Source organism: Echeneis naucrates, chromosome 4 (genome assembly GCF_900963305.1).
Source record: "Echeneis naucrates chromosome 4, fEcheNa1.1, whole genome shotgun sequence".
Classification (NCBI taxonomy): Eukaryota; Metazoa; Chordata; class Actinopteri; order Carangiformes; family Echeneidae; genus Echeneis; species Echeneis naucrates.
Genome location: NC_042514.1, coordinates 2469619 through 2586615, shown reverse-complemented (window position 1 = coordinate 2586615; position 116997 = coordinate 2469619). Strand labels below are relative to the sequence as shown.

The 116997-nt window shown below is 42.4% G+C and overlaps 5 protein-coding genes across 8 annotated transcripts; 3 read left to right on the top strand and 2 right to left on the bottom strand.

The window, feature by feature from the left end:
- Positions 1–257: 257 nt before the first annotated feature.
- Positions 258–7096, top strand: ptger3 (prostaglandin E receptor 3 (subtype EP3)). Its single transcript, XM_029500885.1, has 2 exons — positions 258–1356; positions 1934–7096. The coding sequence occupies exons 1-2, from the start codon at positions 505–507 to the stop codon at positions 2258–2260; spliced, it is 1179 nt and encodes a 392-aa protein (XP_029356745.1). The 5' UTR covers positions 258–504; the 3' UTR covers positions 2261–7096.
- Positions 7097–31784: 24688 nt separating this feature from the next.
- cth (cystathionase (cystathionine gamma-lyase)) lies at positions 31785–43200 on the bottom strand. The gene is made up of 12 exons (XM_029500697.1): positions 42966–43200; positions 39868–39949; positions 39659–39754; positions 39411–39520; positions 38281–38415; positions 38100–38157; positions 37853–37930; positions 37458–37610; positions 36614–36735; positions 35831–35883; positions 35462–35600; positions 31785–32858 (listed from the first exon to the last, which is right to left on the bottom strand). The coding sequence occupies exons 1-12, from the start codon at positions 43149–43151 to the stop codon at positions 32841–32843; spliced, it is 1230 nt and encodes a 409-aa protein (XP_029356557.1). The 5' UTR covers positions 43152–43200; the 3' UTR covers positions 31785–32840.
- Positions 43201–44687: 1487 nt separating this feature from the next.
- Positions 44688–68363, top strand: ankrd13c (ankyrin repeat domain 13C). Of its 2 annotated transcripts, XM_029499640.1 has the most exons (14): positions 44975–45161; positions 45255–45356; positions 47122–47163; positions 54346–54450; positions 59834–59919; positions 61191–61236; positions 62640–62706; positions 64350–64494; positions 64570–64701; positions 65059–65220; positions 67154–67233; positions 67588–67686; positions 67913–68013; positions 68107–68363. In XM_029499640.1, exons 1-14 carry the CDS (start codon positions 44975–44977, stop codon positions 68235–68237), a joined length of 1485 nt encoding a protein of 494 aa, XP_029355500.1. In that variant the 3' UTR covers positions 68238–68363. The 2 variants fall into 2 exon arrangements, with proteins under 2 accessions (XP_029355499.1, XP_029355500.1); XM_029499639.1 differs by having other exon boundaries at positions 44688–45356.
- Positions 68364–69667: 1304 nt separating this feature from the next.
- Positions 69668–77206, bottom strand: srsf11 (serine and arginine rich splicing factor 11). Of its 3 annotated transcripts, XM_029500178.1 has the most exons (13): positions 76795–77205; positions 75476–75609; positions 72818–72927; positions 72220–72309; positions 72079–72125; positions 71860–71993; positions 71620–71701; positions 71422–71535; positions 71285–71329; positions 71097–71186; positions 70780–70851; positions 70513–70696; positions 69668–70435 (listed from the first exon to the last, which is right to left on the bottom strand). In XM_029500178.1, the coding sequence occupies exons 1-13, from the start codon at positions 76914–76916 to the stop codon at positions 70229–70231; spliced, it is 1431 nt and encodes a 476-aa protein (XP_029356038.1). In that variant the 5' UTR covers positions 76917–77205; the 3' UTR covers positions 69668–70228. The 3 variants fall into 3 exon arrangements, with proteins under 3 accessions (XP_029356038.1, XP_029356039.1, XP_029356041.1); XM_029500179.1 differs by lacking the exon at positions 71285–71329 and having other exon boundaries at positions 76795–77206; XM_029500181.1 differs by lacking the exons at positions 75476–75609; positions 76795–77205 and adding an exon at positions 73183–73620.
- An 801-nt stretch (positions 77207–78007) lies between these two features.
- On the top strand, positions 78008–101809 carry xxylt1 (xyloside xylosyltransferase 1). Its single transcript, XM_029500370.1, has 5 exons — positions 78008–78519; positions 79028–79648; positions 82411–82558; positions 89409–89541; positions 99386–101809. The coding sequence occupies exons 2-5, from the start codon at positions 79133–79135 to the stop codon at positions 99780–99782; spliced, it is 1194 nt and encodes a 397-aa protein (XP_029356230.1). The 5' UTR covers positions 78008–78519; positions 79028–79132; the 3' UTR covers positions 99783–101809.
- The last annotated feature ends 15188 nt before the right edge of the window (positions 101810–116997 follow it).

Genomic DNA, 116997 nt, shown 5'->3' with positions numbered 1-116997 from the left:
TAATGTCTGTAAATGGGACTCGCCCTAATTATCACTAACTTGAGGCAACATGGTGATTTAACACTAACTCTCCCATCTTCACTGCTTTGGAGGCGAAGAGCAGGTTTTCTTTTATCGAAAAGGATCAGATGAGTTCATCTGTGTGTTAGCTCCACTTTTAGATCTGATGCTAATCTGTGGCATCTGAATTCATGTGACTCGACACAGGTGCATCTACGGTCTTGCCCCACTGAGCCAAAGTGCCAAAGTGCCTCCACTGAGATCCTTGCAATGGAAACAGCCAAGAAGTTTAACCTAAATCTAGTTTATGTTTTTATTAACTGCACATGAACTATATGCAACCTGTGCAGCTTGCCTCCCCTGAGGGCTTTTTGTGAGTAGTCCCACCCCCAGCGCGTAAAGTACCCGACGCGTTTTTACGCACAGCCGTCAGTCGGAGAGAGGGAGGATGCTGGGCTTTCACATGGCTTCCTCCCTGAATACATGCCTGTCGGTTCCTAAAGGATGACTACGGGCTGTTGTGATTCTTCGGAGGCCCTGCAGACTACTGTCACAGAGATGCTGTCCTCCAACACCTCCGGCACATTGCCCGAAGACAATGTCGCCAAGAATTCCAGCCGTAGATTTGTGTCCGTCACTTTCCCCATAACCATGATGATCACCGGCATGGTGGGGAACTCGCTGGCTCTCATTCTGGTCTGTATCTCTTACAGAAAGAAGGAGAACAAGAGGAAAAGGTCCTTCTTGCTTTGCATCGGCTCTCTGGCGCTGACTGACCTGTTTGGGCAGCTTTTAACCAGTCCAATAGTCATATCTGTTTACATCGCCGACAAGAACTGGGAGCGCGTCGACTCTTCGGGCAGACTGTGCGCCTTTTTCGGTGTTTGCATGACAACTTTTGGCCTGTGCGCGCTCTTCTTGGCCAGTGCCATGGCGATTGAACGGGCCATGGCCATAACAAACCCGCACTGGTACTCCAGCCACATGAAGACGAGGACAACGAAGCAAACTTTGGCCGTCATTTGGCTTCTCGTGCTGCTCTTTGCGCTGCTGCCCATCGCAGGGGTCGGGAAGTACACGCTGCACTGGCCGGGGACGTGGTGCTTCATCAGCACGGGGAACAGAGAAATCCCGGGCAATGTGTTTTTCTCCACCACCTTCGCCGTGCTTGGGATTTTCTCCCTGCTTATAACGCTTTTCTGCAATGTTGTGACCATCCGGGGTTTGATCATCCGGTGCAAAACTAAGTCTGGCTCCTCTCAGTCCTCCAAGCAGTGGGAGCGACTCACCACGGAGACCGTCATCCAGCTCCTGGGGATTATGTGCGTCCTGCTTGTATGCTGGTCTCCTTTGCTGGTATGTTTATTTTTGAGTGTCTGCTCAGATTTCTGCACTTATTCAGGCATCTTTTGCCCCCCAAACACACAAACATTAGTCATGTTTCCTTGTTGGATGGATCTTTTCACGTGTGGTTATTTTTGAAATGTTGCTGTCATTTGCCATTAAGGAGCAATCCACTTATCCAGGTCCTGTTTTCAGGGTCTGCTATGAGGCCATGCATTGTCGGTCACACATAACAGCCTCAGCAAGGATATTAATAGAAGCCACAGCACTGTGATACCAGTGCTGGCTGAGTGTTAGTGCTGAGAGTGTCAACATGATGTTTCCTTCGCAGGCGTTTGATGCATTAGATGTTTTTATTATTTCTGGATCAGTCATTTAAACATTTAAATCGACTCCCCATTAAGTCAGAGTGATTGTAATTACTTTTCAGCCAGGAGAATTCTATAGACTTCTTAAAAGGTTTTCTTTTCAGTTCGGGGTCAAATTTCATCTAATTTTTAAGTCAGTTTAAGTGTTTAAGTGTACAGAATTGTTATAGAGACAAAGCATTCCTCTGTTGGTACAAACTCATGTCTGGCTCTCTCATCAGGTGCTGATGCTGAAGATGATCTCCACCCAGGTATCCTCACATGAGTGCAAGTCAAATTCAACAACGTCCAGTCAGGACACCAACCAGGATGAGCCTTTGGACTGCAACTTCTATCTTACGGCGATCCGTCTGGCCGCCCTCAACCAGATCCTGGACCCCTGGGTCTATCTGCTCCTCAGGGAGATCCTCCTCCGTAAGGTCTGCATCGTGGCTAACGCTGTGTCCAACTGCTCCATAGAGGATCGGAAAGACAACACAGGGGCACTTGATGCTCTTAACAAGAAGAGCAAAGACACGACTAACCTTCACAATCTGCAAAGCAGCTAAGTCGACCTTTGGAAGGAATCCCAATTTGTGGCTTTGAACCCAGGATGGACCGGATGGTAGTGAAAACGGATGCAGTATTGTCTTGGATGTTCTGTTGGGGGGGGGGGGGATAAAAGGGAGTGCATTTCTTGACAAAGGAAGGATGTGCGTTGGGAGACAAGCGCGGCATGTGCGTGTTGCAGTGTTAATGAGAACCACGCAGCCAGTTCTGCTCTGGCTGTTTTCTGCTTTTTAATCTCAACACATTCCATTCAAAGCCACCTAACCAGCATGTGGACGCATGACCGTGTCACCTCTAACATTCTGCCAGAAACTCGCTCATTGCCAGTTTTTTGTTTTGACAACATCTCCCAGGCCCAAGTGTTGACCATGGGTGACTCTAAACAGACTTATATGGAAGTGGTGCATCTCATGCTCTTTTTTTAGTTACTTATCGGAGTCATTGCTATCAACAACTCCAAGCCATAAGCCAAACAAAGGAGCAAATGGTTTTTATGAATCTCTGTCAATTTAAAAAAGAAAGAAAGAAAGAGGGGAAACTGTAAATTGCTTACATTAAGTTGTGAACTGCTTTGGCATTTCTCACATGAAATATAATCACTTTGCTTATAAAAGGGATCGCTGTTTGCTCAGAGGAAAAATGCAAATCCTCAACTGGAGTCATTTGTTTAACTGTAAGAGTATTTATCAGTGTGTTGTGGTAACATGATGTCAATCGTTTCTGAACTGAATGCTGATGAAGGTACCTGCTGGGTATCAGTATATTTTATAACATGCTCTAAATGCTGTTGTTAAGTTATAGCAGGCAGGACTCTGAAATGTGAAGCTTTCGGTTCGTCACCACTTTGCCTCCTGAATATGAATGCATCAGTAAATTGTTATTTGTGCAATTATTTTCTCTTCAGAATAACTTCAAGGCCACTCTCATGAATGCGCAGATTGAGCATGTTTAATACCTACGGCTGCACATGACAGGCTGGTGCTGTAGCTACGGGGCTGCAGGTGCAGTTTCATTGTGTTAAAAGCAGTCATGATCGGTAAGTACAGAATGTGCGCTGGACAGGGGACTGATTTCCACCAGCTGCTAACACTTTATTTGGATATTTCACCCACACAGAGTTTATAGTGTTTTAGGCTTCAGCAGGTAATTAGTCAGGATTTAAAACCTGAACTGTTCTGCTAATCCCAACTCTTAAAGTTCTCATTCAATCTTCAACCTAAAAACTGTTGGTTGAGTAAGAACTTTAGTTGAATTTTTGAAATTGAAATGTTAGCTGTGTCCCTTTTGTTTTGTCTGAGATCATTTTCTGAAGTTGGCACGTCGACCAGCTACTCCCAGCCTGGCCAGACTGTCTCATCACACGATCGCAATGATAAGTGAATTTCTTGCAAAGGCAAGCAAATAAAAAGCTTCAGATGCAATGTGAGTCAGGCAAAACCCGAAAAGAGCTCCTTCCAATGATGAAAAAGATTATTATTATTTTTTTTTTTTTTAGTACAATTAAAGCTGTGCAACTACGACACACACAGTCTGCTGCAGGTACAGAATGTGTTAAACTAGCCATACTGATTAATTTCACACTTCTAAATTAATGGTGATTGCCTTAGACGTTTTGAATGTGTCTGCCATTTTCTCTTTGTACCTGTCAAACCGCGTACCTTTAGCTCGATGCTACCTCTCAGTAAAAGTAGATGTTTAGGTCCGTCAGTGTGTGCGATGCAATTTCTCCCAAATGAAATTCAAGGTACTTTTTAAAAAGGTGGTTTGTTTCTGCTGACTGAATGTAATTAATCAAGTGTTTGGTCGGCAGGAAATGGGAATCCGTTCTTTATGATTCTTTTGGGCTCCGTTGTTTTGTATTGTACTGTGTCTATGCTGTGTACAGCATGCTGAAAATTTACACAGATCAGTCATAACATTATGACCACCTTTTTGCTGCCAATAGAGGCCTTATCCACTGAGGACTCCTTGATGCCAATAGACTTCTGAAGGTGTGCTGCGGTATCTGAACTAACAGTCCTGTCAGATGCAGATGGGGCCTCCATGCTGCATCCCTCAGAGGCTGGATTGGCGTCCGTTCCTCTGTGGCCCAGTTCTGATGCTGGCGTGTCTGTTGTAGGAGCTTTTGGAGGTGGACAGGGGTCAGCATGGTCACCTGGAGCTGCCCTGATGCTCTGTGTTCAGAAGCAGCAGCTCTTCTTGTCGATTGGCCTTGGCTGCTCATGACCCCTGTCAGTGGTCCAGTGGTTTTCCTTCCTTGGACCCCCCCCTCTGCACAGAGCTGCATCACATCACCGTGTGCTTGTTTTCAAAGTTTCCCACATCCTCACAACTGACCACTTTATCTGCTTCAACACATCGTCAGGACTAAATGTTTACCTGCTGCCTGATACTTGTCTACCAGATAGTTGTTTACCTCACCTGTCATGGTCATAATGTTTTGACTGATCAGTGTATTTGTGAAGGAAGGTAAAGACAACAGCAGCTGGACAGGTTAGACAGACAAACACTCTCTGGTCCTTTTCGAATGTGACAATACAAACAAGCTCGGTGATAATGAGTTTTCAGGAAATAATTTTCTGCAAACAACATGTACAGTGAGCATTTTATGTTTCCATTTATTTGCCAAGAAAGCCTGGTTTATCTCGAGTCGATTGTGAAGCCTGCCTTTGACCGTGCACTCAAACAAAAACCGAGGGAAAGAAAATATTTCTGCTCCATCGTAACCAATTATCTGTCATTATTGTTGATTATTCTGGAGTTTGCTGCCAGCTATGGATGTGCGGAGAGACACATACACATACATTTCCTGTGAATATGCGAAAAAAAAAACAAAACTAATGGATTTCCTCATGTAATTGGTTTCATTAACATGTAACTGCTCCCACATTGACATGAGCAGTGTTCAGTTTTAATGAAAGGCTCCAATAATTAAGCCTGTGGTACAACATCAGGAGCATTTACTCCAGGCACATGCTCCTTTTAATGCTGAATACACTTCAGCCATAACGTCAGGGGTTTAATTTATGCATTTAAAACAGTGACTACATTTATTCTGGTTTACGATTGTCTCAATCAGCTTCCACTTAAATCAGTGTCATGTAATTATCTCAGTTCTCTGCCCCGGAGAATCTGAAGCTTCCTGTTCTTCCAATACAGGAAAAGTAATTACACAAAAGCAATAGCCCCTTCTAGCTACTTGGCTGTATATGTGGTGGAAATTTCCAGGGTTTTACAAACCACCCTTCAGTGGAAAAAGGAAAAGGGAAGAAGAAGAATTCATTCTTTCTAAATAGAAAACACAAAACACTTCAGCCCTCCTTAATGGAAGCAGTGAAAGCATGAATACAGTGCAGGCCGTGCTCAGGGTTTAGTCTTATGAAACGTGAATGTTTATGAGATCAAAGTGCCTCCAAAGTCAAGTTTACTGATCCACGAGATGTAATCTTCAAAGGGGGATGATATAATTAATGTTTGGCTATTTTCAGTTTCTGCTACAAACACATTGGTGCATATTAAGATACGTCCAAGATACATCTGAGCTGCCTTTGTTATTCAGTATCATTCAGCTCGGATCGGGAGTGTGCTCACGTGCACAAGGAGTGTTTGTCTGTGTAGGACTGGACATTTGAGCAGGCAATTACACACTGTAGTCCTGCTCCAGCACACAGGGGAGGGTACGTTGCATAATGATTTGAAAAAGAAAAAATGAAAAAAGTTTATGAGGCCTGGAGATCCTGCTGCTTCCAGCTGGCTCCATCACACTAACTCCAGTCACTAATGCACTGAAGTGATTTACTGATTGTTTCAGGAGCTGAGACGAGATAGTCTGAGAATATCAGATATTTTGCGTCTCTGTTTGTTCCTAAAATAACTTTCTGTCACCTTCTCTGGGAATCCAGATCTCTTGCTATTCTTGTGATAATTCAATAGTGGGGTAATTATCGCTCTGAGCATCTGTGTAGTATGTAACACAAACATTTCATTTCTAATGACCCTTTTACAGTTTCACTCCTGCTGACAGATTTTACTTCATAAAGGACACATTATCGCAGCCTTCACTAGATATTTGGAACAAACCACCTACAGAGTTGTTTGGAGTCGTTGGAAAACAGGACGAGACGTTTTTAGTTTCCTATCTCTGTGGTACCAAGAAGTCACAGACTGGTCCAACGAGTCAACGTGAGCATTCAGTGATAAGGCACATGATTGTCCTTTGTACATCTGCAGCTGTGTCACACAGTACCTATTTAAAAAGTCATTTTTAGATCAGCATATGATAAACATGCATATGAAAAAGTACCAAATTTCCTCCGGGGATTGAAGAAGTAGTTCTGATTCTGGAAATGGATTTGTGTGATTGTTATAGTAAGGAGGAGAACCAACCTGATACGCGTGTAACAGTGTCACATGTACATACAGGACAACGGAAACAGGTTTGGCTCAACATCTGAGGCTCGCTGATGAATGTAAATAAAAGCTGGATGTCTATCAGCGTCCGTCTTCTTTATCTTTTGTTCGCCTTCTGCCTCTCCTCCTGAATGTCGAACCTGAGCTCAGACACGACTGTCAGATCGGGGCTCTCAGTGCGCTTTCACTCGCTTCCTGTTACTTTGCATTCCGTTTGCAGCGGAGGAATGTTTTATTTGTATTATCTGTCATAGATGGGTTTGTCATTGATATAACGTGTACTGTGATGAAAGAAAAAAGTCTCTGTCTTTACTTGACTTGTATCTGTTCAACATGCGATGCACTTTTGATTCATTTTGCTACTGTGTTTTTGGCTTATGTGATGCTTTAATAATCCATTAAAGGACATGAACTTGTTTTTTCAATATGTGTTTGACTTCTGTGGCTGCTGAAGCATGTTTTCTTCTTAAATATTCACACAGCTTGACTATCTCACTAATTAATGACTGCTGCAGATGGGATGTACAGAAGTGGTTGAATTCCAGCCCAGCAATATATTTTCAGAAGCTGAGGAAGACGGATGTGTGGCTAGCCACTAAGTCCTCGATTTACTGAGCGTGGTTGTTGTTTCATCATCACACTCCACTTTGAACTGTGCCATAAATGCAAAAGAAAAAAAATCATTTGCATTATGATAATCTTTCATTTTTATTTTCAACTTCTTCTAATGTATAAATAATAATAAAAGAAATGTAAAAGATCCTTGTTTTCAGTGCTCAAGTGTTCATATTCCAGAATGATGTTGTTTTCCTGTGGTGAATGGTTAAACGCTGCTGTTATTTACTTTTGTTGACTGACCTTGTGCAATGTCCTTCGAATTGGCCAATAAATGCAACAATGGCACTCTACAGTACCCTTTGTTCAGAAAATTCATTTCACAAATAGATTGTGGTTTAAAGTAGTGAATCTAAGCGATTCCTTTTTTTTTTTTTTTTTTTTTTTTTTTTTTTGCAAACACAGCAATCGAATCATTCATAGATTTGTGGAGGATAAGAGCAGCAGTGACTCTGCTGAAAATGCACCAGATGTTAATGTCTGATGAAGGCCCGCTGCTATTTTGCACTGACTTTGTTCTTCAGGTCATCAGGTGGAGTTTCACGTACTTGTTTTTATCAAACTATCACCAACTGTCCCTCAAACAACAACCGCTTTAATAGGCCAAAATCCAGCCGACATCGGGTGAGGGCGGAGTCTGGACACATCACCAGTCCATTGCCAGCCATCGACAACCCGCCGTGACTTTGCCCTGTCACTTTGGAGCTCCCACTTTGTAATTCAGTTGGTCTTGGTTTACTAAAACCTCCGACAGGTCGCCATTTTTCCTCATAGGTAGCCACGCCCCCTAATCCATCAGCAGCTTTCTGATTTATTTCCCTCCAAACGACCACAATGTTGTTTTGAAGACGTGAAACTAGAGACTGAGACCATAAACTCACGAGGAAAACATTTACAGAGCTGACGAATCAGGGAGGAGGAGGGACATTTTCCCATAGACTTCAACACAACCTGACTCCTTTTTGCTTCACTTTAAGGACACAAAGTTAAAATCCACAGTCTATTTGGCTGATGCGTAAAGACAAACATCCACTAACACTCACGTTTATACCGACAGCAACGTAAGATTTAACATGGATGTCTTCGCAGAGTGAGACGTTGATTTCAGCAAACGTTTCCACGTTTAAAATGTTACCACAACATAAAAAAAGCCAATAATCAGTAAAAAAAATACCAACCTACACAGCGTATGCCAGTATTGGAGAGCAACAGCCTCCTCGTGACCTTGACTCACCTGCAGGTCGAAGGAAACAAAAGGTCCCCAGTTTGAGGTTGTGAGATAGTAAAATAATCTATATTTGAGCTTCAGCTATGAACCGACAACAATCAGTTCATAAATTAAATGAAGCTCAAGGCGTTTAAGCAGCAAACTGGGCTAAACTGTGTCTGAGTGTGAACTAACGCAGAGGTGATTTAAAGATGCTCCGAAGAGCCGGTTCAATACACCGGCCATAACTTACAGGTGAAAGATCCTTTTCATTGCTTTATAGATGACAGGGGTGACGGATTTTAGGGCTTTAATTCAATGAGTCATGAATTGTGCAAAGCACCTGGCTCAGTGTGTGGACTCCACACACGATGTAATCATTTTATTGCTGAGTCAGGGTCCTGCCTGTATCTGATAAATTCTAGTGGGCTCATTAAAACCTTTGTCATCCGATTATCCATCACTGAGAAGCTCAGCAGACGGAGGGCATATACCATAATATTTTTATGAGGAAAACACTCACGCTCCATGAAATATTATCACCAAGGCTTTCACCAATGCTGTGGCGTTTTGGTTCTCTTATGAATTATTAGGATAAAACTTGCTGTCGTTGGAAATAAGATATTTAAAACCGAGGTGGATTTGTCTTGTTTTGACTGAAACAGACGGGTCTCTCAGTGTTTGTGTTTAGAGGAAATTTCCAGGATATGTGTGACATAATCACTGAAGCACCATCACCGAGTGTTGTAGAGATGATTTATGGCGTTCAGCTGGGAAAATGGTTAAATAGAAACATGCGGTTAAAAGTGAAGCACATTTCCAACTTGCTTCTTGAGTGTTGAGGTTGTGTTTTTCCAGGATGTTTGTTGAACACTACTGCTATTGTTTCTTTAATGTTCTCCTTCCAAGGACCATTATACTAACAGAGATGAATATCTGTTTACTCTAAATGACATAATTGCTCCTCCAGGGCCTCTCGCAGGGGAGCGGCCGTACGAATCCAACTACATTAATCAAGCTGATGATGGATGCTCCTACTCTACCTTGCTTGTGCTTTTATTGTTTTCTATGGCCAGTCAGACCGCGTTACGGAGGGAATTAGACCTGACAGCTATGCTGAGCTTTTGTTGGGGGGGCGTAGTGACCTCAGGTCAGGTAAACAAGCTGAGTCAAAAGGTCACAGCTCCGTGTTCGCCCCCAAACACAATCACTCAGATTGCTGTGGACAAATCTGGGCTGGACGTCCTCAGGCAATGAATCCATTACGACCCCCATCAGCAGGTCGGTATATGACATTGGTTTATGCATGAGCGCTGTTCCGACGGAGCCGATGCTCCTGTTGAATGACAATGAGGATGAGTTAGGGAGATATGTACGGCGTCTCCAGTCAGACCGAGCTCGTGGAGGAAAGTACCTGCAGGTGCTGCAGAACAATTCACTGACCGTCTCGTTAATATTCACCACATCATTGTTTCCCTCTCAATCCGTCACCTGATTTATGTCTTTTGATTAACACTGGCAGAGTTGTGGTCAGTCATCCCCAGACCCCCATCAGTTTCTACCTTTCGGTCTGCCACCATTTCTTTCCACCATTCAAACACAAACTAATGAAGCCATAAATCCAGCGCCGCTCTGTAAACTCACCTCTGATCAATAGTTCCTGCTGTTTGAACATTCAGGCTCATATCTTAAACCCTCAGCCTCAGCTTAGAGATCGTACTGACCATGTTAAACACACTTACCTCCTCTCAGGAAGTAGACTGATGCAAAGAATCAATTTAGCAGTAAAATGTTTTATTAAATGAGTATCAAAAACAAAGGAGGGCTCTTAGATAAAGACAACAATGTTCAATATGTCAACAGATCTGTGATGTTTTTCTGCGACCTGTGTGTGCACCAATAAGTGCACTCTGATGTTTCACTTGTGGCTTTTTTCCCCTCAGGCTAATATTGATCATGCAGTAGCATCTGACTTCATTGCTGTGGTGGTTTACTCTGTTAGAGTCATGTTTACACAATTATACAGCATATTCACTGCTCTACAAAATCAACCGCTTACGGTTAAAACAGCTTCTCAGAAGAAGAAACAATTAGAAAGGAAAAGAGAAACAAAAATAGAAATGCGGCGTTCAGAGGAAACGTGTTTTGTGTTTTCCTGTTTTCCTTGCTAGACAACATGATACATTTGAGAGATGTGAGTGGAAAATTAAACTGCGTGATACTAACCCGGGCTACACGGAGCGACTTCATCACAGCCCCAAACTGCTTGGCAAGCCAAAGCTGCAACTGAAGAGCATACTGTGTACCTTCAGTGCCTCGTAGCAGCATTAAAAACCTGCGTAAATGTCAGAGGGGGTCAGTTAATTAGAGAATTAACTGTACAAAAGAAGGTATTGTGTTGTTTATGCGGAAGGCCATTAAAATGGGATGGTTTTTTTCTTGCACGGTGTTCAGAAAAGCAAACAATAACTAGCCTGGAGTGTGTGTGTGCATGTTTAAGAGTCAAGAGGGCGCCTTCACAAGGTTATGCTTAAACAGCTCTGTTTGTCTTTTTTATTAGCTTGTCTATAAAGGTTGTTTTTTTTTTTTAATGACCTTGTGTCGTTTAACATCAAGATTAGTGTCGACAAACAGACCAGTAACGGCGGCGCGGCTCAGTTGGGATGTTGTTCCCCCCTCCCCTGTGTCATTTGTCGTTGTCATATTTAATAGAGTTAGTGTAAACACTCTCACTCTGCTGCGCTCCGCAAAGACACAACAGGTAGAGCGGACGTGGAGGCCCTGGTGCCTTTTCTTTAAGGATGTCATGCTTTGTGTTAAATTAAGTATAGAAGTATTAAGTCAGATGGGTTTTATTTTTCTTTACGTGACCTATGAGGGGGAAAAAAGCTGCAGCCTCCATTTCTCAGCTGATATGAGAGTTAGCTGTGAGCTGATCTGGCACTGAATGGATGTTTCCTACATGCATTTGTTATCAGATTTCCGAGCACGTGTCGTATTTCAGCATATCCTGTTTCATTCATTCCTACTAAAGTGTTTCTCTTCCCCGCAGACACTTTAGTTGGAGCAGTTGGAGTAAATTAGATTTTTTTTGTTTGTTTGTTTCTTCTGCTCTTGTTTATAAAATCTCTGTTGACATTCTTCACTGGTGCTTCAGATATTTTGTGAAAACAAGCTTTCCACGAAGCAATAAAAATGATAGAACTCTACTGTAACACAACATCATTCAAATTCAGGCACAAAAGGAACGGAAGCGTCACAAAAACAGCTCCTGTTGACTTTCACATTCACGAGCTGCAAAAGAAAGCAGCATAATGGACTCACCAGGAGTGAATTGTATTTGAGCCACATCATCAGACTGTTGTCACTCAGCGCCTCATTGCAGACTTAACTGCTCTGTCTGGCTGATGTCGTTTTACCATCTCGGGTGCTCGGCTCAGCGACCCCCCAGTTCCCTCCTCTTTTTAGACTTTTCTGGCTGTTTAAATTGGATCTCCAAAAGCCATAAGAATCGATGCTTTTCCACATGGAGGGGCACAGCGGCGAGCCCTGCGAATGGCTGCAGAAACAACGTGATGAGCTCCAGCTTGCTCGGCGCTGCCTGACCACTAACGGGCCAAACCCATTCACATGCATCTCTGTAATGGCCGGCCCTTCAGGACCGGACCAGAAATCCAGTGATGCAAAAATTTGGCTTTGGCTTCATCACCACTCACGGATGACATTTTCCAGACATAAAAGAACACGTTTGTTTGGTAGAATGCCCAACAAAATCATTTACACCATTTTTTATCTCTGTGAACAGAAACGCAAAAATCATTATTAAAACTTCAGAAAATTTCAGTATATCTCATATCTTGCATCCTTAACAAATGGGAGAGTGTCTTTAAAAGAAGTAGATAATACAAACACTTCTATTGTTACTCCGTATTACATTTCTAAAGAGTTTACATAAGTCGTGGAGTGAAGAAGTTTCTCAATCTTTTTTTTCTTGATAGCAAAACAATTAATTAGATTTCGTATTTTAACTGTGCACTACTGGACATTATAATCTGATGGTGCAGTCGCTCTTTTGTACATTTAATTTTGAGACCGTATGAAAATTCTTTGGAAACTTGTCCAGCAGCTGTTTAAGGGAACCAAAGCGATGGACCAACAAACCGTCGGAGACACAGAAGTCACCACAAATCAATACATTGCAGAGTTTGCAGTGAGATTATTCTTCAAAAAAAACGATCTGTCTTGGTGGACGGGACGCTGATTAAGTGTTAATGAAACAGAAACATGAAGTGAAATGAAGTAGTCGCATCACAGAGCAGATGATTTACGGCCTGCGGTTTATTCATCTCTGAAATGGATTATTGAGCTGCTTTTTTCTTCTTCTTCTCAGTAAAGACAGTTCTTTTTGTTTGACATAATATATCGACCAACCTGCATTTTTTAATTCAGTTTTCCTCGAGATCTAATGTGTTTTCCAATTTTAGAAATATGGTCCCACCAGGAGAAAAATGTCCTTACTGAACTGGAATTGCAACAGCATTGCTTTCTGCTTTCCCACTGGAGGGGTGTTGTCGTTAATGAATTTAATAGTAAATGGCACCAAATGCACTTCTGTTCTTCTTATGTATGTTTCAGGTTGGAGGTGTAGCAGCTGGAGGTTTATTGTTTGTGCAAAAATAAAGGCGATGTCTTTGAAAACCCCGGCAGTGTTAACGCGGTTAGAGGAACTACACTATAGGAGCTAAATCGGGGCGAGACAAGAAAGATGAGACAGAAAGTTTTTCTGGAGTGATCTTCCTGCCCGTGGCGAAGCCATTATCTGAAATTATTCTGGAAATCATGTTACACGGATTATAATTATCAGCAGGCTGCTGGTGTAAAAGGATTGGCTCTGTTGGAGACACTAAACAACCACTCTCAGCTCCAGCATCGGCCCCTCTTTTTTACTCTGATTTTATATTTTAGTAGCTGTACAGTCGGGCCCCTGAGGTTGACTGAAACATCCTATTCTTGGTGTATTGTTGGGAAATTAATCCTCGACATGAAACAGCACATACGGATCATTTTAGTGTGGATGTGCTTCAACATGTGCACTAGAAATAAACAAACATCAACACTGTAAAACATGTATGAACACATCTTAAATGGAAACACACTTAAATGCCCACATTGACCCTGAAGCAAAAAAAAAAACAAAAAAATTCAAGTAAAATATTTCAAATTTATGTTAATTTTAATCCTGTTGGATATTCCGGACACCATTTCAGCTCTGTGCAGTCTTCCTCTAAAAACATTCGACTGCACATATGGACAGTGTCTTCGTGTCCCTTTTTGGGTGACGCCTCAAATAAGAGAAAGCAAGTGAAAGCAAAAAGTATGATTTGTAATATAAAATGTTTTCAGTTTCAGTTTATAATGCTGAAAATCCTCAGGGACGCACATATTGATCATATAAATACACACAAAACGTATCCAAAGCACAATCTGATCCTTTTGTTGCTGCAGTAAACAAGATCTTTGATCCGAGTCTGTTGACACTAAATCCTCCAGTCTGACTGGAGGAGAGATGGATTTTTTATTATTTTTTCTACGATACGTTCTTTAAAGGTTTATTGTCGATCCTTTGTGTAGTTGAATCTCCTCTCTTCCATCCGTTTTATGTTTTATGTTGAGTGGATTTAATTTATCATCTCCTCATCATCGGTTTATCATCCAAGTCCAGTCTGTGATGAGTAACTGTGTGTCCACATGTATCTGTATTTCCTGTCAACTACACGCCAACTTCAGCAATAATCGTTTACCTGCTGGCTCATATATCCCGCCGCTGACAGGTACCTACGCTAACCAGACAAAATGTATTATTCAGCCTGTCAGTGTGAATGTTATGATCGATTATTGTATCCGTGTTATTCTTCCACAGTGTGTATCTGAAGTGCTTTGACGCCTTCGCTGTGACACAGACGTGTTAATCTTGTTGCTGTGGTGGGAACACTGCCGGCCACCGGCACGCTTGATAAGCAGGTTGTAAATTAAGGAGATGATGCTAATGCAATTCCCCTGACATGCTCAGTAAGCAGAATAGGGCAGCGTAAGACGAGCCAGTTTGTGTCGTGAGATCTGGAATGAAGTGTCAGGAGGCGTCGTTCTACAGCATTAGAGCTGCATTGTATTATGTCATGGTGTTTATGGATTTATGAAACATCCATCTCCATCCGTTTCTTTCCTCTTATCTGCTCAGGTAGTTTCAGATTCCAGATGTTGTTCCCGGCCCGTAATTTGCCCGTTCCTGAATAATTTTGACATCTAGACGTCATAAATCGAGCAGATTTCCGCAGCAGACTTCTTATTCAGCTGCAGGTTTCACCCTGATGTCGTTTTTTCGGCCATCCAGGCTTGAAAGCAGCAGAGTGAAGTTCAGAGGAAGTTAGAGCGAAGGTTCTTCTTCTGCTGTAGCTCATCCCCCATTTTCAGCCGACAGCCGTGTGCGACACACACCTGCACTTCAAAGGCAGAGATCAGTGAAGTTCTGACACACAACATACACACACACAGAGATTGACGTTAACGGTAATGAGGGATGATGATGTTGTGATGTTACGGCAACGATTTCACAGACGCTCTGACCTGGACGTGCATGCAGAGACTTAAGCCTGAGCACAGAGACCGAGCCAGAGACGGATCAGGCATCCCCTTACTTGGACTTGGTGCCTCTGAGGATGTTAAAGGTCGCTGCACAGTCTCGTTTTTTAAGCCACATGTGAATTCCAAGCGTTTGTGAAATTTTGGTAAACCCACATTTCGCCCCCGTCGCTGAGCAGATTTTAGATTTTAAGGAAGATTCCTTGAGAATTTAGGTTGAGCCTTTTTTGTCCTGTGAAGGAAACAATGTGGCTATGAGCTGGCCACAAGGCAAGGACTTTCCAAAAGTGGAGTGTTGTACTGATGAATGGTATGAATGGAAGTAATCTGAAATAAATGTGAGGAACACAGGAGAGCTTCTCTATTTATTAGTAAGACCGTGTGCATGCACAAAACCAGGTAAATGCAAATACAATATCTTGGTTAGAAACATCTGAAGCTCATAGCAAAGACCAAACCTCGACCACTCCTTAAATACAGACACAACCCTCAGATCCAACCATCACCCCTCCAAATCTGCATTCTTCTCTTTCCAAAACAACCAAGATGGCTGACAGACAGATTACAAAGCGGCGGCTTCAAAAATCGCGTCACTCGCTCCTCATTTCGGCTTTAAAAACAGCTGCTTCCTTTTTTCACTCTGATAATAATTACAGCTGAGAAAACAAAAGTATTCAGACCAGATGCAGAAAATCCAGACTGATATTCTGGTTTGGGTCGGTAATTAAAGTGTCAGTGAAGTCAGATGACGGAACTCGTTTAAATATTCATGATGGAAAAACTCTGTGAATCACCCCGTACAAACTTTGATTCACTGTTTATTGAGTCAATTTTAACATCAGTGATGATCTGTGAGTTAGAGATCACTTTACATGATCCCAAAGGGGCCAAACCAAACCAGCATCTGACACCCTGACGGCCCGTTGGCCTGGCTGTCAACTCTTTGTGCTTCATATCCTTCTCAGACTGATTATGATGAAAGCTGGTGAATGTTAAAGGATTTATTGCACACTTTCTAATCCAATCAAAACAAACACTACACTTTATGCACTATTAATGTGTTTCTTTCTAAATGTCATCACCTGTACAGTTTGTTGTTGTGTAAACGCTGGTTGGCAGACGTTCAGCAGGAAAACATCTGTCGTGTTGTCATATGAGTCGGAGCGGTTGTAGACGCTGAGTTTGTGTCAGCTTTACTCAGCTTCCTCAGTGAATTATGCTGTTTTTGTGTCCCAAGTTTTCAGCTGCTGTTGTAATTGGATTTTCGTCCTGGATAAATAAATTACCTGACTATTATTTCAGAGCAGGGAGAAAGAAAATGGATCACCTTGTTGAATTAAACTGAGAGCTTTTGCCTCACGGATACATCGAAATAAAAGGCCAAAGGGATGAAAGACGGCAGCTGTGATCTGACAGCAAACCAACTTGTTGGTTTTCTCTTTTGATGCTGTTTTGTGGAGCGTCAGCACAGTGAGGCTCAACAGCAGGAGAAGCACCAGGAGCTCCAGGCCAACAAATACCAATTTTAGAGTCAATAACTAACCCAAACCTTCAGGAAGGTTAACTAACCCTAACCCTTTTTCCTGTGAGGTTTCTGTGCTGACAGCTGGTCCACCATGCCGCCTATGTTCTATTATGAGACATGTAAATTTATTTAAAACTGTAGTGGCACAAACTGAGTGTCAGTGATTAAATTAAAACTCTGCGTCCAACTTTGTTGGAGCATAAATATAAATTTTAATAGTGCAGCACTTAATTGAGAGCAGTTTATTGTGTTGCACCTCATTACCCCCTTTTTCATTAACAACACATGAAGTGTGTTTACTGCATCAGTCCGAACTGATTCATGCATTTCTTTTGACCCACAACAGGAGAACAAATCTCCAAAAATGGAAAAGAGTCGTATTGGTCACCGTCTGTCTCAGCAGAGTGTCCCCCTGAGACGAGACGACCACGCCCTGTTACCGCCATTCCGTGCAAAACATTACGGTCCGATCTCCAGCTGCAGAGTCATCTCTCATCCTGGGTTAGCGTTGGAAACCAAAATGTCTTATTACTTTCACTCCTGCCAAGAGGGCATAACAGCTTGCAGGAGCATTTATAACTCAAATTGCTTTCGCTATTATTGAGGCAGTGGAAGCTGAGCATGCTGATTCATTTCAGAGCAGATAATGTGACTGAATTTTAAATGTGAGTTCATTTCAGGCCTGCAGGTCACAGCTGCCGCTCGCCTGATGTTAAACATCGTTTTAAAACTGATGATTCAGTCATTTCTGCTTTTAAAAACGTGACGCAGACTCAGGAACCTGGATCAGATCTAATTTCTCAGTTTGCAGCCATGAGATTTAGATGAAGACAATAATAATTTGTTCATTATTAAAAAATATATTTCTACTCTATTTAATATTTTTGCTGTGTTCTTTTTTTCAACAACTGCTGCAACAGCGAAATTTCAGCACAGCGGGACAAAAAGTAATTTGAAGTTGAATTGTCACATCAGTACAGCGCAGGTACTAAAGCAGCTCCGTCAGCTCTAACCCTAACCCTCGCTGCTGTTTTTCCTGGAAACAGCCGAACTGCTGACGGGTGGAGTGGGGGGGGGGTTAAACTTTATGGGCTCATCTCCACATCGCCTGCAAACAAAGACAAACCTGCGGTGGAGGATTGGTTTTATATTCACCTGATCGGTGTTCATCTGCTTTCCTGCTGTTTGTGAGGAGGCAAATGAGCGTACGTCAGTTTCCAGAGAGCTGTCATGTGCTGCAGGGAGCTTCCTGTTTAAAGGGAAATAAATGTCCTGTTCCGTTCACAGATCGATGCACACATTCAGGACGTCCAGCTCAAGGTTAGAGCACAGTACCGTGGAATAAAGGGAGCGGCCCGACTCGGAGACTGACTGGAATTTTAAACCTCACTGTGATGTTCTGTGTCATCTCTCAGGGAATATTTTGTCTTTCCAAAACAACAAGCTGTGCAGATTTTCTGATTCCTCCTCCACAGGAGATTTACTTTCCTCGGGAGCCCAAAGCGAGCAGATTTATCTGCTTCTCAGCCTGCCAGGACTTCCTTTGTGCTCAGTGAAACCTTTACGGTCTGGTCCACAAACCAAGTTCCAGCCGCTGATGTTTTCTCTCAGAGAGACTTCTGGGTCTGCAGCATCTACATGACCTCAACGGTTCAATGGTCCTTCTCAGAGTCCAGGATGGTGAATCAGAATCCTCTCAGAGCAGGGACGCTGCCCTCTGCCTCTCAGAAGCACTTGAATTATTTATTATATGCCTCAAGTCTCAACACAATAAACTAAACTAAACTGAAGCGAAACTGAAAAGAACACCTGAAAATTCATTTCTTCTCAGATCAACTCTTCTCCTGAAGTCCAGCATGTTTTATATATTCTTCCGGTCTAATTGAATACATGCAGGACGGATATTGACTGAAGCACTGAAGCTGCACTCACGGCCCTCCGTTCAAACCACCTGCCGGATGAGTTTGTGTAAATATAAACAGAAAAAAGAAACTGCGTGACCGTCCAGAGTTCACCGTGTCCCTGACGTACTGATTGGAAATCTGCAGCTCATCCATGATTCATTCTGGAGACAGGTTTACTTCAGTCCACCCCAAATGTCTCCGTAATCTAAATGCTTCCTTTAAGCATTCAGCTCCAAAAGACATATTAAATAATGTCTGACAGTCTCTGGGGGGGGGGGGGGGGGGTCGTCTCTGGTGCATTTTGGCTGATCAGGAGACTCTGTGTCCATTAGTGAGACATTACAGTGAAGATGAGAATCCATTATTCCATCTGCACTAACGCCAACGAAGCAGATGATGATGATGATGGTGGCTCTTCGCTGCGGGGGTCTCTGGGGAGTTTCCTGCTCCTCCAAACCATCTGGATCCGCCACAATTATCTCTGCGGAAAGTACAGATCCGTCATGACGGCGATCAGTCAGCTTCCTCTTTCAGGGTTTTCGTTTTATTTTTCTCGGTTGGCTTTTAAAGGGAATTTCACGCCTGTTGGAGCGAAATATAAAATCCTTTCATCTTTCACTTAATGAATTTCAGCCTTCATTCTATCCAATGACCATCAGGGGCCAACTCGACTGGTTGTAAAAACAGGTCCGATTGTGCTGAAGTCTATGGGAAAACGTTCCTTCTCAGTAAAGTATTTTGAGCCATCTTGGGGTTTTGGTGTATTTTTTTTTTTTTTTTGGAGACCAGCTGAAACTATATTTGGAGACGGTGGATCTGACCTGTCGTGTATTCTCCTGATTGGTACAGTCTGCCCCCCCCCAACCCACCCCCTTCCTTTCTGGTCACTTTTCCTCTAAATTGGAGCATCACTTGAAAAATGAACATCATGTTGTTTTGAAGACTTGAAACTAGAGACTGAGACCATAAACTCATTGGGAAAGCATTTTCTGTGTTAATAGAAGTCGGGACATTTTCCCATAGATTTCAATCCACCCTGACTTCTTCTACAACGCATGGCGTCAGCCCCTGTTGGTCATTAGATAGAATGCAGACTTGAGGCTCTTCAGTGTTGGCTCTACTGTTTTAAAGACGTGGTTTTTACAGACTCCCAGCTTCTCTCTGATTCTTCTTTTTAAATTTTCTGTCATGAAGATTTAAATAATGACTTTACTGACTCTTTATTCCGAACCATAATCAGAAAATATCACTCTGGCAAGTTTTGCTGTTAAATTGACTCTCTACATTTGATGTGAATACTTTTCAAACCCAAAACATTAATCATGTTTGGCAAAGTTTTTTTCTCCAGCAGAAGGTTTGTGTTATTATTATTATTATTACTGTTATTTTTGATTGAATACTTTATAGGGTTTGGAAAAGGAAAATCCCTTCAAACGCAGTCGGAGTCGTCTCAGCCCGGAGTATGTGAAATATTCAGGGAGAGATGAAGCAGAAAAGCTTCTTTCACAGTCCAGCATGTTGTCGGGTCAGTGGTCCTTTGTGAAGTTCAGGATGCTGAAGAGCTCTGCAGCAGCACAAACGGGACCCTGTGGCTCGACGTCAATGCATCATTATCTTCTGACAGAAAAATGAAAAATGAATGAATCACAACCTATTAAAATCCATCTGTCCATTTTCTGTGAGGCACAATAGTCCAGACATCCCTCTTCCCTGGTAACATCTTTGAACGCCCCCCCCCCCCTTCCAGATTAGATTAATCGTCTCCCCAGGATGTTGTGGGTCTCCTACCTGTCTGACATGTGTGGACAATCACATCTCCAGTGAAAGGCAGCACTGAGGAGGCGTCCAAACCACTTTAACTTGTTCCCTGTGAGCAGAGCAGAGAGTAGCGGCCCTCTCGGGCTGAGCACAGCAATCCTGCAGAGGAAACTAATTTCTTGCATGGCAGCTGGGAGCGGAGCGAAGCAGTTCAACGATCCTTCACCAAGATGAGTAGAGCTCAGTCCCCGTGCTGACAAATGTCCGCCCTCTTGAAATCAGGCCCTTGAGAAAGACACCGAACTTCTATCACTACCGCAAGGAGGACAGAAAACTACTTTCTTGTATAATTCAGCATGTTACTCTTCAAAGAGTCAGAAACAATTTATTTTGATTGCACAACAACAACAACAACGAAACAGTGCAACAAAAATGTCGGCGTCTGATTCAGACATGAATAAAGATCAGTTCACAGGAAACGTTTGCTTCGGCAGAGAAACTTCTTCGCTGCTCTCCAACAGCCCACCGGGTTGAACCAGGGTCAGAACCTCGGACAGCTCCCTCTGGGCTGACGGGAGCAGAATCAGAACCACGGACAGAGACTGACCCAAACAAACGTTTGGATAAAAAAACACTTCCTGTTTGTTTTTTCTTGCTCAGAAAAAGATCCACGGCCCAAAAAGTACACAACGCAGTCGGATAAACAAGATAATGACTCATGTCTCACTTCGCCTTTATTGACTAAATAATTATCTGTCTTTCTGTCAGAATGCCCTTTACAAGTGAAGCAAGACCCCATAAAACATTTAATATATTTGTCCAGGAAGTCTGAGTGGGAAATGTGTAAAGGCAACACTGATGTGTAGCTGTAATAGATTGAACAGAACAGAATGTTTATCCAGACGTTACAGTTTAAAAAAAAGTTTCAAATAAATAATTATCAACTCAAACCTCAGCCACTAGTTAAAAAAAAAAAAACTAATAAAAAAAAGGAATGAATACATTTAAAAAGGAACTTGGTTCATGTTATGCATCTCCTCATAAAAACACATAGGAGCATTTCATATCAATACATCTATGAAAAGAGCAGCGAGGGGCAGCTACAGTATCACACAGTCACACACAGCCTCCTGCAATGAGCCAGAGAATATACAAATAATGGAAATAAAACTCTCAGCAGCTGTTTGCTACCACAAAGACTCATTTCAACTTGTCAGCACATTAAATTTCGATTTGTTTCCATTCCAACTCAAACATGAGTTTTGAAAAGCTTCATCTAAAAATGAAAATGAAAATGAAATTTGCATAATATTGACTATATATAAGCCGAACTCTTGTTTTCTTGGCTCTTTCTGTTTCATGATTTCTCACTGAGGCTGCTCAGAGGACGGATGTTTGCCAGTTCTCGTTTGGTTGAAGGATCGTTGAACTGTCTTCCTCTCCTCCCTGCTTCTATGCAAAAATGTCCTCTCCTGATGGTGCAGCATGAAAGTGAGCACAAACGCTCACATTCTCCCTGAATCTGCACTTTAGAAAGAGAATTGGAACAACAACAGCAACGTGAGGGACAAGGATGTCTGAGCCAAACTGGAACACGAGTCAGAACAACTGTCCAAACACGACAACTCGCCACTCGCATTCATTTCAAACATCCAAGTCAGATATCAATGGCACACTTTAATGCCACGGCCCGAGTCTGGCCCACGTGCAGCGTGATGGAGGTAATGATGGTGATATTAGCGGCACACAGAAAACTTTACAGCCAGACTCTGACCTCCATCAGAGGAAATCAGATCCAATCGTCCCAAATGTGGATGTTTATGGACCGGACTGGGTGGTGTCAGGTAGTGCTAATGTAAAACCAATTATTCATGAAATTATGGATTTTTATTTGTATGTGAATAAATAAAATTTTATCATCCAGTCAGACGGGAAATTATGTCTGTTTTTAGACCATCCAGATTTTTTTCAAATGAGCTATTTGGAAGTTTAACTCTTGCTACACTCTTGTTTATTAACAATCTGGAGGAAATCTTGTTTAACATCAAACTCACCAAAGGCGGTTTATATAAGTTCTTTTTATTTCCTGAACTCAACATGCTAACCAGCCAGCTCCAGCCTGCAGGGTCTGTCTAAACACGAGTCAGTGCAGACGTCAACTTGGCCTTGAAGAGGAAATTTGTTCAAAGGACAAATTATTAAAGCTTATAAAGCTGTTGACGGGATTGACACATAAACAGCTGCTAATGCTAATTTGGCAAGACTCACAAGAAAGTGCTTTAATTAGAGCCAACTGAAATCAAAATCAAGGACTGAATCTCTAAAAGCACTGAGCCAATATCTGAGGGGAGGAAGACAGGAAATATCTGTTCGGGGATCAACAAAGGATCGTGTTATTTTTCCATGAGACATGACCTGCAGGTTTTGGGTGCTCTTTCTCAGAGAACTCTCTGCTTCATATTTAAACAGCAGCAGTCAGAGCTGCTTCAGTCTGACAGAAATCCCTGTCTGAGTGGAAAATGAGCAGAGCTTGTTGGACAGTGAGTGTTACTGACTCACTTTTCAAACATCATCCAGGATCGCACACACAACTGTCCAATCTGTGTGTGTCTGTGTGTGAATCTCTGAAGAACTTTGACGAGTTTAGATCCGAAGCTTTCACCCAAAGTGACTGGCAGCTGTCAAATTACGTCACGATCCACCTCCAGCAGGTTTCCCAGCCTGAGGCTCGGCTCCTGCTAACTAATTGGTTTGGATTAATTGGCTGAAGGTACTTGGTCAGGCAGTGGTTTCTATGGAGATTCATCCTCTCTGCAAACAGGAGGGATGTGCTTCTGTCAAAACAGCTCCAACTCAGAGGTAATGCTGTTTTCACCTCATTTAGCGCACATTCTTTTCACGATGACGCTGAATGGATCATTGTTTGCCCAAAAAAAGAAAAGACGGAGGATTTATTTTCTCCATATTAAGCTCTGCGGGCCTTAAAGCAGTCTGGAAAAGAATCCGACGACAGCGAACATTTGACAGTTTAAAGATGGCTGAGATTCCCCAGAGCAGGAAGAGCTCAGGGTGGGGGGGGGGGCTGACCTGGAGCAGGATGAACAGCATCATCATGGTGTCGTAGAAACTGTGCCAAGCTCACCTCACTCACCTCACAGCCTCGATGGAGGATGTTTGTACTTTGTTGGATGTGGCTCAAATCCCCTGGCAACAAATGTGATGAGGACAAAGTTCAAACACTTCGCAGCAGTTCCAGCAGGGATGGGGGGGGGGGGAGCTCAGCTTTAATGTAGAAGCTACAGCGCGAGCACAGTAAATAACAAAAATAAAAGGTTGGCAAATGGGAATGAAATGGCTTTACCGATGGATGGGGGGCGATGGGGGGGTTTGATTACAGGGTGTTAGGTATGAAGCCGCCAGTGACTCTTGTTTCAGTAAATCATAAACCAATTACGTTAAAGCAGGCGGCCTCCTCGGTGCACAGAGGCCATGAGCTCTGGTTGTTGTGTTAATATTAGTGAGGGGGGGTGGCTGCCCCCCCACTCCTCAGCCTCATCACATCTGAAATCAATAATAAACAAGTCGTTGGAACATTTCTGAATAAATGAAGGAGAAATGAATAAAAATGCAGCAAACCTTAATTTTGATGTGATTTTTACGGAAACAGCAGGGCTGGACTGTTCCCACCGTCCTAAATAACCCTGAACATGCCCCGCTTGTCCGCTTTACAATAACTCAGTAAAAGGTCTCATGCTCCAGACCGGGACTGAACTGAATTGTAATGAGCCCATATTGGAAGAAATAGAAGCTCTAATTTCTTCGTCTTATGCAAATCAGCTAAAATTGGATAGTCAAACAATAAAAGGCTGCTCTGATTGGTGAATATGGATTATCTGACGGTCACATGTGGTAGTTTGCTGCCGCTGGTTCTCCAGCCGTGCTCTGATTTAACTGCTCCTTTAACTTTATGCTGAATAATTGATGATAGTTGGGATCCAGGAGTCTTTCTTTCTCTAATATCCAGAGGCCTGTGCCGTTTATTTCACACCACTCCCGCTCTTGTCCCTTCAATATTGTCTTCATGGTTATAACCAGCAGTCCGGTGTTTTATGGCTAAAGTGAATGTTCACAGCGGCAGCTGGTTCGATTAATGTTCCATCACGTTACACTTTCTTTTAATAAGTTTTCACGTTTCTTATTCAGAGGTCAGAGGTCACCCTACTTCCTGTCAGAAACACTGACAGGAAGTAGGGTGTGTTTTGTTTGAGTCCGTTTTTTTCAAACTTGTAAAACAGCAGAAAAATTCACATTTGGATTTCATTTTGGTTTCATCAGTGAGTAACACAGGAGGAGGCTTCAGTGAAAGTATCCAGCGCAACCTGGATAAAATCCAAGCTTTAAAATGAAGAAACAGTACATCAAGTTTTAAATATAGCTCATCTTTGTACACAGACTCCAGTTTGTTGCTTTTAAAGTGATGAAGACAAAACTAGCTGGAGTGTTTGAGTTTGAATTAAATTCCCTTTTCTGGAGTTTGCTCCATATTAGTGCCAAAAGAACAATAGTCACAAAAGCGCCTGTTGGTCTCCCAATACTTTTGTCCGTATGGCTTCACATCTTCTCAGGGACTTTAACAGTTGTTTGTTGCTGTTGTTGTTGTTGTTGTTGTTGTTGTCACGGATCATAATGTAACCCAGACGTCTCTGTTACAACATAAATCCAACAGCTCAGCTGAAGTCGTGCTGCTGCTGAGGAACACTGCAGATCTATAATCAATCCTGACTCTAATGACTGTGAATGTTGTGGTGATTAGTGCTTTGTCCCCAGACAAAGCCCCCAACATGCACACACTCACACTCACACACACACACACACACACACACACACACACACACACCAGATGGAGTTACTGCAGCCCAGGGAAGCTCAAGCTCCTGTTTAAACAAATTAGCAGACAACGAAACATTGAATATTTTACTGCTCAGTGCACAGACCTGGTCAGAAAATCATCCATATCAAAGTTACTGAGTCTGAGCTGACCAGATGGCTGCAGCCGGTCAGGGCGGGGGCCAGAGGAAGGCGGCTGGGCCTTTTTATTGCCGTAAGTGACGGAGGGGAACGGGCAAAATGTTCTCGCTAACATTTCAAAGATTTCTACAGCTTCAGTGAGCAAACATGTTTTTATTCATCAGTGTTCACCGTGTGCTTCGTGGCTGTTTGCACAAACTAAGTGGCTGATGACGTTTGTCATTTGTTTTGAGGTCGCTGTGAAATCCTCAGGCCTAAACGTGATGGACGTGTTGCACCTGCAATGAAAACAAACGTGTTTATGTCCTGACCTGCCTGATTTGTCCTCCGATGGATTAAACCTATTTCTGGCCTTAAATCAATGTGTCAAGACACTTTTGATTTAACATTTGGAGTCATTTGATGGCGGGCTGCACGGCGGCGTAGTGGTTAGCGTGTTGGGGGCAGCACAATAAGAAGGTCGTGGGTTCAGATCCCAGCTGGCCTTTCTGTGCCTCCCTGTAGGTTAACTGGAGACTGTGTGTGGGTGGTTGTTGGTCTCTTTCCTTGGTCCTTGTGTGTTGGCCCTGCGATGGACTGGTGACCTGTCCAATGTGACCCCGCCCCTCACCTGGTGGCTCCAGCAGCCCCACCTGGATGAGGATGAGTGAGTCATTTGATGGAGTCTTGTTTGCTGTTGTATAAATTGTAATGAAGTGGTTTGATGCTGTTGGATCTTTATAATGACGCAGCAGCGCTGCTTCGTGGAAACTTCTGACTGGAATAATGGAAAGGGCCAAAGGTCATGGTCATGATTTCAGTCTAATCGTGGTAATCATCCCTATACCTAACCCTAACCCTAACCCTAGGGTTTCAGTTCTGGGGGCAGTCGGCCTTTTGCAGCCAAAGCATCATTGACAAAGTGAAATAATTCTCTTCTTTCTGTTTTTGTGCTGAAGGACGGAGTTGGTGCAAATGGATTTTCAGTCAGAGGACACAAGTGCAAGACCTACTTTCATTCACAGCCTGCAGATTTTTCACCTCCCGCTGATGCTCCTCTGATAGGATTTACAGACGGCTCTGGATCTCATCAACAACATATTCAGGACTGAAACACGGACAAAGATCAAAGTCCACGAATCCTCCACGAGCGACCTGGAAAAGTTTCCTCACCTGAACGTCTGAGCGTGGAGCCAAGAAAGGAGCCTGAAAACCAGGAAATCGTGTCAAGTTTGTTTTTTACAGATTGAATGTTTTCTCTTTCCTTCTGATATTGAGCTCTTGAACACAGACCCCACTTATTTCTGATGGATTGTCTTTTGTTTGCTTTCATTTATTGGATTTTTATCATTGATTTTGTTGATTTGATTGAGTCTCTGTGCTCATGTGTCTCGAAATGTTTCTGATTATAGTTGTTTGGAAACTGCAAATGAATTGCCCTTTTGGGGTAAATAAAGTTGTCTGAACTGAACTAAAGAATCCCACAAAGGCCACGCACCGAAATAATTAATTCACTTGCCTCATTGTAATTCTTCCATAAACACTGTTGTCTGAAAACTTTTAGTTTGAACTTGAACTGTAACTGAGAGCTCATTAAATGATTCCCCCGGAGTGAGAACAAGTGGCTGAAATATTAATCTGATTTAATGTCCTTCTACAACACAATTTGACGTTATGAATCTTGTGTTTTGTGATCTATCACGACATGAATGTGAAAAAAGGAAAAGCAGGAGGAGCCTCTGATTTATCATCTCTGAAAGAGTTTGTGCTACAAATCGTCTATAAATATGTTTCCTCCGGTCCGCAACAAACCTCCCGGAGCACGAGCTTCAGTCTTAATGGCGTACTAAATCAAAGATATCAAACGTTGTCAAGAATGCAAATTCAGCATTAATGGGGTGTGTCTTCCATCTTTGTAAAGTGCCCCTTTTTCATTATTAGGCTCACACAGTCAGTGGCTCTTTGCAGAAATCGATGGAGATCTTAAAAGAGTCACCGGGTTAATGCTGAGAATACATCATCATACCAAACATTTGTAGTTCTGCTGAGGAGTTCCACTGTGATGCTATCAGCTAGTCAGCGTTTTCATGGCTCAAAAACATCAAGCTACGTTCTGCATCTGCAAACGTCCTGATTATTTTAGTCATCCAACCTCAAACAGCTTCAGCAAATAATTTATAATGGAGGAAAGTGGAGGCTCGACGGGCCTGAGCCCAAAATAATATTCAAATCTTTCTCTTTATGGTGAATAAAAGGCTCTAAGGCTCCAATGAGCTCCAACTCTTAAATTCAGTGTGTTTTACTTAATTTTTTGAATATGTTATTTAAACTCTTCTCTGAGTTCAAACATTATTAAGTAAGAAATCAAAGGTGCATAAATCTGATATCCAGATTCACATTAAACGGTCTAAGATCAGAGCAGATTTTTATGTTTACAGCTCAGCTGCTGCATCATTTCCTGTTTGCGTCCATTGATTGGAGGCGGGTCCGAATTATAATCGAATTAACAAAATCAATTATCTCATGTTGGGTCTCTTCTGTCGATGTGACGGATAAACAGTCTGGAATGTAACTGGAACTAAACAGACTGGACATCAGTTGATGATTTGCCCTTCTGAAATAGACCGCTGGAACATTGTTTCTGTTTGGTTTTAGAAGGTTTTCACTGAGCTCAGCCAACAAATCCTCCATCGCTGCAGATCTGTCTGTTTTAATAAAAAACCTCATGACTCAGATTTCTTCTTCTCTTTCAGGTCTTCTAGTCCTCGCTGCTGATTCAGACCTCACAAATCATAAATGCAGGTTTTCATCTTTAAAACATGGATTATGTTAATTAACTTCCAGCTTCCAGCTGTTTCCAGCTTTCCATCCATGACACCTGCATTGAATTGCACATGAAGTCCTGCATTAGTGCTCAGTCTCCATACCAAATGAAACACATGACTTTTCTCTCTTGTGACTCTTCACACGTAAATTTGATGGTATACTCGTCCATCAGTGGAGACGTTCGAGGACATCAGTCCACAACGAATCTGCAGCATCACTCAGCTGCTGATGGGAACCTGACAGGCCTGAGAGTTTCTGCTTATCGAGCGCAGATGTTTCATCTCCTCAGGCTCAAACTGTGTCATCCATTTTTGAACCGGGACGAAATTTTTTCAGCGGTGTCGAAAAATCGATAAAAAGAGACAGAGGCTAAATTCTGAGCTGCTTCTGTGGCCAGTGAAGTATGAAACGATGATTACAGTGACTTCAGCGTGAGCTTCATTAATCACTGAAGGTACACAGATCAGCTGTAACATCATGACCACTGACTCACTCTTTTCTCCTTTTGAAGAGTTAATCTGGTTCGAAATTTTACATTCAGTACACCTGTCATATAAACAGCTGCTTGCATTTTCTGGTTTTCACACCTCACAAAGAACTGAAGATTTTTCACATTTGCAGCTAAATTTTCCTGTTTCCAAGAATAAAAACAAACAGTCAACCCATTTTCCAAACTTTTTGAAGTTACTTAAAGACGTCATATGCCTCCCTAAATCATTAATCGTGATGTTTGTAGTCTCTGTGAGTCACAGCAGATTGAAGGATCGAGGCAGATCAGCTGTGTTCTGCACTCAGAGGGTGATGAATTACAAATGAAATTTGGGGGTTGAGGCGGATCCCGGCTGTGGGAGAAAATAAGATGCTCTGTCTGCCCTCGCCACAAAAAAAAAAAAAAGAAAAAAGAAAAAGAGAGAAAAAGCACACAACCCAGAAAGTGAATAATCGGTACGACGCTTCACCTCGACAGTATCAGCAGCAGCGGAAACAGCCCCTCCAGCTCAACCTGCAGACACATCCATCTTCGTGTTCCCGCTGGCAACTTGTTTCCTCACTGAGGAGTTACTTTAGCAGGACTCCTGCTGGACCTCGGCCTTTCAGGTGCCACGCTGATGACACTTTAGACCCGTGCCTTCGTCCCACAGACCCAGCAGATGTTTTCTGTAACCGGAGGAAACGTCATCCCGTGCTGGTTCTGATTTTAGCCCCGAGTTAAAAAATAAAAAATATTCATGACGACTTGAATGTGCACATTGATCCGTTACTGCCGTTGGTCTCTCTGCTAATTGACGTTATGGTGAAGCAGAGCCACAGAATAGAATATTAACAGCTGGACTGTTAATAACACTGAAACTAGCAGAAATGGCCTGTTTTAGCACGCCAACAATCTCTTCTGCAGGGAACGAAAAATGGTGAAACTTTATGATCTCTGCGCTCGATAGGGACACAAGTTTCCACCCAATGGTGCGTTCATGAGCCCGGTTTTATTGGATGAACATCCGTCTTCAGCTGTGACCTTTTGTCATGAGAGCCACCAGTTCAGGCTGCAGCACTGATCAATTTCTCATGGAGGACGCTGACAGTCAAAGGCTGCTCCTCTTCTGCACACAACAGTTTAGCCAGGAGTTTAATGCTTCTTTTAAATAAATGAAATAGATAGCATGTGATGAATAAATTTTTTACATAATAATAATGATAATTTATTAAATTGGACAGTATTTTATATAATAAATGAGACAGGATGTTATACAGTCTCAGACTGTCTTTGACTTTAGGGGTTAAATGTTTCTGTGCTCAGTAAATGTTCAGTAAATCTTTCTGTCACCATCTCGGCTGATTGAACTTGGTGCCCTGCAGGTACATTCATGTTTTTCTCTTTCTGGCCACAGCACCATTATAGCGAATGACAGAAATGATGAACAGACAAAAGCCACTGATTAAAGTCATATCACAGAAAAATCAGGCAAAATGATGAAGGGGTCTGTTTTCAGAGCAGTGGCCTTGGTTCTGGTTCACTTCTGGGTATGAATGAGTTAACTGGTGCTGCAGCTTCAGGTTTTAACAAAGACAGAAACAAACCTGTCACAATTTAAAATCAATGCAGGACTAATTGTGGCCCCCTCCCCCCATCCAGGGCACAGTGCTTAAGAGCTGAATGATGATTGAACCCTTCAGACGTGTAATTATCGTTTTCTTCACCTGATGCAGTCGATGGGACTTCTCTGGGCTCTTAAATATTTCACATTTAAGAATAAATACGCTCCTTGAAAAGTGAGCGATCTTTGCTTTGCTCTTTCTTCAAAAACCTGGACTCTTCGTCTGAGTCTGAGCTGAGTCAGCCTTTATGAACCACAAACAGGCTCATCCATCTTTAGTTTATGGCTGGTGTTTTTTTCCAAGCATCTGTAAATATGACCTTGGTCTCAGCGTTTACGGGCTCTGGGTATGAGAGTTGGCAGCACTGACATTCAGAGCTCGGAGTATAATGCACCATAAAACCTTTACAACTGTAGATGAGTGCATAAAACACCGGAGCCTGTCTTTGGTTATTTTTTAATTATTACAGACCGGCAAATAAAAGAAGTAACTGAATGAGAAGCTAAAAAGTTGCTGTGTAAATCTAAAATAATTGGTTAAAGCAGCAGAATTTGCAGGTTTAGGGATCAGATAGTCAATTGAGTGAGAAATAGGGGAGATTTTCCCATTGACGTCAACACAGTCTGACTTTCTTTCACAAATATGGTGTCGATTTACAGGATTTCTGGGAACTCGACTAAATATTTCACACTACTGTTGACTCTTGCTACCATTTTTAAACATGTCTGCCCTTTGATCTCCAGACTTCTGATTTATCTGCATGAATGTAGTTGACCTCAGATGTGACGCATGAAAGTGAGCGGTCTCCCTTTTTTAATTATTATTATTATGATGCAACAGATGAAAACAGTCAGTTGTGTGTTTATTTTTGGGATTTTTGCCTCAGTTTTTGTTTAACTGGTGGTGATAACACACATTATTCAGCAGAGGACGTCATTTTAGGGTCATAACTGTAAAATAAACAAAATAAAAACCCACTAATAGATGACAACGGATGCCTCCACTCACTTTTGTTGTCAGGGATCATGTGATGCAGTCTCCAAAATCTGCTTCAGATGACTGACAGCAAGCGACAAACCTGAGCTGAATCATGAAGTTTTCCTGCAAAGTCCGACTGAATGAGCCGAGGCTGGAAGTGTTTGAGAGCTGAATTTCAAACACCTCAGCGGCACCTCGGCTTCTCCAGCAGAATCCCCATTTCTTTAAACACCCACCACTTCCCCTCGAATCTATACAAGGACGCACAAGGTTCCATAAAAGTCCCTCGAGGCAGCGTGGCAGGCGCCTAAAATAATGAATTCCTGAATTCATACTGTTTTTGGGAAAAGATTTGGAGAAGGAGAAAGAAAAGGAGGAGAAAACAGGATCCACTGATGTAGACGCTCCTCCGAGATTTAAAATCCATTTCATGGTTATAAGTAACAACAAATTTAAGTTCCAGGGAAGCGAACCCTTTAAAGAGGCGGTAAGGCCTCTGCAGAGAAATGGAAACCTCAGAGTCCTTCTGGGGATGTTGGTCATTCTGCCAGATTTAATGTCTTTGAGAAAAGGGAGACACGTGAGATTCATAAGCAAACTGGTTTTAATGGATTTGTCTGGGTTACGTGAGTGACAGTGATAGTGGAGCGGACATTTGAGCAGCAGTTAGGTGGGCGAAGAACGAGCACTTCACACAAATGAACTGGAAACTGATGTGAAGCATGACAGAGGAGATCTTTAGCTTCTGTCGCCAGCCCGAATCAAAGGCTCACAAACACACAAACATTATTCTGAAAAAATTACTGGTAGTTGGTGTATATATATAATTTTCTCCACTAAACACTCCACAATTTTTTGTCAAATATCATAATTAGTCCAAGCTGACATATCTCTGTCTCTTCTTCTTCACTTCATGGTTTTTGCTTCTGGGAAAATGATTGCACAGGTCTACGTGTATTTCTATTGTGAAGATCATTAGTTAGAGCTCATTTACAGTCAGCGGGAAAGCATTTCCGGCTGTAGACAGCAGGCAGCAACGTCAGCGCCGGTTAGTCGGACTAACGAGAACATGTCTACCTGTTTTACAAAGCAAAGAATCTAGCAAGAATCAGAAAAGATGGCAGATCCTTAGTACAGATTACAGTAAGAGTGTAAAGCGTTCCATCTGCACATCAAAACAAGGAAGCAGCCGGAAGAACGAATCCTTTTAAAGCAAGAGTCAACAAAATATTGGGTTTGGTCTTTCACTGCAAAAAGTCGTACTGTGTCAGTGTCGACTGAATACACAGACTTTAACACATTCAATTCTTTCAAATGAAAACAAAACACATACAAACATAAAAACAAGTGAAACCAGCGGACGATAATATCACAACTGACGTTGTAGTAAATAGGCATTAAAAAGATTCTCAGTTGTGTTAATTATCTAGAGAGAGCATGTTTTTTTGAGGGTTTTTTGTTGTTGTTGTTTTTAAAGAGCAGTTTGTTCCCTGGTTCAGTTTGTGCGCTGAGTGGAGGTCCTGTGTGTTCTGCAGACTTTAAAACATCGGGTACCCCCAGTCTTCGTCCCAACTTCCTGAATCACCCGCAGCCTCGAGGACGCCCTGAAGACCTTTTCATTTCTCCTTTGGATGCTATTAAAGGAAAACAGGAGAAGTGAAATCAATCGTCGGGTTCAGTCCAGAGCTACGAGGCGGCTGACGCAATGATGCAAAAAATGAAATATGAAAATGAAAAAGACAGAAACAAAATCTAAAAACAATCATTCCTCCTCAGTTTTTCTTGATGAGCTCAGGCAGCCGAAGCCAAAATGTCTGCCACAAAGTCGAGTGAGAAGAAGATGAGCCCAAGGCCCAAAACCGGTCGATAACCACCTCAGGCTGAACATCCTGCAGACCAGATCTCATAAAGATCACGTCCGCTTAAAAACCAGCAGCTTAATTTATGGCTCAAAACTAACGCCAGCATTAGGACACGTGACCGGAAACTTAACTGCCTGCCCCAGTCTGACCTGACATCCCATCCAATTAAATGCTTCACCCATCAGAGGTGCCTTTTCCCCCGGACCACAGACAGCCATTAGAGACATTTGTCTCCATTTAATTTCCATTTGCTACGGATGGAGAAGCTCAGGGATTCAGAGAAGGCATCTGAATCCTGAGGAGAGGAGGTGCAGACCGACACGCAGGATCAGGATGTGGTTGTAAGAGGTGGAAGAGATGGTTTCCTTCTTCTGCACTCGAGAAAAGGGAGTTTGTGGTGATCGCTGCAAAACCAGCACACTAAACCTCAGTGAGTCCAAATTTAATGTGATTAAGTCTCCACCCAGTTTCGTCGTGCAGTCTGTCAGTCAGTCAGTAGTGAATAAATGTTCCCTCCGAACTCATCAATGCAAAATATAAAATTTAAAAGCCCCCCCCCCCAAAACATACACACACATCAGTGAAGAGAAGGATCAAAACCCTCAGAGTTTGAAAGGACTCACTAGAGGTGTAATAAAACCCGAGAAGCCGTTTGAACGGGGAGGGATGTGACAAAAAATCTGGATGAGGTGCAGCAGATCTGGGGGTGCGTGCAGCAGCTCACAGAGGAAAGAAATACTAAAGCTGGTGCTTCGGATGAACAAGACAAAATACTGAATGAAAAAGGGAGGAATATTCCTGATTAACTGAACTGAGAGGGACATCGACCAGACTGCAGGAAGAAGAGAGCGGACTTACGAGATGGCTGGATCCACCAAAGGCCCTTACACAGAAATGAAATACTTAAGTTAACTCGATCCTGGACTGCAGCCCTTCCTGGCCTGGTTCTCTCTAAATGTTCCCAAGATAATGACCAGGTCCTCTCCAGGCCTCGTTTATTTGGGGCCACACATAGTTTGTGAACTGGACTGAAAAGCCGCTAATGAAGGTAAATAGGCTGCAACTTGATCATTCTCAACTCCAAATGGGTTCAGACTCTTAACATTAGATGACTGTTTGGATGTTAATGCTCCTTTAAAGTCTTCAAAATGCCGCCCACGAGCGCAGGGCTCGACTCCAGATGGGAGCCCACAGATCATTAAAAAAAAGTTCCAGCTGTGGGAGAAAACCTGTTTAAATTCAGTGTCAAGAACAAAGAAACCTTCAGCCCTGGATGCGTCTTTACAATGTGAAGTACTGATCATTATCTACCCTCCACCGGTAGAACCTCATCATCCATCTGTGTTTGCATCAGAATATGCCACTAAAGATAGACGGCGAGGCAAACCTATAAATATTTGACAGCAGGGAGACTGAGAATTATTACTGGACACTAAATGATGCTTAAAATGGGCGAAGATTCATTCATTCATTCATCTTCTACCTCTTATCTGTTTCCAGATACCCGGAGGAAACCCATGCAGGCAGGGGGAGAACCTTCTTATTGTGGGACAACAGTGCTAACCACTATGCTGCCGTGCTGCCCATGGTAGAAAATTAAAATTCTAATCTATAAAACACAGTAAAATTATTTTACAAGCTAGTTATTTGTGATATTAAATCATGATGATCATACTTTTTACACCAGGGTGTAAAAATTGGACATTGCTCAGCAAGTTAAGTCCAGTCCAAGTTAAATTACAGGCTGCTCTGTAAAGGAAATTATACTTGAGTCTGCAGCTCATGATCCTGACTGACACTTTGGGAAACACTGATTATTACCAACAAATGAAATCTAAATTATACTGTGTATGAACTTTTAATCTAATGAGTTAAAAAAAAATAATAAAATAAATTGACTCCTTGATTATTTGAAGCTTTTATAAAATTACTGTCATCAGGATCTGCCACTCAACTACAGTTGGCAGGTAAAGACTAGAAATATTAGATAAATAGAGATGTGATGTTACAGTCAGCTCGGCGAATATGAAGGGAATTAATCTGTCGTAATTATGAAGAGAACTCAAATTGTGCTCCAGCCAGATAGAGTAAGAAAAATAGGTGTCTGTGATATTAAGTGACTTTGGTAAAATTAGGGTTTCAGAAACACTCAGCATCTGTTCACATCTGTCAATCACTGTCCACCAAACACCTGCTTTTATTTTTTCTTTGGTTAGTTCTCAACTTCTGCCTGACAGGGATCGGTCATCCCTTATCTAAAAAAAACAAACAAACAAAAAAAGAAAAATGTGCACAGCAACAGACAGTCTCAAGGGGCAGCACTTTCTTTGTTAGAATTTAATGACCTTTCTGTCGCTGGAGGTCACGATACTTACAGCTGCAGCTAGTGCTTGCTCCAGGTCTTCGATGATGTCGGCCTCGTCCTCCAGTCCCACAGAGAGCCGGATCAGCGTGTCACTGATCCCCAGCACGCTCCTCTCGTTTTCTGGCACTGATGCATGAGTCATAATGGCCCTGGACAATGACATCCCCACGTGAGCCCAATACTGAGAAATGTCCTGATGCTTTAACAGAGCTCAGAGCAGAGACTTCATGCTGATAATAAAGTGTGAACTCATAAATTCAAGTTAGGATCCGCTGACTAGGATTTTTCCTTGGTCTCTGCTGCCCCTTTGTGGTGCTGTCTGTAATATTACAGCTTAGAGCATCAAAAATTTATATTTCTCATGTTCACAGTTACTTACGGATGCTCTGCTAAGCTTTCATAGCCACCAAGACTCTCAGCGATGGCAAACATCTGAAATAAACAGAAAAACAGTAGAAGCCATAAACAGAAGTGCACCAGTTACTGTCTGTAGGTGTTTTAACTTCATGGGTTGGATCCATTTAAAGCTGTTATAATAAAATACAGTCTCCTCACTCTGTGGCAACATGATCTATTCATCAATACTGAGCCCTGATTAAATCGACTGAACCATTTTTATTGTCACTGACTTTAAAATCCCGAAACCGCTGATACAAACTTCCGACTCCAAATGACGCCTGACAACTCGCCATCCGTCTCCTGACTATTTCACCATCTCCCTATTTTGACATCAGTCATTGGCTCATTTCAGTAACAGGTGTTGGGTTTGAATGCAGAAGTGCAAACCACTGTACCACCGTGCTGGCTCTTTAAATTCCCCCCAGGAGAACAGATATAAACACATTATTTATACCTCCAGTTTTTTGTAGTTTACTGTTTGGTGTCCCAGTTGAGATACCTTTAAGATCCACCAGGGGGCCCCAAACACAGGTTGGGAACCATTTTATTGAATAAAGCTGTTCAAATGTTGAAACTCTATTTCATCAAAAACATTTAATGAACCCACATCTCCTTTTATGTGTAAAGCCGTTTTAATGACTGTCTAGAGATTAAACCATCTATTGCCTGGTTTTTCGTGTTTCCTGTCAGTCAGGAAATGTGAACTGGGCATATCCAACACAAAACACAAAACAGAGTAAGTCAAAATGTAGTGTGACGTTACTTTGAGGTTACTGAGGAAGGTGCTGGCGTGTTCAAGTTTCCCCTTAATGTAGAAGGTGATCATCCCCGGACAGCCGGTGCACTGTCTCTTCATCACGTCGTGCTGTGGGTGGGAGGTCAGGCCTGACGCAGGAAAAACGGGAAAAACTGGGTGAGCAAAGCCGTTTAAACCTTTAATGACAAACTTTATCCATGTGTGACATTTTGCAGTAGACAAAGGTTTAGTGCCTGGTTGCACTGTGGGTGAGAGAACAAGGGCTTAAATTACTGTGCACACTGTGATTGTAGTCAAACTAACAGCTAGAATATGAAATGAACAGGTGGAGGTTTCTCCCAACATAGACAGGCTCTAAGTTTAACTCACATTAGATATTGTTCAATATAAATGATTCTTCATTCTGACCCTGCAGTCTTTATTGCTTTGGTTCAGGCGCTTGAGATGAGGACAATCCAAAACGTAAAGGTTAATGGTTGCCAGGCAGCGAATTGATCGGCATAAGACGGCGGGTTAATTGGATCTGAGAGCCACCAATCGAGAATGATTAACAAAGCCAACGCAGCGGGATGAAAGACGGGATCGGTCACAGTCTGGTCAAACCTTTATTTCACAGCCATGACACTTCTGATGGTGCGACCATAAGACAAAAAAATTTGAGGAGACAACGCTGGTGAATAAGTTATTGCATCTCTAGAGGAAATGCAGTCAAGGACAGCAGCTGGCTGGTAAACATGACTGAACAAGTCTGCATCAGACAAACAAGAGGCTAAAGCAGGGAGGGTGGAGGATTACAGTTTCAGCACTTCACTTCACTGCACTCTTGAGCGGTTAGTTTGAAAGGCTTCACCTGGGAACAGGACGCGCTCCACCCTTGGATCGGCCTCCAGAAATTTGGCAACAGCCATGGCATTCTTGAAGTGCCGCTCCATTCGCAGGTGAAGCGTCTTCAGTCCGCGGTTGCACAGGAAGCAGTCGAAGGGAGATGGTACGCCGCCCAGCGCTGAAGCAGCAAGAGCACGACAGAGGAAAAAAAAAAACACACAGGTTGAAAAACGAAAGCTCCAAAAACCAGATCAGATCAGGCAGGAAAGGTTCTGAACTTTGAATTCTGCATAATTTTTTTGTTTTTTCTTAAATTAATGTGGGACCGGACTTTAAGTAAAACCCAGCAGCTGTTCCCTCGCTGTGGTCTGCTGCTTGTTTATTAACCTGTGAAGTTGAATTTGTTGTTTTTCTACTCACCATTTTGCAGAAACTTCAGTCGCTCATATAAATCCTCCCGGTTGACTGAGACCAGACCCATCACCACGTCACTGTGACCTGCAAAATAAAAGAGGGAAGTGGATATTTTAGGAAGCCCGTACTGCTAAAGCAAAAATGCATCATCATTAGACGGGCTCGAGAGCATTATGTGCATGCTAGAGTGTGTTAGATTACATTTTAAAGCAAAAATTGTGTCAGCAAAATGAGAAAATGAACACAGGCTCACCGTTCATATATTTAGTGGCTGAGTACATACAAATATCAGCTCCCAGGGCCAAGGGGCGCTGCAAGAGCACAAGTCAAACACTTTAGTTAATCATTCAGCAGTTCATTTCCACATGAAGTGAAATTTGATGACAGGAAGTGCTCGAACAGCTGCTTCAAAATCAAGAGAGCGTGAACTGCACCTGGAAGTAGGCGGACATGAAGGTGTTGTCCACAACCACCACAATATCCTTGTTGTGGGCGTGGATGAAATCAGAGCAGGCCTTGATGTCGACTACTTTCATCATGGGGTTGGTTGGCGTCTCGAGCCACACCAGCTATGAGCAAATCAGGGAGTGTCATTTCTGTTGTGTTCACTGGCAACACAACACAACTGTCATCCCGCAAGGTGCTGAGTCACACTAGCCACGGGAGGTTCCCACCAGGAGATTCAAACAGATCTCAAACAGTGGTATCGATGTCTTTCTTTGTTTTATTAACATGTCCATATTGGTATTTCAGTAAGACCTTTCAAAAGCATCAGATCAGTGATAAAAACCGTGTTACACTCATTAGTCTTGAGAGTGCTGCAGTTCCTCTTTTCCTCTTGATTTCTTATTTAAATTCAGCTCCACATTGACCAGCCTCAGAAGTGAAATGTTGCAGACAAAGAGGTGCATCAGGATTAAGATTCTAATAAAGCTGTCAACAAGACTGTTTCCCTCTGGTCAGCACCACAGAGCTCTGTTTGCCAAATCCACCAGACTTAAAAACAGTTTCTACACCCAGGCTGTCTCCCAGAACTCCCCATGAGCCGACTGACAACCTCATGAACATTTGTACATTACTGCACTATTGTATCATGTCCCACTTCAAATATTTCTAATTTCAGTGTAAGTCTTTTTGTCCCCCCCCCCCCCTTGTCTTAGATAGAAACACCAGAATCAAATTCCTAGTATGCTTACATATACCTGACAATAAAACTATTTCTGATTCTGATTCTGAACAAGCAGGTGTTTATTTTAAGTAAAGTTGACTGCTTCTACACTTATTAGTGATGCTCTGGTGGTAAAAAACATTATTACATTATTAAACATTATTACTATTGATTTACAACTTTATGTCTGGACTGACAGCACATTGTATTAACAAACTGATCTCCTCTCTGACTTGATTTCTGGAGGTGAGTGCCATGTTTGTTTATCAGGTGACACTCCATTGCGTGAGAAATTCTGAAGTTATGCTGTTGTGACTTCACTGCCAACCTGGGACTTGGCTTAGTTAAATACAGTCATAGTATTTGCTGAGGATAAACACCAATTATTTGACCCACCTTCGTGTTTGGCTTCAGCGCTGCCTTAAGATGTTCTAGTTGTGTGCAGTCAGCCAAAGACACCTCCAGACCAAATTCACGAGCAATTCTTTGGAAGTATCGATTTGTGCCTTGCAATTGACAGAAAGTGCAATTCAGTCATCAACGTCGTAAAACATCCTCCACTGACAGTAAAAACCAACCCACAACCATTCAGACTGAAGTGACCGCAGTCAGCTGTGAAAAGGTTTGTTTTGTCGGTGTCTCACCTCCGTACACGTCATTCATGCAGACAATTCCATCACCTGCTTTGAGCATGTGAGTGATGGTCACTGTGGCCGCCAGCCCCGAGGCAAGAGCAAGGCCTGCAGGGGAAAGAATACAAAACATTTCAAAATAAAACAAGAATGAGAACCATTGTGTAACTGTTTGGCTGAAGTTTGTTCAGACGTTGAATTAATGGAGCAGTCTTACTTACTGTACTTTGCTCCATCCAGAGCTGCCACGGCCTTTTCAAGACAGTTTCTTGTTGGATTTCCACTCCGACTGTACTCAAACCCCTACAATAAAACAAAATAAACGAGAACATTTCACTCACCAAAACCAACTAAATAATGTTTACAGCATGTTTTTATTCAAACTCGGGCCTTTGGGATGTTCAGGTCAGTTCATGACCCTGAGTGCAGCGTGGACAGCTGTTTGTGTTGTGTCTCTTTATGTCGGCCTTCCTATAGACTGGTGACCTGAACGGGATGAACCCCACCCTCACACAGTGTCAGCTGGGGTTGGCCTCCCCCGCAACCTTGCATAGATAAGCAGAAAGGATAATGGATGGATTCAAACTACAAGAAGGACGTTTGGGTTCAGAACAACCAAAATGCCTCCATATGAAATAGCTCCATCTAACAGAAATCTGGATTTTGTCTATTTTGTGTTTGTTTTTTTGTTTAGGTGGCACCCTTTTATTTTGGCAGTGGGTGTTTTTTCACTTTGTCTGCCTGTCCGTCTGTACGGAGTGAGTTAGACAGCTCGAATGTCTCTCTGTCGACTTTGTTCTCAACTAAGAAAAAAAAAACAACAAAAAAAACCAACATCGCTCATGTTCATTACTGAGCTTCACCCTCCAATAAGATGTTTTTGGATAAATGTGGGAAAGAACTGGACGCTGCCGGCAGTAAACGGAGCATGGCCTTGAGTACGAAGTTTTTGTTTTTGTAGTTCGTCTGTCTGTGAACAAGGACACCTGTAAAGATGAAGGTGCAAAGCAGATAAGGTTTAAGGTTGGTTGCCTGGTTTTATGTTCCTGCTTTAGTTTTATGTTACTGTTTTATGCCCTATTTAACACTAAACTTGTTGAGCATTAAATATTTCAACAAACAGTTCTGAAAGGTATTTATTTTAACTTGATGACTCAGTAATTGAAGCTTTTAAAACTGTTTGTAATGATCACACAATGCCTAACCACAGACACCCCTAGGGGAAGTTAAAGATTTCCAAATCAAATCAACCAGTCATTTAAACTTCTGATGCCGTAAGAAAGGTCCTGCTTTTAGGCTCAATGTCCTACTGCTGAAATATAACAGCATATTAACTATTAAGTAAACATGCAACAAATAGATTTTCTTCAGTGACTAATCACCTCAGAAATCACCTCATGAGTAATTATGAGAAGAGAATGGAAGGAACTGTACAAACGTCTTATTTACACAGATGATTACCGACAGGTGCAGACTTCCATGATGTGACTTTAGATATGGATAACCATAAAAAAACTGCTGTTGTTCTTCCTGAACTACACAGAGGATGGTATAGACAAAAAGGGAGAGAAGGCTTCCGGACAGCAAGAGACAATGAAAGTTAAACTTTGAAACACATTAACCTTCGACTCATTGTTGACTGTGGTGGATTTAACAGGACATAGAGGTGAATGACAAATGGAAGGACGGGATAGATAAAGAGGAGACTTTGATTATTACATAAAAAAAAAGCATTCACACCTCCGTTCATGGAGTTATGAAAACTCTATCGATGTGTTTAAATTTGCAGAATTATTTAACAGATTTTATTCTTCTCTTGGAAAATCAAGCTATTTCTTACAGAAAAAGACAAAATCCAGGATACTCAGTGATTAACTTTAAATGGACACGGACATATTAAAGTTGGCTCTAATGGAGACATATTTTTATTTTAAAAATGACTTTTTATTGTATTTTAATATTTTGTGCAGTTGTTTCTTTTGTTTCTTGTGCAGGCTCAGTGACAGCAGTATTAAATCATGGAGGCTGAGAATGTGGCGCTACCAGACACTGTGTTTCTGCTTGTGTTCATCGATCAGGACTGAACAAAGAGGGGGGAAAAAACTATTTATACAGAAGCAGGTGTAATAATTTCTAACGGGAGATGGAGAATAATTCAGTGAGGTTATAATTCAGCAATACATCACAGCCTGATGCTGCTTTTATAAAACGGTTACCGATAATGGAAATATGAAAGTGGACTATTTTATCTATTTTATGTAATTTTTAATTAATCAGAAATACATATAATCCAATAAAAATAGCCCCGCCTCTCCTGATGTTAGCTCTATATGTCATCTTTTCCTGTTTCTTGTTTTTTTCAGGAGAAAGTCACTGTTCAGTCTACTGTACCATTGTCAACCCTACCTGGAGGTGAAAGTTAGCCAGAAACATGTGAATTCAAGTAATTTGGTCTATTTTTTAAAGTCATCAAAACACCGGTTGGTTGTTGGAAACAGTTGCTTCTCTGACAGTAATGACAATGCTGAAGAGGAATTCACAACCAATGTAGTTTTTGTAAAATAATAATAATAATAATAATAATAATAAGGGCTATTCTTTTACTATCAGGCCTCACTTCTCTCCTTCTCCAGTTGGTCAACCTCTCCTGATGTCGTCTTTTGCTCGAATTGCTTGAATAGTAGCTGTGATAAACGCTCATTATGTCACAGCTAACAACCAGTCAGACTGCAGGATTTCACCTTTCCGTTTTTTAAAGCGCACCACAGATCACCTCCAGAAGGTTCATATAATTTACAGTCTCTCATGGTTTCGTTTTCACTTCGGGCTCAAACAGCTCACAGAGCTCCGTTCATTTATTTGTGAAGCCGAGCTTTGGGCTTCTTCTCTCGTCCCCCAAATAATCATCTCAGATTCCTTTATCTCGTCTTTTTATAACCTCCCAACAGCTGAAAAAGAAGCTTGTGAAAGTGGCCTGTTATAAAAGAGGCGCTCCTTATAGAACCAGATGCGGGACATCCTTATGATGCAATATATGTCCCGGCTTAGATCACATAGGCCGGCTGTTTGTGTGTGAATCACTTATAAACTAAACTAAACTAAACTAAACAGAAAATCATTACTGATAATCACACACATCACGCTGTTTTTCACTGACTTTGGTAACTTCCTCTCAGATTATCGATCGATACTTTAGCGGACATTATTAATATTATTATTATTATTATTATTGATGATAAATGATGGAATCTTTTGATAAAGCCGGCCTTTCCTCCGGACCTTCCTGGATCTTAAACACCGGCTGTGTTCGGACACTCACGGCATGGTTTCCTGGTCCGTACTGCTTGAACGTGGTGGAGAGGGAGATCGGCGGAACCACGGCCATGGACTTCCACTGCTCCGGCTCCTGGCCGACGTGGATCGCCTCTGTGGCGAACGACTTGTAGGCGGTACGGAAGCCGGCGTAGAGCTCTCCCCGCTCGGCCTCACTGCGCTTTGGATCCATGGCGGACTGAACCGAACCGAGCCGAGCCGAATGCCGGTGGAAGAGGATGGCGGGGGAATGACCGGAGGAGAAGGGGGGGGCGGGGATTTAAAGGAGCCGTGCGCTGCACTCCCTCCTCTCGGCCAATCAGATGCCATGAATAAGGAACGGAGAGCGCTCATTGGCTGCCCGGCAGGGCGTCGCTGCCACGTGACGCTGCACATTGTTTGCGTTTGGTTGTTGCGTGACGCAACATTTCCTGTTGATTTTCTTTTTTTCGTAACATTTACTGTCTTATCACAGAAAATTAGGAAACAATATCGATATTTGACTGATATTATAATTAAATATTTATTATCCGTGACATCATCATAATCATCGCTGTTGTTGTTGTTATAATCATTATTATATGTTTATTAATTAATCATTAATAAGTCTCGATCAATTTTGAAACTTCAACTCCAGAGCAGTTTTTTTTAAAACCTTCTACATATTCTGGAGATCAACAACATTTTTCTTTTTGCCCCTCAGGAGTTTAAATCAACTATGCGCTGAATGCATGCTTTAGGTATTTTCTGTTGGTCACATGTTGTTTTCATTATTGGGCCATAGGGGGAGGAAGAGCTCTGTGATGGCACGATGGAAAGCTGCTCTGCTTCACCTTCCATTGAACTGATGGGTTCAGCTCTCTGGTTAAAATTGTCATTGTCTGCAATCAGACTGTTCCCACAAAGTCATCTGAATTGGCCAACAAACGTTATTATTATTATTATTATTATTATTATTATTATTATTATAACTTGAAACCAATTTAACTTGAAAAGTCAAAAAGTTAGTGAATTAAAGCCATTGTCAGTTCTCCACACATTAAGATGCCATCTTAAAATAAGAAGCCCTATTATACAAACTATATAAATTAAATTTATTTTCTAACAATAATAGCATCAACATTCAGACGGAAGTGTTCTCCCTCTTTAAGACATGCATTTAAATTCACATTTTCTGTTGTGCATTCTGCTGTTAAGAGACATGTTCTGTATTAAACATACTATCAATTGTTTTGCCGTTTGAGAGTTAATCAAACAGAGGATCAGTACCTCACTGGTACAGCCGACGGGAAGCAAGTAGAAAGCTTTTTTGTCTGTTTTTTTTTTTTTTTTTTACATCTTTTAGTAGTATTCTTGCAAACCCAGTTGATAGTAGTATTGACTGGGTCTGAATTCTTTAGAGGATCTGTCGGATGTTATCTGTAAACACTCATGTTAGTGGTCCAATGCTTGCGTCTCTGCTGTTGTTATGAAAACTTTCACATTATTTGCTTCTTACATCAATAACAACAACTTCTCCTATTTTTTTTTTTACATAAATCTATTTAGCAGAGAATAGTTAAGTTTAGTTAAAATAAAAAAAATAAAAACTATGGATTAGATTACTGATTTGTGTGTCTTTGTTGTACTTTAAATTTTTAAATTAAGAAGGAAACACATTGGATGACCGTTTGTAACCTCCCCCGAACTCTCGCGATACTACAATGCGGAAGTCGCGTCTTCCGTGCTGGAGAACTACGCTGAGCAGCAGCGACAGTTTTGAACGGAGCCGAGCGGACTGTTTGTTTTCATTACACCGCCGGCATTAAACCGGGAGCCGCCGCCGTTTTCTCCCGTCTTCCTGTCTGCCTAGGTGCGAAGAGGAAGCGGTTTTTATTTAGGTTTTTTTTGTTTTGTTTTTAATGTTTAATGTTTTTGGCGTGAAGACTTCCAACTGGCGAACCGCATCGGTTGGCCCGGAGGGTCCTCGTCCGCGGCGGCCCCCTCTGCTCCGTCAGCGCGGATAAAAAATAAAAAATGACCGGGGAGAAGATCCGCTCCCTGCGGAAGGACCACAGGCCGAGCAAGGACGAGGATTTACTGGAGCCGGACGAGGAGGCTGCGACCGGGACCTTCGCCGCCTCCAGGACCAACAACAAGAGCAGGGCGAGTAAAATCTTCAGCAACCACAAGTTGATCAAGTCGACGTCCACCCAGCAGCAGCAGAACCAGCAGGAGTGTCAGATTAACGCCAACACAAACACGCTGTCGACCTCCGAGGTTATCGATGACAACAACAAGAACCCCATCATCCGAACCGGCCAGGACTTCCCCGTACACGAGTGTGTGTTTAAGGGAGATGTCCGGCGGCTGTCGTCGCTCATACGGACGCAGAACATCGCCCAGAAAGACATCCACGGTGAGTCCAGCTGTTTCTTATCACACCCTCCAGCCAGGACAGGAACCAGATCCACCGGATCCATCAGATATGAAGCTGATCTGTAGCTAAGAGGGCCAACAGTCCCTCATCAGCATCCCCCTGCCAAAGGCCCGAAAAACTGCACCCGAGGGTGGGGAGGCTGTTTAAGTCCTCCACCCCTGCAACCAGATCACATCCAGCCAGGTCCCCAAAGGCACGAAGCCCCATCCTCTCACCACTGCCGTGATTATTCACAGCCATTATGTCAGTCTGTTGGTTTTTATTTGTCATTTGTCAGGAATTAGTGAAAAATGTTTTCCAAGGGGGTGAAATGTTCAGATCTTGTACCAAGAGGAGTCAGCATAGTTGCTGATTGTTTTCCTGTTCATTGGTGATTCAAAAGAGCTGAACTATAACTTGTAATTGATGCATTCAGAGTGTAAAACATTCACATTCCCGGCTGAGAGTGAGGGGCAAAGTCTGCTCAGATAACAGCATGGTTTCCAGAGAAAGCCTCCCTGAATTGTTGAAACAACAAGATTGTTTTGTTGCGGTTCACTAGCCAAGACAAAGAAAAGGGCCATACTTAAGCTCGTTGTCAGTGATGGAAACTGGTCTTTCTTCAAATTAAAGCTCTGACACGGAATCACACAACCAAGGTGTCGACACATCTGCCTACAGTGTTGTCAAACTTGAGCCTGTGTTGTTCTGCGGGTCTGTCCGGCCTTGTTGAGGTTTGGCGTGGCTCATCGGAAACAGAAGTTTGTAGGTTTACTCACCCATGAGTCAGTTACCTGTATGTGAATCATCCACCCATCCACTATCTTCACAGATTGATTGTGGCAAGGTAGCTGGAGGCAATCCCAGCTGAACTTGGGACAAGGGCGGGGTTCACCCCAGGCAACTTTCCAGTCTATCACACAGCAGATGTATAGAGACAACAGCAGTTCACTCACAATTTGGAGTCATTCTTAGAGGAAGCTCACCCAGGACTGCCATCCATATCTGAATCAGACCGTGATAACATGGGTGTCGTATTCTGCTGCTGCTGCTGTGAATATGCATTTATTATTACCAGTGAACCTCACATTTTGGAATCAGTGACATTTTTATCTGACGTCTTGCTCAAGGACATTTGAAAAGAAGTGGCTCCGACACTATAGACCTGTAGCATCTCTCTGCCTCTTTTGTTCCACTGCCCTATCTGTAGAGTTTATCGCAGCCTTCACAGGGACCTGCAGCTCATCCCCCCAGCTTGTATTCTGACCCACATCGGAGCCTCTTTTACTCTGGATGTTTTCCCACCACTCTGGGGCCGAACTGCCCCGTTAGGCAGAGCTGACGGAGCAGTTCGGCTTCCTTTTGAAGGATTCTCCGATGCTTATGAAGCACTTTTCAAATCCTGGGGAAAAAGAAGTGCTTCTCTACACCCAATTCCAAATGTTATTTTCCCTGAATGCATTTTTTGTGTGTGCGCAGCCCTCACAGTTCAGTGTTTACTTTGTATCCATTAACAAGCCATGCCCCTGCCTGCTAAATACAGCTTATTTTGGCGGTTCAGTAGGTTGATGGACTATAATATTGCTTTCCGTGGTGGGAGAACACACAATAGGCGTATACTTACCATGTCATTGGAAATTTAGCGGATTATGCCTCCCAATTTAAGTATGTAATGCAGTTCTTGTGCTAATGCTAAGTCTTTTACTGAGCTTATCAATGACAGTCAACCAATTCAGTTTTTTTTTTTCCCTCTCTCCTTCCTCAGGAAACACGCCGCTGCATCTCGCTGTCATGATGGGGCACAAAGGTGAGAAATGCCCTCCATGTGACTCTATTTTTGTCTCTGTCCACATTGCTGTACGTCTTCTTGTTTCTGTTTTATTTGTGTGTCTTTTGTGTATGTATTTGTCCAACTAAGATAAGCCAAGCACCACCACCAGACATTTGTTACAGATCACTACACAAATCCCAGAAGGGAAGAGGCTCATGCATGAGTAAAGAGGATGTTTGTGGAATTTTGTTCGAACAAAACAGGATCGAGCAACAAACCAATTTTTCCTCTTCTCTTTCATTGAACACGTTCGCAAAGAATATTAGAGCATCTTTAATCAGTGGGGATTAGATAATGATGACACGGCAAGAAATAAAATCCTCTCCATGATTCAAGTCTCTTGTTCAGATTGATGATCCACCCTCGGATTAAAGTTATAGTTTGAAGCTGCCTCAACGGATAATTAGCTGAGATGAAAGTCGTTTTCTACATTCATAATATTTGCTTGGTCTGTGCTGATATTACTTTTTTTGCTGGCATCTCTGTTGCTGAAATGGCTGCAAAGTTGTTAGTTGGAATAAGTTGTGAAAAAAAGATGCAGATATCTGTAGGAATCACACAGAGCTCTGTATGGTCTGAAGTATATGATGACTCTGCTGTGCATCCAGACCATTACACCAATGGCACCATGATTGTGTTTTCAGCTGAGCTACTTCGGCTGCACTGAAAGCATGTGTATGAAACATTAATGCCTTTTGTGAGTCAATGCTAACATTTAATTTGACGAGGAGACTTCAGAACATGCTTCTGAAAAATTTATCCCCATCTCCTGCCTTGTTTGTGCAACAGTGGGCTCTCGGTGAGCAGCACTGCTCACTTTCTACACATCTCCGTTTGTTTAGGGTTTGCCACTGGAGCATGAGTCCCGATTGATTTCACATTCACGAGTTCAATTCCCGTCACCTGAGTGGAGGCCATCCCACTGCCTGGTGGCAGTTCAGACAGCAGTGTGCCGTAGAACAGTGTATGAAGCAACACTGTGGAATTGATTGTGCTAATGAGGTTGCTTATCTCTTGCCTGGGCTGCTGCCCTGTCCTCCAGGGACACTCAGGCCAGACAGGCTGAAGGCTTCAGCATGAGATCATAGTCTGGGTGTGGCTGTTGTGTTGGGATGGAGTGGACAGGGCTGGCTTTGTATATGCACACGTGCGTTGATTATTTACTAGACTACTAATAACACTTGTTTAAAATGGCTTTCATTTTGGGCTTTCACTGTTGTAAAAATATCCCATGTTTTCTTTTTTGTTGTCTGTGACCATGAAATAGTGAAAAAGGAGCATTGCTATAACTACAGGGAAAGGTTGAATTTATATTTGGCCATAAAGAAACATCCATGCAGCAGAGTGCACATGTGACCTAATCTTGAAAATTTCACCAGCTTCTCATTATAACAGCACGGCAAAATTCCTTATCCTCATCTACTATGTTCAAAATCAAAGGAGCTGTTGTGGGAGGATTTTAGAAAATGTTTTAGTAGTGCAGCACTATTTTCCCACTGAATTGTTTGATGTCTGCAGATAATGAGAATCCCCTTCACAATTTCTCACTGCAGACGTTTGGTCTGACCATCACTCCAAAAGGGAAACTTCCACAGTGAGAAAAAAAGTGTGTGCAGCAGTGTGCTTGTTTGAGAAGTTTAGCTGGAGAACTTTTTGGTATAAAAACAGGAACTGATAATCTGAATAATTGCAGTTTTTTTCTGCGTATAAATGGATACGAACTCTAAGTCTGAAAAGTGAAGCCAATGCTGAAGTGTCTTAAACACGGCCTCCATGACTATCGATGGGCCACTGGTTGAAAAAAGAAGTCCGACTGCAATGAACTCAATGGAAAAATGGCCCTTCCTCTCACTTGATTTATTAGCTCAATAAATGTTTTCCAAATGAGTTTATGGTCCCAGTCTCTGAATTTGAGTCATCCTCAAAAACATGGTGTTTATGTTTAAAATGATTGTCCCATTTAGGGGAGAATACACGTCGAAGCAGGGGAGGAATTAGTGTGTGAATGGAACAAACAAGCTATCTTTCAGAGCCATCCAGCCTGGATCAGGATGAACAGCGATGGTGGGTGGGGGGTTAACAGCCTACAGACCCTCTTGGCAAATGTCCCATGTGAACCAAAAGCACGTAGTGTAGCTTTAGATGAGCACTTAATTTCTCCGCCCTGCTCTGCCTCATTAACAGAGATGGATGTGGCTCAAGTGGGATTGCTGCACAGCTGCTTCACCATGCTATCAAACCAAGAACCCACAGGCAGACTTCCTTATATCAATACCTTCCCAACTGCACATTGGATCGAATCCCACAGCAAACCGCCTATTCCTAATGAGGTATAGGCTAAACGACATGAAGGAATCCATACATGTTTTTTTTCTGGACATTTTACCTTTGCTTCAGCAAGAGAGAGAGTGTAAGGAAGGGCAGTAGTAGGAAGTAGGAAGGGCTGCAGTTGTGGTTGAGGAGGAAAGGCCTACCAGAAAACACTAATACACAAAGGCTGTATTGTATCACCTGACATTACATTATAACTGTATGAAATAATAGTTAGACTGTCCAGACACAGAGTCATTTCTACATCACAGCTCCATAATGAATGTTCATTCATCTGCTGCCTGGGACGAATAAGAGGTATTCAAAGCATGCACTGCATTATCAGGACTCCTTTATCTATGAAATTATACATGATAATGATGAGGGGGTGACATTCAGGTTGTCGGACACAAAGGAATAAAAAACTCCTTGAAGGACACTATCAAATGATGCGTAACAAGGAAGGAGCAGGGCTTTATGGCTTGGGCAAGCCAAAAGAAACATAATTTTTGCCCTTTTCTCTGTATAAGTTTATAGCTGTGAACAGTGTTGTTCACCTGTGTTGCAGCCAAGGTGCACTGACTGCGCCTGACTAGAAGCTAACAGGTCTGTAGCTCAGGACACATGGTCCTGCTCTTCTGTCCACAGTTATATAATGTATATCTGCTAAATGTTTCCATTATTATTACACAATCTTTGGATTTAGCAGGGTGATATATAGGTCAAAGACCGGAGGTAATGCAACTCTTACGTCAGAAAGCGAGCGCTCGTACATTTTTCCCGCCTGTATGTTTTCCGCATTAACTCCTGTTTACAGCTGCTTCATCCCTGAGCCCAGACACAGACCGGAGTAAGGCATAAACACAGAGGTTTGCGTTTTTGTTTCCTGATGCAAAGCCCTTTGTTCTGCACTTTACCATTATATCTGCCCTTTCTTGGTGCCGGCACAGCCTCTTTTTTTTTTTTTTTTTTTAATTAACACATGCAGTGTTATCAGAATTAGTGAGTCTTTCTGTAGTGGTCAGCCTTTCAGAATTTTTCAGCACTGCACATGCTGATCATGTCACAGCAGATTTTGGCAGAACTATAATAAGGAAATGAATTCAGAGTAGTTATGAGCCAAGTCTTTGAACTTCAGCTGCTCCTCTGATGCAAACACAATCACATGCCACTGGCCTGTCTCTGTTCATCCTGGTTTTCTTTGCCCAGCTCCCACATCAAAGTCAGCTCTACATAAGAGCTATGGTGTTGGTGATAATTGTTTTTGTTAGGAATATAGCCCAAGTGCTTTAGGTGCTGTTGCAACCTGCCTTTTTCCCCCTGTAGTAACAATCCTGGGATAGCTGCGTACTTCTTTGTTGTGAGGATAATATGTTTAATTAGAAGGAATTGGTAAATATATTCCCCTCTGTCATAAAGAATGTATGAGACCCTTGCCTCGCTCTTTTTAATAAAACATGGCGAGTATGTAGATCAGGGAGGTGATGTGGTATTCCCAATGATGTGACAGTGTCGCTTTTTTTTTTGTTTTGGTTTTTTTTGTCCTGGATATCAGGACCGAGCTCTGAAGATTCAGCACTTACAGCAGGTTTTTTTTCTTCTAACAGACAAACAAGTGTGAACATGTGGGCAGCAATGAGTTACATTAAGAACAGATTTGGTATCAGCATTGGTAATGATACAACAACCCATCTAAAGCAAAGAGGACTTTAAGCACATTTTTTGTAAGCATGAGGTATTAAATCTATTAATCAGGAGGGACTCGGTGGAGCAGTTGTTAGTACAAAGGGTGAGTGTGAGCGAGGATGGTTGTATGTCTCCATATCTCTGCCCTTTTATGGACTGGCTGTGTCCCTAGGGTGTTACCCCACCTTCAACCAATATCAGCCGGGACTGGCTCTTACACTGCATGGATAAGTGGGGCTAGATAATGGATGGATCTATTGAATGAATGCAGAGGGGAAGTGTGTCGTAAGTGCTGGTTAGATATGTTAGGGTTTTAAGAGAGGAGGTTCTTGCTGAAGAGATTTGTTTTCAAGAGCTTTTTGAAGGCAGAGGGACGCCCCTGCTCGCTTGTTCTACCATCTGGAAATGATAAACCAGAGCAGTCTGGGCTTAGATGGTCTTGTTTGTAGGGATGTCACTGCCAGAAAGACGTTACTCCGGCAAAGGCCATAATATTGGAATTGAAATAGATGGTACAGACCTAGAAATCTATCTGAAGGAGCATCAGTGACTGGAGCTGGATGCAGGTGACGATGGGTCAATCGATTGTGCGGTGACATATAGTCTTTTAGGTTGATTGAAGACGGGCTGCTGCATTTTGGGTCGTCTGTCAGGTTGTGACAAAGTAAGACCCGATCTGAAGAGAAAAGGTTGTGGTGAGAGAGAACCAGTTACTGGATCAGGAGTCAGATCAGGTCTGACTTTCAGGGTGATGTACAGAGCAAAGCGAAACGACCGAGACATGGATGCCACATAGTTGGTGAAAGGTAATTGGTCATTGAACATCCCAGTTTCTTGTTTGGAGTAAGGGATGATTGATTGACTAATTGGCTGCGATGACAGTTGCATTGAGAGCTTCTGTGCAGCTTCTGTCGAGCCTCGTTGAGGATGCCGGTCGACTGAGCAGCAGACTGTTAACAGGTCCTCTGCTCGCTCGCAGGGCTGCGACTGCTGCTGCCCAGTGCTGAGACAGAGCTGCACAGATGCCAACAATGTAATGAATGATGTCACGACAAAACCGACAGCTGAGCCGGAACAACAGGCTTCATTTTTGGCCGGCGATGGTTTCCTGACAGGCTGCCCAGAGAGTGGAGGGATTTTATGCTGCACTTAGTGCTGATCTTGCCATAGAAATGGAATGAGGCTCTTTGGCTGTTTTCCCATTGTTGGGATACAAATGCAGCTCTTAGCGACCAGGGACGGTCTTTATATAAAGTTTTATTTTGTTTTCCTGAAAACTTCCCTCCTTTTATATGATGATAGGCTCAAAAGTAGGCTGCTGAGTCCCGTGTAACTGTAGGCCCCATATGGCTCTGCCGTTAACGGGTCAGCTCTCAGCTCAGTCTTACACACACATCTGTCCTTCTTCAAAACTAGGATTATTTTTAAATCACTGACGCTACAGGAAACATCTCTGATTTGCATCGTTCGTGTTGTATAGCTGTGCAGTGCACTTACATTGTTGACACATTTAAATTGAAAGGTTTTGGTAAGTCTGTAAGTTACCATAGCAACATTTAGAAGTCAGGACGGATGGGGAATGGAGCGTGACCTCTTTGATGAGGCCTTGTTAGAAATGTAGGCTACAGGTGGAGCACTGTGGCCCCGACTGAAGGTCAGGAGCTGTTTCAAGATGACGTGTGAGACGTGACAATAATAAAGTCATCCATCCATCATTGATACCTATTACCAGCGCAGGGTTGTGGGACTCCAGGAACCATGTTGTGTAAACAATGGAAAGCCACATAGAGGTTGGTGATTGTGACTGTGTTACTGCAGTTACTTTGCTGAATGTTTAAAAGAGAAAACGCTGCTGGCTATTTATGTACCAACATCTGGTAATCCCCGTGTCATAGTCTCATGCTGGGAATGAGAAAAAATTTGCATGTTCACCCCGGTGTTGTGCTCAAATCAAGACCAATCTGAGCCAATAAATATCATTCATTGCTGACAAAAGCTGGATGTCATAGTTTCTTCCTTTGAGTGGAAACGGAGCTATTTAGCTATCACCACTTAACATTATATAAATGTCTTTGGATTGTTTGCCAAAGCAGGAGTACCTGGAGGGAAACCACCAGACACAGTGACAATATGGTGGCACACAGAACGGCCTCAGGCCTGATGTTTGAGCCCAGGATCTTCTCCGCATAATAATCAAAGGACCTCTCCCTAAACCACAAAGTACTGCACTAATTTGCCTCCAGGCTGTTTTCTGTTCAGATCATGTAAAAGTACTTTGGTAAAGTTATACAACTGCAGTAAAAGCTGCCACTAACTTCTCCTTGGCTGCCAAGCAAAGGTTTGTGTTGAAAATCCATCTGCTAAAACTCTCAGAAAAACAAGAATAGCCCGGGGCACACAGGCAACGTGCAAAACATTCACTGCCTTTCAGAAAACAGCTGGAAATGAGATGAATTTCACTTCGAAAACCGTATCCTGTCTGACCAAGAACCAAGTTTGTCCCACATTATCAACACCCTTGTTTTCCCTCCTCTGCTGTGTGTCCTTTCATTCTGTATTTAGCACGTACTGCAGATTCGTCAGGGCACCAGTCCTACAAATGAGGAGAGTTATTAGTGTTTATTCAGCCATACAGATTCTTTTCTTCTTGTGTTGTTTCTCTTTTTTTGCTTTAAAGAAGATAACGAGTAGTTTCAGACTTGTTTCATTCTGTTTCCAGTTCCTCTTGTTGGGACAGGAAGCAGCAGCAGCGACTTTAACTGATGGTCAGAGAATGAGCCTTTGTCCTAACCCTTCATCTCTGAGCAAATCTGTGTTTACTCCAAGTGCCAGCACACTCTGCTCTCACTCATTTTGAAACCTCCAGTTTATAATTTTTAATTCACCATCAGCTTTGTACTTCATTCTGATTGAGTGCTACAGTCTGTCAGTCACACTAGAGATGGAGACCATAAACTCATCAGGGAAAGTTTGTATTGAGTTAACAAACTAAGTGACATTTTCACATAGACTTCAACACAATCTTCTCAGTTGCCCCTTTTTAATAGAATCCAGGTTTAAAGCATTTCATTTGGTTTATTCCAAACAATCTAAATCTAAACCATCAAATAAAGTTTTTATGGTTCAAATAATCATGTACTTGTTTGTCTGGGCTTCTTCCAGAGTGCGCCCACCTGCTGTTGGCCCATAATGCACCAGTGAAGGTGAAGAACGCTCAGGGATGGAGCCCCCTTGCAGAGGCCATTAGCTACGGAGATCGACAGATGAGTGAGTATCTGTGAGCTGATTGGTCCTTTACCATGACGCACGCTGACCATTGCACCAACGCTGCGGTCATCTGGACCACTTCCTGAGAGAGACGAAGAGCGAAAGCTGCGATCAACAAATCGCCTCGGGATATTCTCCACCCTGCTGCCTCCCAGCAAGGCCATGAAGCTGGCCTGCCTCCTTTGTCCCTCAGAGAGAGGGGCAAATTCCTTAAGGCCTTCCAGCTTTTGTGTGCCAATGAAAGGCAATTCATTCGATGTTTCTCTCTCTCTCGCTCGCTCTCTCTTATACTTCGGCCCCGGTCTCACCAATTTCTGCCCACAGTTCAAAAATCTGGGTTAAACTGGTTTGTTGTTTCTAGTTTCAGTCTCTGATATTGATGTATAGGTTGACTGATAAATACTGAGATAGATGGATTTGTACATTAAAGAATAAATACACAGATGGATTACTATATGAATAAATGAATAAATAATTAGATACATACATAGATAGAGAGGTACAAAGATAGAAAGGTGGATTGAAAGATAAAAAGATGGATAGATAGATCCATCCATCTTCGGAGGCAAATTTAAATACCTGAGCTGAGTAAACAGAAATATTCTAGAATATAAAATAGAAATGTGAGTAGATATAAATAAGTGTATGTTGTGCTGCGTTGGGATCTGAGTCTGATGTTGACTTTACTCTACAGTTCATTGTGTTGTTTTTTTTTTTATTGTCATGTAATCGTTTTAAAGCTCTTGATTGATTGAAATGGAAAGAGGAAGTGGTTTATCAGACACAGGTTTATGACTGACACAGATCAACAGAAGAGCAAAATTAAAAATCTTGACCAGATGCCATATCTTGTTGTGTACTGATGTGTACTTACATAAGAATTACTCATGTAAGATCACTACACAACAAGATAAACACTACGTCAACACTACGCGTTCTCTGTTTCCTCATTTTTCACTCATTCCTCCAAACGTCAGTAGCTCTTGCTCTTTTTTCACGCCTCGGAAAGTCTGTTGTCTGCTGTCTGTGGCTGTAATCAAACACATATAAAACCTAAAATGTGCTGTATTTGGCTGCTGATGGAAAAGCTCAGCAGACTCAGAGAGCGGCTGCTGTCTCTCCCAGGCTTTATCGCTCCAAAGTGCAGGACAGTATTTCACGCAGCACACTGTAAAACTTTAACATTTGCTTTCCCATATGTTGGGTCATACCTGGGCTGCTACAATGACCGTGAAGGAGAAGGAAATCTGATCTTTTTTCTGTTGCCAGTGCAGTAAATGTTGAGTCCTTCCCAGATTTAGTCTCCAGCCCTGTTATTGAGTGTGAGCTGAGTCAGCGTTTGAGGGAGGGAAGTGGAGCTTTGTTTGTTTTACAGTCAGACAAGCTTCCTGGCCTAGAAACTGTCGACGTCAACATCATGTTTACTTTCTTTTTTATTTTTGAATCTTTCTTTTGGAAAGAGGGACAGAAAAGGGGAATAGACTGCAAGTTTGTACCAACCTGGATGCTCAATGATGAACTGATTGGCGGGCGCTGGTGGATCAGTTGTTGGAGTGTGTTCAACTCCAGACCAGATGAACTGTGAGAACAAGAGAAGATGAAGGGATGACATTTTATATCCAAGAGGCCAAAGGTCAACCTCATTGTGATTTCATCCTGTTTTGCCCTCAATAAATATTAGAGAGACTAAGACCATTTTTCATGCAATTAAATTTGTTGGAACGTGACACTGTTCCCAAAACTAAAGGCATGACATGAAAAATAAAAAGTTAAGATGATGATCAAAGGTCATGATGTCCAGTAAACATAATTTTGTTCGCAGACTTTAGATTCATACAGTAAACGATTTCTTTCTTCAATGTGCTGATTTAAAAAAAAAAAAAAAATCCCACAGTGTTATTTTTAGGGAGCATGTGATGAATTTCCATTGATGTCAACCCGGCATCCGCTGTGAGCTGATGTGGTTGTCACCTGCGTTTCATCACTTATGAACAAGGAACTAAAATGTGGCTCGGAAATAGACGCTGTCCCACTCAACAGTTATTTCTGTCCACTCAGCTTCAAGAGCTCATCTGCAGGCTGGACTCATTCATCTTGCAGTTTATTAGATGGGAACTACTTCTTCCAAGTGGCTGTTTAGTGGACTAGGTGGTTGGAGCAGACCTGAGTTTAGCATGACAATGTACAAACTGAGTAGCAGCTGCTCATTCTGAAGCCTCTTTCAGCTAAGAAACAGAAACTGGTCTTCTGTTTCATTTCAATGTGAAGCTGCTGACATTTTCTCTAATTAAAGATCTATCGATTTTACTTTACTTACCATCAAATGATTCTGACTTTTCAAAGTTAAATATGTTTTAAATAGCTAACTGATTCCAACAAAGACAGTTTTAAGTTAAATGACCATCACTTCAGCAGGTTTGGTAAACTAAAAAACAAAACTGCTTCTTGGTACCTGGACCTCTAGGCCTTTAATATTGCTCAATTTCATTTAAAATGCAAGAACAGATTTGAAGTGAGGACAAAAAAAGAAAATATCAAACAAACAATATTCTCTGATAAACACCAGTTGGACAAGATAATTTCATGCCTAAAGCTTAACTGATCCTTTTTTTAATTCCCCTTTTCATTCATTCATTCAGATTTTTTTTAAAGCAGCTTGAAATCTTTAATCAAACACTTCAAGCTCCTACTATTTTCAGTCAAAGTGGAAGCTTTGAGTCTTTTTGGCTGCGTTGTAAAGTTAATCAGCCGTGCCTCTTTAAACATCTTAGCTGTAACTTTGAAACTGTTTTCCACAGCAGTCGCTCTGCCAAGCAGCCACTCTGCAGCATACCTGTGTGGTTATTGACCGAATTCTTGGACAACCGCCAGCGACAGTTTTCTGCTTAGATCCAGGAACTAATTGTCAAAGAGCAGCAGTTTGTGCTGATGTGAATGTAAACTCGTCGTGGCGCTGTCTCCTGTCATCAGTGTTGTGGATGTAAAGCTACTGAGATCACTCACCTAATTAATGCCAGGAAAGTGGCCCAATCAGTATCAGGGTGAATTAGTGCCAGCGCGGAGAGTCAGTTTGGTTTGATGTTAAAGTGGTTGGGATTGATTTCTCGGTTCCCCGTTGGCTGGGTCGGCTGTGGGCAGATGGCGAGATTGTTCTCCCTTCCTTGGCCCGCAGAGAGGCCGTGAGGATCGTGTGGGGCGCCCCATCCAGGCCTTGTCCACACTCATTTAGCAGCCGGGTCTCAGAGAAAGCGGTTGTGTCAGGCCCGTGTTTGTGTTGCATGCCTGAGCTCTCATTTGGCCCAGCTTTACCACACAGCCCCTCAGTCTCCCTCTGCGGTGACTTGTGGGGACCACCAACAATATGACAACATGTTCGTGTCTGCTGAATCACCACGGGGACATCGAGGAGCACATGAGCTAGTTAGGCTAATGACCACGCCATATGGCCCTGCTACCTCCTAGTCCTATAAACACTTAGGCCAGTCTGGGAATCGAACCAAACATCGTCTCTGTTTGTTGCTGTTTGTGCGAGCGTGATGTGTCCCACTGGGTTGTGAGTTTGTTATTTGTCTTTTGTCATCTTGTTTTTTGGAGTTGAGGAGGAGTGGATCGGACCTGCTGTTAACGCTCTCCTCTATCCTGACACACTTTCCTCTAAATGGAACCATCACTGGTTGAAGTAGTGAAGTGAGAAATAAATTATGGGATCTATATGACGAATCCCATAGAATTCAATACAATCTGACTTCTTTTTTCCAGAGAGTGAATTCTCTCTAAAGACCATCGGGGGGATGGTCTTTAGAGAGAATTCACTCCGGCTCCCTAAATGTATGCCAATAAAAACTGAAGCTACCACTCACTTATTAAAAGTGGGTAACATCTAAACACTTGATCTTTGGGCGTGGATCTTTTTTTTTTTTTTCCATTAACTTTGCCTGTTTTCTTTTGAATAAACAAGTCTCCAGCAGCCAATGGGCTAAAAAGCTTGTTAATATAACCCGATGTGGTTAAAGGCCTCCTGGGGGTTAGTTACCCCCTCGGTTGTTCAGGAGGCATAGCTCATTAGCAGGCAGCTCTGTATCTGCCAGCCTTGGTCCCTTTGAACTTCCCCAATCCTTTTGGTCTCTGCAGGCGCTGCGTGGGGATTGGTCGGGTTTTGCCACCTCGGAGCGTCCCATGTGGCGGCAGGAAGTTGGCGTATCTCCCGACCGAACACAGAGCGCCCTTTTGCCTCTGGCACGTTTCTTTGTTGGCAGCATTTGCATGGAGGTAATGAAATGTTGGTGGCTCATATTCGACAGTGCAGGAGTCTGCAGGATGCTGCAGAATTAAAGGGGCACTTCTGTTGTGGTGAGCTGCACCTAGAAAAGGAATTTTAGTTCCCTTCTAGCTGCTTAGGTGACCTAAGGACAGGACAGAAACAACGGCAGGGTTGGAAGCGCTTGTGCACGGAAACATCCGTCACTGCTTAGCATCCATCTATTATCTAGATCACTTATCCATGCAGGAAGCCAATCCCAGCTGACATTGGGCGAGGGCGCGTGACACCCTGGACCAGCAGCTCATCCATCACAGGCCTGACACCTGAGTTGTGTCCCATTCAGGGGCTGCATACTTCAGAGGACACGGCCCATGAACGTCTGGTCCTTTGTATCTGTTGTAGGCCAGTTGAAATGAGGCGGTCTGGTCTATAGAGAGTTTCTGCAGTTCCTGATCGTTTTTGTCCCAGAAAAATTTGATTTTGAAGCCTCCTGGCTTTAACAGTTGTCCGGTTGAAACCCAGTAATTACATCTAAAAGTACAATCCTCAGGCTTCCTGTTTGTGCTTCTGCTGCCATCGTATTTTTATCACCAATGTGTAATTAATCTGTTGGAGCCTTCAAACGATGACAGCGCAGACACGCCAGCCTTCGAACGCAGCCACTGAACTGGGTCACAGCTTCAGAGAATAATTCCTACATTCACAGAGTCTGTGGAGTGAGGGGGGAGGCCGGAGAACGTGGAGGGTTCAAACCCAGTGTTCCTGCGCTAACCATCGCACTCCCCTCGCAGCGTAGGCGATCTGAAAAATATCCCTACTGAGGAGTTTAGCCTTTAAAGGGCCAGTGTTTTTGATGAAATGTAAATGAGTCTTTTCTCCTCAGCCAACTCATCGTGGTTTCAAAAGAGGCTGCAGAGAAGGATGCTCGCCGTTTTCCAAAGACACAACAACATGATGGAGAAATTAGTTTTTGAAAATTGTAACGAAATCTACTTGGAACAACAAGATATTCAGCCGTGAAGGGAACAGACGTCCAGTTCACTGCTAAATATTTCCCCTTCTTCGTTCTTGGATGATGCTTTTGGTCTCTTCATATCTGTATTTTATTTCTCTGTCTTTCAGTCACGGCGCTGCTGAGGAAGCTGAAACAACAGTCCAGGGAGAGTGTGGAGGACAAGAGGCCCAAGCTGCTGAAAGCCCTGAAAGAGGTGTGTAGTTTCTCCTCAGCTCCGCTTCCTCCTCCCTCCTTCTCCTTTTCCAACAGCATATTAGGTTTGTTGCACAGTTGACATGAAATACCAAAATACAAAAGTCCGAATAATGTGCTGTATATAGCTATAAAAAAAAAAAGGCACTGAGTTTAAACGGGCTTCATGTCCTTTAGTGTCCTTTATGTCTTTTAGAATGATCCCTGCTCACAGTCCTCAGCACAGAGGTAATGAGACGTGGTTTTAAATGAAGCTTCACAGTGACTCTTCGTGACGTCACACACACACACACACTAAGCATGTTCTTCAGACACATGGGTTTGTTGTGGCAGTCTGCCTGACATGATGTCACTCACAGACACTGTAAACACAGCGAGCGCACACATGGAGCCTTTTTGTGTTGTCGTTGCTGCCTCACAGAAAATGATGCATCAAAGTTGTGATCGTCTGGTGATCGTAGCTTCCAGGTCAGCAAAGGGTCGGGGAGGAAGTGAGCAGACGGCCACACACACACACACGAGAGCTAACCCTAAACCATGTGTGTGTTTTCTGCTGTGGGTCGTACATCTTCATGTGTTGGTGTGTGGCCGCCTGTCTCTGATGTATGACGTGATGTGAGCTTTCCAGGATGAGGCAGTCGATGATTTTCCTCTCTCTCTGCGTCGTAGTCCGTCAGAGATAATGAAAGCTCTGGGAACTGTTGATGATCTTCTGCCAGCCTGATGTCACTAGTCCAGGTTGGATTGAGACAGCAGCAGTGGTGATCTCATCGGTGTGCTGCAGTGACCGAGTCGTGTCAGTCAGGCGTGGCTCGAGTTTCATGTTTACTCCGTTTGTTTAAACTGAAAGGCTTTGGTGTTTATTTTTATTTTTATTTCCTGTCCTGTTTTCCTCTATAATTTTTTTTTATTTTTATCTTCATCTTCACCATTATTGTTGCAGCCACATAAAAATATCCACATATGGGCAGTTGCTGGATTAAACCCCAGACGGCTGTCACAACCAGTCGCAGTCACGGGCCGTGGTGCGAGTCTAGAGATTGTGGGAAGCAGCAACAAACCCAGCAACACCGGGCTGCTACAGATTCTATCCCAAAGAACATTTTCGGTCGTAGATCTAAATCCCACGAAAGGACCAAAAACATCAGCGAATACATGAACTTCACTAATATTATCTGTGGAAAGATATTCATCTATCAGGATCCACACTGTATATTCACCTCTATACTTTTATTTATACTTAACTCGAGTTTCCTCCATCTTCATTTGCAGCTTGGTGACTTTTACTTGGAGCTTCACTGGGACTTTCAAAGCTGGGGTGAGTGAACATCCTTCTCCTGTTTTTTGTTTTTTAAAGATAAACTCCACAGCTGCACGATTAAATGAAAACTGGAATATCTGAGTGGCACCAGCTGATTGAGGAAGGAACATGTTTAGGGCAGAAATCATTGGCTTCACAAATATTAGCCACTCCTGGAAAATGACCACTCGTCCTCAGTTTGGGTTTAGACTACAACACCAACAGCGAGAGTCTGACACCAGCAGGAAAATATGAGCGGAGGAAACGGGCCGTTAACTTTGTGCCGGGAGGGACGATGCTCCTCCTGCTGTATCTGAAGTGAAACACCATCCACTGTGGATGTGCTTCTCCTCCTGATGATGTCTGTCAGAAGGTTTTTCTTCTCCAGCTCCACTGCAACGACCTCAAGGTTTTATACAACATGCATGAAACAGAAATGAAGGAAACAGTCTGACAGTAAATGTGTAAACTGCTGCTGATATAGCAGCGTTAGCACGTCAGCACAGCGCTGATCCCCGAGCCTGAGCCAGGACTGGATTCTGTGTACTCACTGTGTCCTTGTGAATTATTGACAAGGCGGCAAGATTATATAATGGACATGATGGTGACTAAATGTACATTCTTGCATAACAGCAGGTTTGAAAAGGGGACATTTTGTAAGAAAGTAAACGCTTTGATGTCAAGACAAACATAAAAAAAAAACAATTTTTAGAGATTTCAGGAAGTTTGCACCGTTTGTTATGTTGAAACCTTAAATCAAACACATTTACAAAGATTAAAACATCCCCCCCAAAAAAAGCACTGACAAAAGGATTCAGACACAATGCTCATCTCACCTTCAGGGGGCGACTCCTCTGGTTAAAAGACTACAGATTTAATGAAGTTAACGGGAAAATGTCCCTCCTTCTCCTTCTGATTTGTTATCTCGGCAAAAGTTTTCTTTTTGAGTTTATGGTCTAAGTCTCTACTTTCAAGTCTTCTCCATATACAACATGATGTTCGTGGAAACATTAGCTCTGAATACTTCCTGAATGCACCGTGTGGGATCACAGGAGAGTCTCGTGGATCTGAGCGCACATCTGAGGGATTTCTAGTCCCGGTGCCTTCAGGCCTGTTTAGACTACATGTGGTGATCTGTCGGCCTGAAGCTTCTTCACAGAATTATTCTGGTTCCTTTAAAATCCTCCCTGAATATTTGTGCAGCGCCAAAAACAGCAGATGAACCCTTTTCCTCCTGGTGACTTAACCGGGTGAAGTCTGAGAGTTATTAAACATTCAGAGTTATATGGCGCTCCAGCGTACAGTCCTATATGCTTCTAAGTTTCAAAGTGGATGCTTGTCTTCAATATTGAGTGAGGTTTCTATATTTAGTCACTTCCAAGATGTTTCCTATGTCCTGACTGTGTGTTTCCATGTTGCAGTGCCTCTTCTCTCCAGGATCCTGCCTTCAGACGCCTGCAAGATCTACAAGCAGGGCATTAACATCAGGCAAGTCCTCCACAAATCTACTTGTAATGGCAGCAATGTAAAATATTTGATGAGGAAAGCCGAGTCAGTGAAACAAAGACGACCTCACAGAGACCAGATCAAATGGAATGGAGCTTTTTGTCTGTCTGTCACCACGGCAGCATCAATCTCTCCTCTTTCTTCTCCCTCTATCTGCCGGTTTGTCCCCTCAATGTGGTGAACTAGAGTGTGAAATCAGTCGCTGGCAGGAAGAGGAAACCGAACGGCACAAATCTCCTGCTTCTTTGTTACAATTTAAATCAGAGCCTCGTAGATGGGGAGTTGCTGCAGGTGCTGCCAAGCTTCGCTTTGCAAAAGACGGCTTGACGCGGCTCGACACTGTTAACGCCGTCTCGTCAGCAGGAATTCATGCGTCCTACGCAGATAAACTAACGTGGTTCACTGTAGTTGTTTGTTTGTTTGTTTGTTTGTTTATTTATTTATTTTCTTACAGAGTTTCATGTTTGACAAACAGGGACAGGCCTTTATCTCACCAACAAACACATGCTTCTATATTTGGCTCTCACAACATATCACCGAAGTCCGTTTGAAGAATGAATTCGGTTCATGAAAGTGTGAGAGACGGAGCTTGTCGTGGCTCTGTGAAGCAGCTCCCGGCTGTCTAATTTGGTATTCAAAATGCCCTCTTATTATCCTGGAGTTGTGGGAAGCGACAGAGCGAGAGAGTGAAAGAAAGAGGAAAAACAAAACAACAATTCTGACAAACAGCAAGTTCATTTACATTCCACAGCTACAGTCCTCTCACATATCTCACCTTCCGCCGTGTTTCTGGTCTTTATGTGATCAGTTATTCTGTTTCTGCTGCTTGATTCTTGAAACTGTGTGTGGATTCATGACTAAAACATGACTTTAAAAGAAAAAAAAACAACAATTCTGTTTGTTAAATTTACCTCATTGAAAAGTTGGACGTGCCTTCACCTGCATCATCTCCACAACTGTTATCATCCATAAATGGATCGAGACGCCCCTCCTAATCCACCATTTTGTAAACAAACACTCCCACAAGTCTTCTGGCACGGCTGACAAAATAACGGCAAAAAAGAAACACAACTTCACAGACTGTTGGTCAAATCACAAATTGAGCTCATCAGTAAACACAGTAAAGTACAAAAGCTCCATCTTTAAATTGCTGTTTTAGTCTGAATCTTCGTCAGGACCAGAGATCGCAGAGGCTCAGAAAGTTTGATAAAACATCAAAAAGATGACTCAGTAAATAATAAATGTAAACTGTGATCAGCTGTGGCACGATGACCACGGAGCACAGAAACACAGTTTTCTGTTTACAAATGTTCAAAAAGTTTTATAGTAATAAATCCACCCTCCGTTAAATTTTGTGTTTTCATCTAAAAAACCTGCGCGCTGTGTTCCAACGGATGTATGAGGTGATCACAAGCTCACCACACATTTATTTATTTATAAACTCTAATTCATGAACAGGAAGTGGTTTTGTGGGAATGCACCATTTATGCTTCTGGCCGCAGGAAAAAAAAAAAAAAAAAAAAAAGTTTGCCTTCACTTTCAGAGGTACGACGTCCATCACGGTACTGTTTGTCTCCTTCCATTTATCCAAACCTGACCAAACCTCCTTTTTCTGGTGTGTGCAGATTGGACACAACCCTGATAGACTTCACGGACATGAAGTGCCAGCGCGGCGACCTCAGCTTCATCTTCAACGGCAACGCCATCCCCTCTGAGTCTTTTGTCGTGCTGGACAACGAGCAGAAGGTCTACCAGCGAATACACCACGAGGTGAGAAGGGCGAAGTGTTTCAGGGACGAAGAGCCGAGCGCTCCTCTGGGCTCACATCGTGTGCTGTCGTTCCAGGAGTCGGAGATGGAGACGGAGGAGGAAGTGGACATCCTGATGAGCAGCGACGTTTACTCCGCCACGCTCTCCACCAAGTCCATCACGTTCTCCAGAGCGCAGACCGGCTGGCTGTTCAGAGAGGACAAGACGGTCGGTGTCCGTGTTGGTCAGCTCTCTGGGGGGGGGGGCGTCGCATCGGGTCGTGGAATTTGATCAATTCTTTTGGAACAGGCAGATAATGGAGGGAAACCTGAAATCTGACTAACGTGTTTATTTCCATCTTTCTTTGGACGTGTGAATGCTGGTCCTCTGTCACAGCGATAGTTCAGGCTCCCTCCACTTCCTGCAGCGTATCATCTCCACCAGGCAGGAAAGCAGTAAATGTATGAGGGGAAGGAAACCAGCGGTGATAGACGGGGTTAAAAACGGGTCGGGGGGGTTTGACGTGTGTATCAAAGGGAAACGGCAGCTCAGCGGGGTTTATCTCACCGTCTCTTCTGTCTCCAGGAGCGCGTGGGAAACTTCCTCGCAGATTTCTACTCCGTGAACGGCCTGGTGCTGGAGTCCAGGAAGAGGCGGGAGCATCTGAGCGAGGAGGACATCTTGAGGAACAAAGCCATCATGGAGAGCCTGAGCAAAGGAGGAAACCTCATAGAGCAGAACTTCGAGGTGAGTCTGCCATCAAACCTGAGAGGCATCTGTCCCAGTCTCTGGTTCATTCACTTTCCAACGGCGGACGACGACCTGCTGCTTGTAAAGGGAAGTCAGATTGTATTGAAGTCTATGGGAAAATTGTCTGATTTAATTTTTAAATGATGGTCCCATTTAGAGCCGTCTCAAAGCAACACGTTTTACCGTCACTGGATCAGTTGTGCAGCCGGTTGTTGGTCCTTGATGTGCCCACCTGCATCAAAACTGACTGCGATTGCTGTTTGAGGGGCCTTTTATCGCTTCAGTCAGCTCCAGTTTGTGAAATCCAAACTAACGATGTTCGGTCTTCACACTCCTGAATCAAAGAAGAGATCAGACTCAGATTTTTTTCAGGGTAAAGAGTGCAGAGGTGCATTTCTCCCTTTAAAACGAAGATCTGAGCCAGTCGGAGCCGACACCGCTGCTGTCGATAAACATCCTGTTTACCTCCTGCAGCGTAACCACCAGTCCGGTCCTGAGACTGTCCTGTCCCGCTGGAGCCTTGGGGTAGAAAAGAACCCTCACCAAACCCCCCCTTCAGATAAACCCCGTGGAATCTGCACAGGCTTCCTGCCAGACTCGGTCCATCAACGTTGCACGGTCTATTGAAAAATTCCTGTGTGACTCTCCGTCCGTCGTCTCTCTGATCTTTTATTTGTCTCCAAAATGAAAAGCTGCTCCAATTACTTTGTGCTATGAGACAAGTTTTCTTTTTACCCCCCCCCCCCCCCCCCCCCCCACGTTGCATGGATTTGAATCCCAGCACTGACACCTAGTGGTGGAGTCGCCCCCCCCAAACACCGCTCAGTCACTACAGTGAGTTTGCTGAGCAAGCTGTTGTCTGAACACTGAGCATAAAGCCGGTGAAGACAAAGACTGTCAACCTGTGACTGTTCACTCGTGTTTAGGTGGGACCCCCCCACGCCCCCCCCCCATCTCAGTGTCCCCTGCTGTTTGTCTGTCTGTTTCATGAAGATCTGAATCATGTTTAAAGCCAAAACAGTTTCCACTTCAGCGCTGCAGCAGGAGGGGGGACAAACAGGGCTCGACACTATTGATCACACAGATGAAACCTCCGGTGCTTTGGAATGATGGGGGGGTGGGGGGGGGGGGCAGCATACCAGCAGATCAGCCTGTGTGTACTCTGCTCTCATCAGAACAACACAGAGCTGACAGGCAGCGTGAGAGCGAACGCTTTCACACGTCTGAGCCGCCACGTTATTCTGCCCTGGTGGTGATTTTTTTTTTTTTTTACCTCAACTTTGGCAAAAACAGCAGCTTCATTTCAGGAGGAAGAGGACGGAGCCTGATCCAGTTCAGGGTCAGACCAGAGTCCAGCCTTCAAATAAATACAACAACAAACATTTATTCTGGGAGCTTTTCCAGCTTTTCATGAAGGTGTGGCCGGTTTTACTTTGCTGCTGGTTTGTTGTGTCTTCCTCGTGTTGTTGGTCTGTTCAGGAGGTGAATTAGTGAAACAAAAGACGAGGAGCAACAAAGTCACAACACAAGATCAGGTCACTTTGTATGGCTTCGGGCGTTTGTGTGTTTGTGTGCAGATGAAGTGACAGTTTGGATGAGGTCATCTTGAAAAACAGGTTTCAGAGAAATCATTTAGTTATTTGGTGGCAGATCTGATGATGTTTCTCATCAGTAATCAGCAGATAAATACACAGCGTGTCACTAGATTTGCTGCTCGTCATCGTCCTCTAGTGGCCGTTTCTGTTTCTCCGTCAGGATAAATTCTGATGAAATTAAATGTTAAATCAAAAGGTTCCTCCTCTCAGTTGATAGATTTTCACAATAAAAGCAGCTTAATGTCCGACTCCGCTCCATTTAACCGGCTCTTGTTGTGTTTTTCTGTCATTGGTGGATTTTATCTGACCTTTTTTATTTTTTCTCTGCTCATCAGCCAGCGAGGAGGCAATCTCTGACCCCCCCGTCCCCCAACACTATATCCTGGGAGGAATACATCACTGCTGACAATGGAAAGTAGGTGTCGCCTCTCAGCTTTCTGTTTTAATTTTAATATTTCCTGTCTATAAGCATTACAATTTTAGTTTTCTTCAATTTTACACCCGTCTAAATCCGAGTTTCCCTGAATACTGAACATTTCATATTCTAGGACAGATTTTGTTATTTATTAAATTAAAAAAAATTTTTTATTCAATTTATTTTTTGTCATGCTCTTCACATTTTATATTAAAGAGCAACTGAAAGAAGGAACAAAAGATTGAATAAAATAATCAGAAGTACAGCAGTACAAACATTCTCCTGAGAAGTGTAAAGCATGCTGCAGAGAAACAGAAGCGATGTTCAGGTCTTCGTCTTGTCTGTCTCCTTCAGAGCTCCTCATCTGGGACGAGAGCTGGTCTGCAAAGAGAGCAAGAAGAACTTCAAGGCCACGATAGCCATGAGCCAGGACTTCCCTCTGGGCATCGAATCGTGAGTCTCCTTTTTTCTGCTGGCCAACGGTCCATTGATCAGATCCTTTATTATTTCTCTTTTATTTTTTTTATCCCGGACTGAGCCCCAAAGAAACTGAGTCTGGTTTTTTAACACCCGGTTCAGGAATCACACTGAGGATCTCTGTTTTCCGATGAGTTTGTGGTCTCAGTCTGCAGTTTCCAGCCTTCAGTACATGATGTTGAGATTTTAAATGATGTTTCAGGTTATTAAATGTTCTGGAGGTGATCGCCCCCTTCAAGCACTTTAATAAACTCAGGGAGTTTGTCCAGATGAAGCTCCCCCCCGGCTTCCCCGTCAAGCTGGGTGAGTAAACGTTCGTTAAAGAATCATCCGAGCAGTTAACCATAAAACAGCCTGCTGAATAAATCACGTGTAACGACTCTGACCCCCCCGCAGACATCCCCGTCTTTCCAACCATCACGGCCACGGTCACCTTTCAGGAGTTTCGCTACGATGAGTTCGACCAGTCCATTTTCACCATTCCCAATGACTACAAGGAAGACCCCAGCCGCTTCCCCGACCTTTAACCTCTGCCGCCGGAACAGGAAACGAAACGTACAACAAGCTGACGTAAGGCAACAAAACTAAACCCAAAAAAAAAAAAAAAAGTAATAAGGAAAAACTGAGGGGGACACGTGTTGAAGTTAAAGTGAGTGACCGAGGTCTCCAGCTACGGGGAGCCAAGTGGGACACACTTCAGGACGGCCTGCTCCGCTGATGCGTTGTAATTAAGTATGTAAGTTTTTATGTTTTAAAGGGTTGTGTTAACTGACCTGTTGTGAAGCACTGACATGAACTGTGTGAGATGATGTCGGGGAGGAATTCCACAAAAGAGACATTTTTAGTTCTTTTCATACTTTAATCTCAAAGTGCAGTTTGTTATTTTAGATTTAAGGTCAGATGGAAAAAACTATCCGATAAAGAAGTGAGTGAACTGAAACTTTCTTTTGATTTTAAAATCTTTTTGTGTGGAGTTCCACTCTGAATGCCACATATGGTGTGTGTGTGTGTGAGGATGATTTTTGTGGAGTAGCATCACTGAACGTTTGGGCACCATTTTTGTCCACTACAGCGACTTTAGTTTTGTTTGTTTGTTCCAGTTTCACCGAAGTGACGTCAGAAAATGCTGCAGATTTTTACGGTACCACAAAGTTCTTCTCTGTCGGAGTGCTTCAGTTAAAACGTTGTTTCACTTCAGTTTTGTAAATGTTTGTAACAAACTGTACAAGACGTTAGGAAATAAACAACCTTTATGCCATTTTTACACACAACAGGATTCAGACTTTTCCCTGCAGATTGTAAATACCTGCTTTCGTCTTTTCTCTCTCACTTCCATATTTTTATTTGTGCCGATGAGTTGAAGACGAGCTGTAGAGATGTTTGTTTTTTTATGTTGTCAAGTAATTCCGGGACTCTTTGGTTTGTGATGTGGTGGCAGTTTATTTTTGTACATACTTGTGTTGTTTTTAAGGAAAAAATGACCCTTTTAACTATCCCGCCTTTTGTTTGTTTTTGTTTTGAGGCGTCGCTCATCTCCACCATGTGAGAAGCACAATTCACTGACAGTTCACTTTTAGCTGCTGCTTTCCTTCATGGCGTCACGATTTGGTGGCTCAAAGGAGGATTTTGTTTTCAGCATCATTAGAACCGAACACAGAATGATTGTTCTGTTCTGGTTCTCCCGTCCTGCAGCTCAACTGTTCGGCCTCCTCACTGACGTTTTACTTCACGCTCCATCAACTCAGCTGCTTCAATTTGACATTTTGAAAAAACTGTTGTATAAGTCTGCGACACTATTTTCATATAAAATATACTAAAATAAAATTTCCACATATCTAATGGAAGTTGACTCTTTGTGTTTTTGGTTTACATGTCATCGTTATTTATGGAAGAATTCTGAAACTTGTATGAAAGAATCTTATTTTGTGCATGTTCTTTAAAAACAACAACAAACAAAAACAGTTTGACCCAATTTTATTAGTTTCCTTTGGAAAACCTATCGCAGACAAAGTTTCATCGCACATTTCAGTCTACAGTGTACACTTAGAAAGGGCTGGAAATAGGAACGTCGGCTCAAACACGACCAGGTGCGTTACAGTCCAAGCAAAAATGTTTCAGCAACCAAAACAAAAACCAAAAACCAAACACAAATACGAAGCTGGTGTGAGTGACTAACAGTCTGACGGAGGGAGGGGATCGAACCCGACCAGTGAAATATTTACACACACACACTGTTCAGAGGAAAGAGCTGCGTGTTCGACTGTCGGGAAAGTTTCAGAACGAAAGGCAAGAAAAAAAACAAAACAAAACAAAAGGATCTTAAAAAATACAGAAGTGACCATTTAAAAACACGTCCCAAATAACTCATACTTCAGTTCTTGTTTTTACAAAACAGACGGCTTTCCTTCTAACCCCCCCGGCTTCTACAGTTAAGACAAAGAACCTTTTTAGCTGAGTGATCAGGCACAGACACGTTGTGGCCAATATTAAAAATATAAAAGGACAGTGGGACGACTCACTAATCGCTCATCTCCATGTCTTCCTGATGGTGATCGTCTCCGTTCAGTTTGGACTTTTTGGGAATTTGGCCCTCGGACCGCTCCATCTCCTCCTGGCCTTTGGGGGACGAGGCCGAGTCGGAGTCGCTCTTCCTCTCGTCGTCGTCCTCCTCTCCCTCCTTCTCGCTGTCGTAGCCTTGCTCCTCCTCGTCGTAGTCTCGGGTCACCTGGCAACACAATTTGCGGGCGTTAAAAACGTAAGAGGAGGATCTGGGGGCTGTCGGACGGAGGCAGCCGGACGCACCTTCACGTCTCCCTTCTCGCTGTCGGACTTGCGGTCTCGGTCTCGCTCTTTGTCCTTGCTCTTCTTCTTCTTGCTGGTGGAGCGTTCCCGTTCTCTTTCGTCCCTGCTCCGGTCCCTGTCCTCCCTCCTGTCTCTGTCCCGGTCCTTCTCGCGGTCCTTATCCTTCTTCTTCTCCTTCTTGTGACTGCAAACGTTACAAAGAGATTTAGCTGCCGTGCTCCAAAGCTTTGGCGGCGAGTGTAAATTTAAAAAGGTGTGACGACTCACCGTCTGGGTGATGGAGACCTGGACGGCCGCCGCCTGGGCGAGCGAGACGCACTGCGGCTTCGCCGGTGTCTCCTGACACACAAAGTTAAAACACAAGTCAACTAACACGACGTGAACTTTAATAATTTTTGTTTCAGTTTCATTTGTCAGGTTTTTTTTCCCTTCGTTTTTAAAAACATCACCAACATCAGTTGATTGTCATACGGAAAACAAAAAAACAGCGACAGAATTGTTCCTGATTTTCTAGATAAAACACTGTGGAGCAGTAATGAACCATCAGCTCCGTCTCTAATCTGTCACACCAACTGCTCCCTCACCGGCTGATGCTTCGAGACCTCCTGGCACTGCTGTAGCTCTTCGGGGGCGTCTTGGACCGTTTCTTGGACTTTTCCTCCTTTCTCCTGTCCCTGTTCAGCACACAGTCAGACATCAGCACATTTAACTGCATCGGCATGAGAAAGTAAACATTTAATTTTATTTCTCTGATACAAACACACATATTTACATTTTGAATCCTCGCTGTTGGCTCGTTATCGGTTTTTGCAAAGCACTGTGTGTTTAGAGAGAATACACTCAGGAAGTTTTTAAATGAAGTCAACAGAAGGCTGCGTTGGTGCTGAAGGTGATATTACAGTAACTGACCTAGATCTACTGCGGCGGCTTCGATCCCGGGAGTGAGACCTCCTCCTTCGTGGACTCTTAGACCTCCTCCTGCTCCTGGAGTGGGACCTACGCCGCGACCTGCTCTTCGAGCGTCTGTCAAAATGAATGTAGGGCAGATTTTAAACTCAGCTATACTCAGCGTGTAACCCGTGTTTATCGCAGCGCAGGCGTCTTTACCTGTGTCTGGATCGAGATCTGGACCGTCTGCGGCGAGATCGTGAACGAGAGCGGGAATGTTTACGCTTATCATCCTTCTTATCTATAAAAACAATGAGATGAAGATGAATATCGAAGATCGGGAAGACCAATCGACTGATTGGATAAGCAAAAATGAAATGAAGTTCTGAACAGTTTTAAGGTCATGTCACTGAAAGGCTTTAAAAGGAAAGTAGGATAATCTACTATTCTCCTACTGACTTCCTGGTTCGATGGCGGCAGAAATCAGGGACTGGGCCTCTCGGACCCTCTTCATGGCCTCTTCGATCTCCTTATTGGACGCGTCCGTTTTGAGTCCTGGATTCAAGTTCAATCCGGCCGCTAATGGATTCAATCTGCAACAGTCATGGCAATTTAGATTTTTCCTCACAGGAACATTGAGGAACGTTAAATCACCGTTTGGGTGAGACTGTTTCTTACTTTGGGTCCATGGACTGCATGAGCTTCAGGAAGTCTGCAGAAAGAGCCTGTGAGGGAGAGAAAGAGAGAGACGAGGACGTTAAAACACTGAAATCTGTTTGGAATATGCTGCGACCCGACTGTGGCTCACTCAGAACTCACCTGGGGGTTCATGTTTGGTCCTGGTATTCCCATGGCAGCCATTTGCTCCATGTTGGGAGCTCCAAGACCTCCGAACGGTGTCCCTCCCATCTGAAATGGTGGACAAAGACAACTGAGTGTCAGTTCACACGTCCGCTCTTCTCCAGAAACAAAATTGGCCACATCCACAAAGAAAGGAGGTCAGAATCTGTTCCTGGTTTGCTTTCCCGCCTCGTGCCATAATCAGCTGACCGTCTCATTAAAGGTCATTCACCACACAGCATGTTTCTGACTGACTCAACTATCATCACAGTAAAGCCACGAGTGAACATGTTTTCAGTCTCAACATCTGATCTGATTTAGAATCAGCATGTTGTTGCTCTGCGACTGTAAATGTTGCTTTTTAACAAGATTTGTCCACATTTGATACTTTGAGTGATAAACATTTGTACGAACATTCACACTTAGATGTCTATATGAAGAAAGTGTTGGGATGAAAAAGCAGCACATATTCAGCTCAGATGACTGCAGAGCACTCAAAAACACGACACACAATATGATTTGGCTATAGTCAAATATGAAAACACTTGATTAAGCAAGATGTAATGAAAGAACTCACAGATGCCAGAGGATTGGGTGTTGGGAGAAGTCCTCCACCAGGCATCATTCCTGCCACGGCATTGGCTGGAGCCAGCAGGGACATAGCTTTAGATTCATCAGGAATCACTCCTGGAGAAAAACCACATTTCAGTCCGTGCTCCGCACAAACATCGATTAACACTCAGACAAGACTTGCAGACAAGCCACCTCAGTCTATCTACTCTGTAGTGAGAAATAGGAAAAAATCCACTTTTTGTCTTGTCTGTAAATCTTGATCCCTGACTTCTTTTTTTTTTTTCTCTCATAGTATGATTGTAGGATTAGCAGCTATGAATTTAAAAGTCACAATACACACTGTGGTCAACACTGCCAAGATTTTATCACCTGTACTTGTTTTTTAAGTCATGAACCAAACGTAAGCAAGCACAGCCAGTTGTCCCGTGGGATGTGCTCTCAACTTTCATTAGATGTTTTATGAACAAGCGACTCGCGCCGGCTGCTTCGCTATAAAGCACACAAAAACATTGAGATACAGAAAACAAAGTTCATGATTTTGGTGTAAACACAAAAGGTACATTTCAACATCACTTACCACAACCAATTAAAAAAAAAAAAAGCAGAAAAGGTTCAGTCATTTTACCTTTTCTGGGCTTTTGTTGGTGGTGACTTTGTACAATCCCACCACACATTAAATAAAAAAATAACTTGGCAACCAGATAAAGTACTGCTAACAAGCTTTAGTCACAAGAAAAACAACAAAACAATGTCCAAGATAATCTGCAATATACAGTTATGGGCTAAAGCCAGCAAAAGCCATGATAGAAATCATGAAAATGTGCCCAAAGCTGAAGAAAAACCAAACAGTAAACCAAAGGAGATGATCATCCATGGTTGTGCAATCTGAAAACAGGCTATTTTTAATCTGACATTTTTACATTTTAAAAGGGGGGGTGGAGAGGGAGAGAGAGAGAGAGAGAGAGAGAGAGAGAGAGTGAGAGACACACTCGCATACACACCCACACACACACACACACACACACGCACAACAGAAAGGACACTTGAGAAACGGGATAAGGCTGCAGAAGACAAAACTGTTGGTGGCATTTTCAGCAGGGCCAGGTATATAGGGCTGGCTGAACCAGGAAAAAGAACTGTAAAACACAACAACAAAAAGAAACACCACTGTTAAATGTGAGATTCACTCAACTCTTTCAGAGTCATGTGTGGAGAGGGTCAATAAATAAGCATTTTTACTGCAACATCAAGCAGTTTTTTTCTTCTATCGTGTGTTGGTGGAAAATTTGGAAACACAGAAGTACAGAGTAAATAAACAGCACAAGGTTTGAACCAAGGAAAGGCCAAAAGGCCTTTGATGTGTGATTGACATCCAAATTAGCTCCCACAACATCTGAAGAACATTTGTGTAGACAATGGCACACATTTTGAAAATCTGCTCCTGCATGCAGAGCTGATTAGTTATTCTATCTTGCATGCTTTGTGTGTGGCGTAGGGAGGTCCCGAACATTTTTCTTTTTGTTTCCGATCTGAGCAGGTTTGTTGGATAAAATCTGCAGATACCAAGTCCTGATCCAGTATTTATATTTTTCTTTGGAATGCCGTGGCACAGCTTGGCGTAGAGAGGCCGAGATTGGATTGAAAAAGGCAGCGCGATAAGGAAGCGTTTGCTGGACAAGGCCCAGTTAACCCAGTCAGGTTTTTCACTTGTCGGACTGATTAGACCTCCTCGGGGTGACTGTCCCAGCCTGTAACCTCGTACTTGATTGGCATCTCCCTCGAACCTGTTCGGGCAGGACGACTTACACTTGGAATCTGGAGCAAACGCCCACCATGCATACAGGTCTAATCAGCCAGCAACTGAAAGCACCTGAGAGTTGTTGCAGGGTCTTGGTATGCAAAATCAGTTGTGCAAAGCTTTAAAGGAGCATTTCCAACTGGAGGCATAACATCTGCAACATGTAGCTGAAATCGGTGCTGAAATGTGGCTGTTTTTAGCCTTTAATGGAGCATCAGTGACACTGGGAGGTGTTTTGAGAGGAAGGAAAAGGTAAAAATATAAACAAAGGATAAGAAATGGTTCAAGCTTCTGTGAATTTAAAAAGTGCCTTGATACAGATCTGCTCGGGGCATCCCTAGGTTGATGCTTGCCTACGTGTAATTAGAAGTGTATAAAAAATACCCTGATTGTGTGAACAGTTGGATTTCCCTGCACCCCCCCCCCCATTTTACTTAAGAGTTGTGTGGCTAATTTCTTTTTTTTTTTTTTAATGATGCCTTGAACAGAGGAGAAAAATTAAGAGTTAATATATTACTGCAGAACAAGAGACAGAAGGGGGCTTGCGAGCCTGGTGCCATTATTTTTTCTAATCTCCTGATGGCAGCAGAGGACCACTTTCAGCCAGCAAGGAAGGGACTCTCTGCAAATGACTTGCCCACTACGAAAACCACAACACAAATAACAGAGAGAGAAGTTTACAGCTAGGTTGTAAGACATAGACACAAATGTACATTTCCCGTTTACATACCTAGAAATGCCAAGCAGTGAAAAGCTTAGCTAATTTTGCTGGGTGTTTGCAATTCTAGTAAATACACCTACACATTGTGATGTACGTTCAGAGACTGCCACGTGAGTGACACAGGAATAAAACAAGAGACCCACCTTCCGCAAAGGGGACCACGATCAGGGCTCTGTCCACGAAGACGGTGTTCGTCAGGTGTTGAGAAACTCCCACCGATTCAGACTCAAGGAACTTTACAAAACAGACACGTGAAGTCACAGGCAAGGGAGAGTCACTGGAAAAAAATACAGATATGTTGTGCAAAGAATACAAACAAGGAGACACAAAATGACCTCTTCAAGCCTTGAGTTTGTGTCCTCAGGGACACATCTTTTCACACTAGATGAAATACTAATACTGTGGCATCTTTATCTCGTCTGAGAAGCAGTTTACATCCTACCTGTGCAGTAGACAGGTGTAACTCATTAGAAGGAAGTAGAAAACAGAGGACAATTATTTCCTTCAATGGTCAATGTTAAAATATGTCAATTCAACTGGGAACTGGACCACACAAGGAATTACAACTTTTGGTACATTTTACAAAAAAAAATGTCCAAAAAGTCCAATCCCAGCATTTCACTGGTATAACCACAGATGGAGCAAATGAGTCACAATTAACATTGTTCATTACGTCTGAATTTGTGGGATGTAAAAAAGACAAAAAAAACAAAATAAAATAAAGAATATTACAGTATTTTTAGGAATGGAAGACAAATGTTTGGTACAGAATACTCAACAAAGTGAATATTTTCTCAATTAACTGTCAAATTTTTGCAGTCCAACAACCAAAATGCATTCAGTTTACTTTTATTAAAAACTGAATCAACTGCTGTCGAGATTAATCTAAAAATAGTTTCATCTTATTAAGTTATTGGATCAGATTCTACTTTCTCAGTGTAAAATGAATATTTATGTTTGTTTGGTTTTTTTTTTTCGAGGGGGGGGCATCCTGGTAATTAGAGATAAGAGAGAACTTAAATCTGGACTGCACTCATATCACAAAACTACTGGTCTAATGTGGATTTAACAGTATTTTCGTTAACTGGAGCAAATTTATCCTGAAACGTATTTATTTTTTATCAAACATACATTTTCTTCATTTCCTCTTCACCCGCATTTATCCCCTTCAGATTGGGGAATCTTTAACAACACGTGAATCGGGAATCTCGATTTTCCTCCCTCCGTTTTCTGAGCATTTGCTTGTTGTTGACATTTAACTGAGGAAATAGCTCCGACGTTTAGATCTAAAGTATCCGAGGTTTTAGAGCCGGGGATGGGACTGCTGCTCTCCGAGGGCGCGGGCAAATGTTAGCATTAGCATTTAGCGGAGAGGCCTAGTCAACGGTCGAAGGCCTCGACCGGAGCCCGGCAGCAGCTACCGAAGATTTACACCCCCCACCGGATAGTGGACGATACTCACTCAGGTGGAAACAGCTTCAGCTCCTCTATGTTCCCCAGGAAGCCGAACAGAGTCCTCATTTGTTCGGACGTCGTGCTCGGGGACACGTTGGTCACCTGAATGACGTGTGTGCTGGAGTTCATCTTGGCGACTGGTTCAAGCTAGCTTCGAGCTAGCTAGCTAGCAAAGCAAGCAAGCAGCGTGCCTGGCGTTTATTTCAATAAAAAAAACCGAGATGAACGAAACGACTATACGGAAAACAACATTAGGCGGTTGGAAAAACGAGCATCTCTCCTGGAAAACAGAAGATGTTTGGTTTTAGTTTTTGTTTTAGCTGCGGAAAAACAAGTGAGACGCCGCAGCGAGCAACAATGCCGCGGCCGGAACTGTCGCGAGGCAGGAAGCTTTCAGGTACGTCCGCGAAACTCAGACTTCGGAACTTCAGCATATCCTGAGAAGTGTTTTCATTTCGACTTTTTGGGATACATTAAGTTTGGGGGCGGAAAAGAACACTTTTCAAACCGTATTAAAACACATACACCGCAGTGGACAACAGGACATCAAACATCAAACATTCAAATCTCTGCATGTTAAATGTGTGTCCGAAAGTATGGGAGGAATCAAGCAAAAACGAATGTCCACTTCAGAGCAATAATAATAATAATAATAATTCCCGGGTCTCAAGAGGAGAGTAAATATAGTAAATTCAATAAACTTGTTTTTTTCACAGGAATTCCAGATATAGTGAAAGAAGACTCCCTTCTGTTAAAGTCATGAGTCCTAATTAGGTTGGATTTCTGTTTAGGGTTAATAAGGAGCCAGCAATATCTGAAATATTAACCCCCCCCCACCCCCACCCAAAAAATAAATACATTAATAAAATAAACTAAAAATAAAAATATTCTGTGCAGGGCAAGCTCAGATGAGGTTCTGGCATTTCTGCAGAATCCCCATTGTTTATTTATTAATTCACACGTTAAAGCTGCAAAGTACAGCAACGGTAACCGCAAATATAAGTAAAATAGAGACACTGTAAAGAAGTTATCAGTAAAGCAGAATTTAGCCAATACGACACATAAGCATATGAAATTAAAATAAACAGATGCCGGATAGACAGTTGGATTTCACAGTAATTGCACACGCCCGAATTACAATGTTGATTTTGCATTGTGGAATGATAACAGGTTAAATACAACATTACGGCCTGTCTTAAATTAAATAAAATGACAGGTTCTCGTTTTTCCCGACAGTAATTAAAGGCGGCACGATTTGAATGCGGCGGAGCATTAGTGGGCGTGGTCAAGGCTGCGTCACAGGACCTTGTTGCTAACTTGAGCTAGCTGCCGCCGTTAACAAACGTTATTACCCCTTTTTGCCCGGTTAAATCACCCCATCGTGCAAACACCGGAGGCAGCTTCGGGTCGACAGAGGTACGCCGGTGCACGTCTTTGATTGTTAACCGGCCGAACGGCGGCCAGTCAGAGGGGCGAATCACCGGCCCGCATCTGGGCGCAAAGTCGCCGCTTGTTAGCTTAGCATCCTGTTAGCCGAGCGACGTCAACAGGTTGCTGCTGCTGCTGCAGCATTTTCTTTAGTTCTGCTTATTAATGTCCAAAATATGAGCTTCTGTCGTCGGTACCGGAGCCGTTAAAGTCCAGTCTGATCAGTTAAACGTGGCACCGTTTCCAAAAGGAGGGTGTGGAATCCACGGACAAGCTGTCAGGATGGGGCTGCAACGTGAGACAGGCAAGTGGACCGACTGCAGTTTACCTGCAGTGATTTCAGGAGAAAATAAAACTATAATTATTGACAGATTTGGTTTGTGGTGTCAGAGCGGACCAGCTTTTATTCATTCATAATATTTATTCTTTAAGGGTCAATAAATCACCAATTCAACAGTAAGTGTTATTTTAAGGTGAACTTATCTTCAGATGTCAAATGTCTTAAAAGGAGATGAGACACAATCAGTGATTTCTAAGATATCCCACTGATGTCAAAAGCATTTTGTTATAAAAACGGTGTGAGATATTTTATGAGGTTTAAATTTCATTTTATCAACACTTGTAAGATACAGCATCAATACTATTAGTTACACTTATATATATTTTACTGTTTACGTGTTCAAAAAAGAAATGTAGTAAATCAGATTTAGCTTCTTTTCACTATTTTTGACTAGAAGTGGGATAAATTTATTTAACAAATTGATTAACTTTTTACTCTTTACAGACTAAAAGATTTATTCTTTATCTAACAGGAAATTTTTTGCAACTGGAGACAAACTAACCATAAACTGGAAGGACCCAAAATGGTGAATACTTTTTCATTGACACCCCCGTTCTCATGACGCCTGCAGGAAGATATGGGCATCCTCCGACTGACAGCCAGAATCATGGGTAGGATCAGTACTTTCAGGTCCTATCAGTTTGTGCTCCTGCTGGCCGCTGCACTTGCCGTTGTAGCTTTTTACTACTTCGGCTCTGAGAAGCAGAACTTCTCCAGCACCACAAAGAGGATCAAGCAGACCCAGGCCAGCCACAACATCAACAGAAATGATGCAGACCTGACTGTGGACACCAGGCTCTCGCACACAGATGAATCTGAGGAGCGAGGAGGAGGGAGCGAGGGTTTGGCCTCAAAGAGAGAAGGCGGTGAGCCGACCAACCAACGCTACCACGCGCTCATGATGTTCACCAAGGTGGACAGAAGCCGGAGCCTGCAGGACAAGTTCAGGTTGGCCATGTTGTCTATGGTGAAGCACGGACGCTTTCTGGAGGGGGAGGTGTTGGTGCTCCATTTTGTGAGCGACCAGGCCAGTCAGGAACTGGGAGAGAAGATGCTGCAGGAATTTCTCGTCGACGCCACATTTAAATATGAGGTATGCAGTGAAAAAAAAAATAATAATAATGTGTTGATTGTTGAAATAATCATCTCAGAGATCAATTGGTCAGTTTGGAGAAAATCTGTTGGCAAATATTTTATAGGTTGTTAACCGCTAAACCAAATATTCAGTCATTTCAGATTCTCAGTTTTGAGGATATTCTTTTAGACATTTTTGGAATTTATACAGTTGATAAGGAAAAAACGTGTCAATAGATGTGGTTGAGATGTGATTTCTGGTTGAAACACATGGGGGCAGTGTTGGCCTGGCAAAAAATTAACCCCCAACTGTGACCCCGCCAGCAAAGACTGTCCCCTCTGAGTTGCTCTTTCAGCTTCAGCCAATGTGCTGCTTCGTTTCTCCCCCTTTTATGTTTGTCACAGAGCAAGAGATCATAAATTTGTTCAGAAATGATTTAACCCATCGTTAATCCTCCTCACCAGTCAGACTCCTCCACCCCCCTTCCTCTGAGGAATGCCTAATCTTTTTTTTTTTTTTGGTCTAATCAACCACAACATCTGCTGTGTATCTCAGCCTGATCCCATTCGTGCCTCGGATCGGTTGGAGGTTTGCTCTGCTTGGCATCTTGGCACTTTCACTGCTCTTTTAAGAGCGCAGCTGGAAGTCTTTGTTTGATCTGGGCAGGCGAAATCCTGCAAGACCTGCTACATTCATGTGTAAAACAGATCTGTTGGGGTAGCAGTTTGATACCAGGATAGACCAGATAAGGTCTCAAAAATACAGCCCACACTGGCATTTGGAGGTTATCTCCTCGTGCCCACCCCTTCCCTATTCCTTAGCCAATACTAATAATCAGTCTGTGTATAAGTGCGGACGTAAGCCAAGACACGAAACACTTTTGGAGGACATGGATAGCACAAATTATTGGCAGAGCAAAAGTTCTTACTTAAACGCACCATAAGCCAATAGCCAAAAATCTAAGCAAAAAGTAACACTTTTTTGGCCAGTGGTATCTCCTAATTTGAGCCAGAAAAATGTCAGAGATGCATAATTTAGAAGATATAAGTTTAAGTTTGCAGAATCCCCTGAGGCCATGGTGCTGTTAATATTTATGATGAGGGCTCAAGGCAGAACCTGAGAAATACCAGATTTTTGAGGCTGCTATAGGAGACACACATCCGTCACGCTGACATCGGCTGACTTTAGCTTCTTGCAGCTAATATATGTGTATATTTAGGTTTTCTTACATTTGTGTTGAGCTTTTCCAGTCATATTGATGCTGTTGCCTTGCTTACTTCCTTAACGCCTAACTATTTTTAATGTTCACAAATTAACACGCTCCAAATATTCAACCTGGTTTATACCTGAAAACTGCAGCTCCAGTGTTTCTACATCACTGCTTTTAAACGTGGACTGACATAACTGCTTTACCTCTCCACATTCAGAGAAACATGAATGGAGAGAAATCCCGACACAAGCTGACTCAAGATTTGTATTTGAGCTTATTGACGTCCCTTTTCTTCTTATTTCCTTTGATTATTAATGCTAAAGGTACGCAAGGTTAAGACGGTGATTATGCAAGAACTCTAGCATCCATCACAACAGCTGAAAATTCAATGACCCGCTCAATGTTGGCTGTAAATAGCCTGTGGTGTCGCGCTGCCTGGCTGCTGTGTTCATTATTGCTGGCCGTCTTTCATGCAACGTACTTAGCAGTGTGTGCGCTCGTGTTGTCATCCGATTCCCAGTTCAAAATCCTGCTCTTCTCAGCAGGAGTGTGTAGATATTATATGAATATCATATAATGATATTTAGCTGTCATCATCAAGACTTTTGGAAATCTTGAGAATATAAACACCCACATTTAAATGCATGAGCCTAAAAATAGCATACTGATGTAAATAAAACATTTGCTCTCCTCCGGCCTTTCATTTTGTGAATGAGTAAGAAAGCTTTACTAAACCAAAGCAGGTGAGGAGTGAAGGGTTAATATTCCTTATACTAGCAAGCTTTTTTTTTTTTTTTTTTTTTTTTTTAAATTAGCTGGTGGATTACAATCTGCAGAATTACCAATTTAGGACATTATTTTGGCGACATTATTGATTGTCTCCATAGGTGGATCTATATGAGCCTTTAAACTGCCGTTTATCTGATGAGCATTGGTGATAACTCTGGTTGTAAAAGGAAAAAAGTCAGTATTGATGTCTGTTTTATAAAGCAGCCTCCATATTTCACAGCATTTATATGAAGCCTCTAACGTAAACACTGACGTCAAGCTTGAAAAACCTTGTCCTGTTTGCCCCGTTTCCTCCTGGAAAAGATTTAAAGATTAGTAGTGCTTACCGTTTGTTTGTTTTTGTTTTTTTTTTCTAAAAATCGTCTTTCACTAATCTGTGCCGTACATGATCAGAACAAAAACTGCTGCCTCTCAGCGGGTGAGGGGTTTAAATCTCACAGAGGCCCAGATGGAGAAACATCTGACGGTTTGTGTGGTAGATCAGAATGACTTGTCTGACCCAACCCACCGTGGCGTCACCCTTTGGTGCTGATAATGTAGCATCATAAAAAAACAAACATGGATCTTGAGGAATGCCGTTTCAAATGAAAAGTTTTGAACGGTACCAAGAGACACAAAGCAGAAATCTTCCACAGACCAGATCGTTCTATTTCGGCTTCTCCTTCACGGTCTGCAATGACTAACAAGAAATGCACTTTCCTCATAGTCTTGGATGAAATTACAACTGACTTTGGAGATGTTTGTGCTTCTGTGATTTCACCTTGTCGATCATCCCCCACAGGTGTTGTTTCACGATGTGGTGGTTCTCACACAGAAGCTCTTCCCTATTGTGGAGGCCATGCAGAAGCACTTCAGCGCCGGCTCTGGAGCTTACTACAGCGACGCCATCTTCTTCCTGTCAGTGGCCATGCATCACATCATGCCTGAAAGTAAGACAAAGTGTCGTGTCTTTGACAGATGACATAGCTCAGTCAGTTTAGGGTGGAATCCTTTCTGAAGGATAAACATTAAAAGCTTTAACAACAAGATATCATTTTCAAGGCACCATATTCCCCCTTCTACTAAAATTAGTGTTTATATGCAAATATAAACAAAAGACCCCGCTGAATTAAAAATGCAAAAGCCCGAAGAGAGTTAAAACGCTGTACTGTGTTTTGATTGTGCTGTAAATCCGCTCAGTTGCTCCCTTCTTAGCTTTTGCACAGCAGGAAAAGGCAGTATGGGCACTATCTAACAGACACGTGGCACGCTGCAGAGACCCTGGGGAGTCAGAAAGGACGGATGTGTTGTGTCACCCCCGCCCACATTAGTGCCCCCTGTGCTGGCGCTGACCGATGGCAGCGGTCGCCTCTGTTGTTTGCGATGGTTCACGTCAGTGGGTGTGTAGCACGGGGCATCAATCCACGGATGAACCAAACCATTAGGCCTTCCAGTTTGGATCAATAGAAAGCACAGACACAAGGCACAAAGGGCAGCACACATCCCACTGAAATGTTTTCAAACTGTAACTCAGCCTGCACAGCGACGATGGCTGCAAAAAATTATATTGCAAAAAATTTGGCAGAGGTCGTGAGTGCGATTCTCAGCATGATTTTAGTTGGAAAGCTCATATTTATTTATTTTTTATTTTTTTGCAGAAAAAGAAAAACAAATACTGTCTTTCTTTTGTTTGTTTGTTTGTTTGTTGGTTCTTGTACCAAACAGGGATTTTCCCTCAAATGTAGGAATGATGATTTTTAGCCCCGGGCCTTCACCGCCCCAGACATTTGGATATTGCACTTGACCGTATTGTAATTTCAGTAAAATATCAGAGTGTTGTTCTCATGTTCTTCAAAGGCCAGCCAAGCTTAAAGCACATTATCCAACACAGAGGCTGTTCAATGTGCTCAACAGGAATTAAAGAAACAAAGAAAAATAGAGGTGGAAAGCATAATTAGAGATCAGACTAAAAAACAAAGATTATAAAACGCATAATAATCTGGTTTCCCCTTTTAATTTTGCTCTTTAGGAAGATTAAAAGGAGTAAGTGAAGGCAGCTTCATCTTAAAGCCAGCAGCAGTTTGGGCTGATTTGAAGTGATTCATTGTGCAGCTGAGACACATTTCACCCTTTAAGTTTAGATTTAACTCTGGGTTCCTCCACATAATAGAGACCTGTTGGGCTCTTACACCGGACATCTAGTGCCTTGGTGACACTAAGTGGGGCACATGTGAAGAGTTCTGAAACCTCTCTTTCCTTGGTTCTAGTCAGAACCACAGCAGCAGAATTTTGATAAGCTGTAGCTGTCAAATCATTTTAGTTGTTTGAGTGAGAAGAGTGTTGTAATAATTGACTCTAGAGGATATAAAAGGATGAATAAGTCTCTAGTTCTCGGACAGATACCAGTTAGATTAAAGTCTCTGACCCTAACTGTGTTTTAGATGCCAAAACGCAGTCGAGCATCATTTTCACTGTGTCACAATATGTACATGTGGAGTGTAAACAGTGCACAAGATGAACTAAAAGAAAGGGGGAAGACATTGTCGCAGGATTTTCCAGGCAAAAACTGGAAGGCTGGAGCCAAAAGGCCCAGAAAGATGCGTAGCTCAGGATACACACAGCACAATGATTGATGTATCTGCACATCTCAGTATGTTTATTTGCTGCAAATTCTATCCATACTGTTATGTTGAATAGTGTTCACGCACATCCCAGATTCTCTGTGGGTATGGTTCAGGCATATTACTGCTGGCCACTCCCAAACATGGCTGCACCGAGAATCAGATTAAATTGCATGAGCTCAGATCTGGATTTTCCAGCTTTATTAGGTTTCCACTGTTGTTGAAGTTGTTTCGTCTACGTTTAGATTCTAGACAACCCCTGTGATCCCCTCCAGCTTTCTGTTGAATGAGTTTTTACATTGCACACGTTGCCAGGCTGGCACTGGGTGTTTTTGTACGACAGCTGAACCCGAGCTGTGTGTCTGGTGGCGTCTCGCGTTGCTTCACTAAAATGCTTATTGATCGACCACATGTGCCACACGTCTGCTCCGTGCATCCAAGTGGTCACGCATTTCTATTTAAAGCCGGCTTTCATGTAGAAAGGGCATAATGTGGTTGTCTTAACAGAGAGAGTGGAGAGGTGGCTGCCCTGTTTTCTAACTCGTGATGGGAGAGATGTGGATTTCAGCAGGTTTGATTTGATTTTCAGAAAAGAACAGATTCTTTGCAACATGAAAGGGAAATCTGTATTTTAATGTTATTAGGCTGAATTATGATGTCCTGATTGAGATATTGCACATAAAATGCTTGGCAGATGAGAATGAAAGCTCGACACAATGATCCTGACGTTTTGGAGCTTTTTTCTGTGCCTCATGATCTTCATCAGAAAAAGGGCATGTGTTCTTTGGAAGGTTTCTGCGTGGGCTGTGTTTGATGTGTGCAAAGCTAATAAGTAGATCTTTTTAGATAATATTATTTTGTCAGATGTTCAGCTGTATCTCATAACAATGACAAGCTCATAAGCCAAAATGAAAGCAGTCAAGTGGAGAAAAGACAATTTTCCCACCATCTGTCCTCAGAGGGCAGCAAATAAAACTGCACAATGGAAACCTGCTGTAATTAACGAGAAGGTTCCTAAGAAACTGTTTTTGTTCGTGGAGAGAGGTGTTGTGGGGTTTTCGGCCCCACCGGAGGTCTCAGCATGTTGGGACATGAGTCTCTTCAAAAGCCTTGACCTGTATTTTCCACCTCAGGTAGAAGTGGAGCTGATGCTAATGTGTGAATTGCTTTACTCAAATGAGAAAGAAGGTATGTGGAACTAATTAGCTGTTCTAATCCATCATTCATCACCACTTAAACCAACTTCAGCAAACACTAGCTTCTGAGTCTGTGACTACACAGGAAGAGCTTAATTTTAATCTACTGGCCAGTTTTTCTTGGAAAAAAAGTTGAAAATTATAATTGAATTCATTTGATTATTATTAGATAAAAAAAAAATGTAAGTTTAATTTGTGAAAAAATTTAGTTCAGGAAAAAAAAAATCCTATTTGGATAAAAATAAACCCAACACGCAACTTTTGAGCTTTTTCTCACAGTGAAGATTCAAGTTAATTTGTGTTTTTATTTTGTCACTTCACGGGAAGCATCTTAGCATTTACAGGAAGGAGAAATCATCAGAAGGAAAATGAATTTCAAATGGTCTCCTTTTGAGAAGATGACTGCTGCTAAAAGCAGAAAACACTGACCCTCACAAAGAGGCTGTAAGTGATTACATCAAGACTGATCTAAGGGCCTAATGACGCTGACCCACTTTCTGTCTGGAAACAAAAAAAAAAGAAAAGTGTTTTAGATAACGGCGTCTCTGTTGGTTTAGTTGATTACAAATGTCCGACCTGACCGGAGCCTCAGGTGAGATGTAAGCCGTCCTAATGATGTTAGTGCTGCACCCACACACCTGATTTTAACCCAGTGTCATTTCTATTTCAGCACTTCATCCAGCAGCTGACAGTCGAGGCCAAAAACACCGTCACCTTTACACTTTACACACAGACACACACACACAGGGGCCCCATAAATTATGCAAACATGTGGAGAGTTTTCAGAGTGAAGGCGCCGCCATTGCTCGGTGCACTCGGGGGACGGTGCCTTGCTTAAGGGCATCTCGGCAGTGCCCTGAACTGGACTGGAACCTCTCCATCCACCAGATCACACTCCGCATTACGGCTGGGACTTCCAAGCCAAGAAATACAAAAAAATCATTGCAATTACACACTCTGCCATTCACCTACTTATTCACAGCAAACTCTAAAAATGGACCCGACAGAATTATTGGCCCGTCCTTTTGAATGGAGAACTGAAAAGACTCTCTTGCTGTAACCATGAATGAGTTTCTCACGCTCTTCTTTTACAAACTGCTCCGGGTCTCTCAGATTCGCAGGGCGCCTTCTTCCAACTGCTGCTTTGAGATTTTCGAACAATTCCATTTCAGGACTCTGAACCTTTATCTTGGACCATTTCTGAGCGCTTTTAGAAGTATTTGTCCAGTTGTTGTCCTGCTGGAGGACAGATTACCTCTGATAGATAGAAAACAGCACATATCTGATTGATAAGGGCAGTAAAATTGATATTTTTGACCATGCCTGTAGATAGTTTAGTGGTTATTGAAATGAAAGTGTGTTATAAAGCAGGACTCAGTTCATTCCATTGTCACTCTGCACATGGAGTTTTGGGAGTAAAAAGCAGAATTGAAATGATGGTCATCAGCCACAATGTTTGATTACATTTCCTCAAATGTCATCACACTCATTCATGCTGTTATTTAAAACTCTGCCCTTAGTTTCACGTTCATAAGATTTAGTGTGAAGTCACTGATCTATAACATCAAGCCCACCACATCACACTGTTAAAACAACTGAGGACCCTCTTCCTGTTAGCCTCCCACCAGTTAAGCCCCATTAGTGCAAACAAACAGCGCTGACCACTCGGAGATTACCCCCCTGTGCCCCTCTCTGTTGCCACAGTACATGAAGGCATTGTGGCGGCGGCTTCCTTGTTTGGAAAGCTCAGAAAACAGGTCGCTGCCGTACTGCTGAGTCGTCTTTTTCCACTCGTTCGCTTTGCGCATTTACAGTCCAGCTCTGATCTCCACTCACTTCAGATGTGTGTGTTACGCTGCTGAATTGCACTTTATAATTTATTTATTTTGTCATTTTAACATTAAGACAGAACCAGATACACAGTGATAGGTTTCTATCACACGTTTTTGTTTTTTTTTTCCTTTTATTTATTTATTTATTTATTTATTTATTATTATTATTATTCAGGCTTTTGTGTGTTTTGATGCATAGCTATAGACAAAAATAAAATCCAGTTTGGTGCTATAAATGACACTCAAAACATTCATTCTGTAATAACTTCAGTAAATGATCAGTAAACGTTTTTCCAGGTGTAAGGTGTCACTTTTCCCATCCGCAAATCATCTGCAGGGCCCGAATCCAACTCCCATCATTAATGAAATTTACTTCTCTGTAATTACCACTCAGTTTTTCTATATTTGTTGGCAGCAGAAAAAGGGACATCTGGAATTTTCTGGCCATTCACAGTCCCACTGATTATGGTCCAACATAGTCAAACTGTACACAGGTATGCTGGAAGCATGCAAAATGTTGAATCAGAGGATCCAGATTTTGGCGAACGCCAGCTCCATTAAAGACAAAACACCATGGCATCGTTTTTCTGCTTCAAAACAGTACACACAGAGAGATGTAACTCAGGTTCATGTTCATCATAAGGAAATTTTATTTGACTGAAATTTGGATGAAATAATAAAAACGGTCATGAAGCTGAGAGTGGAAGCAGGGCCTTATAAATCATTTATTCAGGTTGTGATTCTGCATATATTTGATATAGTTTAGGATGGATGCAACCTAATGTACTTGAAGGATGTGCGACATCATCAAGGCAATCAGGAGCTCAACAGACAGAACTACAAAGTTCTTTATTTTTGAGTACCTCCAATTTACCTCCTTTTCATTTCTTAGTGCCCTTGAACTTCAGTCTATCATCCTCGACAGCTCCTCTCATGCTGACATGGCAAGTGTTTTCATCAGCTCAGCAATAACGTTGTGCTCATGGTGTACCATTCCCAAGTATTTCCCATCCTTTCATCGCCATGCCAACCAGCAAAACATAGGAAGCTGAAACAATGAACAGATGAGGGCCTGAATATCCTGGTTACTGTTATGATTTTCTGCACAAACAACGAGATGGAGTGTTCATCACTTACTGAGTGTTTGCTCCCAGCTGTCAAACACAAACCTGCACTTAATGCTTTTTATAGCATTCTCAACTTTCTTTTTTTTTTTTCTTTCAGATTCAATTTTTTTTATTATTATTATTCAAAATATCATGCAAGTAAATGTCAAACTCAGCTGCAGAGCCATATAATATATATGTGAAGCTTTCCAAGAGTCTGTCAGACTCAGCTCTGCATAATCACTTCTGAGAGTCCCCCAAAGACAGAGAAACTTAAAAACATTTCCTGGTATCATTTTGTGGAAATGATTTTTTTTTTCTTTTTTGGTCATATATTAAACTTTGTTAATGATTTTTTTTTTTTTTATCCATTCACAACAGGTTTTAAGGTTAAGGTTTTCTTAGTTTTAAAATCATCTTATGTAAGACCAGCTACGGACATCTGCACATCTCTGGGACTCAAAGGCACACAGGTCCAAGTAGAGCGCCATAAACAAAACATCACAATCATTCATGATGGGAAATAAGAACTGACAGTAGGTCAAAGGAGGCAGTAAGTCTGTATGACGATATCATTTTTAAAAATTGAATTGAAATAAAGTGTATATGACATCACTCAAAGCTAAAATGTAGAAATGAGTTTTAATAAGAGATTTTAAGGATGATGGAGAGTTTCAGGACCAGCAGGCCTCTTTCAGCAGGTCTCAGTTCTCGGTCTGACACATACCATGTCATGAAACCTGAGTTATAATTAGGGCAGAGCCGCCAATAAAACCTTTTAAATCAGTCCTGAATGTAGCAGGGAGCCACTGAAGAGGAGTCATGTGATCTTCGCTCGTTAGACCATCAGCAGCTGAAATGATCCTGAGCTGGTAAAAACAAATCCTTGTCTCGGTTATCAAAGCTAAGCAGAAGTCATCACCTGCAGGCTCTTAGCAGCCGGTTTGATATAATCAGAGCGATCACCAAGAGCGGCGCTGAGGGAATTAAACTCGCCGATATCACATTAATTGAGTTGCTCATTTGATGGCTCTTCCTGTTTCAGGTCTGACGCGGATTGTGCAGCTCGACCTGGATCTGAAATACAGGACCAACATCAGGGACCTCTTCCAAGAGTTTGACCAGTTTCCTCCAGGAGCGGTAATCGGTATCACCAGAGAGATGCAGCCAGTCTACAGGTAGACATCGTGCACACAACACGTGCACTAACAGCCTTCAAAGATGACACAATCCCACCAGGGACAATTATTTCTAACATTTTGGTCTGAGCTGGACTCAGAGAGTAGGAAGAAAATTAATGGGTGGATTAATGAGCATTTTTGATAGTTGGTTATTTTTGCATTACTTTGGGTTTACAGGTGTATAAGCTCTTTTGACAGCCTGCTAACATTAGTTAAAATAAAGTTGACTACTGTTCAGTACACTGGATTTTTATTTTTTGAAGGAACTGGATTGATATAAAATGTTCAGGCTCTTAGAAAATCATGCAGTTGTGTGTTTGCTGTCCTTGAGTGTGTGATACGTCTCCAACACAGAGACAGCACTGAAGCATGCTCCTGTTTTGTCAGTTGTTGATATCCACCTGACATGCTGTAGACAGTTTTGAGTCTGTGCTCTCATCTCAGAGCTGAAGTGTCCGGATGTTCTCCAGCATCTGTCAGGATAAAAGTCCTGGTGACGGTGTGTCTGACCAAACATCTGTGGTGGGAATGATTGACATTTAAGTTTTATCATGTTTTTAGATTCAGGGCTGCTCTGATGGTTCAGTCGGTACTAACAGACTCCTGATCAGCTGGACCCTTTACTGCAAGTCTTTCTCCGATGTTTCCTCTCTCTCCACTGTGCACATCATGTGTAAAAGATTAGCAGCACATCTGGGAGTGGCTGGAACGACGTTTAAGGGTTGAAGAATTGACAATCCATCCAAAGGCGGACTTGAATTCTGTACTTTTGAATGAAATTATATATATATATAAAATAACTTTTATAATCTCTTGGTTTTGGTAGCACTTCTCTTAAAGCTACCAAAGCATAATAAAAACCTAAAGCAGTAAGCCATTTTATTTTTCATTAAATGCTAAAAGATCAGTTCGACTAAATTTGCAATGTCTTCCTAAAAAATAATTACATCATTTTAGCAAGCAAAAAAGAGGAAGTAAATATGTAAAACAGTAAGGGGGGATAAAATAATATGAAATACTAAAGGCTAAGTTACAGAGGAAGAATGTGAGAAATGAGTTGAGGGACATTAAGAGTCACGGCGTCTAATTTGAGCTGCCAGAGAATTTTGTTTGTCAGATTTATGCTCTATTTTATTCAGAGCGGCTACGTGAACATTTTCTCAGTCGCTCATTGACCTCAGATGGATTTTATTATTAGTTTCTGGGCTTCACTTCCATATTTAGTTATTTTCTCCTGCAGTCCCAAATGAACATCAGAAGTCTGTCACGCAGAACCAAAACAGAAATTAAAAGAATTGTAATGGCACGTTGAACCATTTCTTGGACTCTCTTGCAGAGAAAGAAAATAGAATCAGATGACTAAATTAAATAAGCAAAACATATTTAACAGGCAAAACAAGAGACAAGCAGAAATGTCTGTTTGTTTCATGGATTAATTTGAAGATTGTTCCTGTATCCTCAACGCTTAAAAGCTTTTTTGGAGATGTTTGGAGTTTTGTTTCCAGCTTTTCCATTCATTGCACAAATTGAAAATAAAGTCAAAATGCAGTCCTGACTGTGTGCATGGAGAGATTTGAAGACTTGATAGGAATGAACCATTAGTTTTATGAGGAGCCTTTGATTTGTGAGAGCACACCATTTTCAGCTTTTACCCATGTTAGGTGTGTTTGGCAGAAAACAAACGAAAAAAAATTCAATTTATGGAGAATGTCAGTCAGTTTAAGCACCAACATCATATTATTGAATTATTTCCCAGGAGAATAGGTTGAATATTACAACAGAAGGTGTAACTGAACCGGAGGACGGAGGATGATGACGCTGAGCTGCTGTTGATCTGCTTATCTGGAAACATGAAACTCTGATCCTGATTAGATAAATATTAAAAAGGCCCAAACGGCAGCCAACCATGAATCACAGCCTGCTCAGAATCAGCTCATTTTAATATCCTTATTAGGACTGAGTTGGAAGAAATAGATTTAAAATTGATCTGGATCAGAATTATCAGACATTGATTCATAAATTTGTGTGATCTGTCTTTCCTCCTCTTAGAGACAGATCCAGAATCGGAGGTCACTTTTCGCAACGTCAAGTTGGTGCAACACTGACGGGATGATGTTAAGTTTCTGTGAATTAAGTATTTGAAGTCCTTCACAGGAAATCAATAGTTATATAGTGGAGGATTTGGCAGAATCCTCTACTGTTGATTTGTTCGGGTCTTCTGTCAGATCTTGTCTGCACAAAGTAAACAATCTGATCTAACAAACTGTACTGAACCCACCACAACTCCAGGATACGGCGCCCCTCAGTGGCCCCAGCTCTCTGAAGCTGCGTGCTCGCACAACAGTTTGTGTCCTTAAAAACACAATTTGTAATCTAGAGATCTGCGCAGTGGAAGGATGTATGTGAATCAGTTACTGAGAGTTGAGAAGGTCTTGCTAAGATACTTTCACTCATTTGTAAAACTCGATTTCCTGATTTTTGCAGTCTTTGCAAAAATAAGTTGTTGAGCAGCTGCTTGTGTTTAAACCAACATAAAACACTGACGCACATCACTGAGACATGTTGAATATTATGTACTAGATAGGGAGAATGGTTTGCGCGACCTGAGATAAACTTCGTCTATGAGCGCAGTAAGTCTGGGAAGTTGTTAACGCTTTTGGGAATCGTACATCAAATTCCTGCTTCTTAACTCACCTATCAGCACAAACGTGCAGTCATTCAGTAAATTGGGAATAAAAAGGCTTACAATTTGTTGGCCATTGCGTGTGCATGTGTTTGTGCGTGTGCACGAACAAGAGACTCCGACTTTAAAGCTTTGTTCCTTGGCAGATTTTTTTTTTTTTCCTTCCTTTTCCAAGATAATAAAACAAACACGCCTGATCCGTTTAGACTACTTCACTGTTTTCCAGCCAGACACAGCATCAAAACAGGACGCCACTGTAACTGTGTGTGTGTGTGTCGTATGGTTTTTTTTGGGGGGGGGGGTTTAGTTAGATTACGTGAGGCGAGGTCAGGTGGGAGGTTTCCAGTAGCAGCTGCTCGCTGGGATAGACACATGCAGGTGGTTCCTCTGTGTTTCCAGAGGCTGAATGAAATTTGATTTTACTGAGGAAAGTTCATGCAGTTTAGTTATATTGCGTGCTCAACCGCTTCACTTATAACTTATCAGAATCCTCTTACATTTTGTCGTATTCTCAACGATCTACCACATTCATTTCCCTGAAAGTTATTTTTACAGTTAAATACTTACGTCATTAGAGCTTGTTGTTTTGCACCTTTGGGTTAAATGGTGGCTCGAAATTGAAAGCTGAAGTCCATTTGGTGATTGTTCACTGTGTTAAATGTAGATTTAAATCAATATTATTTTTGCAAAGAGATCCATAATCTGCATGTTCATTTTCAAGTGTAAACAGGCCTGCCCATAGACAGATGAAAAAAAAAATCTGATGTGTGAGCATGTACAGCTTTCAGAGAGAGATCTGTGACTCAGTTTTCTGTTTGTGAAGCCGATAAGCATTTGAGGATCTCACTTTTCCATGTCACATTTCACAGACAGAGTTTCAACACAACTGTTTTATATGCGCTTTGATTGTTGTTTCTCTTTTACTGTCTCTTACGTAGATTGTCAATCTGTTTAAACAAATCGGCCTCCGTATAAGTGTGAGATTGTTTAAATTACACATTTAGAAGTGCCCTGATGTCTTGTGATCTCACAGTAATAATATGGTACCTGCTGCAGGATGTCATGAAACGCTGCTAATGTCAGGTTTTCTGAGGGAGCAGATTTGGAACCGGAGCTGTAGTTTTCCTGGCAGACTTCAGCTGGCACCAACATCCCTAAACAGATCTGTATCTCAGCTGTGGTTCAGTGTTTAACTGACCCTGGGAATCCCCTGCTAATGCCGTTCCTGTGTGCCCAGACACTGCTTCCGTAAATCAAATGGCAGTGGAGCAGGAGATCGTGACTCTAAGCATGAGCGGTCTCGCTGCTTCAAATGTAACGGATGTCAACAAAGTTCTCTCGCAAACCGGCACAGCTGTCTCCTGGTCGGCGTAGAGCGGCGGGTCCTTGTCCTGGGATGCCGTGTGATGAAGAAGAGCTCTTTGTGTGGGTGCATTTCAGTTTGCACGCTCAGAGAAACGCATTCCAGGACCAGAAATTTTCTTCTTGTTAGAGGAAATCAATAAGTGTTGACAGAAGTTTGGATTTATGTCATCAAGACTCTCAAGGATATTGCAATCCTGGCAGTTAGTATTGGTAGTAAATTTGTAGGAATATACAGGAATTTCATGGCAAAGTGAATGAGTATAAGCGAAGAAACTAATCTGACAGGTGAGAGTATCGGGGCACATTTTGAAATGGCTCATGTTTCACTTTATGACAGAAAAGAAGTTTCGGGGAAAACTAATTAAATCAATTGTTTGCTTTTATTTGAAACTAAACTGTATCCTGCTGGAAACTTCATCTGTGCTGCTGTGCTGAGACTGAGTACATTACTTCAAATTATTATCCAAAATGAACTTGATGGAATTTGAGCCTACTTTTGGAGCTCATCCCTTACAGTTGGCTCCTGAGCTGATCTAATTCTAATGCTCAGCTGATCCGACGACGTCACCCCAGGATGGATGAGGTGGAAGCTGATGGGTTTTCCTCTTGTAAGCAGGCAGGAGTTGGCAGATGACACAGTCTCTGCCTGCTACATTATACATTGTGGTTATGATTGAAGAGGCTCTGTTATACTCGCTTCCTTAAATTATAGTAATACATCATTTAAATGTCATCACTTGAATATTAAAATGTCACTTAAAATTTACAAATTGAACCATAAATTGGCAAAATACATCACTTGAATTATGAAAGAAGGTCTCAATAAATAAATAAGCACACCACAGTGTATTAACGTTATACCTCTGTGTTGTATATTGAACCAGGAAGAATATATCCAATGTGTTTCAGCATGACCAATAACCAGTGAGGGTTTTAGGGGAGTCCCCGCCATTTAGAAACTCCTAGAGATTGTATCTTTAAAAAATTAGGATTGTTTGTGGCATGTCAGGGCAGGGAACGCATCATGTGGTCGCAACGACAATTAAAAGTTTGCACGTGTGTAAAACACAGACAGGTTGACAAAAATTTCCCTTATTTAAAGTTTCAGCTCATTGTGTCGTCCAAAACTGTTCTCTCAGCGTTTTCACCTTTTCTTTTCCTGCCCATGAGGTGATGAAGACAGCCTTTATTTTGTTATCGTGTCAGGAGCGTTGTTGTTTTTGTCCTTCCTTCAGTTCAATCTTAATCCTGAATCTGAGTGATATGGCACAAGTTTTACTGTGAAAGTTTAGAGGGCCACAGGATGATTCCAGGAAGTCTTCGGAGCTTCATTTTCCAGTGAAATTGATAAAAAGGTGATGTGTCCTCCCTGCAATGACAAACACTCGGAGTCCATTTATTCTGATGATAATCCAGGAAGAGGAGAAAATATGATCCAATCTGCTTCCTTAAGACCAGCAAAATGGCTCGTTAGTCGTAAACCGGTGACCAATGGAATTAGTAATAACCAAATCTTTGATAGTTGGTATTGTCCTTTTCTCCAGTGGAGTGTTTTCCTGTGTTGAGTGCAGAGGGCTTTCAACTCCCACTCTGTTTTTTGGTACTAATGGACGGAGCATTATGCAGGAGACACATCCTCCCACCAGCTGCATTCAGAGCACATCCTGCCTCCGAAAAGCTCATTATCAGAAAAAATACCCTTGTGATTGTTTTCTTTTTTTCTGCAGCTGCATTTGTGGTATTTTAAAACCCAGAAGAAAGACCAACGTGCATAGGAGACACAGTCAGAACACCATAGACCCAATGGGAGGCATCGTCTTTGAGTCAGCACTGTATGATACAGCCCACATATTAATGAGCTTTATAGTTTCTACAGAGTCAGTCAGATGGTTCCGTATCAGGCTCACTGTAAATTGTCGTCGTTTGAAGGCTCCTCTTTTTGTTAATTTGGCGACATGCTGAAAAGGACCAGACGTTTTGTTTGTGTAGCCCAGAACTGGTTTCTCCTCAGTGTGTTGATGCAGCAGTGAACACTGCGGAGGACACATTTGGATACGATGGCAGCACACTATGTTCCCATCACCTGCTAATGCTTTTCATTCTTTCCTAAGGGAGGACAGAGACAATTTACTTGAAAGGTTGGCAGTAAAAACTGGAGGCAGGAGACATTGGAGCCGTGAACTGGCAGAGCAGGAGACGAAGCACTTGACGGAGTTGTGATTTAGGCCACAGAAAGAGGTTAAGTCTCTGGTTTGACTGAGTCTAGTTTGAATGTGCTGGCACAAAGGAACAGAAAAAACTGAAGGCAGAGCAGAGCTGCAATCTGCAGCCGTCGATCAAATCTCATGATTTCTCAAAGGCCGGAGTGACTCATGTACCAAACCAAATCCACGTGTCCTCCACCAGACCTTACTATAATGACAGCCAAACTCTTTCCAAGCTCAAAATGAGGGAGAAAACAACACAAAGGTGTGCAATATCGTATGTTTCAGGGGTGTAATCAGCCTTTGTGCATCAAGCACTGCTCTTCTCTCAATAGTTATTTAGTTCTTTGAGAATTACAGTGCAGCACAGATCTTAGTCACACAAATCCCGTTTTCACTTAATTACCTTCATCAACACTAGACTGACATTCTGAATATATCTACTTGGAGGTGATGTCACTGTAATAAATTTATTTAGTGATTGCACTTTCTGTGAGTGCTTGGAGGTATATTTAGTTAGTTTGGCCAAGACGGTTTCATGCCAAGTTTGAGTTTAATTGAATTGAAGTAGTTTTATACGTCAGATATTATAGGTATCAATCCTCTCCAAAATTTTGTTTCAATGATGATGGAAAACCTGCAGGCCTAAATAAGACTGACAATGTATTTTTTATGTTTAAAATTTAAAAAGAGTTGTATAGAAAGGCATAACGATGAACTGATCATTTCTATTTTAAAAGATGAACTGGTATTTATTTGAGGTGTGATGTCAACTGTCGGTTTGTGGGCTGCTGATGTTAAGTCACTAGTTTGTCGGCCATCTTGTTTTGTATTTTCCAACAGACTCAGGTTCAAGCCTCTCCAGCGTTGGCTTCACTTTTCAGACCCAGAGGCGTCATCCTCTCTCTATTATCAGCCGCAGTTTTGGTTTTGAATTACCGAATACAGTCTGAGTTACATCAATCAAAGTTTTCCCATCAAGTCATCTCTTACTGAGCAGACATGAACAGATAAGGTAATAAGCACAGAAGGTTACACCTGATCCACCTGTCGAAATTCAGATGTCCTCTGGAATTTCTTTTTCCACTTTTAATTTTATCTGTTGTGTCTCATCTCATCAGTGTGGTGTCATTTCTGTATCTGAAGTAAATGTGCTTTCATTCACTTCAGACATTGTTGTGTCATAACAGCAGGAATGGAAAAACTCAGAGTAAATGTAAACGTTCCCTTGCTGACCGTGTCGGCGGGCACGTACACCCAGAATATTCCTTAAAGATGAGAAATGTTTCTCAGGGGCCACAAGTCCCCAGCTGCTAAAGCGACAGACCGTATAAAGCTGTGTTGACAATCTCCAGCTGCTGGATATAGGTCAGTAATAATATCAAAGTGTGACTCAGAGAATCCACCGCTCCCACCGGGTTTAATTGAGCTGCGGAGAGAGAGAGGTTGTCCTCCACTGTAGCTTGAGTATTTTCATTCTATGTAAATTTCCCACAGTTTCTGAGTGGAGCTTGTGTTTACTCATTCATATTTATCCTCCTGTTGGGAAGGAACAAGACGTCGCCCCACCATCTGGTAGTCAAAATATAGAAAAGAGCACTTTGTAGTGTCTTGAAGCCTGAAACCTGAAAAGTGAAAATAATGCAGGCACAACTTAGAAAACCAGCGTTCCCCAAAGACTTGATAGAAAATATAAAAACCACAGTTGAGTTTTTTTTTATTAGTTGTTCCATTTTCGGTTCTTTCTCTGGGGTGAAATGAACCACACACACAAATAACACAAACATCAGGAGACGACTAACAACAACAAGGAGGAGTTGTTGTTTTTGTTTGTTTGTTTGTTTCTGGATGCAGTTCCAGCTTTAGTCAAATGAACTGGCTCTTGTCCAACATCTCCCTTCCTCTCTTTGGTCCCGATGCTCAGTATTCTTTCAACATCTTGTCCCACTTTAAAAACGGTCCTGTTTAATTAGGCACCCTCAACGCCACAACATCAACGTGTTCAATCTTAACGATCACATTTTTTTCCTCACTTCATGTCTCTTCCTCAACACTGATTGGCATTCCTTTTACCTGACCGTGCCCATGTGGTCACCACAAGGTGACCACATGGGCATTTTCTTTTCGACACATTCTCACTTGATGCCCTTGATGATTGTTCACCTTTAAATCTGAAGCTCTTCCTCTATAATTACATTTCTAGATTTGCATGTTAGTCAGAAGGTACACATTTGGTTAAAATGTACCTTTCTTAGGAAACCTTTAGATATAAAGACAGTCTACAGAAGGTCTTAGTTGTGTGTAAATCAAAGCTGTGCGTACAAATGTTTGTTGAATGAAGTCCCGTGTGTCACCGAGCTACTCCAGAGTTGGTGTTTTGGCAGAACAGGGTGCCGAGCTGGCATGAGCCTCCAACAGTCCTGGACCAGCTCTCTTCCTGTTGTTGGCCACAGTGTTGTTTGTTTAGCAAATGGCTGAAACAGAGATGCCCCTCTCTCTGCTCGACGCCTGGCAGCCAAACACCCTCATGGTGTACAGCTCCTCAAACCATAATCCCTCTACCACAGAGTGGTTGACTTTTTCTGCATCTTCCAATTGTGCTGTAATTTGTTTGAGTCTTTGTTTGGGTGTCATGAGCAGACAGCGGGGAGCTTAGTGAGGGTTTGGTAACAGTTAATACTCCAGCAGAGCGGAGTTACATAAAATATGATGCTGCAGCTGATATCATGACTCCTCCATTATTGACTCCAGCTGTTCCTTCACCACATTTAAGAGATTTTAAATGGCTCTGTTTGTTTTTTCAGGGAAAATCCAACCCCGAAGGCAATTGACTTTTCAGTTTTATGAGCTTTTTCACGAATAAATTTTGTCTCTGGTGTCATCACACTGTGTGTTGTGTATAATAAATATTTAAAAAATAAAAACAAATTACTTCTGAATAAGAAGTTGGAGCTCGTGAGACAGCTTTTGCGGAAAGGTTGAAAAGTAGTAATGATGTTCAAGGCGAAGCCAGAAGATAATGATCACTGACAGGTGAATGAATAACATTAATTACCTCGCTACCATGGATACCAGTCAGTGGGAGGGATCCCCCAGTTGGCAGGTGAATGTTTAGTCCTGAAGTTGGTGTTTAAGTAGGACGCTCCCAGTCCGTTAGCATCTCATGGCACCAAGATGCATTATGGGAAAAAGACAAGCTGGCGGAGCTTGATGTGATGCTTGGACAATGTCCAGCTGGGAAAGCTAGCCTCTTTCAGCAGGATAAACACTCCCTGCCTCACTGCAACAGCAGTGCGAGGAACAACAATCAGTTCTGGACAAACAAGTCCAGAGCCATGAAGGCTCCAGCTCACAACTTCCAGGACTTAAAGGATCTGCTGCTAGCGTCGGAGGTCTAAAGCACCAGGTCTACAATACATTAGGCGCTTTTTCACAACGTTACAGCTGAATGATCTATTTCATTTGAACTGATTGGCGTTAAAAAAGTAAAAAGGTGATATTGTAAATTATTCACTGCTCCCCACAGTTTGCTGATAAACTCACAGTGTTGGTGACTAATGTTCCGTGAACTCTTCCCTCCTCTCTGCAGACACACCTTCTGGCAGTATCGGAAGGAGAATCCTCAGACCAAAGTGGGCGAGCCTGCTCCCGACGGCCTCCCAGGCTTCAACAGTGGCGTGATGTTGCTGGACCTGGAAGCCATGAGGGCCTCAGCCCTGTACAACCAGCTGCTGAAGCCCAGCAACGTGGCCAAACTGACCGACCAGTATCGCTTCAGGGGCCACCTTGGGGACCAAGACTTCTTCACCATGATTGGCATGGAGCATCCCGAGCTGTTCTATTCGCTGGCCTGCGGCTGGAATCGGCAGCTGTGCACCTGGTGGAGGGACCACGGCTACGGAGACGTGTTTCAGCTGTATTATCGCTGCGACGGGCCGGTGTATATCTACCATGGGAACTGTAACTCCCCCATTCCAGATGACTGAGGAGGAGGAGTCCAACATAGGGGAATCATTTTTCCTGCTTGTTGGGAGGATCGTGACTTTGCTTTCATAGATCAGGGCCCCTGCTGGTCAGGTGCTCCTAAAGGGCCCTCATACATTTTCTGCAGCTGTAGTGCTCACCAGTTCCATTTAAAATATGAAAATTGCAGTGTAAGTGGCCGCATTAGCATTTCTTCAGGCGCTGAGATGATGAGATAAGATCATTCGAATGCTCATTAGATAAACCCTTCAGATGAGGATCAGGAAGGACTTTACTGCCTTTGTAAGATGGCAATCATTTTATTCAGATTCTTTCTTTTTTTTTTTTTTGTTGACCAAGATTGTGCACGTCTGTGGTTGGCGTTGCGTTCTGGACCACAGTGTACCGGCACCACCATTTTGGATTCAAAAGACATCTGTACCTCTCAGGGCTGCACCGGTTAGATCAACCAAAAAGATGAGCAGGAACTATTTTGAAAAACATAACTGTTTTGGGAAAAGATGCCACAAATGTGCTATTCTCAGCTTTTCTGCATCACATGGCGATTTAAAATAAATAAATAAATAAATAAATAAATAAATAAATAAATAAATCAATCTTATTTTTCACCTTTTCCTGACAATAAATCAAGAAAATAATGACAAGATTAATTAATAACTGATTGAATAATTCTTGGTTGTTTCCCTGTGTTCTAACAAATGTTGATTGTGTTCATTTTCATGCTTCCTTCCTGCTGCTCTCTCTGAGTTCACCTGCAGTCACTTTATTTTCCTACATCACCTAACCAGTTAAATAATCTGAGTAATCTGTGGTTGTTTACTCTCCCCCTCTCTGGCTTTTGGAGGAAAAGTGGGGCTGATGACTCTTAGCAGAGACACGTGGATGAAGAAAGCATGTTGCCACGGCTCCTTTGAAAGTATGAGGAGGGGGAAAAAAATATCAAAAGGTGAGGAAGCACTACATCCCACAGCAGGGCTACGCACACTGACCCACTTTTGAGTTTTGTGGCTGTGCTCGCTGAATAAGCACCAAGATTCAAAGATATGTCAACAATCAATATGCATTAGACAGGTTAATTTCCAGAAGGTAATTAACCACAGGCATACACCTGAATGCACCACGCCATCAGCAGGGCCAAAGAAAGGCAAATGACGACATCCAAGAATAAACAAGACGCTAAATCAATAAAGTTCCTTCAAAAACATCCTGGAGCTGATTTCTCCAGAGTTTAATCATCGAAGACTGACATATTATTCTCTAAATGTAATTGATAGTTCACTGTTCTGAGAAAAAAATGGTACTCTCCACAACTCAGATGATAAAAGTAAATGATCCTCAACCTTATCGAGTCTTCTAACAAAGTGAGTTCCATGAGACTGAATACTCAAACCTCACTTTAACTTTATCAATAATCACACTTTACAACCTCAAAACAAAAGCCTTATCAAAGGGGAGGGGTGGAAGTTGCAGTCATTGTTCCAGATTTAATCATTTAATATTCATTCTTTCCTTTATCATTTGACAGTCTGATCTGGAGCAGTTCGTCTAAGGTTGAATTAAAAAGTAGATTTAAATAGTTCAAACGTAGATCACTCCAAACAGTAAGTGTTCTTGTCATTGTTACTTGCATATTTATTTAGTATTTATACAAAAACTCAACAGAATTTCTACAAAATTATCAGTTTAGATGAAGACAAACAATCTCCCTTTGTAACGATAACAAAGGGAACCCAAAACAGCTAAAATGTGGTCATCAGATAAGAAGTGATGCAACAAGCTGAATTTAAAAACTGAAATATATAGGTGATGATTATTGGTATTCTATACACTAACCCATTTTAACTGGCAGCTTTAAGACACTAACTTTAATGTGTCAGCCTAACCCTGAGAGAGGAACTAACTGCTGGAAACTGGAAATATAGTTTTAAAGGGCTGATAACCTCCCACTTAGATCAGTGTGAAAGTAGCTTCACAGATGGGCTTCCTGTGACAGAGGCAGATACAGTAACTCATGTTCTACCTCAATCAATGAGTGTTTTTTTTATGTTTCATGGATAATAAAAATACAAACAGACATTTTCCCGCTCCCTTGTTTCAGTTATTTAGAGACTTTACCTGAGATGGCAGTTTTGTTTCTATTGTGTGTGAGAACAGGACACTTTTCATGGCCAAATGTTAAGAAGGCACTGTTTAAGAAAAAAAATCAACACAAGCTAACAGGGAAGCCTCCAGTTTGTCACTATACAAACCTGCAGCCATGCTCTTGTTTTCTGAGGGGAGAATCAGATGTGACCTATTTCTTTCACTCAAATTTACAGAGGCAGGCAGCTGATAGAAAAACAACATCGTTTGGCCTTGACCCCTGAAAGTGCTGATGGGAAAACAACATGCTCACACCATCAAGGCATACCAGGATAAAATGGTCATTTCTTGCTCTCAGATTCATCTTCTGCTTGTTCACGTCCACGTTCACATTTACACTCTTTTGAGTGGTGCTCTCCTGCAGACAGAGGAGGAGGAGGATGATGAAGCTCTTCTCTGACAGCGACATTACTTCATACACCTCAAAAATGTGTTTGTCTCATAATTAAGCTCAAATCTGTACGATTAAAATCAACTGAACCAAGAGGACGTATCAGTTTGAAGACTACAGCACAGAATTTGGGAAATGCCATCTTGCCTTTTTGGAAACCAGAAGAAACAAAGTTTGGAGGAGAATGTGGAGCTGAGGAGGAGTGAGCTCTGGACTCTGATTGACAGCCTGTCAATCATACAGTAACTGCACCTCCTAATCCATCTCCAGCTTCCTGGTATATTTTCCTCTAAATGGAGTATCATGTTGTGTTGAAGACTTGAAACTAGAAACTGAGACCATAAGATCATCAGGAAAATGTTTACTGAGGAGGGACATTTTCCCATAGACTTCAACACAATCTGACTTCTTACAAACTAATGGATGCCGTCCAGTCGTTGTGTGTGTTGAATTTGATTAAATATAGATTTTTTATAACTGGCCCTCCAATCCTGACGTGTATCTGTTATTACTGTATTATTGATTATTATTCACTTCACGTGCTGCGAAGTGAACCTGAACCTCCTGTTCTTTTTAACAGTGACTCACCGTCAGGCAGTCAATAAGTGTTTCATTCAAGAGGCGGCCACAAAAGCTGCTATTATGAACTCCTGTTTTTTACTGGCAGCTCAGCAGCCCGCCAACAATGGCCCACCTCAAGGTGAACTTCGGCAAACGGAAACAAAGCACACGTAGAGAAGCTTTCCTTCACCCGCAACTGCTGCGGCTTCAAGGACCCAGAAACGATAAACCTGCTCATCAGGACCTCTCAACCGTGGAAATGTTTAGACTTTGTGTGCAAAATGTCCCCGATTCCATCAGCTGGAGAGGTAACTCACCGCCTTTTAGGCCCAATGAGCGTCTGTGTACTTGATGCGCTCTCTTTCTCATCATGCTCCCATTTTCCCTTCACGCCGTTTGCATATGCATAAAGAGCAAGAGACACAAATTAAGATATGCTTGCACACTCCACCGCCATCTGTGGCCTTCGGAGATTGCTCTGTTTTCCACCCTCTGTGTCTGAGCAGCTGTAACTCATAAACAAGAGGGGAGATTATAGCGGCGGCTCGAGGTCATTTAGTGAATCACCGACAGATGAAACATCGGCCGAAATGGGAAAGCTTGAAATTGGGCCACTGAACGTCAACATAATTTCTGTGGCTCATTAGTTTAAGTAAATAGAGAGTGTGATTCATGTGCGTGGTTTTCAAATGGATCATATACACACTGAGTGGATGATGTTACCCGACGAAATAACCTGAAAACTGTAGTATATTAGATATAATGAGACGACAACATAACAGATGTCAAGGTAAATGGAAACCATGAAGAGGCTGCAAGGAAATGAGCCACAGCCAAATACCTGCACAGAGTAAAGACGTTTGTCTGATGCAGATACAGTCAAGTTCCAAGTCCAGATCCCTGGAGCATGGCAGGAACCATCACAGGAGGGTGAGCGCTCTGGTCGGCACAAACGACCAGCAGATAGAGGGAGCGGCTGATATTGAAAACTAAAAGCAACTAAAAGCAGCATGGCAGCACAGAAAAAGTCCAAAGTGATTGTGTACGTGCAGCACAACAAAGTTAAAGTCCAGCAACAGGAAACACAAAAGCACCCGCGGACACGTAGACACGTTTTTTTCTATCATACGTGCGCAGATGTATTTTCTTTAGACAGTATGTGAAATCAGGTGGTGACAGAAGATGGACTTGCGTCACAAACCGCAGGGAACACACCGCCTGACAAAGAGTCAGTCAGGTATATGAACAAGAGCTGCAACTGGACATATTACAGCCATTTATTCACAGGATATCACAGCGTCTTCTGGGAGGACGCAAACTGTGAGCACTGGCTGGGAGGCTGACCCACATAATATATGGCTCCATCTAACAGAAATTAGGCCTGTGTGTCGCCCTACTTCAAAGTCCTCGGGGAGCAATGTCCATGTTAACACCTATTCTTGTATTCAGCTGCTTTAAGATCATCGGAGGAGGACAATTCTGAAGACAGGGTGAGTCTTGTTGAACGTCTCGTCCGGCACAGCGGAGTTCACTCACCTTTTGGGGCCCTAAAACGCATCATTTCTTGAACTCAGTTGATTAATGCAACCCTGGAACAGAAACTGTTTTGGTCTCCACATTTGATTTCCTCCTCGTTAAAACTATTTTGTTTTATACTACTCCGACGAACCAGGAGTCAGGGGCGGAGTCAGGCCTGGCCAAGGTGGCGTCCGTGGAGCAGCTGGAATTTCTTGGAGGCTATGTCCATTTTTAAAAGACACTCAGTGAATATCCCTGATGGGAAGGTTTTTGTGGATAGTATGTTTCTACGACTAGACATAATTTGAAAAAGAGCAGTGCAAATTAAATTATTTATTTATTTTTTGGTAATTTGTCTCAATTAAATATCTTACCAATGTTTGTAGAATTCATACCTGCAGAAATGTGTGATGATAAAAACCACATCGAATTGTCCCAGTTCAAGATCTTTGACTGATGAGTTGACCTACTTATTCCGCTGAGGTCACGGCAGACAGGAGAATGAAGCTCCTGTCATGCTTATTGAACGCTGATTAAATAAATAAGTAAATGACCGAAGAGCCAAAATGAGATTACAGAAAATTGGGCCATTTTCTCTCCTACAAAGTCAATATCTTTGATTTCATTAAGCGTGAGCAGCTCTCGTGTTCGCCGCATGACGCCTGGTCTGGAAAAAGGCAAAAGCAGCTCTTTCATTGCTGAGAGGTGTAGTCGTAGGGGGGAGGGTGAATAATCATGACTGACGTGACCTTTACGACACTAACAAGTCATCAAAGCGTGAATAAAAACCCAAGACGGTCGTCGAGCAGAGGTAACGAAATCTTGTGGTGTCCCTGCCGGTCTGCAGTTTTATGTTCCAGTTACCTGGCAGGACATGGATGTTGACCCCGTTCTCTGGTATTTGCTGGTGATATGATTCTTATTGAGGCCACACAGATTTTTTCAGTCAAGATCATAAGATGGCATTTATGGGAGGAAGCTGGAAGAGATGGCCAGCAGGTGTGTGTGTTCAGTCTGATGCTTACAAAACGACGACTCCTGACACACATCCTGTATATACTTATGACGCCATCACACATGTGTGATGGCACTCGACACACTTCTATACGTGCAGCCACAGAGCTTTTATCTTACACAAGCTGGTTAAAGGGAATAAATGAGTCTGAGAGGAAAACCCTGATATGTCAGTTTGCCCCAACATATCACAAACACACAACACACACAAAAGTAGGTCACCGTGTTACAACACATGCAACAGGCCGGCAGGGCCACGGGGTTTTTAACAGCCACATTAGAACAGCCAGCGCTGCAGTCAGCTCAGACCTTCACCGACCTGCTGGGGCAGCGTCCATGACGGTTTCCATTCATATAGAGCTTTTTCCTCCCACTCGTCGCTGCAGAGTCTCGTGTCAGCAGACAAGTGGCCCGGTAGAGCTGCTGCTGTGTAGGGGACATGGACATGTTCATTAGATTAATGCTAAGGTTTAATTTGATTTAAGGAAACATTAAGTCCCAAATATAAAATGTTTTGATTGGCCTATCTGAAGACAGTGAAGGGTCATGGGAACAAGAGTCGTGGTGACATTGAATACAATTTATCTGTAAATGTCCAGAGGAGAAACCCTGATGACTTTGATGACTGTAATCCAAAATGTCCACTTCTTTTAGTCTTCATGAAGCCAAAACTACATATGTAGGATATAGGATTATTATTATCTGAATTATAATTGATAACGATAATGATTATATATGATCATACATTTTGCTATCTTATCAGATTGTTCAGTTTTTATATAAAAGTTACAAACTTTGTGAATTCTGAGTGCAAAAAGATAAAATAAGAAGAAACATTGAAGTCCACGTTAAACCTGAGTATTTTTACACAGTGACAAACACAGACATGAAATCTGATGAACGTTGAGCTGAGTGATGTCCAAACATGGACAGTTAACGTGATTATCTTTCCCTTTTATCAATCCAGAGACAACCGGCATTGTCATGGCAACAAGCACACTGTAACTTCTCAATAAATCCGGCCTGTATTGTCGAGAGCATTGCCGAATGACTTCATGCCCCACAGGCGGTCTGTGTCCACGGCTCTGCCCTCATTCCTTGGCCCAGATGGCCGACGTCCAGGCCACCACGTCCCCGACAAGGCAGCGGCGGTGACACACTGGCATTTATGACTGAGGAGTCATTTAGTCAAGGCCTACTTCAGTTGATGTGCACGACGCTCTGAGACTGACATCACTAACAGGGCGGCGTCTTAATGACAAACCCCTGATATAAACACCCAGGACGTGAGCATTACCCGCCATGACTGGCTCTGCTGGACTGTGCAGCCTTGTCATTTGTGCTTTTATAAAAATTCACAAACTTTCGTTGCATTTCTCCTCTGCACCAACAGTCACATTGAAATCTGTGTGTGTTATATAGACGCTGAACCTCAGATCACATATGTAATTTACACACACGACACACAAACAGGTCCAAAACACTGTCTGTCTGTACAGCAGATGAAAAAACGGCACAGTATATATTTATTTTTATTTGTTCTGAATGAGGCAGCTCTGTTTGGATGGTGTTATTGTTGTCATCTGTTTTACAGGACCAACTGGCCTGTTTATAAATCTGAAACACTATTTTCAGAGTAAGTAGTCAGATAATTTCTTTCCTTTTCCACATCTCGGAGCACGAAGCAGTGTTACACAATGATGCAGGTCACACTACTTAGTCGAGATTTGCCTGTGGTTATCTCACTAATAGTTGCAGTTTCATTATTTAAAACATTTGTCCTTCGTAGATTTGCAGGATTAATGAGGATGGAACAAAAAGGCCACAAGTGACAAGCTGATCTGCAGCCAATTAATCAAACTTCTTGTGATCCCATCTTTCGGGGACAAATGCATGTGCGTCAGTTTCTGGTGTGCTGTTTATGGACTCGGCTGCTGTAAGTTTGGCCCACATTCTGCACCAACACAATCAGGTGCTGTCCCGCTGTTCCCATCGTACCCCTCTTATTTTCCTTCTTCCTGTTTATTCCGCCGCTCACAGATGAGCCCGGCATGTGAAGAGAGCAGCTGGTAATGAAAATGACTCCTCTCCCTCAGGTGAAGGTGCTCAGCAGCAGGCAAAAAAATACTGATGCCGCTTTAAACGTTCAGCTCTTTCATCAATGGTTCGTTTTGTTTGGGGGAATATTTTTGTTCCACTCTGGAATTAAAGCTCCCATTAAAGTGAATTTCAGCTGCTGCTGCTGCTGCAGTGCCGATAGCGCAGCAATGATATGAGTCATTTGTTCAATTTAACCTCAATCTAACTTTCTGCTGCTTTAATTTGAATAGCAAATTACAAAACACACACACACACACACACACATTTCTGTCTGAATCCGAGCGTGCTCAGATGCCTTTTACCGTAACCTGCTTCGCCACAGGTGACCTTGTTGCATATGAGGAATTAGGACCACTCGCTGCTTCCATGTTATGAAAAACAGCGTCTGCTGTGTTTATGTGTGTGTGTGTGTATGCCCAGGTTTGTGCATCTGTGTGTGTGTTTTAGATTGAAACAATATTACACACAATAAAGACTTTCTTTACATTCCAGCTGCCTGTCTCTCAACAACTATTGCTTTCCTTTAATGTGAGTGTGTCATCATGACTCATTCAACCTGAGGAAGGCTGTTGCTCGGCAGTAATTTTGCCTTTTTCCAGCGTCATCATCTGCGACTGTAATTAGCTGATTCCATCTTGCTTTTTGAGTTCAGACAGCTTGTTATGATACAACGGTGAATTTCAGCCCCCTTACTGTCACAGGTCATCTGCTTAGCGCTGGTTTTGGTTGTTCTTTGCATTATTATCAACGCTCCTGTCATCACAGATTGGGGCTGAGCCATTCAGGGAGTATATGTCATTTGGATTTTTCTGATGGATACTGTCATTGAGATTTTATTGATTGATTGGTTGCAATTTAAATTTGTGCTTTTTCGTATGCGGATGGAGGTTTGTTTTGGAGCTTTTGCTCTTTGTCAGACTCACAATGCAACATGAGGTTCGTTTTTTAAATGCTGCTGCCATTTAGAGGAAAATAGACGAGAAATGATGAGCATTCTCAGCGCCTGCTCCTCAGACACTTTGTGCTGTCTGTGTACCCGTGGTAGTAAATTAGTGGAGTTGCTGTGGTTGGTGTCACTCGGGCAGAAGTCGCAGCAGAGATTAGTGGGTGGTCCAGGCTGCTGGACCAGGCCTACTGCCAGCCCCAAACTGGCAGCCTGTACGGGGCAGATGGAGGAAGTGGCACTCACATGGGGATCAGGAGGTGGGGGGGCGGGGGGCTGGGTGGTTTTGCTGTTACCCTTCTGAGATCCAGCATTTGTATTTTGAGGCATCAAAGTGCAAAGAGGTTGATAAAGCTAAAGCCTTCAACGCAAATGTGAAGCTAATTTTGAGAATGAAAGAGATGGCACAATAATGAAACTAGTCTCATTACTGTATTATTTATACAGGATTATAAATCTGTTGTATTTATGTGCAGCTTTTTCAGAGAGCACTGCTGATCTTCTGCTGCTGGTGCTTTGTTCCATTTCTTACAATGAACTCCGGGACACTATATTTGTTTTTCACACATAATTGAACCGTAGTTCCATCATTCAGTCTGTGCAGACTCAACCTTATGTGTTTTTTTGTTTGTTTGTGCTCATGTTGTTTTCTGCCCTGACTTTGAACAGAAGTTAGGCTAAAAGACATAAACCAAATCGCTAAATTAAGCATTATAAAAGTCAAACATATAAGTTGGACATACATCCGGACTGACTGTAGCCAAGTCCCAGTTCATGTGGACCCTTCCTGTACACCGTGTGGTGCTTCGTAGACATTACAGACCAAAGGGAAGCAATCTGGACATTTTTTTCTTCTTACACGCTCGACAACATGCAATTATATTTTATAAAAACTTGAGGTTTTATGGTCTGTTGGCTGTGGTCGGTTTCCTTAGCAGCCCATCTGGGGAACAGGTTAGCTAGCTACGGATCTTGACCACATTTCAAGGAAGAAAATCATTTGACGCAACTTTGAATTTTATCCATCTACTCTTCAATATAATTTCACGAAGAAATCGCACGCAGAAGATCCGTTTGTTCATAATGAAGAAATGTCCAGACATATTTAACTGTCACACCCTGATTACGAACGCATGCATGCACTTGCCCTCAGACACAGACACAAAATGCACAGCTGCTCCATAATCTGACAAATGTCTGCATGCACACACACAGACACACACACTTGTTTCCCACATGCTGAGGCTGCAGTTAACGGGGTGACGGTATTTGGCTTTTCTCAGAATTGTAAATGGACGCCGCTGTGCTTCCAGTTAATTGTGTTGCGTAACTTTGGTCACAACTCATTATTTATGGTTCTCGCTGCAGGGGACTTTTGATTTATCAATGCCAGTTTGATTGCAGCTGCTGCACTCATTCCAACTCTGGGGTTTGGGCAGCAGGCCTCGACATCAGAGGGCCGCAAAACACGATGTCTGTCGCTGTGCGTATTCTCCATTTGTTGCTTTGACTCAGCGTGCCCACAAAGTAATCTTTGTTCATTGTCATCCAGCAACACTGAGTGGCTGTTTGCTCTGGAGAGGCATCATCTCAGCTCAAGACTGACAGGTGCTCCACTAAAGTGAGACAAAACGCCCCCCCCGCCCCCTCTCCCTGCAGCTTACAGGACAAACATGCAGATCTCTGTTCTTGTTTTGAAGTTTCAAAGTTTGAATCTTCCACAGTCATCAGTTTCAGCAGAGAGTGATGAGTCATGAATCAGACAGAACACACACAGGATACTTTGCTGTACATCATGTTCTGTTCTGCCGGTGAGGAGGTCCTGGTGCAACCTTTGGGAGGCACTGCTGGACTCTGAGGCCGAGCTTTGTTGTTGCTCATGAAATGGGACAATCCATTTGAATGCAAATGCTCGAACGCACACACTCACATCTCCCCCGAGCTTTTTTCCAGACGGTGACATGAGGTCTGTGCAGAGGACCATGGAACCACTGCTGGTTAGATGTCGCTCAGGTTTCAGAGATGATCTCGACTCTTGAGTTTGCAGCACACAGCAACGAGGTCAGATTTTTTATTTTATTTTTTTTTTAAATCTATGCCTCAGTTAAAACATCGATGACACACAAAGACCTGAATCCTGAGTGACCTTCCCTCCCACTACATCTAAATATTTTCCTCAGGCGCTGCAAACAGTCAGATTTTAGCGTGACAACACACCAGAAGGAACATTTAGATATCTTCACGTCCTGCACCTGGAATATGTGGGACAAATTTTATCAAGACATAACAGATAAAACATGCACCAGAAAATCTATTTTTTATTCCATTCTGTTGACTATTCTGCCGTTTTTCAGTGTCACTGTTTTTAAATTCAGCTCCATCTGCTGCTGCTTGTCATAAATGATTCACTGCAGCACAGTGACAAAATAAAATCATGTCTGTTGTTGACCTCTATCCATATTTTGACCATGTTTACGTTTAAATTTTATGTGATTGTACTGAATAGTCGATCTGATAATTGAAGTTACACACACACACACATCCAGGTCCATACATTATAGAAAGCACAACCAATCTCTTTTTTTATTTTCTACACTTATCTTTTTCTACCTCCTGTCCTTTTCTCTCCTGCTCTTTGTAATTAACCCCCAGCCCCCTTTCCATTACTCATCTAATCATGTTATGTTTGGCCCAATTTGCTTTTGTCTGTCTCTCACGTTCGCTCTCTGAAGTTGTTTCTTTCCCGGCACACTGACATACATTTCTCTATTGATGACCTACTTTCGACATTCTGGGCTTCCATCACTCACTGTAGTGACCTCCCTCACTCGTCCAGCAACCCCCCTCCTACACAGTCATGGCTTCAAGTGTCTGCCTCAACTCGGGTTGCATCATTTACATGCATAGGTTGTATGCATATGCACAATGCATGTGGTGGTTTTAAATGCAAAGATATTAGTTATAAAATATTCAGTTCACTGTATCCACCCCCCCGATGTGCACTTATTCACTAAAATATTCCACAATGCTAAAATGAAAGAAAACCGAGTTTACAGACTTTTTGTGTGATTGACACACATCCCAGATTATCCTGAGCGTCACTAGATTTTTACAGAAGACAGGCCTAAAATCACTAAATTAAAATCCAAGACTGTCTAAAATCCTCGAGCCCCATGGTGAGCTGACATGTAAAACAGTGGAGAAGGAGAGATTTTTTAAATGTTTATCTCTTAATTTTATGTCTTTCTTTAACATTAACATTTTAACTGTTTAATTGCTGATATATGTAATCCAGGGACTGAACCTGAACAAACACTCAGGTATCCGAACACTCTCCAGGTGGCCCTGAATGGACTGGAGGACTCAGTCATGGTGACGACATCATTGAACTTCTCCCTTCCTGCTGATTTGCAGGTTTCTAAGTTGGTTTTGTTTGTCTGTGGTGGGAGTTTGGGCTCAGTTTGGACTTGATCTTGTTTCATTTCTCCGTTGGCACATGTGCCCCTCCACAAAAGGACCAAATACGAATATAATAATGAATACATTATCTCTGCAGGAACTCTGCTGCTGCTCGTTGCATGTCTTTATTTATTGTGTATTTGTCATTCTCTCTTTACCATCTCTTTATTTATCTCTTCCCCCTCATGCCCCCCCTCTATCACCCTGTCTCACTAGCAGGTGCTCAATCAATCAATTTTTTTCCTTCCTCACCGGGGGGGGGGGGCCACAACAGTTGACCGTGACACGTGCTTCTAGGTCCACACTGCCCCCCAGCCCACCTCCAACTGCACACCCTCCCCATGCATGCACTCACAGATGTACCAACACTGTCTCTGCTGTTCAGCTGTGCATTATTTGCACTTCAAATTCAGCTGCGACAGACCTAACAAAATATACAGAATGATTTTTAATGCAGCTAATAAAGCTGGAGAACTGAATCATGAATTTCATCTTCTATTTATGATGAAAATAAATCCATATCACTGCTTGTAGATGAATGTAAGGAACTTCAAAACTTGTAAAACTCCATCCTTTAAAATCTCAACAACAGTTTGTGCACAGCCATAAACCTCTGCTGCATTATGACTTTTATTTCCCACAGGTTTCATCTTCAGGGACATCAGCGGGTTACATCGACGCTGGCTGTCAATGATGTTTCCATCTTTATGTGGCTGTGGTTCGATTCTGCTGAACAGAGTCAGCCAATGAGGACCTAAGGCATCAATTTCCAGTTGACCATCTACAGAGTGTGTGAGTTACCTGAAAGTAAGCAGTTTGTGTGTTGAGCTGTTCTCTCATTTCCATTTTAATTGAAATCTCAGGTGGAGATGTGCCACCTCTCTGATCTGATCTGATATCTGAACTTGTTTATCAGCTGTCAGTGAGAACAGATTTTGATGCTGTTGTGTTAAAGAAGAAAATGAACGCCTATTCTCTACAACTCTTCGATGGATGTGTTGTGATCGCTGTCGATAGAATCCATCATAATGTCCAAAGCAACTCTCATCTTTGTCACTGTAGTTGTAAGTTGATTGTACCCAGATTGACCTGGTACCACTGACTGTTCAAATGTTTTGGGTTATCCTGCTGGAGCTGCCTTATTTTTTTTTATTATTATTTCTCTTTTTCAGTAAAGATGGAGGCACCACAGCATTGTGCTGCTTTGTTGCCACTGTAAAATAGTTGTGATGACAAGCAGATCATACAAATCATATCCCTGGATATGAGCTAGTTTTTTTAGTTTAGTTTAGTTTAGTTTGTGTGTATTAGATCCAATATAAAATATAAAAATCATGATTTTGAAAAACCCTCTGCGAAAATCAGTTTATATTTGACTGCCAAAATAATTTCAATATGAGTGATTTCTTGTTCGTCAGAACTTCTCAGATCTGAACTCTTGATATATCATGAGATGATTACGCTGCACTTCAGCTTCCCTTAAACTAAAAAAACAAAACAAAAACATTCATTTAGGGTTTTCTCTTTTGTATGTTTGTCACACTCGCTGCTGCTAAAGAAGCAGCAGATATTATCTTTCAATTGGGCGACAAGGATGAGCCAACCCTTAATGTAGGTCAGGCCCGGCGCCTCATCCACATTTAAGGAGAACATGCAAAGAGCAGCATTGAAGCTGAAGTCTGAATTTTTTCTCCTGACACATGAGGGGGAACAGAGGAATATGGTCAATGGATCTCATTGGATGCAAGGACAGAAACATCTTCCCATAGCTGTTTCACTGTCTTTATGAAAACAGATCTCCATAAATCAGCTTCTCCAGGATCACAGATGTGACAGAAATAACAATTCTTGGTTGAATTTATGCCCTAATGTGCATTCATTTCTGGGAGAGGCCTTTCCACTTTCCTCCCACCGACCTTTATCTCTCAGATGAGTGTGATTGTAAGGAGAGCACATATATCACAGCTTAACTGTCACTCTCAGTTCTGTTGGTACGCTGTTGAATTTCGCACCACGTTATCGGTGCTGCTCGTCTCCTGATGATGTGTTCTCACAGCCGTTTCTGCTGTCTGAGCGGACAGCTAAAAATAAAGCTGTAAACAGGCCGAACTCGTCTCTCAAAACCAGCCGACAAAATCAACTGGCCACCATTCTTCATTCGGCTCCAATTCTTTTCCTCACCTGCAACCTCAGCAGGAATGGGTGGAATAAGTCTCACCGTATCTGGAGGGATCTTAGACGACAGGCTGCCCACTCCACTTTACCAACATTAACTGTCGAGCTGCTGCTGTGAAAGCACCCGTTTATAATTTGTCACCATTTTGGATTTTTTAAACCAGAATTAAGCACTTTTGGAGGATGGCGGTGGAGCTCACCTGCTCTGTACTCTGTCCTGATTGGGTGGTGCTGTCTGTCAATCACATGGTAGCCACGCCCCCAAGCTCTTCCCCTGCTTTATGGTTCATTTTCCTTTAAATAGGACCATCATTTAAAAAAACAATAACATGCTATATTGAAGCCAATCTAGAGCTCATAAAGTCATCAGGAAAACATTTAATGCTGATAAATCAAAAGAGTAGGAGAGGCATTTTCCCATAGACTTCAATACAACCTGATCAGGGGAGTGCACCCTGTCTGTGTGTGTAAACAATCCTATGAAACGGCTGAAAATGCGCAAATTTCTTAACTTCTTAAAATCTCTTTAACTGTGTGAAATCAAATGGATGAAAACGGCGTCTTTTCATTTTTTACTGTTACATGATGAGAAAATATGACTGAATCAGACTTTTCTCAGTCTAAGTGCAGAGTCCTGGAATCCAGGATTACTGCAGGAGCGTTGCCAAAGATGTCTATGAAGATTCTCATTCATCCAGGTCATTGTTCTCTGTCTCAAAAATTGATTTGTAGGTAACTGGACTTGTATTTGTCTATGAAGACATTTGAAGACATTTCGCCTCTTATCCAAGGAGCTTCATCAGTTCACGCTTGTTGGTCTACTAGTCCGCACTAGTCTGACCTTCTTTTATTCCTCTTTCAAGCCATCTGTCCTCTCTGTCCAGGATCTTGACATTGCTTCAAAGGAGTCTGCCTTTTCCTTTAGGTAGGAATAGACAGCTGAGACTGGACCTGAGGAGTTTGCCCTTCTGTGTTAGGCCATGCTTGTCCTTAGGATGTACCAATTTTTGCCTGAGAGTGTTACTGGGTTTGAAACTTACAGGGCTTTGATGTTTGTTAAAAATCCTCCTGAGTTTCTCTGAGACCATAGGACACGTATGTGATGACACTGTTCTTGCGCTGGTCTTTTTTTTTTTTTTTTCTAACCATCATCCATGGTATTCTTTCTGGAGCGTGCTGCTGTCTTTGCCAAAGATGTAATGTCAGTCCTTTAATGGGGGAGGTAAAGGGCTGAGGGGGCTTTAAGGTGGAGAAAAGGATGGAGGGAGAAATAGACAAAGGGTTGGTACACTATCTGTCCATCCATCTCTGCAGGGAGACAACTAGCACTTTCTGTTCTCATTCGCAGATTCTTTGGATTTTTCGGGTCATTTGGAAAACGAGCAAGTCCTCATTCGTTCAACCAGACTCTGGCTAGTCAAGATCTATTTCCGTAATGGAATGGAGGACCGAGACATTTCATCAAAATGAAAGTAAGAACATGGCTGTGATGCCTTTTTATAAAACATTTGATCGGCAGAGCTTTTTTTAAAATCAGCTTTTCTAGCGTTTAAAATAAAAGATACTAAATTATGAAATTCCTCCACTGAATAAAGGATTCTTTCTTTTCTAAAAGGATTTTTTGTCATTGGGACTGCAGGTCTGAAAAGTGACTATGGAGCTTAGTCTATGGGAAAATGTCCACACTTATCCTATGATTTCTTAGCTCAGTCTCAAGCTTCAGGTCTTTACTACAGCATGATATTCAACTTTTAAATGATGGTCTGCCATCTGCATTCTTTGCTCGTTATTGTCACTGCTGTGTTGCCGTTCCTGGTGTTCAAACGGTGCTTGATCTGAAGTGTCTAGTTCAGTTGTGGTCACACAAAGTTCTGCACTTCAGTCGGTGCACATTAGTCTCTGAAATCATGAGTGTCTATAGTCTGATAAGATTGAATGTGTTGGACGTGGTCATAAATACAGCTCCGTACAACTAGGAGGTAAATCCAGTGACCAGGTCCACCATGTTGTCCAGACCTGAACTTTGCAGCTCATCCCAGCCATTAGAGGCTAGTACTGTAGTCTTAAATCTGTCTCACCACCTCAGCTTGTCCATTAAGCCTCTGTCGCTCCTGTCTGTGTGAATCAGTGGGGAGGGAGGGCTGGATGAATGGCTGCCTGCCGGCTCCACCTGCCACATCAAAAAGTCCCCGATGTTCACTGTTCACACAAAAATATATTTCCTGCATTCTGTGCAACTTGCATAACTGTTACAACTGTTGTTTGTTTTTGTTTTTTTTTTTTTTGTAGAACTGCTCTGGCATTTTGTGCACACTCTTATTCAGCTAGGTTCCCAGACGGGGTGTGCAGGGGAGCACTACAGGCATGAAATATAAAATACTAAATAAATAAAATAAATTATATCAATTGTCAGCTTGTCAGTGGGTGTGTGATCACTCAATGTCCCGTTTTCTTTCATTCTCCTCAAATCATTTCCTATTTTTAACGCTGCATTGAGCTTTGAAGTGTTTTTGCTTTGTTAACGTGATGCATGTCGCCGAGCTGTGCAGCCTCAAGGCCGGGGAGAAGAAACAGCAAACGTGTAAACGGTATAAATAGGGCGTCAGCAAGAAGAAGTGGCTCTGTGAATCGCTTTAATTGGTTTGTATTTTATGTAAACTGGTGCAAACTAGGGGTCGGGCTCCCCTCCAGCTTAACTGAAGCTGGCGAATCGCAGGATTGTGTCACAATCTGTGCTCGAAACGTTCCAAGTCATTTAACAGCCGTAACACAGACAGATGAGGGGAAATGGAGCCGGTTTGATAAACATGAGGTTCATTTAAGAACATCTGTGGAAAAGAGGCAAACAGGAAGATTTATGCCAAGACTCTCCAGGTCTCTACTCTTGGACATCGTCCATCTTTCCTCCACGACT

Excerpts from the sequence above, each read along its gene's own strand:
- ptger3 (XM_029500885.1), top strand. The coding sequence starts at position 505 with ATGACTACGGGCTGTTGTGATTCTTCGGAGGCCCTGCAGACTACTGTC. Across the intron at positions 1,357-1,933 it reads TATGCTGGTCTCCTTTGCTG|GTGCTGATGCTGAAGATGAT; the intron begins GTATGTTTATTT and ends CTCTCTCATCAG.
- cth (XM_029500697.1), bottom strand. The coding sequence starts at position 43,151 with ATGGATCCAAAGCGCAGTGAGGCCGAGCGGGGAGAGCTCTACGCCGGC. Across the intron at positions 39,521-39,658 it reads CATGAATGACGTGTACGGAG|GCACAAATCGATACTTCCAA; the intron begins GTGAGACACCGA and ends GTCAATTGCAAG. Across the intron at positions 38,416-39,410 it reads CGCTGAAGCCAAACACGAAG|CTGGTGTGGCTCGAGACGCC; the intron begins GTGGGTCAAATA and ends ATTTGCTCATAG.
- ankrd13c (XM_029499639.1), top strand. The coding sequence starts at position 44,975 with ATGACCGGGGAGAAGATCCGCTCCCTGCGGAAGGACCACAGGCCGAGC. Across the intron at positions 59,920-61,190 it reads TGCTGAAAGCCCTGAAAGAG|CTTGGTGACTTTTACTTGGA; the intron begins GTGTGTAGTTTC and ends CTTCATTTGCAG. Across the intron at positions 62,707-64,349 it reads AAGCAGGGCATTAACATCAG|ATTGGACACAACCCTGATAG; the intron begins GCAAGTCCTCCA and ends TGGTGTGTGCAG.
- srsf11 (XM_029500178.1), bottom strand. The coding sequence starts at position 76,916 with ATGAACTCCAGCACACACGTCATTCAGGTGACCAACGTGTCCCCGAGC. Across the intron at positions 72,126-72,219 it reads GACCAAACATGAACCCCCAG|GCTCTTTCTGCAGACTTCCT; the intron begins GTGAGTTCTGAG and ends TCTCCCTCACAG. Across the intron at positions 71,187-71,284 it reads CAACAGCGAGGATTCAAAAT|GGACAGGAGAAAGGAGGAAA; the intron begins GTAAATATGTGT and ends TGTGCTGAACAG.
- xxylt1 (XM_029500370.1), top strand. The coding sequence starts at position 79,133 with ATGGGCATCCTCCGACTGACAGCCAGAATCATGGGTAGGATCAGTACT. Across the intron at positions 79,649-82,410 it reads ACGCCACATTTAAATATGAG|GTGTTGTTTCACGATGTGGT; the intron begins GTATGCAGTGAA and ends CATCCCCCACAG. Across the intron at positions 82,559-89,408 it reads GCATCACATCATGCCTGAAA|GTCTGACGCGGATTGTGCAG; the intron begins GTAAGACAAAGT and ends TTCCTGTTTCAG.